This window comes from Pseudorca crassidens, chromosome 2 (genome assembly GCF_039906515.1).
Source record: "Pseudorca crassidens isolate mPseCra1 chromosome 2, mPseCra1.hap1, whole genome shotgun sequence".
NCBI lineage: Eukaryota > Metazoa > Chordata > Mammalia > Artiodactyla > Delphinidae > Pseudorca > Pseudorca crassidens.
The window spans coordinates 8,885,808-9,004,676 of NC_090297.1; the positions used below are offsets into that span (position 1 = coordinate 8,885,808).

General features: G+C 53.2%; 5 protein-coding genes and 1 non-coding gene across 21 annotated transcripts; 4 read left to right on the plus strand and 2 right to left on the minus strand.

Annotated features, from left to right (window-relative positions):
* Nucleotides 1-52,518: 52,518 nt before the first annotated feature.
* FBXO2 (F-box protein 2) lies at nucleotides 52,519-58,060 on the minus strand. The gene is made up of 6 exons (XM_067720465.1): nucleotides 57,901-58,060; nucleotides 54,524-54,901; nucleotides 53,935-54,064; nucleotides 53,767-53,862; nucleotides 53,178-53,316; nucleotides 52,519-52,962 (listed from the first exon to the last, which is right to left on the minus strand). The coding sequence occupies exons 1-6, from the start codon at nucleotides 57,920-57,922 to the stop codon at nucleotides 52,828-52,830; spliced, it is 900 nt and encodes a 299-aa protein (XP_067576566.1). The 5' UTR covers nucleotides 57,923-58,060; the 3' UTR covers nucleotides 52,519-52,827.
* Nucleotides 58,048-63,840, plus strand: FBXO44 (F-box protein 44). Of its 4 annotated transcripts, none has more exons than XM_067720494.1 (6): nucleotides 58,048-58,191; nucleotides 59,531-59,802; nucleotides 61,023-61,149; nucleotides 61,297-61,392; nucleotides 61,501-61,636; nucleotides 62,708-63,840. In XM_067720494.1, the coding sequence occupies exons 2-6, from the start codon at nucleotides 59,538-59,540 to the stop codon at nucleotides 62,849-62,851; spliced, it is 768 nt and encodes a 255-aa protein (XP_067576595.1). In that variant the 5' UTR covers nucleotides 58,048-58,191; nucleotides 59,531-59,537; the 3' UTR covers nucleotides 62,852-63,840. The 4 variants fall into 4 exon arrangements, with proteins under 4 accessions (XP_067576595.1, XP_067576578.1, XP_067576606.1 ...); XM_067720477.1 differs by lacking the exon at nucleotides 58,048-58,191 and adding an exon at nucleotides 58,244-58,369; XM_067720486.1 differs by lacking the exon at nucleotides 58,048-58,191 and adding an exon at nucleotides 58,472-58,566.
* A 1,259-nt stretch (nucleotides 63,841-65,099) lies between these two features.
* Nucleotides 65,100-81,131, plus strand: FBXO6 (F-box protein 6). Of its 11 annotated transcripts, none has more exons than XM_067720603.1 (8): nucleotides 65,100-65,233; nucleotides 66,912-67,045; nucleotides 68,572-72,851; nucleotides 75,630-75,925; nucleotides 78,042-78,168; nucleotides 78,649-78,744; nucleotides 79,627-79,762; nucleotides 80,003-81,131. In XM_067720603.1, the coding sequence occupies exons 4-8, from the start codon at nucleotides 75,661-75,663 to the stop codon at nucleotides 80,174-80,176; spliced, it is 798 nt and encodes a 265-aa protein (XP_067576704.1). In that variant the 5' UTR covers nucleotides 65,100-65,233; nucleotides 66,912-67,045; nucleotides 68,572-72,851; nucleotides 75,630-75,660; the 3' UTR covers nucleotides 80,177-81,131. The 11 variants fall into 11 exon arrangements, with proteins under 11 accessions (XP_067576704.1, XP_067576677.1, XP_067576687.1 ...); XM_067720576.1 differs by lacking the exon at nucleotides 65,100-65,233 and adding an exon at nucleotides 65,308-65,454; XM_067720586.1 differs by lacking the exon at nucleotides 65,100-65,233 and adding an exon at nucleotides 65,367-65,496.
* On the minus strand, nucleotides 80,553-86,048 carry MAD2L2 (mitotic arrest deficient 2 like 2). Of its 2 annotated transcripts, none has more exons than XM_067720644.1 (9): nucleotides 85,843-86,048; nucleotides 85,425-85,476; nucleotides 85,212-85,330; nucleotides 83,710-83,781; nucleotides 83,015-83,115; nucleotides 82,113-82,207; nucleotides 81,716-81,789; nucleotides 81,126-81,218; nucleotides 80,553-80,885 (listed from the first exon to the last, which is right to left on the minus strand). In XM_067720644.1, the coding sequence occupies exons 2-9, from the start codon at nucleotides 85,462-85,464 to the stop codon at nucleotides 80,844-80,846; spliced, it is 636 nt and encodes a 211-aa protein (XP_067576745.1). In that variant the 5' UTR covers nucleotides 85,465-85,476; nucleotides 85,843-86,048; the 3' UTR covers nucleotides 80,553-80,843. The 2 variants fall into 2 exon arrangements, with proteins under 2 accessions (XP_067576745.1, XP_067576749.1); XM_067720648.1 differs by having other exon boundaries at nucleotides 85,903-86,035.
* Nucleotides 86,049-89,687: 3,639 nt separating this feature from the next.
* Nucleotides 89,688-89,791, plus strand: LOC137220291 (U6 spliceosomal RNA). Its single transcript, XR_010941599.1, has one exon. It is a non-coding gene; the product is annotated as a U6 spliceosomal RNA (small nuclear RNA).
* Nucleotides 89,792-92,822: 3,031 nt separating this feature from the next.
* Nucleotides 92,823-117,948, plus strand: DRAXIN (dorsal inhibitory axon guidance protein). 2 transcript variants are annotated; one of them, XM_067720520.1, is made up of 7 exons: nucleotides 92,823-92,945; nucleotides 106,369-106,829; nucleotides 109,183-109,373; nucleotides 110,698-110,809; nucleotides 111,227-111,316; nucleotides 113,076-113,165; nucleotides 117,789-117,948. In XM_067720520.1, the coding sequence occupies exons 2-7, from the start codon at nucleotides 106,379-106,381 to the stop codon at nucleotides 117,899-117,901; spliced, it is 1,047 nt and encodes a 348-aa protein (XP_067576621.1). In that variant the 5' UTR covers nucleotides 92,823-92,945; nucleotides 106,369-106,378; the 3' UTR covers nucleotides 117,902-117,948. The 2 variants fall into 2 exon arrangements, with proteins under 2 accessions (XP_067576621.1, XP_067576631.1); XM_067720530.1 differs by having other exon boundaries at nucleotides 106,369-106,802.
* Nucleotides 117,949-118,869: the final 921 nt, after the last annotated feature.

Consider the following 118,869-nt stretch of genomic DNA (forward strand, 5'->3'; position numbering starts at 1 on the left):
CAGAAAGTTGGGTGTGCACAAGAACACTCCATTAGCAAAAGGACATGGTAGATACAAGATCGGGCCCAAGCACCAGTAAGTAATGAAGAAATAGCCCAGATGCCCATGGTCCCCACTCCTGCTACGCTGCCTTCTCTCTCTCTCCCAGTCTGCACCTACAGCCTCACGAGGAGCTCACTATGATCAGTTGACAGAGGAAGAAAAGACTCGGGCCTAATTTACAGATGATTCTGCACAACACCCAGGTACCACCCAAAAGTGGGCAGCTGCCACATTACCTCTGGGACATCATGAAGGACAGTGGTGAAGAGAAGCCCTCCCAGTGTGCAGAACTTTGGGCGTTGCGCCTGGTTATTCACTTTTCTTGGAAGGAGAAATGGCAGATGTGTGATTACACACTGATTCATTCAGGACACCTCCTCCGCTGTCACAGTATCCCACACAGCCTTGCTTGCTACCCAGGAACTCACTTCACAGCAAAAGAAGTGTGGCAGTGGGCCTGTGCTCATGGAATTCACTAGGCTTGCCATGATCTCCACGCTCCTGCAGCAGCTGGTCTAACAGACTGGTGGAATGGCCTTTTAAAGACTGAGTCATTGCACCAGCTAGATAGCAATAGCTTACACGGCTGAGGCCAGGTTCTCCAGAAGGCTGCATATGCTGAGTCAGCATCCAATATAAGGTGCCGTTTCTCCAATAGCCAGGATTCATGGTCCAGGACCAAGGGATGGAAATGAGAGTGATACCACCCACTATTATCCCTAGCGACCTGCTAGAAAACGTTTGCTTCCTCTTCCCGTGACTCTATGGCCCAGAGGTCTTACTTACAGAGGGACAAATGCAAAGGGAATACAGAATGCATAACAAAGAAAGGCAGTTATAAATACCAGTTATGACCACATGACCAGTTACAGAAAAATCGAGCACTGTAATTGTCATGAGAATTTCCTCGTTATTTGTTACGAATACTTTTGTGTGTGTATATACATATATTAAGCGAATATCTTTGTTTTCTTTCCTCTCTTATTCCTTTATCATGTAACATAAAATGTACTGACTTTATGTCAGTATTTACATATTGTTCATTTTACATCGTAGTATTTAAGTTACGGCGTATCAGGAGAAGAGTAAACATCACTCAAGGACTTTACCTCCTCTTCTGGGAAAGGGATCAGTGCATTTTTGGTTGTATGAAGCATAGTTCTATCACGTTAGGTGGGATTATGACCTTGTTATTGTCTTTATTCGGAGATTAAGTATGTTTAAGGGGATGTATATGGGTGCCAAGTTGACCAGGGGTGGACTTGCAATGGTTAATTTTATGTGTCAACTTGGCTAGACTAAGGGTTGACCAGATAGCTGGTAAAACGTTATTTCTACCTTACATGTCTGTGAGGGTGTCTCCGGAAGAGATGAGCATTTGAATTGGTAGACTGAGTAAAAAAGATCGTCCTTCACCAGCGCAGGAGGGCATCATTTGATCCATCTAGGGCCTGAATAGAACAAAAAGGCAGAGGAAGGGCAAACTTCCTCTCTTTGCTTGAGCTGGGACATCCATCTTCTCCTGCTGTGGACATCAATGCTCCTGGTCTGGGGCCTTCAAACTCAGACCAGGACTCACACCCCTGGTCCCCTATTTCTCATGTTTTGCGACTCAGACTTACTCCATCAGCATCCCTGGTTCTCAGGCCTTTGGACTCGACTGAATTACACCACCAGCTTTCCTGGGTCTCCAGCTTACAGATGGCAGGTGGTGGAACGTCTCAGCCTCCATAACCATGTAAGCCAATTCCTATAATAAATACCCACCTTTCCTATTCTCTCTATCTATCTCCTATTGGTTCTGTTTCCCTGGAGAATGCTGACTAATACAGCTGCTAAGGTTGGGGACACTTTTTTACACAGCAGTTTATCATCAGCATATAACTGACTTTCAGAAGGAGAGAGAGTTGTCAGAAAGCTCTAGCAGTGGGAGACTAGGGTGCTCAGGCACCTCCTTCCGAGTTTAATGTGGGTTAAATTTGAACTCTAGATCTCCCGTGAGACCCACCATTCCCAGGTCCAAGTGAACCTGTCAGAGTTCCTGGAGAAACTGACCCTTTGGCTTATTTATCAAACAAATATGAATTAAGTTTCACCATGTGAGCAGGAAAGATACAGCTGGGAGAAAAATAGACACTGATTTCACTTTCCTGGGACTTACAGTTCAGCAGGAAAAACAGACACAAATCAAGTGACCCTGAGGGTCCAGTTTCAGAGACAAGGGCCCGGGTTCCATGAGAAGTGGCACCAGCCACCCTCCCACATCCCCATCCAGCCCTGATTGCCTCAAAGGAGTTGACACATGACAAGCCACCTGGGGAGGCCCTCTGTGTGCCTTACCTACAGCCTCATTGGGGTGAGGGGATTAAACAAGAAAAATGTTTATAAATTACTCCTTGCAAGTGGGTGGTGCTAGCGCCCAGTAAACGGCAGCCGTTGCTTTTATCTTCATTATTACCATGATCATTAATAAAAGTGGGCGTGCTTTACAAGATTCTCCTATTTTTTCCAAAGTCATGGAGCCCCTGTGGAGTATCTTCTCGCTGCCTACTTTGTAACCCGTCTGCACCAGGATGCTCTCCAACCCCTGAAACTTAGCATCCCCAAATCCTCCTCTTCTCAACCTTTTTCCCAACACTGCTCATCCTGACTTCTTAGCCCTGCTAGTGGCTCCAATATCCATGACTTGTGGACACTTCGAGCCGGGAGAAGGGACAGGGTGATAGGGCGCTCAGGGGGAGTAAGAAGGGTAAGCTTCCAAGCGCAGGGGGCTGATGGACACCCCATTTCTACTGCCCTTCAGGGTCCCTGGCAGCACCAGCATCCCCCAGGTGGTAGCCTCGACCAGCTTCCTGATCCAGGAAGCTAATTTCTCACTTGGAAATCAAGCAAGATCTCGTTTCTCATTTTGCCAGTCACTCTGTGTTGTAGGAGTTGAGGAAGTTCCAGGACTTCTGTGTTAGGACAGGGGTGGGTGGGTGTTCCTGCTCAATCAGTTTTAACCACGATCCCTTACATTTGGAGGATGACTCATCTTTCACCTCAGGAACCCTCTTAATCCTCCCTCTTCCCTATGTGACAGATACTGTCGGTGCCCCACCCGTGCCCCTTGGCACTCACCTCCTGCAAACACCTGCAACTCATTCCCCAAGTCCTGGAAAACATGGGCGCCCGCTGACACGGCGGCCGCTTCAGCCACACCCAGGGCACAGCTTCCACAGGGGATCTTTGGTGGGTTCATGAAGGTGGGGTTAAACTTGAACTCTAGATCAAACCATGAGAACCACCACTTTCTAAACCTTAACAACGCTAAGACTTACTCAGCTTCTTACACCCAACCCCAAAGCTCAGAAGCCAGGAGCAAAGTGGAAGCCATCTCCCTGTCCATTCATTCATTTAAGACACATGTATTGACCACTTACTATGTGCCTGCAATGTGGTGGGTACTGGGAACACAACAGTGAACACCAGGACCTTAATCCCTGTGCTCTCTAGGTGAGGTCTTAGAAGGTGGGTGTGGCAGAGCCCAACTAAGTACTCATCAATCCCCTTTCCTCTTCCTGAGCACACAGGAAAACTACATTTCCCAGCTCCCTTTGCAGTAGGGGTGGGGCCATCTGGCTAGGTTCTGGCCAAAGGAGAAGCAGGCTGAGTGTTGGGTGTCATTTCTAGGTCTGGCCATAACCCCCTGTATTTTCATCCATATTCTCTCTCCCTCTTATACACTGACTTCAAAGGCACAAGTTTAGGATGGCAGTGTAGTAAAGCAGAAGGAACAAGGATCCCCTATTTCCTGCATGTGGGAGGGCAGGCAATGGGCATTGGCCAACCCGCATGGACTACCAGTACAGTGAGAAGTATGGCTTCCAGTGAGATTCAAGGCAAAGCTTCACCTGTCCTGGCTAATGAAAAGACTAGTGGTTGAGTGTGGGAGAACATACTTTCCAAAGATGGATGAAACCATACCTCCCATCCCATATGCTCTTCTCATAATGAGACCCTGATTCTCCTCCCATTGAGTATTAGGTTCTATGTCCCCTTCCTTGAGTCTGGAGGACCTTCATGACTGCTTCAATAGAAGCAATGTTATATGACTTCCAAATCTTGGTCATTAAAGGTGAGACAGCCTCCACCTGGTTCTCTTGGGATGCTCACACTTAGAATCCAGCCACCATGCTGTGAGGAAGCCCAAGAAGACTGCAGAGAGACCCACATGGAGAGAAAATGAAGCCCTTGACCCATCCCAACTTGTCAGCCAGCACCAACTCATCAAGATATGAGCAGCTCCTCTTGAACATGGGTGCTCCATCCCCGGTCCAGCCTCCCCTCCTGATACCACACAGAGCAGAGATGAACTGTTGCCCTCAAGCCCTGCCCATATGGAGCAAAATAAAGGCTTTTGTCTCAAGCCACTACGTTTTGGGGTGACTTTTGTATGCAGCAAGAGATAACATGAACACCGGAGACACAACCCCAGAGATCTCTCCACCACACTACCTGACTGCCCACCAAACTACCACAAACATGGTGTGGCTTTCTTCAAATAATAAAAGCTCATTTGTCCAATTGTTACTACATCTCAGGCACTAGGCAAAGTATTTATACGTGGTTTCTTATTTCATCCTCCCAACAACCCCATGACATGGAGAACAGCATTATCCTCATCTTACAGAGAAGGAAACAGGCTCAGAGCAGTTCTGTAATTTGCCCAAGGGCACACAGCTAGTGAGTGGGGAAGGCAGGACTTAAATCCAGGACCTCCTGACATGACACCAGAGCCTGCCTGCCTGTGGCTGCCCCTCACAGCCTCCCAACACAGGCAGAAACATGTAGCAGATGCTCTGAGATAGTCCTGATTTCATACTATTGCATTCTTTTCAATAAAGGCAATTGTGTAAATATACACGTACATTGATGTAATTTTTAGACTTAATATCTTTTTCTGTAAATCACTATCAAATACCATTGCAGTTCTCTGGAGGCAGCCTGCATTTGAATCCTGGCTGTACCATTCACTAGCCATGTGACAGTAACCTTTCTATGCCTCAGTTTCCCCATCTGTAAAATGGAGATTATAGCAGTGCCAACCACACAGGACTGTGGCAAAATTAAATTAATTAGTAGTACAAGCAAAGCCCTCAGAACTACCAGGTTAGCAACTGTTTGACAAATGTTGATTACTGTTGTTTCCATTTCCTCCCCAGGGGGAAATATCTCAGCACAGGTAGGACAGGCTGGTCAAGGCTGAGGCCAGTGGTAAAATCTGTTTCTCCCTTTCCACCACTGGAAGACCAGGCCCCGGCTCTCCCCCGACACACTCTGCGGTCTTGGGCCCCTCAGACCCCTCCCAGATGAGCTGTGAATGTCCCCTCCCACGTCCCAGGGCTTTTGACAGAGAGGTGTGTGAGGAAGTTCTGAGAACTGCAAACCGTGGAAGAAGCATAGCAGCAGAAGTGATGCTTCCTGGCCTCCTGGCCTCCTGGGTCGAGGCTAAGCAACAGAAGCCTCTAAAGAGATGAGAGGGAAGGGGCAGGTGGAGGCAGGCACAGGGAAGGGGCAAACAGAGGGCCCCCGGAGCATCTGAAATTCCACAACCTTTCCTTACCACCTGTCCGCCGCCCCCGGTCCCTGCACACACAGATCAGGCCTTGCTAGCTCTGGGCCTCCAGGGCAGGGGTCGTGCAGGACAGTGAGGCCTGTCCTGCCCAGGAGCCACCTCCCTGCAGTTCCAGGGGGTTCTAGAAAACAGTTGGGAGGGAGGCCCCTGGGAGCAGCTGGGGCCATCAGGGAGGAGTGCCTAGCTCACAGCCCTGCCCTGCAGCCCAAGCTTCCTTCCTGTCAACAGCCTGCCCGGCTCGAGGGAGAGGCCGGCCTGCCCACGGAGGGAAAACTAGCGCCAGAGGCCCCTGTCAGGAACATCCACACCCAGAGGTGGCCAAGAAGAGGCGGCAGTCAAGGCCCCCTGATGAGTGACAGGGGTGGGAGCTCGGGCACGGGCAGAGAGAGCAATGCAGTCAGCCAGACCAGGGTTCAAATCCCTCCTCTGCCTCTCCCTGAATGTGTGGCTTTGGGCAAGTCCCTCAGCCTCTCCAAGCCTCCGTTTCCACCGCCGGGAAATGGGGAAAATAACCGTCGATCATGCGACCATGTATGAAAAGTATTCCGCATGTGACGAGCGCTTTATTATTATTGCTGTTGTTGTTAGTCCAGCGAGCCTGAAATGGAGTGGTCTTGTCCCTTGCTGTGAATTTCTCTCTCCTAGCCCAAGGACTCCAGAGACTTGTGTGCAGCTTCCCCCAGGATTTCTGCTTCGGGGACAGGAAGGGCAGGGTGGAGAGGCCAGATACAGACCCAGACCCAAGGGTCAGAGGCCCCTGGAGAGGCGTGGCCAGTGGGAAATAAGGACATGAGTTGGACAGTATCTTCAAAGAGTCGGTTGCCGAGAGACAAAAGGATGTTTTCCTCTGGGAGGTTGGAGGCCATGGGCCCAGATGCTACACACGTTCATTCGTCTCACGGTTCCTTCTGGCCAGAGGTCTGATCAGAGTCCTGCAACCAAACCCAGCTGTGGGGAAAAGCTGAGGGCGGGGCTGAGAGGAGAGAGCCCAACCTCTGCCTGGGCTTCTTGGGTGAGATGGGGAGCTGACAGCGACCTCCGTTTCCCCAGAACACCTGGGGAAGGAGGAAGAGCCAGAATGAGGAGTTTGGAACCTCTGATCATAGGTCCATCTCCACCCCTGAAGGTGACATTGTTACAATGGGGGTGCTGTCCTGCCCCCCTACCTCTAAGTGGGAATGTTACGAGGCTAAAATACCATGATTGGGATGAAACTTTCTGGGGCGGAGGCTGCGTTCCAGCACTCTTAGGCAGTGGCATTTGGAGTCTTCTGTGATTATAGATAATAGCTCTAGGAAGGCATTAAGTTATTACACAGCGTTGTCATGAAGGTACTTTGTGTCACTGAATTTAACTCGCACCCGTTCCCCCAGTGAGAGGAAGGGATTCTAGAGCAAACACTTGGGGGCTGAGTGTCCTGCCCGAGAGACACTGGGACTTCCTTTTTCTTTTTCCCCTAAAAGAGGCTCTTGACCTCTCTACTCACTGGCTCCTTCCCTAGAAGGAGCCTAGAGGTCATGGGAAAGGAAAAAAATATTTCAGCTAGCAAATGGTCAAGCCTCTATCTTTAGTCACTAGTCAAGGGAATTTATGTCACACGAGTATGGGAAAGAAGAAGACTCTGACCGAAATGCAAATCAAAACTATAACGAGGTGTCACCTCACACCAGTCAGAATGGCCATCTACAAAAAATCTACAAATACTAAATGCTGGAGACGGCGTGGAGAAAAGGGAACCCTCTTGCACTGTTGGTGGGAATGTAAATGATACAACCACTATGGAGAACAGTATGGAGACTCCTTAAAAAAACTAAAAATAGGGACTTCCCTGGTGGCGCAGTGGTTGGGAGTCCACCTGCCAATGCCAGGGACACGGGTTCGAGCCCTGATCTGGGAAGATCCCACATGCTGCAGAGCAACTAAGCCCATGTGCTACAACTACTGAGCCTGTGCTCTAGAGTCCACAAGCCACAACTACTGAGGCCGCGTGCCACAACGACTGAAGCCTCTGCGCCTAGAGCCCGTGCTCCGCAACAAGAGAAGCCCGTGTGCCACAACAAAGAGTAGCCCCCGCTCACCGCAACTAGGGAAAGCCTGCAACTAGAGAAAGCCTGTGCGCAGCAACAAAGACCCAACGCAGCCAAATATATAAATAAAATTAATTAATTAATTAATTATTTAAAAACTAAAAATAGAATTACCATATAATCCTGCAATCCCACTTCTGGGCATATATCTGGAAAAGACGAAAACTTTAATGTGAAAAGATACATGCGCCCCGATGTTCATAGCAGCACTCTTTACAATAGCCAAGAGATGCAAGCAACCTAAACACCCATCGACAGATGAATGGATAAAGAAGATACGATAGATAGATAGATAGATAGATAGATGTATATATGGACTATTACTCAGCCATAAAAAAGAATGAAATAATGCCATTTGCGGCAACATGGATGGACCTAGAGATTATCATACTAAGTGAAGTAAGTCACACAGAGAAAGAAAAATATCACTTATATGTGGAATCTAAAAACAAAAAAACCAAAAAACAGACTCACAGACATAGCAAACAAACTTACGGTTACCAAAGGGGAAAGGCAGGGAGGGATAAAAAAAATTTTTTTAGTTTAAAAAAATTTTTTAAACTTTAAAAAAAGAAGACTTTGACTTACTCTCATTAGCCCTCAAATGTGTCTGCCCTGAGGTGCCATTAGCCTCCAGCAATAGGGACATCTCTGTTCCAACCTCAGGGCCTTTGCATATGCTGTTCCTTCTGCCTACATGCTCTTCCCCCAAGATATTTATACAGCTTACCCTTCATTCACTCTCAGTTTCTATTCAAATGTCCTTTCCTTAAAGAGACCTCTCCAACTACCCTCATAAAGAATATTTCCTAGTGCCCTTTATCTCCTTATCTTGCTTAATCTTTCTTCCTTGTTCTTGTCACTGTTCCTCATTATACTACATATTCATTGGTTTGGTTTTGGCCCATCTCACCCACCGAAGTCTAAGTTCCCAGAGGGCAGGAACATCATCTCATTCACGACTGTATTTCCAGCACCAAGAGAAGAGCCAGGCTCAGAGTAAGTGCTAAGGAAATATTTTATAATGAATACGTGAAATAGATATTTATGCTTTCATTCGCTCCTCAACAACTTATTGAGTCACATCCGCCCCAAAGCTCTGGAGCTATAACAATAATAAAACGCAGTTCTGCCCTCAGGGAGTTCACATTCCAATAGGAAGCAGAGACACTGGCAGCAAAGGGTGAGCACAAGGCCAGGAGGCTGGACTCACGTTTATCTGCTAACACTGATCTCTCCAGCCTTGACATCTCTCTTGAGCTCCAGACTCATACATCCAGCTGCCTTCTTGAAATTGTCACGAGGACGGGAATTCAAAGCAGAAATCTCAATTTCCCTCTCCACCTGCTCCTCCCTCCTTGTTCCCCAACTCAGGTGCTCAGAACAAAAGTCCAGGCATCATCCTGCCTTCCACTCTCTGTCCTCACCCTGCATCAAATTAGAAGTCCTGTCGGCTCTGTCTCCAAATCACATCCCAGTTCCGACTGCTTCCTCATACATCTTGTCCTTACCTGCCTTTTCCAAGTCAACTGCCTATTCCAGCTCCAGCACCCACCCAACAGCCAGAGAGATCCTTTTAAAACATGAATCAGATAATGTGAGCCCCCACCCTTACCTAAAAGCCTCCAGTGGCTCCCACTGCACCTAGAAACAAATTCCATCTATTTGCCCGCGGATTTCTCTGACTTCAGCCCACACAGCATTCCATGTGACCCACCACCCTCACCCTGCACTGGCTCTCCTGTTGCTTCCCAGACACACCAGCTTCATTGCTTCTGCCTCAGGGCCTTTGCACTTGCTATTCCCCTTTGCCCAGAAAACTCTTCCTCCAGATCCTTGCAAAGTCAGCTCCGTCTTGTCATTCAGCTCTCAGGTCATTCATTTTCTCAGAGAGGCCTCCCCTATCAGACACAGCCCACCCCACTCCCAGTCACTTCTACCTCATTACCCCGCTGGCTCCCCTACATCACACGGAACACCACCTGATACTCCTGTTCACCTGTGTGTTCATAAAGTGTGCGTCTCTACCATTCACTGGGGAGGTGAAACTTAGAGCAGGGAAACCAGGTGGCGGGGAGGTTGTAGAAGGAAGATGGCGAGTCCTGTTTGGTTTTGTTGAGCCCAAGGGGCCTGGGATTGTCCAGGTGAGGATGCCAATGGGGAGAGGATTTTTGGGTTTGGAACTCAGGAAAGTGTTCAGAGTCAGAGATGGGAATCTGGGAAGGGGGTGAAGAGTGAGGGGTGGTGGTATAGAGTAACACAGGAGGTAGTTGGGAGCCACAGCATGGTCCAAGCAAGCGGTAGGAAGACCTAGAGAGAAAGCGCTGGTCAGGTAAGCCAGTTGGGCAGCAGAGCCTCTGCCCTGGGAAACCTGCCTGGTGGTCCTTGCAGAGGGGGACTGGTAGGAAGCCACAAAACAGGACCCCCATCGCCCGGTTTCCTAGGAAGGCATCCCCTTCCCTCTGCAGACAAAGGTCTGAAATGTCATCAGGACCACAGTTGGGGCCCCAACCCAAGCCATTCTCTTCACCCTGCTCCACAGGGACAGCCCCACTGGCCCTGGGACATCGATTCTCCTGCCCCTTGGCTCTTACAGGGCCCCTGCCGATCAATGACACTGAATGGAGTCAACAGGGCAGGGCCGGGGGCCTCGGGCAGAGAGACCATCACGGCGGTGTCACTGCCCAGGTCTGCAGGGGCAGGTTTCTCATTAACTGCATGGGCCTCTCCTGGAGCCTCCCTACTTTGACTCAACCCACAGTTTTCTGGCTCCTGATCTCTCCTTGTCCCTGGCTCCCTGCTAGGGAGAACCTGAATGGGGAGCACCTGGGGGTGGGTTTCAAGGGCCAGGCACGTGGGCCTTGGGAGCCAAGGGGAGGGCTACTGGAGTGCCCCCTGCTGGTCAGGCCCAGTTCCTGGAGCCAGGAGGCCCAGAGAAGGAGGGTGGCTGTACCAAGGTTCCCAGTTAGAGCCTCAGTTCCCAGCATATTGTCAGACAAAGTGTGAACAAGGGCAGTGTTACCTAGTGGTTAGGGGACAGGGCTGGCCTTAGGCCAGGTACCTGAGCCTCAGCTTCTCCACCTGTAAAGTGGGGATAATAAATAGTACTTACTCCCAAAGGGCTGTGGTGAGGATTAGATAAGATGACACATTTAAAATGGTCAGTACAGGGCCTGGCACAACATAAGCGCTCGAGAAGGGAGGGGATCCGTCTTCCCTATTGGAATCCGTCATCCTGTTTGGAATGAGATGAAGATGGAGAAAAGAGGGTCACGGTGTTCCCCCATGAATAAACCCCAATTCCGTTTCCTCCCAGATTGTTTGGCTCAGGGGAGCCTGTGTTCTGTGTTATTCATTACATTCTCCAGAGTCAGCTGACCAAAGGCTGGAAACTCATTGCTGCTCGGCCCAGGTGCCCGGTCCTGGGCATAGGACCAGGAAGGTCCTGGGCATAGGCCCGGAAGCCCCACCCCTCCGCGTCCCCTCCGCCGGGGACCCAGGACCTCACTCCAGCAAAGACCCCAAACAGGAGGCTCCTGGCAACTTTCAGGGACTCTGGACCCTTCCGGCTTTCTGATCAGAGCGGGAGGAGACCGAGGGTGGGAGGAGACAGGAGGGAGCCAGAGCTCAGCCAGTTACCAGCAGCAGCATTGCCACCTCGAGCCTGGGTCCCCCTGGGTCCCCCTAGTTCCCTGGGAGAGGGAGGGGTCCTGGGGGATAGTATTTGTAGCTCCTGGCACCAGGCCGGCCCCTCCCTCCCCAGCCTCTGAAAGGAACATATTCTTCCTCCTGGCTCCAGAGGAAGTGGCGTTTATGTGACAACTTATAGATCTAATGACATGTTTCCTGGGTGGGCGGGGGTCGCTTCCTCCAGAGCAAAAGGCTGTTGGCAACTGTTGCCACCCCACCAGGTGGGCAGAGCCCATCTCTGCTCCATTTTATAGATTCAAAAACTGAGAATCAGTGAGATTGAGTGCCTCGCCCAAGGTCACACATCTGTTACGTGGGGAGGAGGTTAGGAAGCCCAGCTTTCTGACTCCAAATCCAGCGTGCTCTCAGGGATGGGGGAAGGGATGGAGAAAGAGTCTCTTGGGGGAATGATATGAGGTCACCTGCTCCCAGCAACCTAGGGCTCTGGGTACTTTCCCTACAGGGGCTGGGTCCCTGCAGGAAGGCCCTGTGGTGGGGCAGTGGAGACCCAAGTGGGATGGCATGGTGGGAATCAGAGGGGGCGCTGGCTTCACTTCCATCCTAGCTCCCCGTGTGACCTTGGATGGATCCCTTCCATCCTCTGAGACTCATTCTTTCCAGCTGTAAAATGGGGAGATTTCATTAACAGACCTCTTCTTTTTTTTTCTTCTTGTATTTTTTTTTAAATACCTCTTTATTGGAGTATAATTGCTTCACAATGCTGTGTTAGTTTCTGGTGTACAACAAAGTGAATCAGCCATATGCGTGCATATATCCCATATCCCCTCCTTCTTGAGCCTCCCTCCCACCGTCCCTATCCCACCCCTCGAGGTCTTCGCAAAGCACCGAGCTGATCTCCCTGTGCTTTTTAGCAGCTTCCCACTAGCTATTTTACATTTGGTAGCATATATATGTCAATGCTACTCTCACTTTGCCTCAGGTTCCCCCTGCCCACGCCCTGTGTCCTCAAGTCCATTCTCTATGTCTGCGTCTTTATTCCTGCCCTGTCACTAGGTTCATCAGTACCATTTTTTTTAGATTCCATATGTATGCGCTAACATACGGTATTTGTTTTTCTCTTTCTGACTTACTTCACTCTGTATGACAGACTCTAGGTCCATCCACCTCACTACAAATAGCTCAATTTTGTTTTTTTTTTATGGCTGAGTAATATTCCATTGTATATATGTGCCACATCTTCTTTAATCATTAATCTGTCAATGGACATTTAGGTTGCTTCCTTGTCCTGGCTATTGTAAATAGAGCTGCAATGAACATTGTGGTACGTGTCTCTTTTTGAATTGTGGTTTTCTCAGGGTATATGCCCAGTAGTGGGATTGCTGGGTCATATAGTAGTTCTATTTTTAGTTTTTTAAGGAACCTCCATACTGTTCTCCATAGTGGTTGTATCAATTTACATTCCCACCAACATTCCCTTTTCACCACACCCTCTCCAGCATTTATTGTTTCTAGATTTTTTGATAATGGCCTTTCTGACCAGTGTGAGATGATACCTCATTGTAGTTTTGATTTGCATTTCTCTAATAATTAGCGATGTTGAGCATCTTTTCATGTGCTTCTTGCCCATCTGTATGTCTTCTTTGGTGAAATGTCTATTCAGGTCTTCCGCCCAGTTTTTAATTGGGTTGTTTGTTTTTTTGATATTGAGCTCCATGAGCTGTTTATATATTTTGGAGATTAATCCTTTGTCCGTTGTTTCATTTGCAAATATTTTCTCCCATTCTGAGGGTTGTCTTTTCGTCTTGTTCATGGTTTCCTTTTCTGTACAAAAGCTTTTAAGTTTAATTAGGTCCCATTTGTTCATTTTAGTTTTTATTTTCATTACTCTAGGAGGTGGGTCAAAAAAGATCTTGCTGTGGTTTATGTCAAAGAGTGTTTCTCGGGCTTCCCTGGTGGCGCAGTGGTTGAGAGTCCGCCTGCCGATGAAGGGGACGTGGGTTCGTGCCCCGGTCCGGGAAGATCCCACATGCCGCGGAGCGGCTGGGCCTGTGGGCCATAGCTGCTGAGCCTCCGTGTCCGGAGCCTGTGCTCTGCAACAGGAGAGGCCACAACAGTGAGAGGCCCACATATCGCCAAAAAAAAAAAAAAGAGTGTTTCTCCTATGTTTTTGTCTAAGAGTTTTATAATGTCCTGTCTTACATTTAGGCCTTTAATCCATTTTGAGTTTATTTTTGTTTATGGTGTTAGGGAGTGTTCTAATTTCATTCTTTTACATGTAGCTGTCCAGTTTTCCCAGCACCACTTATTGAAGAGGCTGTCTTTTCTCCATTGTATATTCTTGCCTCCTTTGCCGTAAATTAGGTGACCATATGTGCGTGGGTTTATCTCTGGGCTTTCTATCCTGAATCATTGATCTATATTTCTGTTTTCGTGCCAGTGCCATACTGTCTTCCCTGCCCTCCTCTAGGACTCATTCTTTCCAGCTGTAAAATGGGGAGATTTCATTAGCAGACCTCTTTTTGCTCTCAAATTTCAAAGGGATGGTCTAATACCCTTAGTTGTCAAGTGAAGGACTGAGGCCCAGAGAGCAAAAATGTCTCACTCAAGGTCACATAGCTCTTTGTGGCAGAGCCAGGCTAAGATCTGGTGCTGGACCAGACATGGGCCACCAGTCCAGTCATAAGCGTTCTTCCATCGGCCAGTTCTGAGACACCGCTGCCCAGCTGGCGCCAAGCCAGACCCAACCCTCCGGCTTTTCCCAAGACCCGCTTCTCCCCAAAAAGCCTGTGGCTTGAATCCCAACATTGTCCCTGCTGTGGGTTTGCAACTGTGTTCCCAGACTCCTAGGAGCTCTTCTTCACAGGGAGGTGGCAGACAGCCCTGCAGAGAGAACTTGGCGATGGAATCAGAGGGACAGGAGGGCCTCCGCCGGGTCCTTCCCGTGTCCTCTGAGAGCCCTCCCTCCTTCTCGCAGTGAGGGGTTACTGGCAGTGAAGTTGCCAGAAGGGCTCTGGCTGAGATCTCACAAATGCCAAGGGCAGGTCCCCGACCTGGGACAAGCCCGAGACAAGAGGATTCCTAATGCCCTCTCTTCCATCAGAGCAAAGGGCACCAACAGATCATATTAAATAGCACAGTTTCGCCACGATTTTTTTAAGGATTTTTGTAATGTTGCTCTTGGACTTCTTTGGCTGCCGGGCACTGATTTAATTGGCGGTGGCTATGCCTTCCCATCCAACCTCTTGTCTACCCGGGATCTCTTACTGATTGAGAAAATGTAGCTGACAAATTGTTTTCATGTGTAATGACACTTTTATGAATACCAAATGCAGTAATTAATGCCGTTGACCTAATGTTACATTTGGTAGACATTTAACATTTATTAATTTCGATTTCACAGGTTTTTTTCCCCCCATTTTATAGCCAATAAATATTTTAAGGTCTCAGATATTTTTGCAGGTTCCTTAAAAGCTTGTAGTTCCAAAGAGCTAGCGTGACCTTGATTGAGAAAGGGACCAAACCTCTCTGGGCTTCAGTTTCCCCATCCTGCTCTCTGGGGGCCCTGCCAGCCATCGATGAACCCTGCAATGCTGACCCCTCTCCGGGATCGACATTTTAGAACTGTACTTAGTTAAGGCCAAGCCCCACAGGGCTGCCAGCCTCGCGGTGCAGAAATGCTCAGAACCACACGAAGACAGATACAAAGACATCCCTCTCACCCATGAAGAGCAAAGCAATAAAAAATGTTGTTTGGCCAGTCGCTTGAATTTCATTTGTGTGGTTTGGAGTATATTTTCTAGTTAGTGAACCTGCCACATTCATGACCTCCCTTTTTCGATTGAATGGAGAGAAAGGGGGAAAAGAAAGGGGAAAAGGCTACAATATTTCCCCTGTACAGTCGGCCAGCTGACAGGGGCCCGTCTGGGCAGGACAGGACTGCACAAGGGCAAGCTCCCCAGGGAAGTGCTGGTACGTGCAATGTAAGTGATCTGGGTTAGACCTCAGGGAGAGGACCCCAGAATAGGGAAACCCCTCCCACTGCCCAGCCCCCACCTGAAGGGAGCTTTGCTGGGTAAAGGTGCCTGGGTCCAGTGCCTCCTCTGCCAGTGAGGCTGGATGATGCCAGCTCAGCAGTGGCCTCTACCCAAGTTAAGGAGGTTTGGAGAAAAAGCCGAAGAGACTGGGACATGCCCAGGGGAAGAGGAGAGGAAAGGATGCCCTGGCAGACTTGTCCCCTCATGAGGGGTACCGTGATCGGGTCCTGAACGACCCATGACATGTGGGACAGTGGCCTCAGCTACACACACACCCGGCTGCCAAGGGGATGGGCTTCTGCAAGCAAGTCCCCATCCAAGCTGGAGGGAGCTCTCTTCCTCTCTGAGCTCTCCCTCAATCATCCGCACGCCCTTCTCGCCTCCCCCGCAGCCCCATCTAAACTCTGTGATAGTGAACCGTGTCTTCCTCTATCCACTCACGCACATTTATTCACATTTACTAGGTGGAAGGCCCGCTGCGGGGCACCAGCAAATCACAGCCCCTGCGCCCTTGGAATTCGCAACGTACTGGAGACGTAGACAAGTACGGCAGTCACAGAGAATGACCCAAAGCTCTGATGGAGGAAATACAGGCTGCCAGGTGGCCCAGTGGGTCTGCCTCACTAGGACTGGGGAGCGAGTGTTCCGGAAGACTTCCTGGAAGAGGGGACAGCTCAGCTGGGCAGGGAGGAGGGGATTCTGAGAGGAGCCTAGAGAGAGGGATGAGATACATGATTCGGCAACATCAGAGCCCAGGGCAGGCAGAACCAGCTCCTGACGAGCAGAGTTGGGGGAAGAACCAGACCCCTGATGCTTGCCTCTAGCTGCAGCATCTCCAGGATGAGAGGGAGGCTGCCAGAACAACTCTGAGCCCCGATTTCAGGCTGCCAGGGCCTCAAATCTTCCACTTTCCACGGCAGCAGAAGAAAGGAGAAACTGGTCCTCCCAGGGGATTTGCATTTTAAGAGGGATCAGGGCTCCTGGAACAGAAAGACCCATTCCCTGCCTCAGCCTGCTTTCCATCCTCCACCCCTCGATGAGCCTTTGCCTCAAACCTGTCCCTTTCCTTTACCCACTCTGGTCTCCAGACTCAGCTCCTGGCTGCTCATCTTTTGGGGGTGATCACCATGGTAACCCTCACCCTGGCTCCTGCCCCCCAGTACTAGCCAGGAGCACACTGGGTCTTACACAGCACCCCAAGCCTGGGCTGAGCTGGCACTGAGCCCGGTGACCCCACAAGGCAAGGGGGGGAACGAGGGACACTAGACCCTCCAGGGCCCAGCTCTCTGGTTTGAGGGGGGTGGACAGGAGGGGAGGAATGATGGGTTAATACATCTTCCAACCTGGTAAGACCTTCACTTTGTAATGGGAGTGTCAACGCCTTAACCCCAAGGACAAGAGAAGGAGGTGAAGTGGAGGAAACTGAGGCCAGAAAGCTGGGGGAACCCCCCAAAGTGGCAGAACTAGTAGGTGTCCTGGCCCCCACCTGAATCCAAGTCCATCTGGTTCAAAAGTTTGTGCAGCCAACCACGAGGCCATCGGGCCCCCAAAACCACAAAGGCTTGCCAGGGCTGAGCGGGTCGGAGGTGAGCGAACGCAAGCAGTGGGTGCTGTAGGGATCTGACAAGCGCACACCCCATCTATACACTTGGCCCCAATTAAGTTCCAGTTGACAGCTGCCCTGCAGGAATACAGGCCCCATGTTGTGAGGTCATCTGATTTTTTCCAGATTTTGATATGAAATACTTTGCTTTGTAAAAGTTATATAATTAAAATACACTTAATTGGGTGCTGTGTAGATGAAACAAGACATACTTACCCCAGTTTACAAAAATGTATTCAATAAATATTTAATGAGCACCCACTACGTGACAGACAGGGTACCCATATTGTCTCAGTGTGCCCAAGGCCTTAAGACAGCAAGTCCTGTGCCCTGGGACCACCCTTAGTCCCTCAGCCAGGTGCTGAGCTGTGAACCTACAGGGGTAGTAAAACAAAGCCCCTGCCCTAAAGAGCTTACACGGGATTGAAGAGAGAAAATACACACACCAGCACAGGCAGAAGAAAATAACTGGGGGTAATGGGTAGGTGTAAGAGTGACTTGGGGGGCTTCCCTGGTGGCACAGTAGTTGAGAATCTGCCTGCTAATGCAGGGGACACGGGTTTGAGCCCTGGTCTGGGAAGATCCCACATGCCGCGGAGCAACTAGGCCCATGAGCCACAACTACTGAGCCTGCGCAGCTGGAGCCTGTGCTCCACAACAAGAGAGGCCATGATGGTGAGAGGCCTGCGCACCACGATGAAGAGTGGCCCCCGCTTGCCGCAACTAGAGAAAGCCCTCGCACAGAAACGAAGACCCAACACAGTCAAAAAATAAAACATAAAAATTAATTAATTAATTAAAAAAAAAAAAAGAGTGACTTGGGGATGGGGGTGGACACTTTGGCCAGTGTGATCAAGGAGGACCACTCTGAGGAGGTGACATTTATTTAAACTGAATCCTGGATGGTAAGAAGATGGTCGAGAAAAAAATCTGCAGTAACAAAGATACACTGGCAAAAATATGAAAAGGAGTTTGCACAAGTTATTCACTGAAGCTCTGTTTGTAAAAGCAAGACTGGAAATGACCCAGATAACATCAGTGGACGGCGGGGGGGAGCGGGGATTGAATGGCGATGTCACAGCCACGGGATGGCGGGGACTCAGCTGTAAGAAGGAATGAGAAGGCTCGCTAGACACCGCTACTCAGTGACTTATCATTAAGGATATATTATTGAGTGGGAAGTCGGAGTGGAAAAAGATGTGTACAACATGCTGCTACTTATCTAAGAAACTGCAGGCTTACATTTTGAAAATACATAAGCACCGGAAGGGAACAGTTCAAATCTTTGCTCACATCAGGTCTGCGAGCACCCCATCGGCCCCAACAAGCCCAAAGTCGATGGGCAGGAAGTCCTCTCCACTCACCACAAGTCCCACTCAGCCTGTGGGACACATACGTTTATTGAAGAAAAATGAAGAATTGGGAGCAAAAATTCACTCTCCACAAAGAAGGTGCTAGATTAGGAGAGGGCTTCTCAGTCTTGGGAATACTGACGTTTGGGTTGGAAAACTGCTGGGAAGGCTGTCCTGGGCATCACAGAATGTTGCACAGCATCCCTGGCCTCTACCCACCAGAAGCCAGTAGCATCTCCCCATTTGTGATGAGCAGAAATGTTTCCAGCCATTGATAAATGTCCCTCAGGTGCAAAACCACCCCCGGCTGAGGACCCCTGGATTCAAATACCAGAATACCAGCCTAATGAGTGAACACATCTGTGCCATGATCATTGGTGGCGGTGAAACTCACAAGAGAGAAAATGTGCGGTTGTGGGCCCCCCGGTGAAAATACACAGCATTACCTTTGACGTATTCTTGCTAAATTATCTCGCCTAATGCTGTTCAAGCCTCTAGATCTAGATCTTGTAGAGACAAGGGACAAGGGAACATGTTCAGTGACACCATGAAAGATGCAACCAGCAAACTCCAGACAGCAGGAAACTCTAAAATAGATACAACTTGGTTTCTTCACCACATCAATTGCAAGGACAGAGAGAGAGAGAGATGACAGGTTAACCTACAGATTAATTAAGACTTAAAAGACATATCAACAAATGGCAACATTCAGATTATCCTATTAAACTATTGTACAAACTATTTACAAACTTTTAAAAGATGTATGACAGCAGACTGGCCAGTATGGGAAACAAAATTGGCAATGAAGAATCAAGCTCTGGAGAAGATCCTTCTAGCATGCGGAAGAAAACAGTCAGGAAGAGAATAATGAGAAAGGGAGCAATTGCAGAAATCATGAAGACTTCATCCTAAATATAACATGTGTTCTCAAGGAAAACAGAACAAATGGGGCTGAAGTCATGATCAAGGGTAAAATAAGGGCTTCCCTGGTGGCGCAATGGTTGAGAATCCGCCTGCCAATGCTGGGGACACAGGTTCGAGTCCTGGTCCGGGAAGATCCCACATGCCGTGGAGCAACTAAGCCCATGCGCCACAACTACTGAGCCCGCGTGCCACAACTACTGAAGCCCGCACGCCTAGAGCCTGTGTTCTGCAACAAGAGAAGCCACCACAATAAGAAGCCCACGCGCGGCAACAAAGAGTAGTCCACGCTCGCTGCAACTAGAGAAAGCCCGCGCGCAGCAACGAAGACCCAACACGGCCAAAAATAAATAAATAAAATTAATTAATTAATTTTTTTTAAAAGGGTAGAATAAAAGAATGCTTAGCTGAATTAAGAAGCCACCTGAATCTGGAGGTAGGCAGGAACCAACGACGTTCCAAGTGAAAACTCAACGAAAATAAATTGAAACGTTGCTTTTAAAAAATATAAGTATGGGCCAATGGGGGATCTGTGAACACTGACTCGATGTTGAATGATATGGAGGGAATGTAGTTTATTTCTTAGATGTGATAATAGTATTGTGGTTATGTGTTTGCAAAGAGTCTCTTTCTCTTTTAGAGATAATGCTAAAATAGCTACAGATGAAATGACACGTCTGGATTTTGCTTCTCAATAATATGGTGGGGGAAGTGGGTAGAGCTATAAATAAACCAAGACTGATTGGTTGTGAATTAATAATTATTGGATCTAGATGATGACTAGAGGAAAGGTTCATTACTATATTGTCTTTCCTATTGTATTTGTTTGAAAACTTTCCATAATAAAAAGTAAAAACAAACAAAACAGCATTTGGGGTGAGAACTTTCTAGGCAGAAGTTATCAGCCGTTACGAAGGCCCTGAGGCTGGTTGACCTTGGCCAGCTCAAGGAGGCCAACGTGGTTGGAGCATGGCGGCTGGTGGTGGGAAGGTCAGATGTGGTCAGAGACATAGGAGGGGCCTGACCAGGCAGAGCCTTGGTGCCAGTGAAGAAATGTGGGGTGTACTCTAATTGCTGAAGGACCCCTTAGAGAGCTGTGGGCAGGGATGCGGTAGGATCTTATCCATGTCTCTAAGGTCCTTTGATCAACACCACGTGGTCTGCCACACAATGGAATATTAGCCATAAACAGCAATGAAGTACTGATACACACTACGTATTGGATGAACCTTGAGAACACACCAAGTGAAAGATACCAGCCATAAAGGGCCATACACTGTGTGATCCCATTTATGTGAAATATATCCAGAAGAGGCAATCCATAGAGGCAGAAAGCAGATTCATGGTTATCAAGGGCCGGGCGGAGGGGAGAATTGGGACTGACTGCTGATGGGTTACAGGGTTACTTTCTGGGGGATGGAATGTTCTGGAATTAGTGGTGATGGTTGTACCACAGCGTGACTATACTAAAATCTAAAATCCACTAAATTATACACTTTAAAATAGTGATCTTTATGTTGTATGAATTATATCTAAAGAAAAAAAAAGACAAGATCCTTTTGGCTGCTCTAGAGAGTAAGCAGCTGGGAGGGAACAGGACGCAGGCAGGGAAGTAGGTGACACTGCGGTCATCCTGGGACGGCGCCCACGTGACAATGGGAAGGTCCCTCTGCTTGCACCCCAGCTGGCTGGTTGGGAAGGAGGGAAAGAGTGATCAGGGTGACTCCTGGTTTGGGCCTCAGCATGTGGGTGGGAGGTGGGTTGGGGGATAAGCAGGCTTCTGCTGTACATTCTTAGGTTCTGGGTTCTAGGGTGTCATCACTGCTGCTCCCCACGTAGTCCCAGCCCTTCTCTTCCAGCCCCCATGGGGTGAGGTGGGTCTTGCGGCCAGTTCTGGTCAGTGAGTTGCAGGCTGAAATGAAGTGCATCCCAGACCTTCCAGGGCTCTCTCTGGTCGAGGTTGATGACAACACTTAAGATGGTGGTCGGGGACTTCCCCGGCGGTCCAGTGGTTAAGACTCTGTGCTTCCACTGCAGGGGGCTGCAAGTTCAATCACTGGTCAGGGAACTAAGATCCCACATGCTGGCCAAAAAAAAAAGAGAAAGGATGGTGGCAGCTCCACCAACTGGGTCCCGGCGGGGAGAAGACAGGAGCATGCCCCCCATGCGCCCACGATGGATGGTTAGTGAGTGAGAAACACACCCTTGTGCTGGTAACCCACTGAGATGCTGAGGCTCTTATCACAGCACAACCCAACCCACCCCACCCCGTGTGATGCCTCTCAGATGGTCAGCCAGTTTTCTCCCAGCCTGCCCCCCAGCCCAAGGGCAGGGCAGCATTGAGCCCGGGGCTGACAGTGGAAGAGACGTCGTTCAAGCCAACCCTTCAAAGGTTTAGTTTGGACCCTTCCATGCCCAAGCAGCTTGGGGCCAGGTACATAGGAGGGACCCCAAAAGTACTTGTGGAATGCAACCAAGTGGATGGTCCCAGCACAGGAGGTAGGGGTTGAAATCAGGTGGAAAAGATAAGGCAATTTAAGAAAAAGTAAATAACAGTGCTTAACCAAGCACTGAACTGAATATAACCGTACCGAATGTGTACAACGTTGACAGTTGTGGCTGCGACCAGTCCAGGTGGGTGGAGAGCAAGGCAGACTGGACCCATCCAAGAAGGCATCCCAGACGAGGCAGCAGGTTTCATCCCGAGTGTCTCACCCAGACCAGGCGAAGGTAGGGAGGAAGCAGCATGGGGAGGAGATGAGAGGGGGGAACTCCCGCACGATCCAGCAAAAACTGCCCGATTTCTATGGGGTCGTCCATGGACCTGGCCCCCGTGGGGACCCCCAGGAAGATGAATCAGTTATTCTAGTGGCTTCAGCTCTACCTCTCCTTTGGAGTAAAACCTTGGCTCTAGAAGCCTCTGTTATAATGCACAGTTCTTACTGAGAGGGAGAGAGTGTTGACGCTAAGATTAGCCTCCCACCACTCCCTCAACACAGCAGGAAGGCCAGGACCCTGGAGAACTGGGGGTGATGGGCCATCGCCAAGAGTGTCTGCCACCAAAGACCCAACTTACCACTTGGCCCCCAGCCTGGAGCAGAGCTGGATTCCAGAGCACCAGCCCCTCTGCATCTTCCCCCGCCCCCCACTCCCACTTCCACCCCACCAACGCTGTCTGAGGTCAGGTTCATTGGACACTTTTATTTTTACAGGCCAAGGCCACTTTTACTCTGCATGACCGACTCGGCTTCTGGGAAATGGGTCAGGCCCCTGGCCCAGGGGGCTGAATGCCAGGGAAGGAGGCATGGGCCCATGGGCACTAACTTCAGTGCTTATCGCCACGAATGGCCTGGGGGGCTCTTCCCTCCCTCTGGAACAGAAGAGATCCAATCCCAGCCCTGGGCCTGACCTCAAGTGGATATTGTCGCCATGAGAAAATTTGGGCCCCATCACTTCCAACTTGCATGATCTTTGGCAAGGTACTTCATCTTTCTGAATTCAGAGGTTTTTTATCTGTAAAATGGAGATAAAATAAATATGCCCCCCTCAAGAGCATTGTCCATGGAAACTGTTTGGGATACCGCCTGGTACGTGGTGAGTTTCCATTACATGTTATTGTTGTTGCCGCTGCTGCCACTACTGTTGTTGTTCTTCTTATTATTATTTGTGTCTAATTGAAAGCTGGCCTCTCATCTCTGTCAGACCCCATATGGATGGCTTCATAGCAGCTCCTGGCTAGAGCTGACTGTTTGGAAACAGGCAAAGCCAAGTTCAAATCCCAGCTCCACCGTTACCTTGAAGAAGTTGCTTAAATTCTCCATGCCTCTGTTCCCCACCTATGAAATAATAGTGCCTATCTTCCAGAATTACCTGGCCCAAAGGAAGTGGTGAACGCATGCTAAGTTAATAATTAACGTTAATAAAGCTGGCGTGCCAGTCGGGTGCTTTCAGTCACGAGCCACAAAACCTCAACCCAAGCTAGTTCGTAGGGAAAGGGTATTTAGCAGCTCCAGTACCTGAGAGGTCCAGGCATGACAGAGCTAGCTTTGGACACAGCGGGGTCCAGACACTAAACAGTGTCCTCCGACCTCTTAGCATTCTCTCTCTCTCTCTCTCTCATTCTCTTCTGCACACAGCTTCCTCCACTTGGTAGGGAGAGAGCGAGGCTACAGACAGCTCCAGCTTACATCATCCCAACTAGTGACTTCAGAGGAAAGAGGGGCTATAAAATCCCAGAGAAGAGCTCTGATTGGCCCTGCCTGGATCTCATGGCCACTTGTGTAAGTTGGAAGGGGTCCAGTGATGAAGAGCTCCCCACAACCAAACAGAATGGACAGGAGGGTTGTTCCCCTAAAGGAGGGGGCTTCTGTTACCATAAGAGGAGGAACTGATGCTGGGCAGATACAAACAATAGGGATATTTTGGATAGTCAGGGATTCCCAGAAGGGGGACAGGGCAGTTTCCAGGGCGAGGATGCAGCCTGTGACCACAGGGGAGGAAAGGGTAGGGGAGAGGAGAGGGAAGGAGATGTAAGGGGGTTGAGGAATAGGAGAGGAGGGGAGAGAAGAGAAGGAAGTGCAGGGGAAAAAGGGAAGGGAGTGGCACCTGGACCACACAGTGCTGAAACTCTGAGCTCAGCATCCCTACATGCCCTCCCCAAAAACCCTGTTGGCATGAGGCTAACCCCAGTCTAGCCCCAATCCCCCTTGTCTCATGGTAGTCCCATGCCCCTTGCCACAGTAGTTGGTTTAGATAAACCAGGTCTGAACTGATCCGTTCATGTCATTCCTCTGGCACAGGCATTGGCTCTGAAGTGGGCCAGTCAGCCCACCTCCGCTGAGGACTTTGGCTGGGATTCTGGACGGACATCTCTCTCCTTCTGTTCTAGGAGGTGTGGCTGGAACTGTGCAGCCATTTTGCCACCATGAGGGGAGCCATTCTCCTGTCAAAACTAACACCCAGAATGGAAAAGAGTGGAGAGATGGGAAACTAATTGGACAACTGGTGATACTTCTTGAGCTGCTGAGTCAAATAACCCTGGAGGTTGACTTACCACTGGAGACCCAGAGAAGAGCTGATGCTGCAGCTCAAATCCGATAGCCTCTGCTGCAGGACTCCTGTTTGTTCAGGGGAGGTCAGTCTTTTGTTCTATTCATGCCTTCAGCTAATTGGATGAGGTCCACCCACATTATGGAGGGCAATTTGCTTTGCTCAAAGTCCACTGATTTAAATGTTAATCTCATCCAAAAACACCCTCACAGAAACATCCATAACAATGTCTGGCCATGTATCTGGACACCATGGCCCAGCCAAACTGACACCTAAAATAAACCACCAGAGCATCATCCCCAGATGCATCTCTTTGAACACCCTCATGTACAGACGAAGAAACAGAGGTCCAGAAAGGCCCAGTGGTCTGTCCAAGGTCACAGAGCAATGTAGCAGCAGGGCCTGGCTGCTTCCATCCTGACTCCCAGGCCAGTGCTCTCTGGACAATCCCCTCGCTCCTGCCATGGCTCCTGGGAATGCAGGGACCAGATGAGAGCAGGAGCCCCAAGCAGGTGAGCCACACTGCCAACCTAACACACCTGAGTAATAGGCCCCCGGAAAAAATGCTGCTGGCATGGGATTTGCATGTCATTTACATGCTGTTCCCTGAAGTTCAAAATATATAGAAATTCCTTAGAACTGCCTTTTCCCATACAGCCTCCTGGCTTTAGCTGCATCGTGTGGAAGGACCCCAGAGAGCACTGCTTCTGCTGGCTCGTCACCTTTCCCTTTCATGTGTCTCCCAACCCCCAACCTGGGGCCACACGTGCCATGGGTCAAGAAGTCCAGGTTTCCCGCCAGGTGGTCAATGCACCACTGCCCATGTGGGACTCGCTTCAGGTGGTACCGAATGGCCATTTTTTATTTTAATAGTCATGCATTCACTTTTATGTTGCTTTGAATTTGTGACTAGTGATGCTGGTTTCCCATTTATGGTGGTGATATAAAGTTTCCCTTTAAGTTTTTTTTAAGTAAGTCAATGGAAATAAATATAGTAAGTAAATAATAGAACAGGCGGTAGGTCGATATAGCCAAAACAGATGAAATGACTGAGATTTTAGAAACACTGGACTCATTGAAATGTCTCCTGCCGCCATGTCAGTCAACCTCTACTTGGCCTGTCTTCAGTGGAGGTGAAGGCCAAGGGGACACAGTCCTGTGTGTTGGGAAGACATGTCCATTCCCCCACTTGCATCTGTCTTTGAGACACTTGGCCCCAGCACCATGGCATGTCCAGACACCTTGCCCCAGAACCCAGGGAAACATTCCCAGCAACAATTCTTGGGACCCAGTATTTACCTAAGGAGCATCTCACCAGGACTCACTTCCTCTCATGCCTCTCAGAAGGGGAGTTCCACCTAGACCACCCAGCAACATGGAAATAAGCCATTTCTCCATACATAAAAGCCTGCAAGTTAATTAATATCGCAGCCATTTAACTCAGCTGTAATACCCTCACCGTTAATAAGCTAGCTAAGAGCTCCTCTTGAAATTAATAACTTGCAAATGACCCCAAGAGCCCTGGTTTCCTACCCTCTTTTTTTAAACAAAAACACACAGAGAATTTCAACAGAAAATCAGCTTTCACTTATGAGCCAGTATCATTAGTCATAACCGGAGAATTGCAAGGAGTAAAAGCCTTTTCCACTTAATTAGAATCTTGAACATCACGCGAAAAGGGGAGAGACCACATCTAGCACAGGGGATAAGGAGGCAAGAAGTACAAATCAAAAGGAAGAAAATCCCTCCCGTGTAACTGCAGGTCCGCACAGCTGGGTAAGGAGCAGCAGCCGGCCTCTGCGTCTACTGCAGTGAGAGGATCCGGTGCTTGCTGTCACTTCCGGGGCTGAGGCTGGCAGAGGAGAAATCTGCAAAGACACCAGCGTGTCCCATCCATGTCCTCAAGACACGAGCACTAAAGTCTAATCTTAAAAACTACAAGGCGGGGGGGGGGGGGCTTCCCTGGTGGCGTAGTGGTTGAGAGTCTGCCTGCCGATGCAGGGGACGCGGGTTTGTGCCCCGGTCTGGGAGGATCCCACGTGCCGCAGAGTGGCTGGGCCCATGAGCCATGGCCGCTGAGCCTGCGCGTCCGGAGCCTGTGCTCCGCAACGGGAGAGGCCACAGCAGTGAGAGGCCCGCGTACCGCAAAAAAAAAAAAAAAAAAAAAAAAACACTCTCTGAACCTCAGCTTCCCCATTTGTAACCTGGGGTTGCATCCGCCCACTCTGCCTCACAGGGTCTCGGCAGGAATCAGATGTGATGATGCTGTAAAGAGCCTGGAAACTGGAAAAGGACGTTGCAGAGGAGAGGAGGCGTGTCCAAACCCAAAGGCAGCCGTTTGAGGACCCTGCCATCAGCCTGCCGCCTCATGATACCTTTGAACAGGTAGGGCCAGAATGATGAATGTTCTCTCCAGATTGGTAAACTGAGGCACAGCAAGGTAAGTGACTCACCCAAGGACAGGCAGCTGGTCATTCAAAGATCCAGGACTGGAAATGGAGAAAAGGGATGAAGTGTAATCCAGGCCAGCTGGGGTGAACCACGGAGAGGGTGTTGAAGGAGGTGGAGCAGCTGGTAGAGAGACACACAGTGCCAATGTGCACACTCGTATGCACACACATGTGTTCACACCGCCCTTTCTGCCAGCCCAGGCAGAATTAACAATGCATGCAGAGTTGAGGACTGGCTAGACAATCACCTTTCACTCCCGCTCCTAATGTCTCCCTCCTTGTCCTTGGACACAGTTGGGAATCTCTTTTATTTTTGTTTATTTTTGGGGAACCTCTTTTAGATTCACAATTCAGGCCCTTCTCCAGCTGGCACTGTTTTTGCACCTCCCCACGTGACTCCCCCTCCCCACATGACTCCCCGCTCCCCACGTGACTCCCCCCTCCCCACGTGACTCCCCCCTCCCCACGATTTTCTGTCACAGCCCTCTTGGCCCAGCGAAGCCTGACAGATCCTTCCTGCAAACGTGTACATCTCAGGCTCAGCACAACCTCCCAAAGTAAAATTAAAACATGTATGAAGTGACTCCGGATAACTTAACGGGTTCTGCTCACAGCAGCATTAACAGCAACGGCTTCCTCCCCACATCACAAACATTTCTTGTGTACAGTAACCGTTCAGGCCAAGTCCATCTTGGCCAGGGAAGCTTATTGCCCCAAAGACCCCAAATAACAAGGCCACAATGAATAGACTCCCCCGACCTTCCCACCCAGAGTGTGTTGGGGGTCAGAGGAGTGAGACAGCTGTTCTCTTGTGCAGACAGAAAATGACAACAATAATCATAGTAATTGTCAACGTCACTTACTATGTGCCAGGCGCTGCTCTAAGCACGTTGCGTATACTAGCTCATTTCATCCTCATTCCAGCTCCGTGAGACAGATAATGTCATTGTGCCATTTTACAGATGGGGCACTTGCAGAGACTGAGACCATCTGACAACCCAAGATCAGCATCCTCGCGTGGCAATGATCCCTGGAGCAGAGAAATGGCTGCCCCTTGAGTTGGGACGTGCACATTCCACTTTGCCACAGTCCCCACCGCCCCCTATTTTCACACCGTGTATGCCTGGCTCATTTAAGTCACTTGCTCCATCCCTGAAGGTGTCTGGGTTTCAACCCCTATACCACACTGCCTCCTCCACCCTCATCCGATTCGTAAAGAATCAGGATCTGAGTGAGACCTGAAGATCTGAAAAAAGTTCCACCCTTCCCCTTGCTTCAGACAGACTCCTCCAGGAAGCCTTCCTTGTTTAATCATCAACTCTGCAGGGCCTGAGCTAAGAGGATTCTTGCAGATCATCTGGTCCTAACTCATCACTTACAGATGAGAGACTGGGATGCAGAGAGCCATGAAATTCTGCTCCACGCTCGCCCAGACATCCAGCCCCGTCCCACCAACACGGTCACAACTCCCATTCCTCCCCAAGGCAGGAAACAGGTCTGGCGTTGTTCCCATGCTTATTTTACAGATGAAGGAACTGAGGCAAGACTCTGGGTCCCTCTTTGCAATATACGAGGCTGCTCTCATGTGCCAGGTCTCCCTTGCCACCCAGCCAAGGCTGTTTTCCACCTCGTCACCCTTGACTCTCCTGGTAGTTCCTGAGCTCTAGGACCAGGTCCAGGCCCCCCTCGCCTTCACCTGGGCCTCAGGGGTCTCGAGCCTGGAGCTCCCACTGACCCTGTATTTGGGCCCTCCATTCGGCCTCCGCCATTTACAGCCCACCCGGCTATATTCTTTTCCCAGGCTCAGGCGGGGCCTGATTCTGCCCCTGAGTTCCCAGCTGGAGAAGGAGCATCATAGAGAGAGGCTAAATGTGACTCGAGGTCACAGCTGCTGCCGCGGAACTGGGACCAGCCCCTGTTTTACCACGCTCCCCTCTCCACGCTGCACGGCCCTCCACAGAAGCTGAGAAGGACCTCTGCCTGTTATCACTGTGACCGTTCCCCCGGCTTGGCCCTCCCTCCCGGGACCCTCGCCACTTGGGAGGGAGACGTCCCCATCTCTGGGGTTGGCGGTGGAGTCTTGGACCCGCCCCCCCAGGATAATCATTTTCTCGGAGCCTTTGACACACAAGCCCTGGCAGATCCTTGAGATTCTGCTGCCTCTTCCTCTGCCTGACTCCGGAGCCCCCCAGCAATGCCCAGACAGCTGTGCGGCTGGGCACTGTCTACACACCCCCGCACACACCCACAGGCTGCCGTCCTAATTGTCTCTCACTAGGCAACACCACACGCCCAGCACGGTGCAGCTGCCAACCGCGGGGACTGTTGCACAGCCCGTCACTCCCGCAGACCGGGGAACCTCTCCCCCACCAGGGCACTAAATGCCCTCCGGCGTCGGGGGGTGAACCTCCGGGACCGGCAGGAAAGGTCCACCCCGCGCCGGGGAAATCTTGCTTGGCCGTAATTAAACTCCACCACCGCGCCGGCTGCAGACAAAAGGGAACACATAATGGGATTAGAATTGTCATAAATTAAAATCATAAATTCAATAAATGCCTTACCGGCCTCCCTCTGGAAACGGCTGGCCCACAGCGGCCGGCTTTGATAGGCATAATCGAGGTACTGTGGGAAGATGGGTCAGTGCAACCAGGCGGGCTGCAGGTGGGGTTGCAGACTCTAACACAGTTGCCCACCGAGCTGATGGGGCCAGGCCAGGGGACTCTTCTCCAGAGAGCCTCCCACAAGGGCAGACCATGACAGCCAGTAGTGCTCCAGAACCAGCAGTGGCTCCCTATTACCCCCACAGTCTAATGCAGCCTGGCTCTTCACCAACTTCCCACCTTAGAATTTGCTGACACATGCCTCTGCCACCCACCACGTGGGCACCCATGAAATGACCTCAGCTTGAGCTGAGGTCTGAAGGATGAGCCAAGGTGGGGGGGGGGGAGGCGTAAAGAGCTCTCAGTGCAGGGCGGAGAATGTGCAAATGTCTTCGGGTGGGAGCAGCAGGGGATCCCAGTTTTGTGGGACCTGAAGTTTATACAACTTGGGTGGGAAGTGGGGGCTTTTTTTAAGAAAAAAAAGAATGCAAAATTGCATTCATCATTCAAAAGAGTGAATTCAAAAGAATGCAAATTTAGGTGTGAAAGTTAATGTTTATTTACAATGAAATAAAGCTCTAAATAAAGTTTATCATGAAATAATGTTTATTTAGAATGAAGAAGCACAACTTACACAGTTTTTAAAGCTGACAAAGACCACAAACATTCCAAAATCCAGGAAAAAATTATGCATCTTTATTACCTGCCTAGCGCCTCTATAATAGTTTCTTCTTACAGTTTTGGCTACAAACTGTTGTATTCCCTCTTCGTATGTCAAGATTTTGTAATATTTTCTAGAGAGAAGATAGATAATTCCTTTAGCATGGTTGAATGAAATACACCCACACATAAAACACATATAGGTATATTAATTTATATATATGTATAATAAATATATTTTGTTATATGGGATGCATGAAACACATGGCTTCACACACGGACACACTCATTGTCTGTAGAGCTGCTTCAGGTTTATGCCCTACTGTGGCCTGCAGAATAATGGTCCCCCAGAGATGTCTATGCCCTAATCTCCATAATCAGTGAACACGTTCAGTTACGTGGAAAATGGGAACTAAGGTCGCAGATGGAATTAAAGTTGCTGATCAGCTGACCTAAAATAAAGAGACTGTCCTGGATGATCTGGGTGGGCCCAATGTAATCACAAGGGTCCTTAAAAATGGAAAAGGGAGGGCTTCCCTGGTGGCGCAGTGGTTGAGAGTCCGCCTGCCGATGCAGGGGACACGGGTTCGTGTCCCGGTCTGGGAAGATCCCACATGCCGCAGAGCGGCTGGGCCCGTGAGCCATGGCCGCTGAGCCTGCGCGTCCGGAGCCTGTGCTCCACAACAGGAGAGACCACAGCAGTGAGAGGCCCGTGTACCGCAAAAAAAAAAAAAAAAAAAAGAAAGAAAAAAAAAAGGAAGAGGGAGACAGAGAGAGAACCAGAGAGATGGCAGCATGAGAAGGATTCGGCCCAGCATAGGTGGAGGAAGGGGCCACAAGCCAAGGAATACAGGCAGCCCCTAGAAGCTGGAAAAGCAAGGAAACAGATGTTTCCCTGAAGGCCTCCAGAAAGGAATGCAGCCCTGCCCATACCTTGATCTCAGCCCTTGATTTGAGATCCATTTGTGACTTCTGATCTTCAGAGCTGTAAGATAACACATTTTGTATTGTAGAAGCCACTAAGTTTGTGGTAGTCTGTTACAGCAGGAATAAGAAACTAATACACCTACAAACACAGGAATTAGAATCAATTCCATTTCACATGATTGCCATTGGAAAAAAAAATACACACACACAGAGTGCATTTATACTTGTACATGATATGTTCTCAAGTATGTTCCTGAGTGCAGACAACTCCTGTCTTAACGAGGCATCGATGAGAACCTTTAAATCTTCTGTTTAAAATGCCCACATCCAGGGAATTCCCTAGCGGTCCAGTGGCTGGGACTTGGCACTTTCACTGCCAGGGACCCTGGTTCGATCCCCACAAGCCACACCATGGCCAAAAATAAATAAAATAAAACTTAAAATAAATAAAATGGTTAATTTTTAAAACATAAAGTAAAAATAAAACGTCCACATCCAATGACCTGCTTCCCACTGCACATGTGTCAGACCTTCCAGGCCAGGACCCCCAGGACATGCTCACCTTGCATGTCAACCCCTGCCCCTGTGTCTTCATGTCACGACCTTGGGTGAGTCACGGGTGGGTGGTAGGAGTGCTTCTTAACTAGACTCAGAGACTGTGGACCACATATTTCCCCCATGGGGCACACACTAAACGAATCCCCCACTCAGCCTTGACCTAGATGGACTCTAAAAACTGCCCATGGCCACTCCAGATCCCCCTGATCCTAGGACAGGGGGAAGGCAGAGGAGCCTGAGTGGACAGAGACAGTAGTCTTAACGGACTGCAGTTAACATCATCGACGTCAGCAGACTTTACACACATGCTTGACCGTGGGGACGCGATGCTCGGGGAAGGGAGCTGTGCGGTAGAAAGACCCTGAGCCTTCAGTGCCAGAGCTTGTGGCACATTCACACTGGCTCCATTCAGGTAACTCAAAGCAGGTGTGGTGCTTGGGGCACAGAGGGCCTGCAGGAGGGGTGGGGGCGTGAGGAGGGCCAGGGGGCTGGAGCCGGACCAGCCGGACCTTGAAGCTCAAAGCAGGACCTTGAACCCATCTGATTCCCCAGTGGTGAGCAGGACAGTGAAGCTGCTGGGGGGAGAGTGGGCTGGAGGGGTGGGGAGCTGGACGCTGGGAAGGTTATTTCAAGAATCCCAGGAAGGGGTTTCCCTGGCGGTCCAGTGGTTAAGACTCCTCGCTTCCACTGCAGGGGGCGCCGGTTCGATCCCTAGTGGGGGAATTAAGATCCCACATGCCACGTGGGCAGCCAGAAAAAAAAGAAAAAAGAATCCCAGGAAGAGGACGTGGACAATGGGGAGGGGAGAGGAATAGGGGGCCTGGGCTGGGAGAACCACTTAGAAACTAGCAGCCGCAAGACCTCAGGACAGATTGGAGGTGGGGCTTGAGGAAGGTGCAATGTCCGGGTGACTCCAAGCTTCAGGTAGAGGGATGGGAGGACTCAAGGAGGCGGGGCGGGGCTGTGAGCAAGGAGAGGGGCCCCGAGTTCCTAGCTGCCTTTCCCACCCCCGGCCCACAGGGCAGAGAAGGGAACTCCTTCCTGACCTCCCCTGAAGCCACCAAAACACCACACTGGGACGAGACGAAGAACTTTCCAACACGCTACCCCTACCTTGCGACCCAGCGCCTCAGCCCAGGAGGCGGAGCAAAATTCTTGCGAAATGAGAAACAGGGCTCGCTCGCCATGGACCACGCAGCCTCCCAGTCTCCCTCAGTACCTCACCCACTCCCCAGCCGCCACGTGCTCATCCCCACCTCTCAAGCCCCCACCCCCAGCCCTCTTGGGGTCGCCATCCCCCCAACCCCAGCTCCCAAGCCAAGCCCAGAGTCGTTACTAGTGCTTATTAAGCCACTAATGAATTGAATTTTTCCCCCTCATTGCATGCTGTTAATTAGTTTCTTGTAGTAACAGAGACTATTATTCTTGGAAGTAATAACTTGGTTCAAGAGGATACGGGGAGGGGGAAGGGTAAGCTGGGACGAAGTGAGAGAGAGGCATGGACATATATACACTACCAAACGTAAGGTAGATAGCTAGTGGGAAGCAGCCGCAGAGCACAGGGAGATCAGCTCGGTGCTTTGTGACCACCTAGAGGGGTGGGATAGGGAGGGTGGGAGGGAGGGAGACGCAAGAGGGAAGAGATATGGGGACATATGTATATGTATAACTGATTCACTTTGTTATAAAGCAGAAACTAACACACCATTGTAAAACAATTATACTCCAATAAAGATGTTAAAAAAAGAGAGAGGCAGTTTTAAGATTACTTATAATTGCTGGAGGAGGTGGGGTCTTGGGCTCAAGTGGGCGGGGCTAATTCAGGAAAGGAAGGGAATAAAGTTGACACAATTCCCTTACCTAAAAGATGACTTTTCCTGTGTCTTAATATTCTGCATTTTCCAAATTTTCTCCAGTGGAACGCATTATTTTTATCATATCAAAAGTAAAAAAGAAAAAGATTAAGGCAGGGAAGGTCTTAGAGTGTCTAGGAAAATTGTACCTGGGAGAATCAAGCCACAGAGTGCTGGGCTGGGGGCCAGAGGGCGGTGGGCTTCCTCTGCTCCCAGAGCTTCTGTTCCAGGCTGTCCTTTCCGTTCCTTCCCCATGAGCCCACAGCTAGTCAGCCCCAAAACCGGGGTGCAAAATCAAGGCTCTGCCACCAAGCCCAGGGACCTCACACGGATCCAAGCTAAGTTATGAAAACAGCTGGGAGCGATGTCCGCCCCAGATCAGGAATCAGGAGGCCACAGTCAGGAAATGCAGAATGAAAGCATCCAATACCGGGCTTCCCTGGTGGCGCAGTGGTTGAGAGTCGGCCTGCCAATGCAGGGGACACGGGTTCGTGCCCCGGTCCGGGAAGATCCCACATGCCGCGGAGCGGCTGGGCCCGTGAGCCATGGCCGCTGAGTCTGCGCGTCCGGAACCTGTGCTCTGCAACGGGAGAGGCCACAACAGTGAGAGGCCCGCGTACCGCAAAAAAAAAAAAAAAAAAAAAAGAAATAAAAAGCATCCAAAACCACTTGCCTCGGTTTCCCATCTTCACAGAGCTTGCATTCTAGTGAAAGAAACAAAGAAAGAAGTAAACAGAAAATAAACTAAAAGAGAAGATTGTGGAGGCAGAGAAACGTACTGTAGGTAGGATGGTCGGGGTCTCCTTGAGGAGAGGCCATTTAAGATTCAATCAAAAGGATAAAAGGCGGGGAAAAACCCAGCCGTTAAAAAGGGTCTTCTAGAGGATGTGTCTGTGTTTATCTCTGAGGAGGGTCCTCAGTGCACTCCCCCCACCAGATTCCTGCTTTGTCCTCAGAGCCCTGCAAAAAGCTATCACTCACACCAATAAAAGTACCAGTTAACCTTGAGTCAGACCTCAATTAGCCGCAAGGTCTTAACTCCATCAGTAGCCAGGGGGTTGGAGGGGAAGGTAGCGGGAACCGCATCTGATTCCCAAAACGACCTGTGATGTTGCAAAGCGGCCAGGGGCTGACAACTCCTTTCTCCTCAATGGGAACGCATTTTGCTCTCCCTCAGTTCTCCCAGGACGAAGCAGCCACTTACCGGCAGGAGGAACATCCTTGTCTGCTCCAATATGACCCCCATCCTTTGCTGCTGCTGCAGAGGACAGTGTTGCGCAAAGCGCTTAGGTGCAGTGGTGTGCTTAACAACCAGCTCTCCAAGGGGGCTGGTTACCAACCAGCTCTCCAAGAGGGAAAAGCCCTGATTTGCAGCATCTGCCAGCTTCCATGCTATAAATACCCCCACCCTGGGCAACCTGACGCAAACTAGCAAACTAACGCAAACTAACCTGGGCAAACTAGCAACCTGACGTCACTGAAGGCTGAGTTGAGAAGAGATGCAGGCTGGAGTGAGTCTGCCCAGCACACCATTGCTTTAGGTGTGACCCTGTGCAAGTTTCCCCATCTGCACAGTGAAGATTAAATGAGATCAGGTAGGTAACATCACCATCGGGAAGGGCCTGACAGAGGTTAGTGCTGATAAAGTAAGGGTGTCCTGGGCTTCCCTGGTGGCGCAGTGGTTGAGAGTCCACCTGCCGATGCAGGGGACACGGGTTCATGCCCCGGTCCGGGAGGATCCCACATGCCGCGGAGCGGCTGGGCCCGTGAGCCATGGCCGCTGAGCCTGCGCATCTGGAGCCTATGCTCTTCAACGGGAGAGGCCACAACAGTGAGAGGCCCGTGTACCGCAAAAAAAAAAGGTAAGGGTGTCCTTCTCCCACCCAAGGAAAGCAGAGGAGTCCTGGCACAAAGCTGAGAAACGTTACTGGAGCATTTAGGGACTGAATATCTAGTTTAACCATCTGAGCAGAGATGAGGTGGGGTGGGTTTGAAGGGGAGGGGGCAGGAAAGAGAACGGAGAATCAATTCCCAACCCCAGCCAGCCTCAGTACAGAGTCTTGCTTACTGCGTGGTAGCAGAGGGATGGAAAATATAGCACTACTTAGGGTCCCCAGGACAGGCACCAAGCTTGTCTGTTTCACCCTGTATGCCCAGCCCCCAGCCCAGGGCACAGCAGGAAACACAGATGTTCAATAAATGTTTGCCAAATGAGTGAATGAATGCATCACAGAGTCCTCTCCAAGTGGAGGATGGTAGACTCCTCCCTCTCTCCATCCACGCATGTGCACAACAGGCAGCCTGAATCCTGGATGGGGCTCTGGAACGGATCACCGGGCAAGACCCCCCGGGACTCGAGGGCCTGCGGATGGGCCTGTGGTGCCGTATGAGAGGAGGTTAGAGACAACCCTCTGATTCCTTGCAGCAAATGCCCCAGAAATAAATATCATACTGCCCTAGCCCTTCCCATTGCAGCCTCTAATATCCTTACCGTGGGAAGAAGCCTTATTATTCAGTGCCCGTGGTGACAGCCAACGAGTAAATCAGCGGCCTGGAGATTGCTCCCTGGGGAAGTTGGATGTGGCTTCTGGTGATAACTGCTCTGCAGGTGCTTCGTGGGAGGAGGAGGGGTCACTCTGGGGCAGGACTGGGGGCAGGTGTTGGGAATGGAGAGAAACTCCCTGCCCATCTTCCTGCTTCCCATGAAGCTCACCTGATTGGGAATACCACCCCACCCCCATGCTGTCACTTCCCAGGTTCTCACTGGATTGGAAGTACCCCCAACCCACCCCCGCGCTGTCACTTGCCTTCCTGGGACAGAACCAGCTCACAGGAAATAGAGGCACAATTCAAAGGAAGCATCATATGGTCTTCTGGGCACTAGTCCTTCCCAGAGCCTGCCCCCCCAGGCCCTAAATCCTATACTAGTATCCACCCTTCTAGGCTGGAGTGGGTGGGAACCCAATCCACCAGGTACAGTGGTAAGAGATCACATCTGTTTTCCAAGCATTGACACCTAATTCTTTACTATTTGTCTGGTACATAATAGCCCCTCAATAAATATATGTTGAACGAATAGATGAATAAATGAAGGCGTGAAGAAATGGTTACAGAATAGAACAGGCATGTGTGTGCATTTTTCTTCTATTTCTCTGCCTCGTTATGTTCCTCATCTTTTCAAGGACGCACCACCACACTTCATCACGGCAGCCATATAATTCACTGAGTCACACTAATTTCTAGGCTCTGACCTTAAGCGCTGCTTAGTTTTTCTTCCTTTCTTCCAGCTGTCAAAATGACAGTGCCCTGAAGTCCTCTTCCCCCCTCCTGGCGGGCATCATAAGCAAACTGGCCCCTGTGTCCACTGACCTCCTGGCCAGCAGCATGTCTCTCTACATCTAAGCAGGCCCCCACGGGATAGCCTTCATGGTCAGTCAGGATTCCAGATGCTACGCCAGGCAAGGAGCTACTTTGATGGCAGAGGGCTTTCCTGTTGCCTTGAAACTTCATGGGGAAGTAAAGTTCTGGGTACAGTGCCCGTGGAGCCAGGAAGTTGGTGAGGATTAAAGGCCCAGTTCCAAACTCTCCCCGGGGTCAGCAGGATACAGTAGCACCAGCCCCGCTACCCGCCACTCTGGCAAGTCTTTCTCCTAATTATATCTGAATTATGCAAATCAATACCAATGTCGATATACGATTTCCTCTGACAAGTCAAGAACATGCAATAAGTGAAGACCTGGGGAGACGGAAACGCATCGAATTAGGAGTGAGTTTCTCTGTTTTTCTCTCGGCTGAGGGAATAAATGGTCGCAAGACAACACCAGAGAAGAGGTCAGGGCATAGAGCAGGGCAGAGGGCAGACGGAATGTGAAGGTGGGGTGGGGGCCAGAGGGGGTCGGGAGACTGGGGTCACGCTGAGAGCATGATGGAGGTAGCATCCGTCACAGAACAAAACTGTGATCTTGGAGACTCTCTTTCCACTAAGCAGCTTAAAATCCCCCAAAGCTGGAAGTTGGGGGCCCAGGAACACAGATCGGGCATTGTCTCTTACCCCTAGACATGGACTGAGAGAGAGAGAGAGGGAGGGAGGGAGGGAGGAAGGAAGGAAGGAAGGAAGGAAGGAAGGAAGGAAGGAAGGAAGGAAAGAAGGGAAAAAGATAGGGGGGGGGGAGGGCTATCATACATTGGACCTCTGCTACCTGCCTCTGAGAAGCATTGTACCTCCAGGCTCTCATTTAATCCTCAACAATCTGAGTTAGGTACTGTTATGGCCCCATTTCACAGATGAAGACAGTGAGGTGAGAGACGTGAAATGTCCTGCCAAGTTTCTCTGGCTGTGAACAGAAGGCTGGGACATCAACTCTGGTTGTCACACTGCACTTACTGCTTTGTTAAATGCAACTGGGGGTCATAGGCAGAGCGTGGGCTGGCAGAGAGTTGCTTTTGGAGGGGTGGAAGAGGGGACAAGGACACCCACCTGGAAGCCATAAGGGCCTTAGGCCCAAGGACCCCTTCCTGCAGGCCCCTCCTGCACGGAGGAAGCACCAGGGCTTGAGTTTATCACAAGGGCTGGCTTAACTCCCTTTGCACTTCATGCTTAACCATTTTATTATGGCTTGTCCTCCCCAGGTAGACTGGAACATACCTGATGAGCAATGTATGTACCCCGTGATCAAACGTGTTCCAAGCTGAGGGCCTGGCATGAGGCACTATGGCATAGTGGCTAAAATCTTGGCCTCTGGAAGCAGACGGCCTCCATCCAAGTCCCAGCTCTGCCACTGGTAGCTGTCTGGCTTATAACAAGTGACTCTCCATGCCTTAGTTTTGCCATCTGTAAAATGGGACTGATAACAGTGCTCGATACATGGTAGGAACCGAATAATGTTGGCTGTTGTGATTGCTCAGGGCAGGGCACCAGGTCTCAAGATGAACAAGGCACCGTATCTGTCCTTGAGGAGCTCATGGTACAAGGAGAATGGGGAAAAGACAGCACCGTGCTAAGTCTTTATTTTTTTTTTTGGCCGTGCCGCGTGGAATGCAGAATCTTAGTTCCCTGACCAGGGATCTAACCCGTGCCCCTGCAGTGGCAGCATGGAGTCCTAACCACTGGACTGCCAGAGAAGTCCCCGTGGTAAGTTAGTTACAGAGGTGAGCAAAGGGGTCATGGGAGACCAGGAAGGAAGCCCTTAACCTTGACTGGCTTGGTGCTTTGGGGAAGCATGGTGTAGTCGGGGAAGGCTTCCTGGGGGTGGTGACACTAGGGCTGAGTCATGCATGCTAAGTGGTGCTCACCAGGTAGACAAGGGAAGCCACAGTTTTGCAGGCAGAGGGCTCACCTTGTGCAAAGGCCTGGAGGCATTCAGAATGTCTGCAGCAAGCACTGGCAGGAGCTAAAGCTGGAGAAGTGGGCAGGGCCTTGCCTTCCAGAGGCCATGAATGCCAGGCTAAGAGGTTGGGATTTCATCCCAAAGTGCCAGGGAGACCCTGAAGAGGGACAAGAAGAGTCTTGCACTTTGGAAATGTCCTGCATTTGAGTGGAGGCTAGAGCAGAGGTGCAGAGGAGGCGAGGCAGGAGGTTGAGTCCTAGAGCCCAAGCCCCCAGCTCCCAGCACCCAACCCCCAGCTCCCAGACCCCAGCTCCCAGCCCCCAGCCCCCAGCCCCCAGCTTCCAGCCCCCAGCCCCTAGCCCCCAGCCCCCAGCTCCCAGGCCCCAGCCCCCAGCCCCCAGCCCCCAACCCCCAGCCCCCAGCCCCCAACCCCAGCTCCCAGCCCCCAGCCCCCAGCTCCCAGCGCCCAACCCCCAGCTCCCAACCCCCAGCTCCCAGCCCTCAGCCCCCAGCTCCCAGCCCCCAGTTCCCAGCTCCCAGCCCCCAGCCCCCAGCTCCCAGCTCCCAGCTACCAGCCCCCAGCCCCCAGCCCCCAGCTCCCAACCCCCAGCCCCCAGCCCCCAGCTCCCAGCCCCCAGCTCCCAGCCCCCAGTTTCCAGCTCCCAGCCTCCAGCCCCCAGCTCCCAGCTCCCAGCTTCCAGCCCCCAGCCCCCAGCTTCCAGCCCCCAGCCCCCAGCTCCCAGCTCCCAGCTCCCAGCCCCCAGTTCCCAGCTCCCAACCCCCAGCCCCCAGCCCCCAGCCCCCAGCCCCCAGCCCCCAGCTCCCAGCCCCCAGTTTCCAGCCCCCAGCCCCCAGCCCCCAGTTTCCAGCTACCAGCCCCCAGCCCCCAGCCCCCAGCTCCCAGCTCCCAGCTCCCAGCTTCCAGCCCCCAGCTTCCAGCCCCCAGCCCCCAGCCCCCAGTTTCCAGCCCCCAGCTCCCAGCCCCCAGTCCCCAGCCCTCAGCCCCCAGCTCCCAGTTCCCAGCCCCCAGCTCCCAGCTCCCAGCTCCCAGCCCCCAGCCCCCAGCTCCCAGCCAGTTTTCCCTCTGTAGGGACCCCTGTGGGAGCCAGATCTCAGCGAGACTAGGGAAGCTATTAATCGCTCCAAGACGCCACAGACCACAGTCCATTTGCTGCTTTTCTTGGTCTGTTTTGAAACTGTGAAATGAGCCCCAGTCTTCAAGGCGGCCATAACAACCATCCTGATTCTGACATTTAAATTACAGATGGCATTTTCAATTAAACAGGCACTCTCAGCAGGTTTGATTTAGCTATCAGTTCTGGTCTGTTCTTTAAGTGCTTTTAAAAAAAAAAAAAAAAAGCCAACAGTGAATTCTAGGTCTCCTTCCCAGGAGGAGGGAGTGTCTCTGAAATATGACACAACTCTCATCTTCTAGCTCCCATGGGGACTCATGCAGCCTCCTGCAAACAGTCACACCCCACTGAATAATTCACCCTCATGTACTCCCACAGGCACTCACAAAGCTACACATATATACACAGACCCAGACTCCCAGCTACAAATCCAGTGGCTTTGGGGTCATCATTGCCACAAGTGTGCAGAAGCCTGTGGCCTCTCCCACCTGATCAAAGAAACAGTAAGAGATTCTGGAACCATACAGGCTTGGATTGAGGTCTGTGTTCTACGACTAACTCACTATGTGACCTGGAGCATCTTACTTAACTTTGCTGAGTCTCAGTTTTCTCAGCTGTAAAATGAGAATAAAGATGAGACCAAGCTGGAATTAGGTATTAAAGCGTCCAGCACTGGTGCTGGCTGATATAAGTGCCCAATAATCCTTGTGCCTCCCCTCTCTCCTTCCCTTACTTAGACTGTCACCCGTCAACTTGGAGCTCTCCCGAGTCAGTTCCTTGGGTCTCCAGGCCTAGATGGTGGTGAGGCGCTGTCCACGGTTCTGAACCACACCTAACACTTCCTTTCAGTTCCAGGTGAGTTACCTCCTTCCTCCAGCCTGGTCGGCTTGCTCTGAGAATCTCCCCCCCGCAAGGTCGCTACCACAAGTGACCTGAGTGGCAAAGGTCCACATCTTCTCCTAAGGTTCTGCCTCCCCATATCCCAAAGTGGCTAAAATCCAGGTTGGGGAGCAGAGGCTCTCAAAGGAACAACATGTCTGGTCCCTGCCCTCCAGCCCCCATTGACGCAGAAAATCTTCAACTTCAGCCAAGAAAAAGTCCAGCTGCTGGGCTCCATCACGTTGTAGCTGAGGCTTTCATGGTCCCAGGTTGACCCCTGCTCTCCTTTTGGGTTCCGGACAGGGTGTAGACAGGCTGCCTTCTCTGGCCACAATGTGTGCCGGTTCCAGTATCGGGGGAAGCTGGCTTTGGAGAAGCTGCAAGTGGGCGATCACTGTGTATTTGCATGCACTGCCTGTTCCCTCGCCCTAGAACAGCTTCTGATCAGGTGGAATTAGGGCCGAGGGGAGGATAAAACAGAGAGTATCACCCCTACTGTACAGTCCAGCTAACACAGGCCCAGAGAAAACCAGAAATCTACCCACTGTGTCAGGTCAGGTCTAATTCCCCAGTCAACACCAGGCCAGCAGAGCAGGTGAATGTTCTCCCAAAGAATGAGAGATTGGGCGGGGAGGAGGGGCTCATGAGGCTGCAGCCTAGAATCTGCTTAAAACAGTGTCCCCAAGGCTATGTGTTTGGGGCGTGGCTGGATCTCCAAGGGAAGGTTTTATAAGAGAGAAAACTTTTTGGCCCTGGTAGGAATTTGTTTGCAGAGCAGTTAAAGTTCACAAAGCACTTTCTCAACCACTCACCTCCTTAGCTCCGGCAGCAGGCCCATGTGCCAAGGACTATTCTCCCATTTCACAGGGAAGGAAGCTGAGGTTCAGAGAGGTGAAGTAACTTGCCCAAGGCCACCCTGGGAGAAAGCAGCAGCAGGTGAACTTGAACTCTGGATATGGGGAGCCCCATTCTCCTTATTCTCACGCCCCAGGCCACCTTACTCAGAAGGGGAGGGGAGCTGGCAGAAGACAGGGGGGCCAGAGGCCCTCTCGGTGCAAAAATGTGGGGGCCTGAGACTGAAGCTATAGGGATTCAGGGCCAGACTCAAAGAAGGGAGATGGGTGTGTATACCCACACGCACACACCCCTAAGCCCTGCACACCTGCAATCGGTACTTTCAAGACTGGGCATATCTGGCCTTAGGTTAGGCAGCAGCACCATCTTCGCAGGCAGTGCACCAACTCTTACCCTCTTGCTGTCCTTTCTACCATTTCTAACCGAAGCCTCTGCCCTCTGTCCTCCAAGCCTTCAGGGGCAGCTGTGACCAGCAAGGCCCCATATACAGGGAGACACCTATCTACTATATGCTGAATCCAGTAGGGAATTTGAATCCTTCCCTGTGCACCTCAAAACCACATCAATACGTGGGGTACTGAGTACCTGTGGTGTGTCTGGTGCCTGACACAGAATAAACTTAACTCTATGGAGTGGGCATTATTATGTCAATTTAAGGGAAAAAAATTGTATCAAGATTCAGAGAGGTAAATAACTTGCCCAAGGCCACTCAGCTTGCCAGTGGTAGAAACAGGTTTAAACTCAGGTTCTGCCTGTACTTTTTCCAACCATGCCCACTGCTCCAGGCTGGTAGCTGTGAGATGGGGGTGGCCAGAGAGGACTGAAGGGATTCTGGAAAGGTACCCTGGAGGCAGAGCACTTCTGAATTGCCCTGGACCCAGCCTCTGCTCTGCCTCAGTTACCCCACCCTTCCTTAGGTCCATAAGCCCTGCAGGTGCTCCCAACTCCCACATGCCTGCTGCCCCTTCCCCAAACCCCTGTGAGCCTCTCACCCTGACCCCTCTTCCAGAGGCCTGGAGTACCTTTTATGTATCAGGGGAAAATACTAATAAAATCTAATATTTCTTTTGAGTACTAACTGCCCAGAGCTGCACTGAGCGCTTTACAATACAGCAACCGATTTCATTCTCATGACTGCCCAACACGCTGGCCCAGAGTTTCTTCCTATTTGACAAATGAGGCAACAAGTTCAGTGAGGTCTGGAGCCTGGCTCAGCATCATAGAGCAAAGAAGGGATGGAGCTGGTCACTCTGTACCCAGGCCTGAGCTGCAGACCTTGGTGCTCTGCTGTCTCTCAGAACCCAACTCCAAGTCCATTGCTCTGTGTCTATCATCACCTCTCCTTCTGACTCCTGAGATCCCATGTCCCTGGTGGACAGGGGCCAGGCAGTCCAATCAGGCACTTGAGGACCCCTAGAACCCAGGTCTCTGTCAGCTCTGCCCACTTCCTACCTCATTTCCTTCCTGGCTCCAGAGCCTTCCCACTGTTTCCACACTCCCTTCCCGGCCTAGGCCCTCTCCTTTCAGCCCTTCCTTTCCACCCAAAGGCAACAGGGCGGGGATGCTGACGTCCCTTCCCACACCTGTGCACACAGCTGATCCCAGAACCGAGGTGGCAGGACCCAGGAGGCTGACCCTCGAGAGAAGCACATCATCCCCTCCCCCAACATGGCCTCAGTTTCCTCATCTGTAACTGGAAAATTGTGAAGTGTGGGGGCGGGGGTGACCTGAGTGCAAATCCCTAAGACAGAAGGAGCCAACACTGAGGTGGGTGTGAAACAGGACTCTCCTCCTCTCCCTCCTCTACCTCCTCCTTTCTTGATCCCCAGGGCTGATGTTTGGTTGACAGAGTAGATCTCTCTGGATGAGCTTGGGGGTGGGGTTGTAATATAAAAAGGCAGCTGCAATATTATAACATGACTTTACATTGGGGGGAAATAAAACAGATACCTAGTGTTCTCACAACACAGGCTAGAGAGAATCGAGCTTGGCAAAATTGTCTCGACCATTGGTGGATCAGACTGTGGTGGGGCATGAGGCGGGTAGGGTTACCCGGGGAGTGGGCAGAGCTACTGTGGGGTGAGAGCCCCCATCGGCCCCCTCCCCAGGGCCCCACTTCCCTCTCCCCGGCCAGGCCTCCAGCCCCTGCAGAACCGCAGCCTGGACCAGACATGGCCCCATCCTGGCAGCTCCCCTGGCCCCAGCTCATTAGCCCTGAAAAACCTGCTCAAATCCAGGGGGAGGGTTTTTCAGCTAAAATAGCTGCATCTCAGCTAGTTTTTTCCTCCCTTCCCCACATCATTAGCTAAAGTGCAGCCTCTGCAGCTCCCGAGCTGTGTGGGGTAAGGAATGATCCCTCCACTGCTCCCTGGGGACCCCTGGCCAGGCTGAGGACTAAAGGCTGGGATCTGGCCTGGGGGTGGGCTGGAAGAGCAGACAGAGCTGAAGACCATGAGGAAGCCAGAGGGAGTCCCTGCAGGGCCCCTCCTATCCTGCCCCAAAGGACACTGGGTCCCCCTCAATGAAAATTGGAAGCAATCGCTGTCAGCAGGGCCGTGGTCAGCTGAGAGCTTGCCCTGCACCAGACACTGAGCCAGACACCCACTTGTCCCTGCCCGAGGCTGTTCGGGGTGGGACTCCAAGTTAGACTTTCATCCCAGCGCCCAGGCCTCCATCTTCGAGCCCCACAGCGTCTGCCCCCTCCTCTCAGCCCTGTGGTTCTCAATGGGTGACTCCACTCCAGGCCTTTCCCATCAGGATGCCATGGTAACGAGCTCAGAGGCGGACATGTGAACCCACTGGACTTAATGCTGGAAATACATAGGCCTGGCATAGGCCCAGCCCCTTTCGGGGTGAGCCTGCCTGGGATGAAGCCACATAGAGCTGAGAGACAGAGAGAACAACCGAGTTCTGAATATACTGGTGGAGCTTCTGCATCCAGCTTTACCTGAAAGAAACCTATCCTGGGCTTTTCTGTTAGGTGAGCCCCCAAGTCTGCTTTTTAATTAAACCACTTTGAGTTGCATTTCTGTGATTTATAGCTGAGAGAGTAGCAACAAGCGCAAGGATTTTAGCGCGCCTCATTTTTTGGATCAGGAAACTAGGCTCAGAGAGGTTAAGCTACTTGCCCCAGGTCACACAGCTATGAATGGGCCAAACCAGTACTCCAGAGTGAAAAGCTCCCAACAGGAACCTGATCCCCCTGAAGTTCCTGGAGGAAGGGGACTGGGGGAGTCTCTGAAGCCATTTTAAGCAGGACAAGGTACAAAAAGGTAACAGGTTGCCATGGTTACCAGTTCACTGTGTGGTCCCAGACAAGCAACCTCACCTCTCTGAGCCTCAGACTGGGAACAAAATGTCTCAACCCTGCAGACCGCAGGTGGCCCTCAGGCAGGCAGGATGGCTGCCTCTTGCCCCCAACCCCAGAGGTCTGTAAGCAAGGAGCTTCCCCAGCCAGGCAACAGAGGCCTCCCACAGCTGTCGGACACTCCCCACCACACACACTCCACCTGGTTTTAAATGTCTCTCAAATACCAAATTCAATTTCATGTATCCAGCAGCTCTGCAGTGCAGAATTCATCAGATGAGGAGCCTGCTTTTCGGGGAATAATTCATTTTTCCGGTGTTGGAGAGGAGAGTAATTGACCCACGGGGCTGACGCCTCCCTCCCTTTCTCCTTCCTCAGGACCATCTGATTCCAAATGCAGCCCTGAGACTGTTAGGTCAAAGTCACAGCAATAAATAGGAGGGAGGGCTTCTGCTTTAATATATTGGATTATTCTGCTCGGTGGTGACGAAAAACAAGATTTAATTCCCCGAGAAACGCCAGCAGAGAAAATCATTTCCCTGCCTGCTTCTCCCCTCCTTTCTTTTTTTCCTTTTTATTTTTTTCAGGAACAAAATCTTTGTCTTTGTGCAGGTTTTCAGCCTCGCCACACCCTACACGACCAGAGACTTCCCTGCACCTGCCCACCCCATCTAGGATCCCTTCTCCCTCTCTGCCCAACTCCCCCTCAATCATGGGTCCCTGAGGACAGAGGTTTCTCTTTGAATTTAGATGACATTATGGTGCTTAGCACATTGATCAATTATAACAATAAGCCCGGGGAAAAGACCAGTTAGTACCACAGCTCCGACTGATGGGACAGGAAGCTAAGCGCTGGCTAAGAAAGTAATTTACCTTCCTACTACTCCTCAGATCAAGAGTCCACTCACTGCTTCCTCCAGGAAGCCTCCCCTGATTAAGGTCCAAGTTAGCCGCCCCTCCTCTGGGTTCCCAAAATACAGTGGGCTTCCCCCTCACAGACCTTTTATTATTAGATGGTAGTCAACAGACTTGTGCATTTTATTTATTTAACAAACTTGTCATAGCACTTGCTATGTGCAGGCCCTGACCCAAGTGCTTTCCAAATATTAATTCATTTGATCCTCATAACAACCCTATGGTAGAAACCCTATGACTGGCCCCATTTTACATGTGAAGAAACTGAAGCACTGACTGGTTATGTGATTGGCCAAGGTCACACAGGCAGGGATGGCTAGCACTTGGAATCCAGGTGTCTCCTCCTTTAGTCTGTGAGCTCCCAAGGGACAAGGACCCCGTTGGTTCACTAAACCCAGAGGCCCCAAGCCCTCCAACAATCCCACCACTTACAGGACTGAAATCCCCCGTGAAAGTCACGTGGGAAAGCCCCTGGGTGTGGAGAGAATTCCAGCTCTGGAGTGAGACAGATGTCAGCTGAATTCCAGCTGTGTGACCTTGGGCGAGACTGCGCTGCTCTGAGCCTCAATTCTGTCACCGTCTCTCAAATAGGAATGAAAATAGTACACAGGCGTGCTAGGAGGATTAAATAAAGCCATGCACCAACGGCGCTTTGAACACACACAGTGAGCACTCAGTAGGTGTGAAAGATCATGGACTATCAAATGAGGGCTTTGGGGATACTTTTGCCACACTCAGAAAAAGAACAAAACCTTATCAATCCAAGTAAATGAAGCAAGCTCTGAGATCTGGATGGAAGGGTGGATTTTTCTTAATAGTAGTAGTAAGATGGGTGAGTTGCCAAGAATTACCGAGAAGAATTTTGCAAAGCACACGCAATCCATTTGCTTCTGGGAGTTACCGAGATGTGGGAGGGTCTGAAACAGGGACTTACTGCACCTGAAACAGCACCTGATGGGTGTTTCAGTCATTCAGCAAGTGTGTATCGAACGCCTTTCAAGTGCGTTGAAGGCTCATGGTGGGGGGAGGGGCACGAGCCTTGGGGGCCCTTGGACCCAGGCTTCATCTCAGCTGGCTCTGCAGCTTACAGCTTTGTGACCTTGACCATGAGCTCCACCTCTCAGAGCCTTGGCTTCCTCGTCTATAAATTGGGATGACAAAATGGAGCTTTGCTGGGGGAGCCAATAACGTAGCCAGTGTAGGAGATGCAGAGGGAGCTGTTCCCTCCTGCTTCTCAATAACAGCAGCCCCAGCCGCAGCAGTCAGCCTCATCCCATCGGCCTCCCACCCTGTGCAGGCAACCTCGGCAGCACCGGGAGCTGGGCCTGGAACCTAGCTCCTTGGAGCAGCAAAGCAGGTAGGCAGGTGTGGTTGCAAGTCCCACTTTGCAGATAAGGATTAGGGGCAAAGTCAGGTGAAATCCAAATGTTTCTGCCTCCAAATCCATGCTCTTAACCGTGGACAAGCAGCCTCCCTGATTCCTGGGAGAGGAAGGGAGGAAGGAAAGCAGGGTGGGAAGGAGGCTGGAGACCCCTGCATGCAGGTTCATTTATCAAAGGCGACCCCAGAATGGAGCCCACACGGCTGAGACAGGTCACAGAGAGATCCCCTGTGGGAGGAAAAGTAGGGGAGGGTGCCAGGCGGCCTGGGATGGAGATGGGGGAGTGATGAGAGAGCACTGGGACCTCAGGGAGCAGATGCCTGGTGTGTGTAGGGGGTCAGGAATTCCCGGAGCCTCCCTCTGTGTCTTACAAACATCACCTGGGTGGGTGGGTCCATGCTCTTCATCTCCACTTCTTTGCCTCCAGCCCCCTCCCTAATCCAGGCAGTTCTTCCTTACATCTAACAGAAATCTTTCCCGCTGCATCACCAACAGACCCTGGCTGAAGCACTAGGAGATGCCCCCGGCACTGCCCACCCCATCTGCAGAGCTGGTGGCGGCTCCTGGCTTAGGGCGGTAATCCTGCTGACAATTAATTGGCTTTTGTCGGAGGAGAATGAATACCATCTCATCTTTTTTTTTTTTTTTTTTTTTTGCGGTACGCGGGCCTCTCACTGCTGTGGCCTCTCCTGTTGCGGAGCACAGGCTCCGGACGCGCAGGCTCAGCGGCCATGGCTCACGGGCCCAGCCACTCTACGGCATGTGGGATCTTCCCGGACCGGGGCACGAACCCGTGTCCCCTGCATCGGCAGCTGGACTCTCAACCACTGCGCCACCAGGGAAGCCCCATCTCATCTTAATCTTCATTATTCTCCTTGTTCAGCAGAGTCAACACAAGATTAGGTTTAATTTATGGGGGAAAAAAATAGCAAAGTCATTACTCACCAGATCAGGATTGGATCTGCCTGGGTGTTCTGTGTTCACTGCAGGCAAGGGGCCACGAGGAAGGCCCAGAGTTCTGCTGAGGTGGGGACAGACTCGGGGGGGGGAGGTGAGGCCCCCAGACCCGTTTGAGGCTGGATCCCTGGAGACCACCAGCCCTTTCCAGTCTTAGAGGACTCAGGCCTCGGAGGACTTAGCCTCCTAAATGTTTCTCAGGAGCCTCTGGCATAAGAGCAGCCCCAAAGCAGGGCAGGGGGCTCAGCTTCTGTGGACCGAGACCTAGCCCCAGTCAATGGAAAGCAATCAGGATTTGGATTCAAATCCTGACTTCTGAGGCCCCTTCCTCTGCAGAGAACTGGGCCTAACCAGCCCTGCCAGGGGACTCCCTTGACAATGCTGACACCTAGTGGTGCTTAGAGGAACTGGTCCTTCCCTCCCTCCTCCTCCTAAGTCCCCAGATAAGCTATACCATGTATACAAAAACCCAGATTTACAAAGTAAACAGATCAGAAAGGGAAAGAGGGACTTTTATCCATTTCAGAATGGTTAAATCGATTTCCACCAAGAAGTCTAAAAGAAAATTCGGGAATTCCCTGGCGGTCCAGTGGTTAGGATTCCGGCCTTTCACTTCCGTGGTTCAGGTTCAATCCCTGGTCGGGGAACTACCTGTAAGCCGCACGGCAATCAATCAGTCAATAAAAGGAAAATCATTTTCCCTTCCCTGATCCCTTAATCAAAATAGCTCCTCCTTCTGTCTGGGGCAATGATATGCAGAGAAGCCCTGGAGCCCCACAGTCCTTGTCATTTCCAACTCTTTCCATTCCTCCTGCCCTAGCTCTGTCCTCTGGCACGTGCCCATCTTTGACCCTGTACCACAGAGAAGTGGCTAGGGACAGCTCAACTACTTATTCATCATATGACCCTGGGCAAGTTACCCAACATCCAAGTCTGAGCTCTTTCATTTATAAAATGGGAATATCTCTATCTACCAGAGAGGCCGTTGAGCAGATTAAATAAGCCTGTGTGCGTAGCACAGGAATCGGCACCAGTAAGGCCTCAGCAAACGCCTGTCGTCCTCACTGCCATCATCATTATCATCCTGTTCATCCTGCTACTCATGGGAAATTTGGTTTCATCAAGTAAACTGTAAGCTTCTGAAATCTGACTCCCCAACCCAGCTCCTGCTAGATAAAGGTTTTTCCTTAAAGGACACTGATATCACATCTGCTTCTTGTAGTCTTTATATCTTATAAGACAGAGCACACAGTTGGTGCTCAGGAAACCCTCAGGATTGCCTGCCTACATCTCCAACCTCATGTCAAACCACTTCCCCACTTGCTCACTGAGCTCCAGCCATGCTGGCTGCCTTTCTGATCCATAAGTAAGTTCATTCCCACCTCACGGCCTTTGCACTTACTGCTCCTTCAGTGTTCTTCCGCCAGATATCTGGTTTCTCATCATAATTCAAATGTCACGTCCTCAGAGAGATCCTCCCTGATCACCTGGACCAAAGTAGCAGTCCCACCCTCACTCTCTACTTTGTTGACTGTACTATAGAGGTCAAGTGCCTAAGTGACTGGGTAGAATTCCAGTTCCACCACTACCTAGCTGTGTGGCCTCAGATAACTTGCTTTATCTCTCTGTGCTTCAGTTCTCTCATCTGTAAAAATGGAAATAATAATGGTTCCCACTTCAGAAGGTTATCATGATGAATCAATATATATACAAAGGTCTTGGAGTAGTGCCAGGCATGTCTATTAAGTGCTATATCATGTTGGTAATTATCCTATTTATTTAACTGCATGTGTTTATGTTTCTCCATCTAGACTGTATATTCCAGGAGGACAGAGGCCTCGTCTGTTTTATCCCTGCCTGGCAGAGAGTAGGTGCTCAAAAACATCGGTTGATTAGAAAGGATCTTAGGGGCCATGCAGGCCTCTCTCTCCTTAATCACGTTCTGGTGCCTTTGAGCCGTGTGGCCGACCTCTCTGCCATCTCTGGCTTCCACACTCCTCGGGGCCCTGAGGCGCCCCCTGCTGGACAGCGTGTAGGTTTTTCCTCGAGGGAAGGTGATAGCTGCCTCCTGTAACTGTCAAGTTTCCACGCCTGCCTGGCTCTGCCTCTAGAGTAGGGACAGTAAACTGAAGGGTTTGGAGCACGCTCTCTGGAGCCAGACGCACCTGGATCAGAGCTTGCGCTTCTCCAGTTACTCTGGGTGTCACATGCCAGGAAAGTCTCTCGTCCTCAGTCTCCTCGTGTGTAGAAGGGGGTAGCCATACCCTTGTCCCCTTCCCCGTATTCAACTGGGTGACAGGACGTACCCCGTGCACAGTGAGCCTTGCGGGCCCCCCTTCCCCCAGCGTCAGCCCTCGGATGACCCACAAGAAGCTGTCTCGTCTTCCCAAGCTAAACATCACCAGCGGATCCAGCGGTGCCTCCAGTGACAGACACGCAGGGACGGTCGGCACCACCCCCTTATCCAAGCCCCTCAGGTCTCCTCTGTGGGCCCCATGCCCTCGGGGGAGAGTCTGGCCCCTGGCCTCCTGGCTCGTTCCTCTGAGAGCCGGCAGCTGGCTGGAGGCGGCCTTGCTGGGCTTGCATCCTCCTACACACTTGCCCCCCAACTCCCTGGCTGCTGCGTCTCCCCCGTCGTGACCCCAGAAGCTGAGGTTTCCCTGGGCCTTCTCCTGACTCACTCCACACTTGTTCCCAGCTCTCACCAGTGCCCTTGGCTTTGACTGCTGGCCACAGACACTGCAACTCCTCTATCTCCAGCCCAGAGCCGCAGATTCCTTATGGCCCTCTTTCCTGAATGCCTCCTGGGGAGAGCTCCCCCCACCTACAGCACCTTTCATGCCTCCCATATTCCCGCCCTGACATCCAGTCCTCTGGACACCTGGACCCAGACTCCTGGCCTCTCACATCCACCGCACCTCTCCATCCAGCCTCCTCCTTCAGCCCAGGCGTGGGCTCTGGTCCTCTCCTGACTCATCCCCACCTGTTTCCCAACACGCTCATCCTAGGCCCTCCTCACCCGAAAGCGTTGCTTTGCCTGTCACTCCTGCACATAAACCTGGGAGCTCATGGGGGTGACCCACTTCCTTCATGGCTCCTCATCAAACTGGGCTCCCAGGGCGAAGCATCGCTTCTCCTGTCTGATCGGCCACTCAGGTGGGTGTGGAGGATGCCCCTCCCACTGGACTGTGAAAACCCCTAAAAGGACCAATGGTGCTCATGGAACAAGGGGCTGTGCCTCCACCTTCAGACCGGGAGTCCTCAGGGATTTGTCTTTCCTTGTCTGACAGGATGCTCCCAGGGCAGGGGCTATGCCTCCACCATTAGACTGGAGGCCCCCGTGACACTGGATATATCCCTTCCCCAGAGGCCCCATCCTCGATGTGGCCAAGCTGGTGACTCTTCCTGGGACAAGGAGTGTCTGACTTACCCCTGCAACTTTAGGACCCTGTGCTGGGCCTGGCCCCTGGTTGGGGCGTCAGGAATCATGAGTGAATGAATGAGCCAATGAGCAAATGCAGGCAGGCTCCAGCTTAAACTCTGCAAGCCCACCTGACCAGCAGGTGGCATCAGGGCTCAGAATCAAAGGAAAGCTGGAGGGGCATGGAGATTTTATTGGTCATCCTTTAGGAGAGGAGAGAAGATGTTTCAGACCCTCACCCACCCCCAAGACCAGCAGCTGAGAGTCCTGGGGAGGGGGCTGGGTTTGAGAGCTGCTGGGGAGGCCAGAAAGGGAGTTCCTGGTCCAGAGCCTAGCACCACACCCTTCCCTCCACCCCTCCCCTCAAACCAGTACCAGGGGCCAGCCTCTGGGCAGGGCTTGGAAAATGACCAATGAGACCAGATGCTAATGACTCTTGTCCGATCCAATACCAAGCCAAGGAGGACAGCGTGAAGTGGGCATGAACTGAAGAGGGACACCAAGCTGATCCTTCCTGTGCCCCCCAGCCTGTCACCCCCCCCATCCCCCACCTCAAGCCACTGGCATCCATCCCTGGGCCCAGGAGAATTGGTACCCTAGATGAGATGCTGCCACCACCCACCATCCTGCCTTCAGGAAAAAAAAAAAAAAACGGGGAGAGGGATCAAGAGAGGCCAGGAGGGGGGGCCCACACACACACTCGGTTCTGGCTTCTGGGCAGCTTGGGTGTCAGTCGGGCGCCAGGCCCAGCTCCCCGCTCCCTGGCCTCACAATCCCAGCCTTTGTCCGGCGGGACCAGGCCCGGCTGGCTCTGCACCCGCCCAAGGGCCCCTGGAAACCAGAGCAGCTGGAACCCCACCAAGTATTTTTCCAGGCTGGGCCAGGGGCCCTCAAGAGACAGAGACTGAACAAAGGGAGGGGAGTTCATTCATCCCTGTGTTCATTCATTCCTTCCTCCGACAAATAATATTTATTGAGCGCCCATTTTCGTGGCAGGCACAGTGTTAGGTGCAGGGGATTCAGCAGCGGCGGGCCCAGTGTAGGCCCACGCCCTCACCCATCTTATTTTCTAGATGCAAATATATACCAACAAAACCCATCTTTCCCTCTGAGGGGGCTGGTCTTCGAGCATGGGACGGGAGAGGAGTGCGCCGGGTGCGGAAGGTCAGGATGCTACCGGCTAAGCCCTATCTACCCCCGCGCCTCTGGCCCTCCAAGGCAGCTGGGGGAGGCTGGAGGAGGGGTCACTCAGGGCTCCACCCACACGCTGCTGTTGGTCACCCGGGCCCCGAACCAGCCCTTCCAGTAGACGCAGTCCTGTCCGCCGTGCTCGAAGCGGACGAAGCGGACGCCCGGCCCATAGTCGGTGAAGGTGTGGGAGATCTGTGGGTGGGGAGTCAGGGGGAAGGGGGAGGGAGGGTCAGGCTCGGAGTCCCGAGGCTTCCCCCAGCCACCCCACCCCGGCGCTCTGACCCTCATCTAGCCCCCTGGATTTCTCAGCGCAGCCTCTCGGCCAGTCCAACCCTGCCCCGCCCACACGGGCCGTGGGCGGGCTATTCACGAGCCCGGCCCCACCGCCCCCGGGCCTCCAAGCTCACCTCAATCCAGCCACCGTCGTCGCTGTCTTGTGGCACTGCCACCTGCCCGCTGTTGAACTCGGCCAGCACGTCCTCGTGCTCTGACAGCAGCTTCACCGTGAGCTCGTACAGGCAGCCGGCGTCTCTGCGGCCCGAGTACCTGCGCCGAGGGAGGGAGGGAGGAAGCGCCCGGGGAAGGCTTCAGCCCTGCTGAGCGGGTACTCTGGGCCCAACCCTCTACAGGAGTTAACCCTGCTGACCGGAAATACCAATGTTCCCATTTTACAGATGAGGAAACCGAGGCCGGAGAGAGAAAGTGACTTGCCCAAACCCAAGGACTAAACCCCAGATGGGCCAGACCCAGTGTTGGGACCAAAGCCAACCCACAGGGACACTTTTTGTTGAGACAGCAGGTGGATATTAAAAAACAAAAACAAAAAAAATTGCCAACATTTAAAACTCAGGAGGGGAGATGGATTTTCACCTTCTCCTGAAAACCCATGGTCATGTGACTGCAAGCTCTAGAGCAGGGAGGCAGCAGTCTCTCAAGCAGAGTAGCCGGTTCCAGTTCGCCCCTCAACCCCGCTCCCCTTCCCCCACGGCCGCTCACCAGTCCTTCACCACGATGGCCGGCTGAGTGGTGTCCAGCAGCTCCTCCCAGTAGCCCTCAGCCTGCAGGTCAATGACCTGCGCTTTGCGACACCACCTGGGAGACTGGGGGTTAGGACTGAGTGGAGGTCCCCTCCCCCCCCTTCTCATCCATCCCCCTTCTCCTTACTCGAAGGAGGAGGCGAAGTACTTCTTGACACTCTCGTCGTGGATGAATTCCACCCCGCAGTCTCCGGGCAGCTCCTCCACCCTCCAGCCGTCCCCACCGTGCTCCAGGTCGCACCAGCCCTCCAAGTCCTCTGTAGGAACACCACAGCCCCACGCTGGTCACCCAGCCCCTGCGAGGGTGTGGCAGGGTGGCTCTTGCCCCTATCGTGGGGGGGAGGATGAACGTGGTCCTTGAATGGTGTCGCGGTGGGCAGACGATGGTGGGCGTGAATGGTGAGCACTTCCTGTTTGTCCCCAGCTTCTCTCTCCCTCCCAGGAGGGTCCTCCGCGGGGCCTGTCTTGCCCCAGCTCCCTGGGGGGTGGAAGGATCTGGGAGAGAGACAACTCCCGCCCGCCTCCCCGACTTCCCCCGCCCCGGAGCAGGACAGGAGGATAATACTACAGTCTGTACTGGGGCTACTCTGTGCTGGGCACTGCGCCAAGCGCCTTATCTCATCCACCCCTCAAAGCAGGCTGGCCTTGTTACTGCCCATGGTACAGAAGGGGAAGCTGAGCTCCCCAGGCCGGGCTGACGGGGCGCGACCCCTCACCTTCCCCGCACGGGTTGCGTAGCAGGTTGCGCCGCCTCTTGCTCAGGAAGTAGAACTGCTGCCAGTGGTCGCGCTCTTCCTCGGGGCCGCCCTCGGGTACCAGACCCTCTTGCTGACACTTGAGCAGCCACAGGGGAGAGCCGTCGACCAGCTCCTTCCAGCGCAGGCACACCAGGCGGCAGGCCTGCACCAGCTCGGCGGCGGGCAGCTCGGCCAGCACGCGAAGCAGCAGCGGCTCGGGCAGCTCGTCCAGGTACGCGGCCTCCTCCTCCTCCTCCCCCTCGTCCTCGGGCCGCTCCTCCCCGCCGCTCGCCTCCTCCGCGCCAGCCTCCTGCTGCTGCTCCTCCGGGCTCGCCTCCTCCGGCTGGCCCACGCTCTCTGCGGGCGGGCGGGCGGGGCGCGGCTGAGACTCCCCCCAGACTGCCCCCGCCGCGCGCCACGGCCGCGATGTGAAAGGCGTCCGCCCCCACCCGCGCTCGGACAGTCCTCAGCGGGCGTCGGAGTTTCCGTGACCAGAGCCTGGGACCCTGTGGAGGAGGCCCAGGAGCCCGGGGCCACAGATCAGCTCCAAGTCTGAAGAGTGGCCTCAGAGGCCTCAGTTTCCCCTGCAGTGCCAGTAAACCCCATACCTGAGCCGACAGCAGGAACTGATGATACTCCTGACACAATGAAGCCCTCTCAACGGCCCTCTAAGATCCCTGCTCCGGTCACCTCCTCAGGGGAGCCCTCCCCAACTTCCCCTACTACAGCATCCTCTCACCTCACCGCTGGGAGTTCCATCCTTCCTAGCTTTTGTCCAAGGGTTTGACGGTTTATAAACACCTTTCCCGGGGACTAGACTGAGGGAATGAGGGCAGGAACCGGGTCTGGGAAACTCACTGCTTCATCCCCCATGTTTGGCATCTGGCGCCCTGCCTGGCTCCCTGTCACTTAGCAAGTGTTAGGCACCATTCTGAGCGTTTTAATTTTTACTCTTTAAATCCTCACAGCATCTCTTCTAGGTTGTCCCTATCACCATCCCTATTTCCCTGATGAGGAAACAGGGACAGAGAGGTAAAAACACCCAGGATCATGCAGCAAATGAGTGGTCGGAGCCTGGATTCAAACCCAGGCAGTCTGGCTCCAGAGCCACCTTTAACCATCACAGCCCTGAGAAAATGATTCGTTGAGTTGAGGGTTATGATTTTGATTTCACAGATGAAAATGCTCAGGTTCAAAGATGGGGAGCGACCTGCCAAAGGTCACACTGCTGGTATTCAGGCAGGGGATGCGGGGATCTGAGGCCTGAAGGGAAGGGAGAACAGGGGCTTGGGGATGGGGGAGGGAAGCTCGTTAAAAGAGAACATGTATATCAAATAGGGAGATGTAGTAAGTGCTCGGGAAAGAAGGTTTCTTCACTCCTTTTCCTATTCCTGGCCCTCAGCTTCCTCGTCTGTAAAATGGGGGTAATCCCAGGCCAATCAGACAGTCATCTGATGTTCAACTCTTCTGAGGAGGGGGCAAGGGCATTCCAAATTATGAGAAGAGGGACTGATATCAGGAGCTGTGGGCTGGACTGTCTCCTGGATCCTGGCTGGCCTCAGCTGGGCCATTGAAGCCTTGAATAAGTGGATACCGAGTGGAGGAGGGAAAGACAGTGTGGAGGTGACAGAACCACTCTGGGTGATGGGGGAGGCCACTGCTCTCAGACCTAGGACAGTGGGGGTGGGGGAGTCCTAAGTGCTGGGCCCTGGAAAGCCAAGGTGGTGGTGGAAACAGGCCAGGCACCAGGGGAGGAACGAGCAGGGCCTAGACCCAAGACTGGGTGTTGCCAGAACCTGGGCGGCCAGCCCTTCACCTCCTCATATGCAGCATTTCCCCACTGCGCACACTCTCAGCCCCCTGAGAGCCCAATCAGGGTTTACGTCTTTGGAGCCCAGAGCACACAGTGAGTCCTCAGTAGATCTTATTTAGTGAATCTTATTACTCAGCACAGTTCCCTTCATTGTTAGTTTTTTGTTTTGTTTTGTTTTTTTTGCCACATCTTTATGATGTGGGGCTTCACACTTCCCTTTTGGCAAGGAGGAAACTGAGGCCCAGAGAGTCTTACTGACTTCTCCCAAGTCACACCGCAGAACTGTGGGATGGCGGAGAGGAAAATGCCTGCCCTGAAGCCATGTCACCTGCCCATCTTGCTGCCCACAGCTCTCTGGGGAGCTGGGCCCAGTGCCCTCACCTCTCCACCCCTCCCCCTGCCCTGCCCTGCCCTGGCCCTGGTGGACACCTGATGCTCCCCCGAAAGGTGCACCTCGCCCAGTCCCCTCTCCTGGCCCCAGGCCTGGCACTCAAGGCCCCAGATCTGATTACAGGCCCCCCCACCCCCTCTTGAGCACACACAACTCCCCACATTGTTGCCTTCGGAAAGTTATCTGGCCCCTGGAAGCTGCCTCCGAGGCTTATTCACTCACCTGGATTGGGCCCCTGAGTCCAGGGAATAGCTGGGCCCTGGGAAGAAGCAGGAACCCATTCTGGGGCCCTATAAAGGGTGGGGCAAGGGGGCCACGGATTGGGGGCAAGAGCGGAAGGAGGTAGGATTTTCAGGGCTGGAGGGACGCGGTGGGGAGCTCGGCTGCCTGAGTGAGCATCAGTCTGTTTCCCGTTGTCTCCCCAAGCAACTGGCCACTCTCAGATGGGCCTGGTGAGGGAGGGGTGGGGGCAGGTCTTGTTCCCACCCCGACTCAGCAGGCAACCCCTACAGGCCCAGCGGAGAGTTCTAGAGATGGGGAGCGGGGGACCTTTGGTGCCAGACAAGATGACTGGGCAGTCTCAAAGGGCCCTGAGCATCGGCTAGAGCTGATGTCCCAACTCTCCCTCACCACCAGCCTGGTTCCCACTGGGCATCCAGCCACCCAAAGGAAGGACAGTCCCTCCAGACAAGGGATCGCAGGAGGAAGGCTGGGATGGGGTGAGGAGAAGCCAGTAACCCCAAGAAATTCATGGAGATTCAGGCATCTCACGGCCCAGAGTTGGCAAATGGAAGAAGCTGATGGAATAAAAAGGCTTGTGGCCTCTTCCATCCCAGATAGGTACCAGACCCGGGTCCAATAGACCCTCAGGAGGTGGGAACGTGGGATTACTCATACGCTATTTCCCGGGTAAATGGGACCCGGGAGTCCTCCCTCTCTGCCTGTCATCTCTCAAGGCCTCCAGCAGATCAAGACACCAGACAGAGGACTGTGCTCCTTTGAGACTGTCTCAAGGGCTTTGCTTGGGTGAAAGTGTGTCGCTCTGTGTATCGGGGCCCCCTCGCTCTCTGATGCCCCCTCTCCGTAGCACTCGCCCGCCTGCCCCGGTCACCCCTCCAGGGCTGAGCGAGTGGATCCGGCGGCGGCGGCTACCTGGGTCACCGTCTCCGTCCATCGCTGCAGAGCGCTGTCGCGAGAGGAGGAGGACCCGGAGCGCTGCGGGCGGGCTGTCCGAGTCCCGCGGCGGCGGCGGCGGCGGCGGCGGCGGCGAGTCCAGGCGCTGCTCACGTCTGGGTCGGGTCCCGGCCGGACGCGCCTCTTAAAGGCCCCCGCCTCCGCCCCCGCCCCGCCTTTGGCCCCGCGCCGGGACGCCCCACAGTCCGGAGCGATCGGCCCGAGGCCTGAGGCTCCCGGTTCCTTGGCGGACCCAGGAGGCCAAGAAAGGTCGGGAGTCGTTTCTTTTTTTTTTTTTTTTTTTTTTTAATGGGGGCGGGTGGGAGTCCGATTCGGGGCGTCTCCCAGCACCCTCCTGGGGTGGCTGCTGGGAGGAGGCTGGGAGAGTCTGGGTCATGCGGAGGGTGTGGGCAGAGGCTCCTCCCGGCACGACACCGCCCCGCCCCAGGTAATTTTCCTACATCCGTGGGGGGCGCACCCCAAGCCGGGTACTCCCCGCGGGCCGGGGACCGGAGCGGGCCGTGGAGGCGGGGCCGGGGCGGGGCTCGGCGGGCTGGGGCGGGGTTGTATCCACCGGCGACCGCAGGCGGAGGCTGGCTCAGCCCCTGCTACGGAGCGGGATCGCACAGCGGTGGCAGAGGGCAGGTGACCGGCGGGAGTGGGCGCGGGGAGCGCCGGAGCGGGGACGCGGGGTGCGGGGGCCGGGCGGGCGGGCGGGCTCGGCGGTTCCGGGCCCAGCAGCAGTGCGCCGAGGGAGGCCCGCGCGGACAAGGCCCAGGCGACGGGGTTGCGCGGCGCGGCCTCGAGAGGCGGCGCGAGCAAGAACCAGAGCTGGGGTCGCCATCGATGCGCAGGGGTCCAAGCCTAGACTTTGGGAAACATTTGAAAGCCACGAGGAGGGATGGGAAGTCGAAGGCGCGCGGGGACACCCGGGGCTGGAGCCCAGCCACGGGGATGGGGGTGGGGGTATAGGAAAGCCCGCTCCCCATCGCCCACCTCTTCTCCAGTCCCAGCCAGGCAGAGCATTTACTCCGTGGTCTCGAAAAAGTGGCTAGGGCCCTTGGGACCTCGGTCGGAGACAATGATAATTATCCCTGCCCCCCCCCCCACCCCATATCTCCGCTCCTCCGTTTTGAGGATGGGAGAGAGAATGCGGAAGGTACCAGACAGGCTGCGGGGCTGCGAATTGTGATTTCCATGCTAAAGACCGTCCGACCTATTGAAAAAAGCTGGCTCTAGATTCAGAGAAGGCTCAGGCTCCTTTCCCCTCTGTTCCTGTCTGTGTGACCTTGGGCAGATCCTGATACCTCTTCTGCCTCCTTAGCCTCCCTTAGAGGCTATTGTGAGCTGCCAGTAAAAACAATCAGAGCTCTGAGCTTCTTTACTGAGCTTCTGCTGTGTCCCAAGCTCCTTGTACCCCCTCTAGGAGGTAAGTATTGTTCCTGGCCCCATTTTACAGAGGAGGAAACTGAGGCTCAGAGAGGCCCAGTGACTTTCCTGAGATAGTCAATGGCAGTGCCGGGAGGGAACCTCCACCACCACGGGGTGCTGCGAATATTGGGTCCTGGGGAGAGGATCAGGTCTGTAGTGTAGCTTTCAACAACCACAGGAGAGCCATGGCGGTGGGGAACATCAACGAGCTGCCCGAGAACATCCTGTTGGAGTTGTTCACGCACGTGCCTGCCCGCCAGCTGCTGCTGCGTTGCCGCCTGGTCTGCAGCCTCTGGCGAGACCTCATCGACCTCGTGACCCTCTGGAAGCGCAAATGCCTGCGTGAGGGCTTCATTACCAAAGACTGGGACCAGCCCGTGGCCGACTGGAAGGTCTTCTACTTCCTCCGCAGCCTCCACAAGAACCTCCTGCATAACCCGTGCGCCGAAGGTGGGGTGCAGACTGAGTATGATGTGCCCCCAAACACACAGACTGTCGTGATACCAGCTAACATTCATTAGGCGCTTACTATGAGCCAGCCAGGCACTTTGGGGGGTTTAATTCCTTTCTCACAATAATCCTAAGAGGTAGGTACTATTAGGCACCCATTTTTCAGATGGGAAAACTGAGGCCAAGAGTGGCATTGGTCCACTCTTATTCCACTCTGAAGGTTATTTCCCCAGTGACCTTTCCTAGGAGAGGGAATGTTGGCCAGTTGGAATGAATTGTGCCGAAGACACAAGACCAGGAAGTCAGAGCCATATTTTCTTGGCCTGGCTCCCAGACTCCAGGACTAGGCCTACTAGGACTGCCCAGAAGACAAAGGGGGCTTTGCTTATGAGAGAATGAGAGATCCGGTCTTCTTCCCAGCACATTCCAACAAAAGGTAAAACAAAACTTCTGCGGTCATCCAGAGCCCCCTCTTTTCCCTTGCTGTGCTGTAAATGACTAAGTAGACACTTTGACGGCATGAGAACCTCAATCTCTATTATGTGGCCAAATTCTGGAGCAAAATGATAGTAAAACAACCCCAAGCTGTCCGCAGCTTTCACATGCCTGCCTCACTTGACTCCCCAACGGCCATGTTCTTCACCAGCGTGTTGACAAACTGTGGTCCCTAAGCCAAATCTGGCCTAGGAGCTACGAATAGTTTCTATGGTTTTAAAGGGTTATTTAAAAAACAAACAAGAAGGGCTTCCCTGGTGGCGCAGTGGTTGAGAGTCCGCCTGCCGATGCAGGGGACACGGGTTCGTGCCCTGGTCCAGGAGGATCCCACATGCTGCGGAGCAGCTGGGCCCGTGAGCCATGGCCACTGAGCCTGCGTGTCCGGAGCCTCTCAGAGAGAGAAAGCAGCTTGCCTAAGGTCACAGAGCCCAGTATTGGTGGAGCCGGGACTAGACCCAGATCTGTCTGACTGGCACCAGAGCATTCCATCCCAGAAGTAGTCTGGTTGTTCCCATCATCAGGATTCCCAGTAGAAATCAGTTACCATGGTGCCTGGCACACAGGCAGCACCTAGTACAAGGCAGGCACTGTTGATGTGCAGGGTTCCCCAGCACGGGGCTTGAGGGCAGCTGCTGAAATCCAGGGAGAGGTGCCAGGAGCAAGGGGCACTTGGGAGGTGGCCACTGAGGGGCTTCCCTTTGATACGAACTCTGCTTTCCCACCAGAGGGGTTTGAGTTCTGGAGCCTGGACGTGAATGGAGGCGATGAGTGGAAGGTGGAGGAGCTCTCTGGAGACCAGAGGCAGGAATTCCCCAATGACCAGGTCAAGAAATACTTCGTGACTTCTTATTAGTAAGATCCGAGGGGTCTCGGGGCGGGGTGGGGGGAAGCCCAAGTCACTGCACCTTGGGGTCTCTCCTGCTCTGGGAGGGGCAGTCCTAGCCCCCCAGTGCCCTAGTGGCGAGCCCCAGCCCCTCCCACCCCTCCACCTACCCCCAGCACCTGCCTCAAGTCCCAGGTGGTGGACCTCAAGGCTGAAGGGTATTGGGAGGAGCTGATGGACACCACACGGCCAGACATCGAGGTGAAGGACTGGTGAGTGCTTGGGGCGAGGGTTTGGGGGGGGCCCTGCCACTCAGGTGCCCCACCCGCACCCTGCCCCCCCATCTCCAAGGCCCTGAAGGGCCCTTCCTCTGCCTGCAGGTTCGCAGCCAGGCCAGACTGCGGGTCCAAGTACCAGCTGTGTGTTCAGCTCCTGTCGTCAGCGCATGCGCCTCTGGGGACCTTCCAGCCAGACCCAGCAACCATCCAGCAGAAGAGCGATGCCAAGTGGAGGGAGGTGTGTGAGCGGGGAAGGGGACAGGGGGCACATTGTCCAAGGCTGAGACTGCAGTCAGACAGGCCCAAGTTGAGATCCCAGTTCTGCTGCTTCTTACCTGGGCTTTGGCTGCTCTGAGCTCTCAAAGATTATCAGTGAGATGATGCTGGTAAAGCCATGTTCAAAAAGATTGACTATTATTAATTACTAATATCAGTTATTACTATTATCTAGGTTAGGGTTCAGTGAACTTTTTCTTAAAAGGCCAGATACAAATAGTTTAAGCTTTGCAGGTTTTACTGTATCACAACTACTCAGCTCATCAGCTCTGCCGTTGTGTTGTGAAAGCAGCTTTAGCAAATGGGCATGACTGTGTTCCAATAAAACTTTATTTACAAAAACTGGCAGTGGGCCCCTAGAGGATAGTTTGCCAACTTCTGATCCAGACCGGTGCTCTCCAGTAGACCTTTCTGCAGTGATAGAAATGGTCTGTCTGGGACTTCCCTGGTCTGGACTCGGTGCTTTCACTGCCATGGCCCCAGGTTCAGTCCCTGGTCAGAGAACTAAGATCCTGCAAGCGGTGTAGCACAGCCAAAAAAAAAAAAAAAGAGAGAGAGAAAGAAAGAAATGGTCTGTCTGCCCTGTCCAGTTTGGTAGCCAAGAGCCACATGTGACAATTGAAAACTTAATAAGAGCCAGTTCATAGTACAACTAGGAACTGAATTTTTAATTTTATCCAACTTTAATTAATTTTAACTTAAATAGCCACGTGTGCTCAGTGATGAGTGTATTGGACATCCTTCGGCAGCTTGCAAAATTTCCTTCAGTTCATTTGATCTGCACTTAGATAATCCCGTGGAGTGGACCCAGCAGGATTTTGCTCCATTTTACAGATGAGGAAACTGAGGAGACACAGACAGGGGAGGTGGTCTGCCCCAAATCAGACTGAGGACTAGAATTCCATTCTGCTGACTCTGGGTTGAGCACTGAGACCTCAGCCCATCCTGGTCCCCTCACCCCCTCAGGCAGTACCCTGCTCAGGGTCAACTCCCCTGACCGCTCTCCTTCCCTCCCCCTGCCCCCGCCCCCCAGGTCTCCCACACGTTCTCCAACTATCCACCCGGCGTCCGCTACATCTGGTTTCAGCACGGCGGCGTGGACACTCACTACTGGGCCGGCTGGTACGGCCCGAGGGTCACCAACAGCAGCATCACCATCGGGCCCCCACTGCCATGACGCCCCCGAGCCCCCAGCCACCTAACCCCAACTGATAAACTGCTGTCAGAGATGGGCTGGGCTTGGGAAGGGGAGGTAGAGGCCAGGCTCTCCCAGACTTCCTAGTTCATCCTTGCCCCCCCCAGTTGCCTCTTCATGGAGCCTCTTCGTTTGTACAGCCTTCATATGTTATGGGTAGCTAGCTCTCTGCCTGGGGGTCTCAACCTGAATGAGGGGGCCCCTGAGGTTGGGGGGGTGCATGGTGTTCCCCCAGATGCCTCTGAGGGAGGGTCTCCAAGCTCTGCTGGTAACCTAGATCTATGTGTCTACCTTCCCTTGCTGGGTCATTTCTCACTGTCTTCTTTGAGGGCCCTCAGACCTGGGACAGTCAGGACATCTGGCAAGCCTGTGGCTGCCCTGCATAATGCAGATGCTGAGCGATGATGTAGCTCAGACAGGTCTGGGAGTGGAAGGATGGCTCTGCTGGCCCATCCTCTGCCCCATTCTCTGCCACTCCCAGGCTTTCTCACTCTGTCCGCCTGCTTAGGGAGGTGGCTTTGGTCCAGAGGCTCAGGCCTGGTCTGAGATAGGCAGGCCCAGGGTGGGGTGGGGTCCCGGCCAAGTCTGGACTCTCTTCACTGTCAGTGAAGCCCCAGAAGCCACATGTGTATTAAGTGAGGGCAGGGCTCTCCAAAAGATCCCCCTGGAATCCTGCACACGGCAACCCAGGGCAGGTGAGGGGCAGGGTCGGGCCCTGAGAGCTGGGATGTGTGAGCCCTGGATGAGTGGGATGGGGGGGCAGTTCAAGGACCACCTGTCCACCTCCATGCCTAGGCCAGGCACTCTGTGGCTTGGAGAGCATTCCAAGCGCCCACCCTACCCTTGGAACTGCCATTCCCAGGACCTCCCCACCCTGTCGGACCACGTTTCTGCCTCTCCTTCCTGCTGGAAAGAGAGCAGTTCTCCTACCCCTGATGCATGTGGCCAAATAAAAGGTGTTCCCAGCCCAACGTGTGCCCTGTGCTTTCTGGGGGAAAAGGCAAACTTCATGGGAGGTCTTGCCCCTTGCCTTAGAAGCTGCAACTTATATGGCTCTGTCCAAGGTACAGAGAGGGGTTGACATTTCAGGAGCCAGACTTCGAAGAATGAGGGTCCTGGGACAGACCCCTGGACAAGCTGCAGACATCTCGCACGCAGCAGCCCTCCAGTACCGCCACCTTCCTCTGGAGGCCTGGCCGCAGGCTGGTGGTGGAGTGTGCAGATATCTTGGGCAACTCTTGCCATCCCAGGCACTACTTAGTGTTGTTTTTTTCACTGCCCAGAGCTTTACTGATAATAGACAAAGCCAAAGAATTTATAATGGTGCCTGGCACACAGTAGGTGCTCAATAACTACTGTTAAATTGCATTATCTGACTCAACAGTGCGCTAGATTAGGGCCTCAACCAGGGCAAGGACTGTTAAGGACCAGGGTTCTTGGCCTCCTTAATCAATAGAAATTGATAAGAGGCCAGACAAGAGTTTCAGATAAGGCTTTCCTGGGACCCCTGCTGCAGCAAGAGGGAGTGAAATCAAGCAACAGTTTCCCTTGCTGGATCCCTCGCTCACTCTGGGGGAGTGGGGGAGCTGGTTCCTTGTATAGGGTGAGGGGAGGGGTGGCTTAGGTGGTCTGCCCACCCCTTTGGTGGTGGTGTGTGCAGCGGGCATGTGCAGTACCCTGCTTTTGCTCCCAATGCTCTGTTTTTGGGCTCTTCAGAAGCGGCAGTTGGGTTTTTGGTCTTTTTGTATCTTGTTGTCCATAATTTGCCCCAACTGCACATGCACACAGTTATTTTTAGTCCCTTATAGTTTCTTTGTAGCTTGTCAGCTCAAGGAGATTGTCCAGGTGCGAGCACTGCAGCAAAGGGTCCCAGGTCCCAGACTGTCTCAGGACCACCACCCACTAACTGTATGGCAAGTTAGCAAAACACACTCTTCCTCGGAGAATATGCAGCCCTGAGTTAACAACCTGGCCTGGATCAGGCACCCTTGGGCAGTGCACACCCTGCATGATCCCTTGTGTTGGCTGAAGTAGGTGCTTGATAATTATTTGTGGAATGAAGAAAGGAATTAATGAACTTAATCCCAGCAAAAACGCAGAGCGGTTTTTACCTCTGAGTAAGTCCTAGGGACGGTACGAACCAGGCTCAAGGCCAGAGTTTCAGCAGTCACCCTCCAGGCGGGGGCCCACCTCCCTCCCTGCAGGGAACCGGAATAGAGGTCTAAGGAGTGGCCCCCAGAGGGGAAGGGCTAGGTCAGAAGGAGGCTCCGGCCTACCGGAGGGAAGTGGGAGCAGAGAGAAATTGGGTCCCCACTGCTGAGCCGCCCACCGCCTGGAAGGAAAGACTGAGCTTCAGGAAACGAGGTCTGGAGCTCCCCTGACGCCGCCCCGACCCTGCGGACACCAGATTTCTTTGCTCGCGCCTGGGAAAGTGGTCCCGGCGTGGGGCGGGGCGAAGTCGCAGGAGCAGCAGGCTGGGGCCGCGAGGGAGGCGGCCTGAGCGCGGCGCGTGACGCAGGCGCCGGGCGGGGCGAGAGCTGACGGCGCCGCCGAGGCCGTAGGCTCCAGGCAGACCCCGAGCTCAGGTCGCGCCGAGCACTCCGACCCGCGCCCAGATCTCGGCCCAGGCAGGGGACGGGTAGGGGGGCGACAGGTGCGGGAGAGGGCTTGGATGTTCGGCGCTGGGGGGTCGTCGGGACGTTAACCGAGCCCGAAGACGCTGCCTCCGGCCGGCCGGGAAGCCGGCAGCCGCGGGAAGGGTGCCGGGGGGAGCCGGGGGGAGCCGCTTCCGGGCGGGGCGGGGCGCGGGGCGGGGCCAGTCTCTAGGGTCTGATAGCTCGGCGCGGAACGCTTCGCTTCCCGGCTTGGCCGTCCCGGAGTATCCTCGGCGTCCGCGGCCACTCCGCCTTAACCTCGCGTGCAGCGCCCCGGCCAGGGGACAGTCTAGGAACTCGGCACCGTCACGGCCGCAGGACCTGGGACGGGGGCCTAACTTCCCCAAGCCGCAGTTTCCGTTTTCGGAAATGGGCTTAGTAACAGTGTCTCGAGTGGTTGTAGGGAGGGTCTATGGAGAAGAGGCCAGCGTGTGGCCCTGGGCCTAGTACGTGGGAAGCCCAATCGATGCGAGGTGGCTTCTTAGGGCTGATGTGGACGTTTCCACCCCAGAATGCCCCAGGATGACCTTCACCCCCTCCGCCCTTCTGCATTCAGGCTTTGGGGATGGAGTCTAGTGATGACATGCGACCAGAGCGAAAGACCAGACTTTGGACGATAGGTCGAGCAGGTGTTTGTACCTAAGACGCCTCTCACTTGGAGCCCAGGGACTTTTATTTGGCCTAGACAATGCTTTTAGAAGTTGCCAACATTTAAAATTTGACAGATTTCATGTATTTAAAAAATGTTTAAAATTCCAGAAAAATGGGAAGACCTGGCCGCATGGAGTATTTTTCCATCATAGCATTTTGCACAAGCTGCAAGTACCTTATTTATCTGTTTTTTTGGGTTTTTTTCTCTGATAATGGAAAAATACTTCTCCCTGGGCAGGTGCCAGAGTGTGTGCCCACCCTCATTTTTTTAATGGGATGAAAGCTTTGAGAAGACTGTGAGCTGTGTGAAAATTAAAAAAGGGAAACCTCACTAAAATGGAGTCAGGAAATGAGGAAGAGGAACACTTGACAGTCAGTACAATCCCAACATCAAGAGGCATACTTAACATACCTGGCAGGAAGTGAGACGACTACTGCCAGCAGGAGGAAAAAATGATTTTCTCTTTGCCTGGCAACAGCTCAGCCAATGAGAGACTGTCACAACTCAACCAATGAAAAGCCACTATACTTCCAACTCCCCGTGTCTTCCAATGGGCTTTTTGTTTATAACGGCCGCACCCAATTTTCCCTTCTCCTCTGTAAAAGAGTCTCTTCTCCTTTGCTTAAGAGGACTTGTAAGTGGTTCGCCATAGTTGCATATCCTGCCTTGCAGTTATTTGCTGCTCCCAAATAAACCTGTTTTGCAAGTAAAATAAGCGGCTATTTTATTGTTTTAGGTTAACATTACACGGAGGTTTCACTGAGATCCAGAGAAGACCCCCAACAACTCCGAGGCTGGTGAGCAAACAGGTGCTGGTACCCACAGATCCCACAGAACTCACTGCTTTCTCACCAACTTTGCAGTTTGAGGGTAAGTTTTTCTCCTGGATCTGAGCTCCGCTCTTTTCGCGTTTTGAAGCTCTCCAGGTTTTCTTTGGGATCTGTGTGAAGGCTTCGTCCTTTTTCGTTAAGGCCTTGTTTGTCTGTGAGTACTTGGTTGGCACTCTAGCCTCACTCTTGAAATCACGCTGTTCCAACAGGAACTGGGCTAGCTTTCAGTCCGACTACTTTTGGAACCAGGCTGTTCCTATTGAAACTGTGCTGGTATTTGGCCTGTGGGCTAAGGATGATTCTTTTGCTCTAGAGAAAAACCCCTGAAAAATGGGATCCCAGTTATCTAAATGTTTTGAGGGTGCCCCACACACACCTTTTCAGGGACCCTGGGCAATTTTATGTTTAAAAACTGCTGTCTCTCCTTATATACATTTTTAACTAAATGGACCAATTGAAACAGACGTAATTTAGAACATCAGTGACCAGCATGGGGAACTTCTGAACTCCCCAAACTTCCTTTCTTAAAATTGTGTTAGACAGCCACAGGTCTGCAGTTGTCAAAACTGAATTGGACACCAATTTTGATTGGTATTTTAAGGCTTCCAAAACGTATCAGGAGTCTAAAATTGCCTCTTTGCAATATACAATTTTTAAAGTAACTGAGGCAAATAAAATATTAAAATAAGACAAAATGGCTTCTGAGGTCTCTTTTTCCCCTACCCCGTCTTCTTTGTCTCTGCATACTGGCAGTCGTCTTGTGCTCAAGCCCATCCCAGGCGCCATCTTCCTTTCCCTCTGCACCTCCCCAGTCTAGTTCTCTCGCTGAACTTCCCTTTTTCCCTACAGCTCCGCTGACTCTCCCTGCTCCCTCCTCTGAGCCTATCAGAACCTCCTCCTTAAAGTTAATCTTCTGAGGATTGAAATAAACCCCAAATTACTTATGTTCCCTGGACTAAGCCAAATTGTGAGCCATAGTTCAAGAGTTTCCTAAAGTGACTGAGGACCCCCTTAGGTTTGCTGAAGATGTTAATACTTGTTCAAACCTACCAGTCTGGTTTCTCAGATTTGTATCAGTTAGTCCACGTGCTTGTTGGTGAGAGTCAAGCAAACACTGGATGAAACTAGCCCATGGGAACATTCTGGAGGGGATTTAGAAGGGCAATCCCCTAACTTTTGGCAAGAGGCTAGAACACTCAGTGAAAACCTCCACTGAGCAGTTGTAGTAGCCTCTCCTAAGCCTGTTGATCAGAACAAAGGTCAGCCTTGCATACAAAAATCTGATGAACCTGTTCATGGCTATTCTAATCGACTTCAGGTTATTTTTAAAGAAAACTCTGGTCTTCCTTCAGATGTTGAGTCCACTAGGGTAACTGTCACCTCCATGTTTATTAATGGGCTGAACCAGGATCTTTTTCTTTTATTTAAAAGAACCAGGATGGAATGGGAAACTGTGTCCACTCTAGATTCGTTTGGCAGATCAGCTCACTTGCACCCTAGATGAGTCACCAAAAAGAAAAACCACTAAATTCTTTTGTTTGTTTGTTTGTTTTTTTGCGGTACCAGGGCCTCTCACTGCTGTGGCCTCTCCCATTACGGAGCACAGGCTCCGGACGCGCCGGCTCAGCGGCCATGGCTCACGGGCCCAGCCGCTCCGCGGCATGTGGGATCTTCCCGGACCGGGGCACGAACCCGTGTCCCCTGCATCGGCAGGCGGACTCTCAACCACTGCGCCACCAGGGAAGCCCAAACCACTAAATTCTTAATCTTCAACTCCAGCAAATGAAGGTCCCTAAACAAAACCAAAAACCTAATTTCTGCTATTGCAAAAAGCCAGGACATCGGAAAAAAGACTTACAAACTTAAGCGTTCCAGGAGTTTTCAGCCCTCTCAGCCTTTCCAGTGTCCTCCTAATGCCCAGTGAGGGGCCCTGAGGAACTACAGGGGCTCTTCCCAATCCTCCCTGTTAATCAGCTCGAAGAAACAGCTCTCCAGATTGGGAAGGAATCTCTGTCCTTACTGACAGCGGGGCCACACTCTCGGTGCTCAGCCCCACTGCAGAGCCCTAATACAGTTCCCATAGTGGCGATCTCTGATACTCCTCAACAGGCTCCTGTCTCTGAACCTTTTCCCTTTTGTTTAGGCCCTTTGAGAGAGACACACTTTCTCTCCTTAGCTCGTCTCCCTTCATTCACTCATTAGGCCAAGACTTCTTGGAAGAGTATTATGCCGAATTTCTTTCTCCCAAAAGAGGGAAATAATTCTAGAATTTGACAGTAGCCATCTAAATAGCCAACCTGGTAAATTAAAAGACCCTTCGACATCTTTTATTTGTTCTGTTTCCAGCACTGCTGGGGCCGATTCTTGAAACACTGATCATTTGTCCCTATTGAGTCAGCCACCACCCTCCTTATAGGCAAAAATCTCCAACTGATATTGGCAGAATTCACAGTGTACCTCCCATTAAGATCCAAATAGATCCCTCTAAACTCTCTTCAGAATTAATCAGTACCCTGTAAGTAAAGAAGCCCTTCAGATAGAAAACCCATGATAGAAGATTTCAAGGCTCAGGGCCTCACTATCCCTTGCACTAGTCCCTGTAATACACCTGTTATACCTGTGAGAAAACCCAAGGGCTGAGGATGGAGGTTTATCCAGGACCTCTGAGCAATAAACATTGTTATCTCTCAACACCCAGTTTTTCCTAACCACTGCATGCTACTGACATCCATTCCCACTTGAAGCAAGTTTTTCACTGTGACTCATCTATGCAGTGTAATTTTCAACTCATTCTAGTTGATAAGGCTAGCCAATACCTTTTTGCCTTCACCTGGGACGGACAACAATATACTCGTATAGCAGTGACCAGGGTTTCACAGAAAGTCCTTACTTTTCACAAATCTTGAAAGCTGATTTGGATGATGTAAAGTTTTCTGCAGGTTCTATTTTGTTACATTATATAGATGATTTGCGCCTATGCTGTCCTTCTCAAACCTCCTCACAGGAAGACAGCATCCACCGGCTAAAATTTTTGGCCTTAAAGGGACATAAAGTCTCCAAAGAAAAATGGCACTTTGCTCAAACTCAGTTTCAGTATTTAGAGCACGTGATCTCAGAACAGGGACTACTGGATCTAGATAGACTCCATGACATCCTGAACTGCCCAGAATCAAACACTAAGCTCCGAAGGTTTTCTTGGGCTATCTGGCTACTGTTGAAATCGGAGTCCAATTTTCTCTCTTCTGGCTCAGCCCCTACGTGCTTTATTAAAAACCAGCAAATCTGACCCCATTAATTGGGGAGATCAAGATGACACAGCTTTTGAAGACTTAAGGAAAAGCTTAATGAGACTACCTGCCCTTGGGCATCCTAATTACCAGCTTCCCTTTTCCCTCTTTGTATGTGAGAAGGCAGGGAATGTCCTCGGAGCCCAAAAACAGGGGGCTTGTAGGAACTGTGCTGGTATTTGGCCTGTGGGCTGTTTGAGAATGATTCTTTTGCTCTAGAGAAAAACCCCTGAAAAATGGGATCCCAGTTATCTAAATGTTTTGAGGGTATTGTAGCCAACAGGGTATTGTAGCCAACAGCTGGACCCTGTGGCACAGGTATATCCCCCTTGCTTCAAAGCCATTCCTTCTACTGTCCTTCTGGTTAAGGCCACCAAAGAGACAATCATGGGATCCCCTTTAACCATCTTCGTACCCCATCTTCGTACTGCATGCTTCCATGCAGTGGAAGCCCTCCTAAATTCTCGTCCACTCAACATTTTTCAGTCAGTTGCCTCACCTCTTATGAAATCCTTTTGCTAACTGCTCCTCACATAGCTCTTTCACATTGCACCAACCTCAACCCTGCTACTCTTCTCCTCTCCTTCACTGACGAATCCCCTCACCACTGCCTGACCCTTACTGGTCACCCTTTGACTCCGTGTAATAATTTAGAGGAGACTCCTCTAACCAATGCAGATTTTTCATGGTTTACTGATGGTTCTTATTTAAAGGGAGAAAGTGGTAAAGATTGTGCTGGGTATGCCATTGCAACTCCTTTTGATATTGTTGAAGCAGCGCCTTTACCTACGGCTTAATTATGCAACAGGCTGAATTATATGCCCTCACTGAGGTTTGTAGTTTAGCCAAGGGCAAAACTGCAAACATTTATACTGATAGTCAGTATTCCTTTGGAGCAACCCATGACTTTGTAATAACATGGAAACAAGGTTTCCCTACCTCTAATGGGGAAAAGATTAAAAATGGCTCTTATATGCAAAATCAGTTAGGCGCTATACTCTTGACAGCTGCCTTGACTATTATTAAGATCCCTGGGCATTCCAAGCTTGAGTCCCTATAGGCTGAAAGAAACCACCTTGCTGCTATTTCTGCCCCAAATGCTGCTCTCGAAGGAACCAATGACCAAACTTCCGGTATGATCCAAAAGGATGCTCCCCAAGATAACCATCTAGAAATGCCCAATGCCCCAGAAAAGGAAAAACAGTATTGGGGATCTAGGAACTGCTGGTTCAGTAGAAAGAGAAAACTCTGGTTTGGGCCAAATAACAAACTGGTCCTCCCAGAAATTCTGATTCCCACACCTCAGCACTGTACATGCATTGAACTCTTGGTCCAGTGACAAAATGATAGCATTCATGAATGAATGTTGGTGGGGAAATATTAATAAGGCCACAAAAAGTACCTCCCTTCTTGTCCCACCTGTCCAAAATACAATCCAGGGAAACCTGTTTGCACTGTTCCCAGACACTTTGAATTGCGTAATGGGCCATTCAAAGTTTGGTAGATGTAGAGGGGAAAGTGGGGGAGGGATAAATCAGTAGATTGGGATTGACATATATATACTACTCTGTATAAAGTAGATAACTAATAAGGACCTATTGTATAGCACAGCGAACTCCACTCAATACTCTGTAATGACCTATATGGGAAAGAATCTAAAAAAGAGTGGATATACATGTATGTATAATTGATTCACTTTGCTGTACACCTGATACTAACGCAACATCGTAAATCAACTATATTCCAATTAAAATAAAAGTTTGGTAGATGGATTTCACATAGCTGTCCCCATCTCATGGATATAAATATATTTTATTACATGGTCTGTACGTTTTCTCATTGGATTGAAGCCCTCCCTTGCAGACAGGCCACTGCTTCTTCTGTGGCTACAATTTTGATAGCAAAGATTATCCCTACCTGGGCAACCCCTCTTGAACTTCACAGTGATCAAGGAACCCATTTTACTGGTCAGGTGCTTCGACAAGTTTGTGCTCTTTAACTGGTTTTACAACATTTTCACTGTACTTTCTATCCTCAATCCTCAGTTAGTGGAACGTTCTAATGGCAATATTAAGACCTAGTGGGCAAAATTCATAGAGACCCTCCCCCAAAAAAAGCATTGCCATTGGTCCTTCTAAATCTCAGATCCACCCCTTTCAGAAGTCAAACTCTCACCCTTTGAGGCAGTCACAGGACACCCAATGTTCCTTGCCCCACCCACTTTTGACCCAGAGCTGATGAAAGGAGATATATTTCAATATTGTAAAGGCCTGATTGCCTCTATTAAAAATAACAATGCTTGGTAGAGCAATCTTCTTCATAGTGTGCTCTTGGGAGACGAAGACCTTAAGCATCACACCTTTCAACCTGGAGATTTCATGTACTGGAAAAGACACCTCGAGAAGGACTCTCTTCAACCTCACTGGAAAGGCCCCATCAGGTACTGCTAACCTACCCTTGTGCCTCCAAACTTCAGAGAACAGACTCTTGGATTCATGTGACACATCTAAGAAAGCACCAGACCCTAACTGGACCTGCACACCATCTGGTGACCTGAAGGTAAAGATTTCCTGGATTTGAAGCAGATGACATCTGATGAGACAGCTTGCCCAAGATGTCTAGACAAGGCCTGTTAGAAGGTTTAGAATTCACAGAAGTGTCTTTCTTTCATCTAGACTATAAAACTGACTCTGGATTCTTATCCAAATTCAGTTTCTTGAATTTTCAACCTACAGTCTGTATCATTGATAAAACATCTGATTCCAAACAGTTTCTTTTGAGATAACAATACTGTTTAATTACTTCATGTTTATTCCTACACTGTGTCATTCCAAAATTCTTTTTTTAATTTAATTTTTTTTATACAGGAGGTTCTTATTATCTATTTTATACATATTAGTTTATATATGTCAATCCCAATCTCCCAATTCATCCCACCACCACCACCCCCCCCCCCCCCGCTTTCCCCCCTTGGTGTCCATACGTTTGTTCTCTACATTTGTGTCACTATCTCTGCCTCGCCAGCTGGTTCATCTGTACTGTTTTTCTAGATTCCACATATATGTGTTAATATACGATATTTGTTTGTCTCTTTCTGACTTACTTCACTGTGTATGAGTCTCTAGGTCCATCCACATCTCTACAAATGACCCAGTTTTGTTCCTTTTTATAGCTGAGTAATATTCCATTGTATATATGTACCACATCTTCTTTACAAAATTCTTGTTTAATTCCTTCAGTTTTGAGTGTGCCCTTGCTGTATTCACTATTCTAAGATACAGACTTTTGGATGGGAAATTCCTGAGAGATCTCCCTCCTACCCCTCCTTGTTACTCAAATGTGACCACAATAGGTTTCCAATCCGTGCACTTTCCCTCTGACATGGGACAGGACACCCAGAAAAGATCCTTCCTGGCATCACGGGACAAAAGGCCACTGAATGCTGATTTAAAAAACAGACAAAAACCCTGACTCTTGATCAGTGATGCTTTTGGAGAAAGATCTTGATCAAAAGGGGGAAATGTGAAAATTAATGAAGCAAAACCTCACTGAAATGGAGTCGGGAGGCCAGAAGGGGGGAGTACTTGACAGTCAATACAGGAAGAATCAATACAGATCTCTGGCAGGAAGTAACACTACTAGTGCCAACAGGAGGAAGAAAGATTTTCTCTTTTCCTGGCAACAGCTTAGCTAATGGTATACTGTCACAACTCAGCCATTGAAAAGTCACTATATTTGGAACTCCCAGTTTCCTCTAGCAGACTTTTTGTTTATAACAGTCCCTCCCAACTTCCCCATCTCTTCTATAAAAGAATTCCTTCTGCTTTGCTTAACAGGACTTACAAGTGGTTCACCAGTTGCACGTCCCAAATTTCAATTCTTTGCTGCTCCCAAATAAATCTGTTTTGCTGGTAAAATATCTGGCTGTTTTATTGTTTTAAGTTAACAACTGCTTCTTTGGCCAAGTCGCAATGAAAAATGAAGTCTCCCCAGTGTCCCTACCTGTCCCAGGAGAATATTCCCTTCCCCACCCATAAGCAGATAAGGCCTATCTGCTCCAGCCATCTTGAGTGACAGTGGCTACAGGCCCACTCCCACCCAACTGAGGGAATCCCCTTAGACAGCTGGATAACCAGGATCCCCCCCAGGCAAGATTCAGGCCAAGGTGGTGGCACTGTAATTTTCCCAAAACCCTGTGCAATTCAGATGTAGGAGGGAGGAATGTGTTCTTGGGGGCGGGTACCTCTGCAACTACTGGAGAGTCGTTTGGCTCTGAGGCTAGGAGTGTGGTTAATGATGCTGTGGAGCACTTCTCAACCAGCCCTGTGCTAAATGCTTTCCTTGTACTAACTCAGTCCTCCCAGCCCTTCTGAGGTCGGGACAGTTACCACCTTTTTTGGGGGGGACTACCTTCCCAGCGAGTCACTCCAGGCCAGGATTCAAACCCAAGCGATCTTGCTTCTTCACCCTCAACGTGCTTTTCCGTTTCTGGGCATTTCAGAGTGGCCTGACGCCCAACCCAGAACTGTGTGGGGAGCCTCCTCATTGGGATGTTTTATCACAGCTAAAGTGGGCAATTTGGGGAGAGAAAGTTTGTTTCTCAGCCCATCACTTAAATTGTGAGCTAGTCTGTGGATGTAATAAAGATTTTACGTTTTTTTTAATATGTATATTCTTTCCCTCACACTTTTTTAAATTATTATATTTTTATTTTTGGCTGCATTGGGTCTTTGTTGCTGTGTGTGGACTTTCTCTAGTTGCAGCGAGCAGGGGCTACTTTTCCTTGTGGTGTGTGGGCTTCTCATTGCAGTGGCTTCTCTTGTTGTGGAGATTGGGCTCTAGGTGTGCAGGGTTCAGTAGTTGTGGCGCACGGGCTTAGTTGCCCCACGGCATGTGGGATCTTCCAGGACCAGGGATCAAACCCATGTCCCCTGCATTGTCAGGCGGATTCTTAACCACTGTGCCACCGGGGAGTCCCAAGATTTTGTGTTCTAACGGTGAATTCATAGTATTAAAATAACATCACTGAAAACCTTTGCAGAGCTTACAGACAACAGCATGGCCTTGGCAAATCTTACAGTTCTCCAGGCCCACCAACTGAAAATTAAGCAATTAATTTTTTAATGGGGGGTGGGGTCTCTTAAAAACTGAGTCCCTGAAGACTTTATCAATATTTTTATTGCACTCTTTCAAATGTGCATAACATGTGGCCACTCTTTATTTTGAGGGTCTACCATGTACTGGAAAGGGGCTCCAGTGTTCCCTGGCCCAGGTCCCTGGGGGTCTAAGGGGTCCACCTCCTTGGTCTAAGCTCATGAGCACTGTTGCTCCCCACAGGCCTGTGCATGCTTCTCACCCCCCCACGGCCATGGCCCTGGTCAGCATCAACCAGCTGCCCGAGAGCATCCTGCTGGAGGTGTTCACGCACCTGCCCGCTCGCCAGCTGCTGCTGAACTGCCGCCCTGTCTGCAGCCTCTGGCGCGACCTCATCGACCTTGTGACCCTCTGGAAGCGCAAATGCCTGCATGAGGGCTACGTCACTGAGGACTGGGACCAGCCCGTGGCTGACTGGAAGGTCTTCTACTTTCTGTGCAACCTCCGCAGGAACCTCCTGCGCAACCCGTGTGCCGAAGGTGGGCCGGGGCCTGCTGCTCGGCTGGTTCTGTCCCTTTCCTGAACCTCAGGGCCTTTGTACTTGCTGTTCCCACACTACCTGGAATGTTCTCTCATCACCACCACTCCCCCCAACACCTGTCATGCTCCCTTGGTCCCTCTCCTCATTCTTCAGGTCTCCGTTCAGAGATGTGCCCTGATCCCCCGTCTGCAAACAGTGCTCCCCACGTCTGTCACATCAACCCATTTCCTTCCTTCATAGCACTGGTCATAACCTATAATAACGGAATCTTTTTTTTTTTTCTCTGCCACAAATTTCAAGTTCCTGGGGCCTGACAGATCTTGCCACTTTGCACCCTGTGTCCACATAGCATGTGCTCAGGAAACGTTTGTTGAATGAATAAGCACACTGCAGACCCCTTCCCCTTTAGTTCAGTCTGTGCTGCCTAACGTTGAGGGAGGGCTTCCTGTGTGCCAGGCACTAGTCTGAGGTCTTAGAAATGTCATCATCCTCCCGTCACCCCATGATACGAGGAAGGAAATGAACTGCAGAGGCAACTACGATCACATGGTTTGAGGCTCCTGTTGGGCTTATGTTCTCATATATTTGCCAGGCTTTTTTTTTTCTTCATTTAGCATCTTCATTTAGTACCAGGCATCATGCTTCCTGTTTAGGTATAGCAGCAGTTGATGAAGAGGCATAGTTTGTACACTTAGAATCCCTTCCTCTCTTTATCCTCATGAAGATCCTGAGAGTTAGCCAGATAAGAAGGGTTTGGCTCCATTTTATAGATGGGGAGCATGAGGCCCCCCAGATGAGCGTCTTGCTCAAAGATCTAGAACTGCCCAGCTTCTGGGGTCCAGTCCTGACTGCTGAAGGCCCTTAGGCCCCTCTTCGAGGCCCCACAGACAGTGCCCCAGACACTCAGTCTCCTGGCCTGCCCCAAATCCTGCTCAGAAGCTGCGCAGCCGGGCCGGGCCATCAGCGCAGCTCACACAGCCCTGCAGAGCCGGCCACCCAGCCTTGCGCAGCTCTCCCCCTGCGCCTGCCCTGGGTACTGTCCCGCTCTGGATTTCTGAATTCCTCTTCTGGTTCTCTACTGGGGGGCTCCCGGGGCACCTGGGGGATAGATGTGGGCTCCTAGTAGAGGGAGCAAAGGAATAATTTGGAAAAGCTCTCCTGGTGATTGTTCTGGAAAGCCTGGGTAGAGAAGCGCTGTTTCCTGAGGTCCTCTCAGCTCAGTCTGAAGGGGGAGATGGGAGGGACAGCCTTACGCCTACAGACCTGCCAAGGCAACCTGGTGGGGACCCTTCCACCAATACAGGGTTACTACACATCACCAACCCAGAGGATGCCCAGGCCCCCAGTCCTCCCTCCTGCCCTGGGCAGAGGGGGTCCGAGTGGGCACAGCAGGTTCCCATGACCCACCAGCAAAGCCCCCCAGATCCCAGTATGTAGTTAACCTCCTGGACGTCGACGTCAGGGGAATGCCAGTCGTCTAGTAAGTGGTCTGAGTTGGGACAAACTCACATTAGCCATTAAGAACAGAATTACCGGGCTTCCCTGGTGGCTCAGTGGTTGAGAGTAGAGCCTGCCGATGCAGGGGACACAGGTTCGTGCCCCGGTCTGGGAAGATCCCATATGCCGTGGAGCGGCTGGGCCCGTGAGCCATGGCCGCTGAGCCCACGCGTCCGGAGCCTGTGCTCCGCAACGGGAGAGGCCACAACAGTGAGAGGCCCACGTACCACCAAAAAAAACACCAGAATTCCCCACACAGGCCCTTCATAATTTAATGGTTCGAGAACTGAAACTTGGGTATTTCCAGAGCCCCTGGGCAATGTGGAAGTGAGGAAAGGTTCATTTAGAATTTCTGGTCATACTCTTTTCTTTTTTCCAGCTTCACGTTAAGTGTTGACCCGCTCAGGGACAAAGTGGGAGGCAGAGGGCCCAGATCAGGATTGCTGTGGTGGGCACAGGTGGGAAGGCGGGGAGGGGGGCTTGTAGGGCGGCTCCAAGGTGCCGTGGGGTGCATGCCTTGAGATCTGAGCCTTACCCGCTCCCTCCCAGGACCAGGTGGAGAGGGCCAGGCTGAACATTCACCCAGAGGGTCTCACTGCAGCGTCTGTTTTTCCTAGAGGATATGAGATCCTGGAAAATCGACTCCAACGGAGGGGACCAGTGGAAGGTGGAGAGCCTCCCCGGGGCGCATGGCACAGACTTCCCTGACCCCAAAGTCAAGAAGTACTTTGCCACGTCCTATGAGTAAGACGAACTGAATTGAGAAGCTGTGTGGAGGGAAAAGGGTCCGGACAACCTTTTGCCAAATCCCAGGCCTAAGTGAGGGCCTGTGTGTGAAGCTCCAGAAAGGGGGTTCCAAAGCCAGCTCAGCACCTACCTCTTCCTGGGGCAGGAGGCAACTCAGTGGCTGGGTTGAGGCAAGTGGGGGAGGCGAGCAGTTTGAGGAGGCTGGGAGCCCGTTAAGTGGTTGGGGTAAGTCAGGGATGGTACAGGTTGTCCCCAGTCTAGGGGCCTGAGTTCACGGAAGCGCCCTCCTTGGGTGCCCGGGACACTGGGCCTAAGGACTGGGATGATCGCCACCCAGGCACCAGTGGGTCAAACTCCCTGCACGTTCCCCGCGGGCCTGCATGGAGGCAGGAGCCAGAGTCCTGTCCTGCAGCCCCTGCACCAGCTCCCTGGGTCCGGGCCACGCCTGGGGACGCACGCCTCGCCTCTGCTCCGCAGGATGTGTCTCAAGTCGCAGCTGATAGACCTCAAAGCCGAGGGCTACTGGGAGGAGCTACTGGACAAGTTCCGGCCGGACATCGTGGTTAAGGACTGGTGAGTGGGGCCTGCGCCCGAGTCCCACACTCTGCATCCCTCCCTCTGCTCTTCCTGAGAACCCCTCTCGGGAGTGCCCACTGAGCCCGGCGGAGTCCTGGGGCGAGGGCTGCCCCCCTCCCTACCGACAGGCCCAGCACTTATTCAACACTGCCCCCTGCCCCAACCCTGCATCAGCAGATGTTAGCCCCAGTTTACAGATGGGGAGACTGAGGCCTACAGATGAGTTGTCACTAACAGGCCCTGGAGCAAGAGACACTAGGACCCAGCCTCCCTGGACCTCGCAGATACTCACATGCCTGTCTGCCTCCCCTACCCCTTTCACTGTTCATCCCACGACTCTATCCCAAGCTCCTACTCTGTGCCCAGAACTTTGTCTGGCCTGGCCCAGGGCAGAAGCAGGACCCTAATGCCCACCAGGCCCCAGGGCCACTACTCTGAGGGTGGGGGTTGGGGCTTGAGAGGTGTGCAGGGCTGCAGTAGGGCTGACCAGAGGGGGAGCCCTGTGCAGCCCCCATCACACAGGCCACCCCTCCCGAACCTCCATTGTAATGTACCGGCGGCAACACAGATCCTACAGCCCAGGACTTTATCTCTGTAGAGAGCCTTTGCTTTTTACGGTGACATCTTCACTGGAACACCCAGGAGGGTCGCCTCTTTTCTCAGATGGGATTATTGAGGCCCAGCGCAGACAGACTGCTTGCCCCAGGGCACAGTGGGGCACAGGGAGCCCTGGAGCCGGCTGGGCCTCGTGGGCAGAGCAGGGAAATGAGACTCGGGGCTCCGATTTGTGGGCCTGCTGCCTGCCCGCCTCCAGAGATGGTGGCCTCCAGGGCCCCCTCTGTACTGGGGTGCACAGTCCCAAGCCCTCCCCTCCCCCAGGTTCGCCGCCAGAGCGGACTGTGGCTGCACCTACCACATCCGAGTACAGCTGGCCTCGGCCGACTACATCGTCCTGGCCTCCTTCGAGCCCCCGCCCATGACCGTCCATCAGTGGAACGATGCCAGGTGGACAGAGGTGAGGCCTCACCTGCTTGCCCCTCGCCATCCACTTCTCCCAAGGCCAGGATGGCAGGAAATCTGGGGCAGCCCCAGGGCCCAGAATGCACCAGTCCTCTGTCTGGAGTTCCTGCCTTCTGGCCGGGAGGCTCTCCCCTGCAGGACCTGACTCCAGCCGTCCCCTCTCCAGCTCAGTGGTCATCCTGTCTCATCCCCTCTTCAGTCCTGGTGGTCACTTCCTTTCCCCTCCTCCCCCCAGGTCTCCCACACCTTCTCGGATTACCCTCCAGGTGTCCGCCACATCCTCTTCCAGCACGGGGGCAAGGACACCCAGTTCTGGGCAGGCTGGTACGGTCCCCGCGTCACCAACAGCAGCATCGTCATCAGCCACAGGGTGACCAGGAGCCCGGCCCCCTCCGTGGCTCCGCGCTAGACCGTGCAGGGGCCAGAAGAGGTGGCCCGCCTGCCCTCCCCCCTCCCCCTCCACAGGCCCTCCTGACAGCCTGTCCTCCGACAGCCATTCATCCGTCTTCCATTCATCCGTCTTCCATCTGGGCCAGCCGATTGCCAAAGGTCCCCTCCAGGCAAGGCATGAGCCTGTAGGGGGCAGCGAGGCCCCCTGCCCCAGTTCCCACCTGGGGCAAACCCACCATTCTGTGAACTTAATTATCACGTAGCTCTGACATTTTGTTGTAATAAATGTTTTCAGTAAAACCAGCCTGGGGTCGGGTCTAGGGGTCGGGGTACAAGGTCCTCGGCACTTTGGTAGAGAAGCAGCCTCCCTCCCCTCCAGGGAGTGACAGCCCAGCTCAGCCCTGGGGGCTCTTTATTGAAACAACTCACAGCACAGTATTTGAGGCAGCGCTGGCCAGCGGAATCCCAGGAGGCTGAGAAATTGAGGTCCCAGCACCTGTCCCTGCCCTCCTGGGGAGGATTCCTCCATGAAGGCAACCAAGCCTGAGCAGCCCCGGGCTGGAGGGTGGGTGGTCCATACGTAGAGGCAATAAGAGCACTTGGAATCAGAGTGACCCTGCAGCACTGCCCTAGGCTGGGCCCCCAAAGTCCGACAGTTGTGGCATCCACGGTGGGCAGGCACACCCTCAGCTGCTTTTATGAGCTCGCTCTTCCACGTAGAGCTGCATCTAATGGACAGGAACGAACACCATGGTCAGGTGGACAGCCAGGGCAGCTACTCTGGAGAACCCACGGGGTCTCCGACAAGGGTGGGCTCTGTGGCCCCAGCCAGGGTTTAAGGGAAAGAGGGAGTTGGGAGCATAAAGCCAGGCATGCCCTGGTCATCTCCCCCGAGCCTTGATCCAGAAGCCGCCTGACAGGGCCTCAGCACACCCTAAATAAAGCACACTCAGGCCCAAGCAGCTTACCTTTAAGATGTCTGATGTCATGGTTTTCAGGGGTATCAGTCGGGGGTCATGCATGTGGACGTCCTGCTCATCTGCCAGGATCCAGGGGAAGTCCTAGGGAGGGGACAAGGGAAGGGTGGCAGGGGGCTGGTCCATGGCCCGCCCTCACTTTGCTGCCCTCTCCCCTTCCGGAGCTGGCATCCTCAGACTTCGGGGAGCATCAGAGTCACCAGGGAATGGCTGGCCGTGCAGATTCCTAGGTTCCCCCACCGGAGAGAGGCTGAGTCTGTAGATCTGAGCTGGGCTGGGAGCCCCAGTGATTTAACAAGCCCCAAACACCAGTTCTGAAACTGGATCAAGGATCCCCTCCCTTGAGAACCCCCAATGAGCTGGTGGCTCTCCCTGCTCTCAGCGCCAAGTGCCCAGGTGGGGCGATGACAAGCGGCTGGCCACAGAGCCAGCGCACAGTGAGAGCCTACCGATGCCAGGCGCTGCCGTAAGAAGTGTAATGAATGCCCTGCCGTAGGCAGCGCCCTCGCTCTCATGGAACTCCGGTTTTCAGACCTCCCAGCGGTCTCCCTGCCCACCCTCCCACACCAGTCTCATCTCACCTTGATGACCTGGATCTTCTCCATGTTGCGAGTGGCAGCTTCTCTCGTGTGCACTAAGACTGTGAAGGTACAGCCTAAAGAGGCCAGAGTTTGGTCAAGCCTGGGCCACCCCATGCCTGCCGCGTGGCACAGCCTCTTCCCACCTCCCTAGCTGGCTCAGCAGCCCCGCAAAGCAGAGTGTAAACCCAGTGTTCAGAAAAGTCACAGTCAACAGGGAGACTAAAGCCCAGGTGGAGTCATCAGGGAAGCTTCCTGGAGGAGGTGGGCTTTCAGAAGAGTTCTAAAAGGCAGGAAGGAAGAGAGGGAGCTTGGTGCAGCCAAGTAGGGATCTGAGGACACAGACCAACACAGGTAGCCATGGAAATGCCCAGGGAAGAGGGGGTGGGAGTGAGCACACCTGGGGGGTTGTGGTCCAGGACAGCATCACATACACTGATCTTCAGGATGAAGGCTCGGAGCAGCTGCTCCACGTGAGACAGCAGGGAGTCTGAGCTGGGAAGCAGAGAAGAGGAGAGTCTCCCAGCACATAGGTGTCCCCCTCCCACCAGCAGGCAAGCAACTCTGGGAGCAGCCCTGGCGGTGCAGAGTCCCCCTAGTGCTTCTGAGTGTATTGACTTCTGAGGCCCTGGCTACCTGTCTCTACACAGTTGACATCATCTGGGGAGTTTAAAACCAAAGCCGAGTCCCATCCCAGGCTAATTAAGTCAGAATGCGGCGGGGGGAAGGGGCACAGGGAACCCCAGTAGGTGGTTCTAATATGCAGCCCAGTCTGAGAACCGGACACAAAGCCAGGAAGGGACAGGGTTTGCCCGAGGCCACATAGCAAGTAGGGACAGATTCTAGTGCCCTGACCTCACCACACGAAGCTGGCAGCTGACCAGCCCAACACGCCCATCCAAGGTCAACATCTGGTTGACTAGGGACTGGATGGATGCTTGACTGGGAAGTCAGGAAACTGGGTCTGTGTCCTGGCTCTGGGTGACCAGGTCAAGATCATCTCTTGGGACCCTGGTTTCTCCATCTATAAAATGAGGTTGGGACTAGCCATTCACCAACGTTGTGATTTTCCAGGTGTGATACTGGAGGGTCTCCGTGTAACCTGTGTGATGTCCACAGAGACCACTGGGCGGCCGGCTGTGACTCAGACACTAACAGGCCTCGTTGGGTCAGCACACCTTGCCATGTCTCCTCTCAGGCCTTTAGCAAGGCATTCAGGGGCTGCCTTAAAGGGGTGAGGGTGGCCGTGTTACTAGGGACCTCACACCAGTGAGCACGTGGATGGGGGACGAGGCAGCGCACCTGATGGACAGCAGCGGAGGCTGCGTGATTTCGAAGACGAATTTCTCCACTGGGCGGTGCTCCTTGTCCAAGATGACTACCACCACTTTCTCCACATCGTTCTGCAAGGACAGGAAGCCCCGATTCCAGAACTGGACACCCGCCTCCCCCTTACCCCACCCCCCAGCCCCTGCCCCCTGCTCCCTGCCCAGGGAAGAATGGGAAAGGTGCACTCACGGCCCTGCTCAGCTTCTAGGCCCAGAGTCCCTGAGAGCCCAGAAAGAGGTTTGAGAAGTTGAAGTAGGCGCCCCCAGACATGAGTGGTACCCGCGGAGAGGAGAGGATGCCTGGGCCCCACAGGGGTCCCAGCGTGTCCCAGGGAGCAGAACAAGGTAGAATAAGGAAGCCCTGAGGGGCCAAGCTCAGACAGAGCTTGGGGGCAGAGGGGGAGAAAAGAACAGGTGAGAAGGACCCAAAACCCTCTGGGCAGGCCCCAGTCAGCCAACTCCACTAACCAGGGCTCCCGGGCCCGGCACGCCCTGAACGTGCCCACATGCCCTGGGGCCTGTCCCTGGGCAGGGGTGGTCTCCAGAGCGCAGGACACAGGCTTCTGGGTGTTAAGAGTCATGGGGACCCGGTATGGTCCCAGCATCACCCCATCCTGGAGCATGGAGGAGCACTGGGGGTGGGGTGGGCTAGGGGCCTGGTGCCCTCACCTTCTCCAGCAGCGGCTTGACGCAGTGCAACGTGTCCTGGATATACTGGTTCAGCTCCGGGTGACAGGACATCTGCACACAACCCCATGATGGCTGGTGAGGCTGCAGCACTGATGGGGGAGCCATTGCAGACCCCCTCCAGCAGCCCAAGGGCCTGTCTGCCTTCGGAGAGAGGCGCAGCAGTTCCCTAGGGCTCCCCGCCCAAGAGACAGACTTCCCATCACGAGGCTAAGAACTGAATTCTCCACAGAGGGAGAGAAGTTAGAAGATGCTAAGAATTCAGTCTCAACATTAGCATTTAATATAGCATTAGGAGTTCCTAACGCGGGGTCACTGAGCTCCTCCAGAGTCTGAGAAGTCTTTAAATTGTGAGTGTTTGAGCATACAGGCATTTTTCCAGAGAGGGGATCCAGAAATTTAATCCATTTTCGAACATTAAGAATCTGGAACAGACTTCCCTTGGTGCGCAGTGGTTAAGAATCCGCCTGCCAATGCAGGGGAGAGCCCTGGTCTGGGAAGATCCCACATGCTGCGGAGCAACTAAGCCCGTGCGCCACAACTATCGAGCCTGCGCTCTAGAGCCCGCGAGCCACAACTACTGAAGCCCGCGTGCCTTCAGAGCCGGTGCTCCGCAACAAGGGAAGCCACCGCAATGAGAAGCCTGCGCACCGCAACTAAGAGCAGCCCCTGCTCACCGCCAACTAGAGAAAGCCCGCGCGCAGCAGCGAAGACCCAATGCAGCCATAAATAAATAAACTTATTAAAAAAAAGAATCTGGAACTAAGGAGTTGTGTGGCCTCAGGCTTAACTTCTCTGTGCTTTAGTTACTTCATCTGTGGAAGATCTCATTTAAAAAAGTGAGGATTAAGTGAGATAAGTACCTAGTACACGGTGGGTGCTCAGTAAGTGCTGATTCTTTTTTCCTTTTCCTTGTATATCTTTTTGTTTGTTTGTTTTTTGGCATTTTCCCCCCCTATATATCTTTTAAGCTTCCACCACCTTCCAGTATTCGGTCATTTATTCTAATATTTACTGAGTGCTTTCTAAGGGACAGGTACTTCTTGAGGCTGGGGATAGAGTAGCATATATTTACTGCTTTGTCTGCCTTTTAACCTAAAGCAACCGTTACAATTAGGGTAAATGAGGGGAGAGGGGAGTGCCTGAGGTTTATAGGAATCCCCTCCCCAAACCAACCATTCACCAGCTTCAGGAGACCTTTAAAATACAAAGATGGGGGGCTGGGGGGCTCTAATCGGAGGGCCTGGTCCCTAACTTCTAGCAAGGGGAACTCCCAGTTCAGAGGGGACAGAAGGAAACGCCACTGCGGCGAGGGGTGGGAGGTTGTCGGGCTAGCAGCAGCTGCCGGGAACTAGAAGGCAAGGCCAGGCCGCTGGGAACTGAGAGGGCTGAGCCTGAAGAAGGAAGAAAGTTAAAAATGTCCTCTCTACCCACTCTGTGATACGGGGGTGACCCAGTGCACCCAGTCTGGATGTGGGGCTCACCTGGACAGGCACGTTGTACTTCTTACGCTTCTGGAAGATGCCCACCGGGTAAACCTCACGCACGTAGAGGATCAGGTGCACCGCCACCTCCAGGAACTCGCAGAGCACGTCGGCCACCACTGCGAGGGGGCAGAACCCAGTGCGCTCGGGGAAGTCCGCCAGCCCAGGCCCTCCCTCGCCCCCCGCCAGGGTGCGCAGGTCCAGCCTCTCTACCTTGACCAAAGTTGAGGTCCTGTCGCGTGAGCGTGGTCATCCTTCCCGATACCTAGGGGGTGGGGCAGGAGCGGGAGCTAGTTTCTAAGGCCCCTATAGCCGCAGGGCCCGCCCACCTCCACTGCCCCTCCCCTCCTCCGTCTGGGGGGAATCTGGGCAGGACCGCCCCTCCCTTCACACAGAACCGGAGCAGCTGGGAAGGACCCCCCACGCTGGCGTCAGAGCTCGGAGGCATCAGCTGCGCCGCGATCAGCCTCTGCGCACTAGCCGCCTCGCCCTGCAGTCTCCTGGGAGTAGATAAGGCCAGAGCTGTGCCCGCATAAAGGGCACCGCCGCAGAGGGTACAGCTGGATGCGCAGGGCCGGTAGCGTGAAGCCGGACACGCGGAAAGCGAAACTAGGCTGGAATAAGACTTCACCTCCTGCCAGGCTGGATTCTTCCCCTGAGGGAATCCCGCCCTTCTCCTCTTCCCCGGTACCGGCTCCGGCCTCGATTCCGGACTCGGGGCCAGGCCCCCGCGAGGGAATCCACCGACCGATCACTCGCGCCTCGCGCTCAACCAGAGGCCCAGGCGCCGCTCCATGACGTCCGCGGCGCTCCGGCGGGTCCTAGCGCCGGCTTCCAGCCACGCCCACCCCCTGCGCAGCCAACCACGGGTGCAGGAGGGAGAGACGGCCAGAGGGGCGGGGCTTGGGAGGGGCGGGGCCCTGCCTGGGCGCCGGTGTGATCCCAGGGCCGATGCTGCACCACGCCTCTTACTTTCAATTTTAGGTGGGCGCGAAAAGAGACAACTTTGGTCTCCACATCGGATCGCAACGTATTTCCCCCCCAGGGCATTTCTCTCGCTTTAGGAGGCGCGGGAAGAGGTAGCGTACGTGTTGCTGGTGAGAGCCAGCTCGAGATCACAGCTGGGCACTATGGACAGCGACATCTACCGCTAGCTCCGCAGTCACCATCCCCGGAACCTCAGCTGCCCAACCGAAAGCGAATCCGCCGGCTCCGGGGCGGGGACAGGGGAGGGCCGGCGAGCACCGGGGACGTCCCCGTCCCCACCCCCACCCGGAGCCTAAATGCAGCCAGTCTTTACCTCCCAAGAAGGTAAAAACTTCCCGGGCCGTGCATCATAACAATAGCTGACATTTATAGAGGTCCAGCCATGTGCCAGGGACTGGGCTAAGTGTGTTCGTGGATCAGCTCACTAAATCCTCAAAACAATTCCACGCGACAGTTGCCATGATTGTCCCCGTTTTACGTATGAGCCAAGTGAAGTTCAGAGGGGTGAAGTAACCTGCCCGAGTTACCCAGCTATTGGGGGAGGCGGTGGGCATAGTTGTCTTCTGCCACTACACTTTGTAGCTCGGAAGTCCCCCAGAGGCATGGACTCTGGAAGGGCTGAGAGGACCCTGGGAAATAATAATATTAATATTAAAATAATTACTAACATGCATTGAGCACTTAATATGTTTCAAGCACTGATTTCTTTAATTCTCTCATTAACCCTAAGAGCTAAGCCTTCATTTTACAGTCCCACTTTATAGATGGTAAAACAGGCTCAGAGATGTTCCCTAATTTGCCAAAACCACACAGTTGGAATACAAACCCAGTTCTGACTCCTACTCGAACTCCAGGGCTTCACCTTATTTTCAGCCCCTTTATTTTACAGATGGAAAAACTAAGTTCAGAGAAGTGGCTGAGGAGTTATGGCAACAAATCAGGGCCAGAAGTCCGGGGATCTTGTCTCTGACCTCCAGGGACACAAAAGCTGGTTAGGAGTCATGCCCATCTGCTGGTACACAGATATAGCTATAGGAATGTTTACCGTTTACTGCTTAGTATTGGAGACCTGCACCTCCTTCACCCCAGATGCTTTCAAACCTGCATTTACACACTTCTGATGGGGTGGGGGCAGGGGAGAGAATAACTAACCCAGCCCATTAAGCCAAGAATGCCCGCAGAGCATTTCTCAAAAGCAGTCCTAGGAAATCTGCATCAGGATCCCCAGGGAGCCCATTAAACGTCAGGAACCTGGGCTTCCCGGACCTACCAGATCAGTTGGGGTGCACAGCAGGGCACTAGCCCTTTAACAAGCTCCCAGGGGCCCTGATGCCCAAGAAAGTGTGGGAATTGCAACCACAGTGGTTTGGGCTTTTCCAGGGAAAGTCTGCATTTCATTAAATTGCAATGCTTAACCCAATGGAATGGATGATTTATTTCAGAAATGGATGCACCTGGCAGCACATTTGGGGCACAGCGATCCTTTCCAAGACCTGGGGACCCTGCCCATGTCATATAGAAGAGGACCATTTCCATATGGAAAGAGCTGAGCAGCTCACTTGCTTGTAGACAGGTGTCCCCTGGCTCCTTGAGATTTAATCACTGAGGATGCTTTGGAAACTGGAGAGATTTGAGGGTCCCTCTTTGCCCGTCCCTGGAGCCCGCTGAAGCAGCATTTTCACTGGTAACAGAAAGTGGCAGTCTTAAGGGGGCAATTCTTTGTAAAGGGTCCCTTAGGATTGGGGTCTAGGGTGGAGAAACTCAAAGCCCAGCTACTCCTGTGGCCTCCGGGGCACAGTGTGAGCGACCTGGGGGCTCATGCCAGGCATTCCTTCATGGGCCCTAAGCCCCAGCCCCCCACCCCACCCCCGCCCTGAGACGACACAGTGCAAGTCACCCATAGGTCTCCTGCCACACAGAGCTAAAGAACTTCAGAGAAACCTTGGTGGACATACACCCCAAAACTCTCATTTTTCCAGTGAGGACACTGAGGTCCCAACACCTTTGTTTGACACTGGGGCACCCACCCTGTCAACTGTAACCTGGATAAAAACACCTACATTCGGGGCTTTGGATTCGGAGCCAGCCATAAACAGAGGAAGGGGGGCTAGGAGACAGATGAGGAGGGATCAAACTGATCGACCTCAGCCCCCAAAAGGCCTCCATCTCATTTGTGAAATGAACAGGCTGGACAGATGTTCCCTAAACCTCTGATGGCCTCGGGTTCCACGGGGGCCAAGAAGCTGGGCATGGGACAGGGGTAGGGGGCCGAATCAGCATGGGGCCATGGGGGAGCTCTGTGAAAAGTCATCTGTTACTTCCATCCATTCGGCATCTGGTTTTTCATTTCTTAATCGCATCAGCATGATGGATGGTCACGGATTACAGATTACAGATTACAACCCCAGATTACATCATGGGGTTAATTTATTACATTTTTGAATACCCACTTGCTGGGAGACTGTTTTTCAAAGGTATTTGCATATCTTTCACCATAACAACAATGTGTAGGAGGGCATCTGGGAGGGAAGGATGGATGTTTAGGAGGGGAGAGAGCTTATTTGCCAACTGAAGCAGGTTCCTGAGGGTCTGCAATGGGAACGGAGAGCAAATCACTCCCTAGAGACATTTAAATTGAAACTAAGAGAAGGTGAGATGCAAGAAAGTTTTGCAAAGACTGCATGGGTGAAGGAAGATTCCTGGGGTTCACTGAACAGCACACAATGAGTGAATGGGGTATAATAACAAGCAATGAAGTGTCCAGACCCCTAAGATGCTTCCAGAGTCCCTCCCATTCTCACCATCCTGATCACAGGACACATTATTCATCCCATCCCTGCCTAAGGTTCCCAGGACACCAAACACAGGGAGGTGGGAGGAGCCACAGAGTCAGCACGTATAGCCCGGTGACGATCCCACTGATACCACGATATTCAGGAACCCAGCCAGCTGGGATGCCCCCTGAGCAGAGGCCCAGCCTCATTCATTCTCTTAGTCCAGCACCTCACCAGTGTCTGGCCAAATCCAGGTTCTGAATGAATGTGTGTCCAATGAGCGAATGAAAGAACGAAGGCATGAAATGATGGTGCGCAGTGTCTCATTGCCACTTGCCCGACATGAATCCTCATTTAGTCTGGATGAGGGGCAAAGACCTCTGATTTCAGTGCTTGGGCTCTAGGTGGTGGTGTGCAGAGAAAAGCTGCTTTCACAAATGAAGCAAGAGCTGCGGATTACTCACTACGGTGCCCCTCACACCCACTGGGCTGCTGCTTCTCTCCCCACGACTGCCCCTTAACCTGCTGTGAGGCCTTCCCTCTCTGATTCTCAGTTTCCTCATCTGTAAAATGGGATCATGGCAGCACCGATTCCATAGAGTTGAGTAAGAAGTAAGTGAGATAATGTTTGTAAAACGATAAAGTGCACAACGCCTGGCACATAAATGCCTAATTACTGGCTGTTATGACAATGATATTCAGATTGACACACACCTTGCTAGCTTCGGCAGCACGTGTACAAAAATTGGAACGATACAGAGGTTAGTGTGGCCCCTGTGCCAGGACGACACGCAAATTTGTGAAGCGTTCCACGTTTTTCTAAAAAAAGAGTGGATATATGTGTACGTATAACTGATTCACCTTGCTGTACACCTGAAACTATCACAACCTTGTAAATCAACTATACTCCAATAAAAATTCTAAAAAAAGAGCGACACACACTATCTAAGCCCCTAGAGCAAACACTCTGAACCACCCATCATGCCTTTCAAAACCCCATCCAAAACATCCGGAGCTGTGCCCCTCTTGCCAGTTCCATTTCCCAAGGCAGCAGGCAGCCCCCAAGATGCCCTTAAGGTGGGCATGCATCCTCATGGCCCGAGATGCCTAAAGACAAGTGGCTGCGGCTGAAGACAGCTCCTCTCCCCGCTCATCTAGTCTTCTGGTGTGAGGCCCGACCTGCCCAGCTGCCCCAGATCCTGGGGTCCACTGCTGACCTCAGACCCAGGTCAGAGCCCTGACCTTAGGCCAGTAACACTGGGCGGCTTCCAATAGTTCAACCAGGGCAAAGCCCCCATGCCATTCCGTCCCTGAAGTTCTGCTGACTCCGCAGTGTCATTGACACCTTGTTGGTCAGGGGGACCTGACAGGTCATCTCTTTTTAAACTTTGAACTTTTATCCACAGAAATGCACAGAGACACTAAATGTTTTCCACAATTTTAGGGGTTGCCGGGACCTCTGAAGTCATCCTCAACCACAGGGTAAGAACCCTTGATCCAACTCAACTGCCACTTTTTAAAAATAACTGCTTTATTGAGATATAATTCACAAACCATAAAGTTCATCCTTTTAAAGCATGCAATTCAGTGGTTTTTAATATAGTCGCAAAGTTGTGCGTCAATCACCACTATCTAATTCCAGAACATTTCCATCATCCCAGAAAGAAAACCCCTCGCATACATTGGCAGCCACTTCCCCAGTCTCGCCTTCTGCCAGCCCCTGGCAACCAACCACTAGTCTACTTTCTGTCTCTATGAACTTGCCTATTCTGAACATTTCATGTAAATCATACAATATGTGGCCTTTTACGTCCGGTTTGTTTCACGTAGCATTCATGTTTCCAAGGTTCACCAAAATTGCGGCATGTACTGGTACTCCATCCTTTTTGTGGCCGAATAATATTCTGCTGTATGAATATACCACGTTTTGTTTATCCACTCATCAGGTGATGGATATTTGACTTGTTTCCACTTTGGCCATTCAAACATGGGGAAACGGAGACCCAAAGTCACCATAACCTAGATGGGATGGGAGTCCAGACCTCTCTCCTAACATCCACCTTTTCTTGCAGCATTGCTCTGGGAGGACCCAGAGAACAGAGAGTCCAAGCGTGGCGAAAGATCGCCCCACTGGCGAATAGCCATCGCAACAGCACTTGAACCAGAGGATCCAATAACTTGCTTCCGGTTCAGTAAATGCTGGGCCACAGCTTCATCCTTGACAGAGAAGATCATACCCACTGTCCCCCTCCCAGGCCCAAGCCACCATCACCTCTTCTCTGCCACTGTTCCTAGCTGGTCTCCCTGCTTTTGTCCTTGCCAAATGCAGTCTATTCTCAACTTAGGGAATCAGAGTGAATTTGTTAAAACCTAAGTCAGATGATGTCTCTGCTCTGCTCACAACCCAATCCATCCTCGTGCCTGCCCATCAGGCTGATAATATTACGATAACAATAGCAGATAATTTTTCTAGAGCATATCCTGTGGGGTCAGGACCTTAGGAACATTATCTCCTTACACAGGCCACTGCACTTAATCCTCGAGCCCTGAGAGTTACGGCTAACGGTGAGCTCAGAGAGGTTAGGCCCCTTGACCAAGCATACGCGGAATGAATGACAGCAGAAGAGGGGCCCAGGCATCTTACCCGACTACAGAGCGGAGCTCTTAAAACTCTGAACCATAATTTGCCACGCTGGAGAAAGAAGAAAACAGTCGAAATGGAAGCCGCTGGGCCAGCTCCGGGCGCCAGGCAAGACGGCTGCTTCCCGCGAACGCGGGCCCGCCCCACCGCTCTCTGATCTTTGCAGCGCCTGCGGCCCCCCTGACCCCGCGGTGAGTTATGGGGGCCGCGGGACCCATAACACAGCATTCCGGGACTCCCAGGGTCGGCAGGACGCGGCACCCTGCTCTGTGATGGATGAGCCACCCCTAGCGCTGGCTTTGTCCTGCCTGGGCCGGGTTGGGGACCTACTTTGGACGGGGCGTGGCGAGAGGCGGACCGCGCGCGCGCGCGTGTGTGTGTGTGTGTGTGTGTGTGTGTGTGTGTGTGTGTGTGTTGGGTAGGGGTATTGTCTTTTTCCCTTCCCTCCCAGGGTGTGTGAGTGGGGAGCGGACACTAGCGCAGCCGTCAGTGCTCCCCAGTCTCACCTGGTAGCGCTTTGAAGACCCCCCTGGACCCCCACGTCGAAGACCGACCCCTCCCTGAACCTCGCCCCCAACTCTGCGCACTTTCGGAGGCTACTGAGGCCCCGCGGTGCCCCGTTCCTCCTCCCTCGCACAGGGCATTTCTTCCGTCCCATTTGACAGCCTAGGCGGAATAATCCTTTTGGGGAACCGCCGGCTTCTGCGCTGCCAGACGCTGCCGCAGCTGAGCGCTCAGCTCCAATCCATTGTTGGGGTCCGCCAGGGACCCCCCGCCGCGGCCCTTTGTCGCCTGCTCCCTGCTGGGCCGCTCCAGATGCGCCACCGCTGCCCGCGCCCCGCCCGTCCCACGCGCCCCGGGCCGCGCCGAGGCGGCTCTTCCGCACCGGGAGGAGTGGGCCCGCCTCTCCCGGTGCCTGCACGGCCGCCCGGCTGCGCCCGCCTTTGTCTACCTTCTTTGTCTGCCCCGCGCCTTCGCGGCGGCGGCAGCTAGGCCTCTGGGGAGGGGGCCCGGAACGCCGAGCGCAGCTGGCGAGGGCGCGCTGGCTGGGAGCGCGCGGGGCCCGGCCCGGCCCGGGGCTGCCCCTCGGCTGGGGGCAGTGGAGCCCGCTCGCCGCCGCCCCTCCCCCGTCCCCTCCGCGTGCTCCCGCCCCCTTCCCTCACGCCCGCCCCCTCCCCCTTCCCTCCAGCCCAGCTCAGCCTCGGCACATCCTCCTGCCGCCCGCGCACCTCTCCGCGCGGTCCCGGCTTCGCGGCTCGGCCTTCCGCTGCGCTCGGCTCCCGCAGGCGCTCGGCCCCGCGCCTCTCGGGCCCTGCCCCGCCGGTTGGACAGGTAAGGCTTGGCCTTGGCCCGCCCCTGGCTCCACCCTCCCGCCTCACCTGGCTGCGCGCCAGGACAAAGGTGGGCTACCTGGAGCGCTCAGGGGCGGGGCGCGCCGGAGACTGAGGATGGAGGTGAGGATGCTGCTTTCCTCCCTGCCCTCCCGGCCCTCGGACCCGTCGGTCAGTGGGTCCACCGCCTCCGCTCCTCGCCGCGTCTCCCCTCGGCTCCTGGCTCTGCTCCTGGGCCCCTCATCCGCCCGCCTTCCGCCGGACACTCACTTTTCCACGTTCTGACACTGCCTAGCGTGCGCCCTTGCCGCCCTCTTCCGGACGCGGCTCTCGCCCACTCTCCTCCTCGGCACTAGCCTTCTCCCTCTGGGACCCGGTCTCTCTTTGTCTCTCTGTCTCTGAGTCTCCCGGTGGTCTCTCAGGCTGGGGACCCCAATCTGACATCGTTTGAAGAAGATTGGAAGATTCCCTAAGCTCCGGACAGAGCTGGCAGGAGTGCCCTCTGCTTCTTTCGAGGCTGCCTACGGGGCTGGGGTGTGTTGCAGGTAGAGGGAGGTTCCGGCTGCGCCCCCCGCCAGCACTGCCCAGTTCCTCGCGCTAGCAGCCCCGACAGCACTGGCCTCGCTCTTCTGGCCCCGGCTCAGGCTCCCTTCCTCTCCACTGCTGGCTTTTCTCCAACCGCACGCCGGGGTCTCAGGCTGCTGCGGGACCCGAGGTTTGAGTGGTGAGACTTCTTGGGTTTCCCGCCAAGTCTTGCCTTACTGCACTGCGTGCTCCCTCTGCCCTCGCCTCTGTCTGGTCTCTCTTGCATGGAGCCGTCTTCCATGCTGCCCACCTCCCAGCCTGGTGGCATGCAAGAAGTGTCCCAGTACTGGTTCAGTACCACCCCTCTGGGGTCAGGCAGACGGAGGCTGAGGGAGTGACCTTGGACAAAGGGACGCACTTCTCTGAGCCTCAGTGCCCCCTTCATAAAACGGGGATAATAGCACCTACCTATAGGGATATATGTGAAAGCAGTGAAAAAAACATATCGGGTGCCAGCGAGGCACACACTCGGTGGCCACGGGGGATTCTACAGTCCCAGTCCCTGGGTGGGGTGGGGATAGGGGGTCCACAGAAAGGGGGCAATGGATCAAAAATTTAGGCTTAGAGACACTGCAGAGAAACCTGACTGTGGCCCCTCCCGTATCATGGTCACCTCCCCCTACACACTGTTACTGGCACTCTTCTCTCTTTCTCTCCCTCCTCCTCTCTGCTTGTCCTAAAATCGGAGCTTAAAAATCAGAAAGAAAAGAGTGTCTGCTTTCAAAATGAGCTCAATGTGGCTGTGTCGATGTTGCCAACAGCTGGTCATTGATCATGAGGCATCCATGTGGCTCATTCCCAATTCTGAATCTCTGTCTTGCACCCATTTCTTTTTTAATGGCTCTCGCTCACGAGCCATTTCCTTTCCTCTGGGGGGGATTGTCTTTTGGACCCTGCACCTGTTGTGTAATCACCCAAACCCTCTGACCATCGTCTATGTCATCGCGACAGGTGACACACCACCCCAGGAGTCGGGCAGTGATGTGGGCTTAGGGCCATAATGAGGGCAACTTCGGAAGAGGGACATCTTCTCCCGGCTGGAAAGTTCTGGGTTCCCCTAGCTGAGCTTTTTTTTCAGCCACAGCCAGAGCTAGCAACTAGTGCCTTTCTCTTTAGAGAGGCAAGAATGGGACTGGAAACACCCACAGACACACACACACACACACACACACACACACACACACACACACACACCCCATCCAGACTCCTGCTCACAATCCTTTCTGCCACTTTCTCTGCCTCCCTTCCCACCGTTCAATTCACCCTGCTTCGCATCCCTAAATCCCTCCATATCTCCCTGTTTCCACTAAATGAACTATGCTGCCTGCCTCCCATCACACCCCCTGTCGGCATCTTGGGTTTCAGCCATGACGGAGGGCCGATCATCTCCACGCCCTGACTGCCTCCGAGCTTTTGCTAGGCTCTCCCCTCTAACTAAAATGTCTCCCCTTGCAGGCCAAGGTCAGATGTCCCCTCCTGTGGGGAGCCCTCCTGCCCCCCTTGCCTCCCTGTCTCTCCCGTGGTCTGCACTTCCCTGGGCGGGGCTGGGTCCTGTTCCACTTGGGGTCCCAGTGCCTGAGACACAGCAGGCACACAGCAGCACAGCACGTGCTCTGTCCATATTTGTTCTAATATATGGAATCCTTGGCCAAGGAGATAGGAATGAACTGACAATTGCAAGCCACAGGTTATCCGTGGGTTCCACTGGGTCCTGCTGGCCAGGCCAGGGGCAGAGTTGGCCCTAGGGCAGACTGGTGAGGTTGTGGAGCGGGGAGCAAGCCTCCTGGAAAGTCCCTGTGGTACTGGGGGCTCTGCACGCCTCCAGAAGATGAGGAGGATTTCTGTGCCTGATGCGAACAGAGGAAATCGGCTAGACAGGGAACTGACTGCCCAAGTTCAGCAGACCAGCTTAGCAGCTACGTGACCTGGACCTTCACCTGCCTCGGCCAGAAATGTGGCAGAGCTGGGGTTTGCATCCTGGCCTCCCTGACTCCACAGCCTGGGAAGAGCACGAGCTGGGCATGTTCCTGGGGTGGGAAGGTGTCATACTGACATCTCTCCACTGGCCCATTCAGGTGCCATCCGCCTCTCTTGCTGTTCCAGGCCCTCTGCTTGTCCTACCCCAGCCCTTCCTCTCACGTGGGCCACCGTAGCCAATGGAACACAGGCCTCCCCAGGAAGGACCCTGCCACTAGAGGCCCTGCCCCCCTCATACCAGTTCCCAGCTTTGGCGGCCTCGCACCCCGCAACACCATGGCCTGGCATTGACCGTCTGGGACACACCCCTGAGTGAGTGTAGGGGTACCGGTGCTACAATCCAGAGCAGTTGGGATAAAGTAATTGCAGACCTCAAGTTTTTAGGGGCCCCCTCTGTGCCAGGCTCTGGGTTAAGGCCCCCACCACGTGTCATCCCTGAAAGTCACAGCGTCAGTACTCGTATTAGTTACCGAGTTAGCATGAGGCGTGGTCAAAGAGTCTGCCTTTGGAGTCAGGTGGCCACAGGTTCAAATCCCAGCTCTACCACTCACTCTACTGTGTAACCTTGAGCAAATCCTTCAAATCTTTGTCCCCATGTTGAACCATTGTTACCATTGTTATTACCTGGAAAGTATTGTCCACTTCAATGGGCTGAATTATAAACTAGATAATATATAAAGTTCTAAGCCTAGAGTAGTTGATACCCTATAAATGACACCCAAGCAAACATTCATTTTTCAGATGTGGGATTGAAGCCTGGAGAGGTGAATTGACTTGCCCAGGGTCACACCGCTATTGAATGCTGGAGCCAGGATTCACACCCAGGCTTGTCTGACTCCAGGTGTCTTTCTACTCCACCCTGACCTCTGCCAGCACTGACAGTGGGCATTCTGTCACTCGATTAAGTGATGGGTGCGACCAAATTGTCTGGGAACCAAGATAATGACATTTGGAGAATAGGGGGCCAGGAGGATGGCTTAGGAGAGGAGGAGGGGTGGCGAGTACCTGTAATGTAGCAGGAGGTAGGACTCCACTCCCTCCCCCCAAAACAACAGCCCTACCTCAGTTTTTTTGAGGTGTGAGGCCTCAGGGGGGTGGGAATTCCCGAGGCTGCTGTTGGAAATAATAAAAGCAGATGGTGTTGCCCTTGCGGAAAGGCAAACCTCATTTGCTAAGACAATGGTCCCCTCCAGGCTGGCCTGGGCCTGTGTTGACCTGCCCCACCGAAGCCATCCATCACCCCACCGAGCACTGAGGACGTGGCCACCTGTGCCTGCCCCCATGCACACGCAGGCACAGATGCACAAACACTTCCAGGAACCCACCCCCAAGCCCCACTCCCGCTCTTTCCCCTCCTCATAATAACAACAGCTACTGTTTATTGCACTCTTACTGGGTACCACTCACTCTGTATACCTTTGCCTCCCCTCATTCTCGCAACCTCCAGCATTTTACAGGAGAGGAAACCGAGGCTCAGAGAGGTCAAGTGACTTGCCCAAGGTCACACAGCTCTTTGTGCTCTGGTCAGGGGGTGCTCTCCCATGGCTCAGCTTAATGGATTTGGGCTGACATTTTTGTGTTTGAATCAATAATAATTACATCTGTGCCTCAATCTTTCATTAGGTCTGTGGCCTCCCTGCCAGGTCAGAGTGGGGACACCTGGAGGGCAAGGACTGTGTCTTTGCCCACAGAATAGAAGCTCCCTCCAGCGAAGTGTATGTTTTCCCCATGTTCTGGGAACGTCCAAGGCCAGAGCTGTGTCTCCCCTTTCAGACTGGGAAATCCCTAAGGGCGGCAACAGGGTCTCCCCTGTTACACTGGAGGCTTCCTGGGGCAGGGGCTGCTTTTCTTGCTCAGACTGAGAGCTCCCTGAGGACAAGAGCCGCGTCTCATCAGTCTAAGAGTCCTCCAAGGCAAGACCTAGATCTTCCCTGTTACAGTGGGAGCTCCCCAGGGCCAGGGCTATTGTCCCCAATCAGACTGGCAATTTCCAGAAGCAGGGACAAGGTCTTCAGACTAGAGCAGTTTTCCTTGCATGGCATCCAGGTCCTGCACCCAGAGGAGCTCAGCAAGTGGTGACTACCTGGTTCACTGTCCCTGGCAGTCTCCACCCTGGGGCTCCACGGGTCAAGAGGCAGAGTTCTCTGTGTGAGGCCAGGTTGGCACAAAGGCATGTGGAGGGGTAGGTGGGGCTCTGGCTGTTCTGAGGCCTAGGGGGGGCTGAGAGGCCCCTTCCTATTGGACAGGTGGCACTTTGGGGGCACAGAGCCTCAGGGCGGCAGGGGAGATGGGTAGGGACTAGCTCAGGACTGTCAAGGCCAATCCACCGATGAGTACCCCACAGGGCAGATGTTTCAACTCTTATCTCCCCTCCCCCCTTCCAGGAAGCTCATCTTTGCTGCCTTCCATCCCACCTACACTGCCTGAGCTCCTTCCATACCTGGAAACCTCCCCTTCCCCAATCACACAGAAGTCCTCATTTCCTAAATAGTCAAATCTCATGACAGGCTAATAATCCCATTTCACAGACAGGGAAATTATGACTCATGATGAGGTGTGATGGTGGGAGGATCGTGGGAGGGGCTCGGGAGACAGAATCTAGTCCCAAATTGACTTGGGAAGAGCCCAGCCCAAGAATTTAGGATCCCCCTCCTCTCCCCCACTGTCATTGAGGACATAACCATTTTTGTTTTTTGTTTTTTTTAACATCTTTATTGGAATATAATTGCTTTACAATGGTGTGTTAGTTTCTGCTGTATAACAAAGTGAATCAGCTATACATGTACATACATCCCCATATCTCCTCCCTCTTGCGTCTCCCTCCCTCCCTCCCTATCCCACCCCTCTAGGTGGTCACAAAGCACCGAGCTAATCTCCCTGTGCTATGCGGCTGCTTCCCACTAGGTATCTGTTTTACATTTGGTAGTGTATATATGTCCATGCCACTCTCTCACTTCGTCCCAGCTTACCCTTCCCTCTCCCTGTGTCCTCAAGTCCATTCTTTACGTCTGCGTCTTTATTCCTGTCCTGCCCCTAGGTTCTTCAGAACCTTTTTTTCTTTTTTTAGATTCCATATATATGCGTTAGCATACGGTATTTGTTTTTCTCTTTCTGACTTACTTCATTCTGTATGACAGTCTCTAGGTCCATCCACCTCACTACAAATAACTCAATTTCGTTTCTTTTTATGGCTGAGTAATATTCCATTGTATATATGTGCCACATCTTCTTTATCCATCCATCTATCGATGGACACTTAGGTTGCTTCCATGTCCTGGCTATTGTAAATAGAGCTGCAATGAACATTGTGGTACATGACTCTTTTTGAATTATGGGACATAACTATTTTGATTGAACAATTACAACTACTCATTTTCCAGCCCTGGGGGAATCCACTCCCCCTAAAGAAGACAGGAACCTGCTGTCTTAGATGCTCTAAGACCCCAACTGGAGTTCCAGGTTTGTGGAGCTGACTACCAGGTGGCCCCACTGTCCACTGTTCTAAGAGCAGAAGAGGGTACCTGGGGATGGCCACCTCCATTGTCTGATTCCAGGCATTCCAGGAAGTGTCCAGTCAAGTCATGAGGGGGTGCCAGAGGGAAGAGTCAGGCAGATCATTACAAGTTAGAGCATTCCTGAAGTCTTCACGGCCGTATGGAAACAAAATCAGAGAGAATTCCTGCATCTCACAAAATCTGTCCTAAGCACTACTGACCTGGGGTTCTGGGCATACAAACACTGCCCCCAGGGCTCCCAGGGATGAGAGTGGAGTGAGAGTTCTTTATATATTAAGGAGTTAATCTCTTGTCTGCTGTATGAGTTGCAGAAATGTCCATTGAAGAGTTTTAAGCAGGAAAGCTAGTGTCCGATTTGTTCTTCTCACCACGAAGTGGAGGATGTTTGGACGATAAGCTGGGGCCTGGGCAGACAGCAGCACCGAAGGATGTTTGTGTTACTGGAAACATGGCAGGGAATGTGGCAAGAGTTCTGTGATAAGGGGGCACCTACACAGAGCCCAGTCTGGCCTGAGGCAGCTACTGTGAAGGACAGAATTCAGCCCTTAGTGTCAGGGTCCCCAGAGATGCCCAGCAGGCCACAAAACTCCAGACCCACTTCCCCCATGAGCCGGGAGAGCTCATCACCTGTGGCTAAGAATACTGGCTCCCAGATTGCCCCAGAGGAAGGCTGGGTTCTCTTAAGGGAGCAAGATCCCCTTGGAGATGTTTCTTGGCCTCTCAGGGGTGGAAGTCCCTTCTGGTCCAGGTTTAGCAGAAGGCAGCTACCTTCCAGTTTCTTATGAGCTAAAGAGGGTTAGGATGTTTCCATGTGGAGGGTCCTTTCAAGACCTGAGCTGTGGCCAGGGGTGTGGCAGGAATCAGGGCCCCTTCCTGTTCAGATCCCTGACCCCCAGCACTGTGCACCCCTTTCTGAAGAGCCTTTGAAAGACAGAAGTGTCCCAGTCATCCCAGAGACCCCTGTACTGGCCTCAGGATGCCCGTCCCAGCGGCTCGGTGGGTTAGGGTTTCATCTGGGTGCTGGGGGTCAGTCACGGTTAGAGAGGTGACCAAAGCAAGGCAGAGCTCCTCCAAAAGCGAGTGAGAGGGAGGGACGGCCCAGGAATGGGCTTGTTATCATCACGCATGGCTGTGTTTTGTCTTTTTTTTTTTTTTGGCCGAGCTGCTTACGGGATCTTACTTCCCCGACAAGGGATTGAACCTGTGCCCTCGGCAGTGAAGGCGCAGAGTCCTAACCACTGGACCGCCAGGGCATTCCCACGCTTTGTCTTTGAACATTCACAAATATGTCCTCTGAGTTCATGCTACTTCCCAATACCTGTCCCTGGTCCCTGGGGGCTCACTCCAGAACCTGGAGGATATGATGTGTCGTCCCTCCCCACAGGGGGCTGTCAGTTGGATAGACAGACAGATGGAGGAGTCTTGTCACTATAGATCATAAATTCCTAGTCTGCCTTGGCAGACCGAGCCCTCGAGACCATCTAATCTAACCCAGTGATCCAGTGGTCTTCCCCTAGTGCCCCCCCCATTATTTTTTGCGCAGTACGAATCATTTCCCATGAAATCTTATCCATAATCCCAACATATAAAATCAATAAAGGCAGCATTTTATGAGCGGTGTAGCACCTCACCAACACCACCAATAATCTCTTCCCCAAACCAAAACGTTTTCCGTTTCGTGCAGATACAGTTTCAAGCCCTACATGCCGTCAGACTCTTCAGCTTCTCCTCCATGGAGATGCCGTGTGACCACTGTTATGCCCCCAATGTACAGTATTGCCCATTTTACAGTAAGTCAAAGAGAAAAAAGAAGCTGTCTTCAATGGTATAAAAGCAGGCTATGGATGTCAGTTGCATTTGTCGATATGAGACCGAGCCTCTAACAGGCTTTGGTCGTTGGTGTCCAGAAAATCCTGGAACATGTCAATAAGTAGCTGCAAATGGCAACAGTTCTTTTAAACTGCTCACCTCGCATCCCTGGAACACTCTGCAGTGACCCGGGAGGAGGCCAGGTTATTGTGGGGATGTGCCCGAGTTAAAAGTGTGTAGAGGACGCATTTGAGAGTGTCTGTTGTTTTTACCTACAGTTTTCAAAATAGCTTAACAAATATTTTTTAAAAGTGAGGTTAGAATCAAATGCTTAGAGAACCCCTGAAACATCTCCACCAAATATGGTGGCTCAAATGCGTCACTTTCACACGCGAGAAGGAGACGCAGGGTCAGGGAGGGGGGTTGACGGCCAAGTTCTCCCCGGGGGGGGGGTGGTTGTCTGGCTTACAGCCTGGACTGAGCGTCGTAATCCCTAGGCTCCATCAGAGCATCACTGATATTCCTGGCCCAGGATTCCCATCGGACCCCCTTCAGCCAGCACTGCTCCCACCTCCCACCCCCCTACCCGCCCCCTTCTCCCGTCCAGCCCATCAGGCATCGGGTGAGCTGATCAGTAAAGGAGGAATTCAGGCCTCACTGTTGTCTGCCAGGCAGGTGGGCAGGAGCTCCCCTAGTCGCCCGGCCCCCAAATGCAAGGCTGTTGTGGGGAGGGGGGAGGGGGCTCAGGAATCAAAGCGAGCTCCGGGCTCCATCAGCTGCCCTCATTTGCATTAACACTGCCTCCCCGCAGGCTTCTGGATGGAGACCACGCCGGCAGTTCAACTCTGCACAGTATGGGGACAGGATAAGGGCGCGAGACAAGCCCCTTTCCCCTCCTTTGTCAGTTTCCTCTTCCCAGCTGCCTGGTCCCCGCTCCGGGGCCCTGACTGCACTCACAGCAATGGCAGGAAGTTACGTGGGGGAGGTAGGCGACCCCCGACGAAGCTCAGTGGACGGGCGATGGGGTGCAGAGAGAACCCAGGCCTTGAGGTGGGGGCTTTGTCACTCACCAGTGCTGTCACCTTGTGTTTGTGGGTTACCCTCCCAGAGCCTGGGTTTCCTCATTTTAAAAATAATGGAGAACAACCTGCCCTGTGCAGGGCAATTGAGAGGATGCAATAAGAAACGGATGAAGTAGGCTTGTAAGAGCCTGGGCTTTGCAACCGCTCAGGGAGTGGCAGCTCCTATGATGACGAGTGCTCTTGTTCAGTTTAGTTTTTAAGGAGTCACTAGTAGATCTCTGTTGTGAGACGGCTGTCTCGGGGCTGTGGATGGTTCTCTTGTCCCGGGTGACTGAAAGCTGTTGAGTGTCCCCAATCCTGGGGGAAAGCGACCCAGGCCCAGAAGAGCAGGCTTTATGCGCAAACCTTGGGCAGAACCATCCCAGGCTGATGGGGGTGGGGCACGCGGGGCACCTGCTGCCCCTTGTCTCCCGGCTGCTTGGTGCTCTGGGAGGCCGCCTCCAGCTGGCTTCCAGACGGGCAGAGTGGATTGGAGCCCGCATCGCTGTGCATCCTCAGTGCGGCTTCTCTAGCAGCCCGTGTTCCCCGAGTGGCTCTTTGCCAGGCTGGCATCTTGGCTGCTGGAATGTGCCAAGATTCAAGTACAAATGCTGTGGGCTTGGGGACAGGGTTCCATGCGGTCTTCAGGGCAAAGAGGTGCTGGCATCCCCAGCCCTCACTTAGCTGCCTCCTTCTCTCTCTCTCTGTCGCACACACAAACACGCACACGCACACCCTCCCTGGGAACTCTTTACGATCTTCTGCTCGGGTGTCAGTTTGATTCCATCCCGATACGTAGTTGTCAGTGCCTGTTATTTGCAGGGTCTTGTAAATCTGACAGGGACAGAGGGGAAAGGGATCTTCCCCAGATCTTCTCAGGGACTTCATTTATTTATTCTAATATTTATTTACTTATCTGGCTGCGCCGGGTCTTAGTTGCGGCGTGCGGGATCTTTAGTTGCGGCGAGCGGGATCTTTAGTTGAGGCGAGCGGGATCTTTTGTCTGTGGCACGTGAGATCTAGTTCCCCGACCAGGGATCGAACCCGGGCCCGCTGCATTGGGAGCGTGGAGCCTTAACCTCTGGACCAGCAGGGAGGTTCCTAGTCGGGGACTTTAAAAAAGGCTGATTGCCCCAGCAGGAAATGAGCTAGGCAGAGCTGTGTGGGAGCCCTGAGGGGGGAGTTTTCTGCCAGAAGGGACATTTGGGACGAGTCCCAGAGGATGGGCAGGAGTTCCACAGAGACAGAGATGAGGGTGAAGAGGAGAGGCTGTTCCGGGCAGAGGGAACAGCCTCAGCGAGAAGAGAGAGACAGGAAAGATGGGAGGTGCTCGAGGCCCAGGGCATAGTCTCTATTGGCTGTGACGGGGAGGAAATGGAAGTCAGGGCTGCAAAGTTAGGTTGGGCCCACATTATACGAGATCTTGAGTACCCAAGTGGGAGTCTGTGGTTAAATGGGAAAGGGATAGGGAGCCATGGACAGTTTGGGGCAGGAGAGGGTCAGGATCAGAGCACTTTGGCAGCAGTGTGGGCTGGGTCCGGGGGCTGGACGGGCTGATATCCATCCAGGAGAGGGATGGCCTGTCAGGTGCTTCAGCCCGCACGCTGAAATCCCCGCTCCCTGCCCCAGGCTGGCTGCGTACATGATTTGTGGGGTGCAAAGGGTGGGAGGGAACAAAGATGGCACTGAAGTTGGGGTTCCTGGGTATGATGAACAGACCCATGGCCACTGGCAAGGGCTTGGTGAGAGGACTTCATTGGGAGAGATGGCAAGTATGGGTGGGGTCGTGATGCATGGGGGTGTAGGGTTGGGATGGAGCTGGGCTTCAGCTCCTGGCTCTGCAGGGGAGGAGCTGTCCTCTGGGACTAGTGCCGAGGCTGGTCACCGAGCTCAGAGGCTGGCTCGGGGTCACTGATCGGCCTCATGTGTGTCCACAGGGACAGCACGCTGCCCATACACGCTGTGGGGCTGCCCACCCCTCACCCCTCTGCCAAGCCTCATCTGGTCCCTTGCCTGCACTTTTTTTTTTTTTTTTTTTGGCGGTACGCGGGTCTCTCACTGCTGTGGCCTCTCCTGTTGCAGAGCACAGGCTCCGGACACGCAGGCTCAGTGGCCATGGCTCACGGGCCCAGCCGCTCCGCGGCATGTGGGATCTTCCCGGACCGGGGCACGAACCCGCGTCCCCTGCATCGGCAGGCGGACTCTCAACCACTGCGCCACCAGGGAAGCCCCCTCTATGTTTTTTAAAATTGAGATGAAATTCACATAATATAAAATTAACCATTTTATAATTCAGTGGCATTAGTACATTCTTAGTGTTGTGTAGCCACAACAGATCTGGTTTTTTTGTTTGTTTGTTTGTTTGTTTTTGCGGTGCGCGGTCCTCTCACTGTTGTGGCCTCTCCTGTTGCGGAGCACAGGCTCCAGACGCGCAGGCTCAGCGGCCACGGCTTACGGGCCCAGCCGCTCTGCGGCATGTGGGATCCTCCCAGACTGGGGCACGAACCCGTGTCCCCTGCACCGGCAGGCCGACTCTCAACCACTGCGCCACCAGGGAAGCCCCTGCCTGCACTTTCTGGGTGTCCCACCTTGCTCCTCTCTACTCTCAAGGTGGAAGGATTCTGTTCACCAGGCCAGTGTCCCAAAGGTCCCGTGTTGATGGTGTTCTGTGGGTTTCTCCCAGGTTATCGATGTGATGTCCCCGCAGGACAGAAGGGTGGGGCTGGGTCAGGGTAGCATCCAACACAGACTCAGCCTTTCTCAGCCACAGGGAGAGGAGGTGGAGTCTGTTCAGTGCAGCCTGGCATCTGCCTGAGGCCTGGAAATAGGGTTTGAGGGGTCCCCGGGGGCAGAACAATGCTTGACTGACAGGCCTCTCGAAGGGCCCCTCCTCCTCCCACCTGGCTGCCGCAGGAGTGCAGGCCTTGCCTGAGCACCGGCCCCCCGGGCCCTCATTATGGAAAGGCTGGGGCTGAGGCTGGTGGGGCAGAGCCCAGGGCAGTAGAGGCCCGCACCTCCCGGGGGACCACTAACGCCAGTTGGGGGATGATAGAACAGCAGGATAACAGGAGGCTGGTGACCAGGCGAGCTGGGGAGGAGCCGCTTCCCTCCCCCAGACCCCTCGCTCTTCCCAGGGTGGGTCAGCCTGTCCTCCCCAGCCACTTCAAGGGCCCCTCACTCAGCGTTGGCTAACGGTGAACCTGGGGTGGGATGGCCAGTGCGGGGGCTGCAGGACCTGAGGGGGCTGGAGGGAGGGAGCCAGCAGTCATCCCCAGGCCACCAGCCTTTCCTCAGCCCTGGGCAATTACAAGGCCACAAATCACAAGGAGACGGTTGTGTAAGCACCTTTGTGAACCTAATGGAATATGCAGGGGGCCCAGGGAGGCCGTGAAAATTCCATCAGCCTGGCTAACCTGGTGCCTGGCTCAGCCGGATGCAGTGAGGTTGGTGTAGGGGGGAGGGCTATGGGGGAGGGGCCCCAGGGGGTGGGACACTCCCATTGTCCCCCAGCCACAAGGCTCCTGAGCCTTAGCTCCAAGTGCTCCTGGAGCATCTGGGGGTTCCAACTCTTCCTCTGGCGCAGAGGGGGGAGCAGTGAGGTCCCCTGAGGAGACACCACTTCTGGTGCAGAAAGACGGGCTGTCCCCAGTGTAGGTCAGAGGTAGCTCACCCCACCCTGCAGGGTCAGAGTCCAGCCTCCAAAGCTCCCCAGCCCCAGCAGGGACAGCGCCTGCCTTGTCAGAACCTGCCTGGAGCTTGGAGGAAAAGAAAAGGCAAGGCCTGGGCTGTCCTGGGACAGCACGTGGGAGCTCAGAGCACAGGCCTAGCAGTTGCATAAATGCCACGTACTCCGTGTGACAGCCTCTCTGAGCCTTTATTTCCACTTCAGAAAAGAATAGGCGTTACTTCAGAGACTCGGTGAAAGGACCAAGGGATAGAAATTCACACCAAGCGCTGAACACGATTCTTGCTTACAGCTCGTGCTCACGTGCTATTATTCCATCTGTTTGAATGTAGGCTTTGAGGCGAGTCTCTGGGACTGTCGGCCTATTTCTGAGCTTGGAGGGACTCAGCTCATTCCGGGGAACTTAGCCAAAGGCAGAGGTTTGTAGAGAAAGAGGAATCTAGACTGATCTGGAACCTGGGCACTTCTTCAACTATTGGAACCAGGGCTTCTCAGCTTCAGCGCTGGGGTCTCTCTGGGCCAGTGATTCCCTGTCACGGGGGAGTCCTGAGCATTGTAGGGTGTGCAGCCGCATCCCTGGCCTCCACCCAGTAAAATCAGTGGTGCTGCCTAGCTTCGACCACCAAAAATGTCTCCAGATGTTGCCCAATGTCACCTGGAGGGGTGAGGGGGCCAAGCGCCCTCCACCCCTGTTGAGGAACACTAGGCTATAATAGTGGGCGTGAGGGGCCTGGGGAGCCGGCCGTGCAGGAGGAGGAGGGCTGCCCCCTTAGAGTCCTGCTTTTCTTGCAGGGAAACGCCCATGGCTGGGCCCACCACCCACGTTGCCCCCATGCTGTTCCTCGCCCTCCTCCTGCTACTGGAGCTGAGCCTGGCAGTCTCCCTGGGACCCGGAAGCTCTGCTCGGAACCTCCCGGAGAATCACATCGACCTCCCGGGCCCAGCACTGTGGACGCCCCAGACCAGCCACCACCGCCAGCAGGGCCTGGGCAAGAAGGAGCGTGACCCAGGCACACCTGGCCGGGCCCAGGATGGGGCTGTGGTTTCCACCACCAGGCAGGCCTCCAGGCTGCCAGGGGCAGGGGGGCTGCTGCCTCGGCAGAGTCCTGCAGGCCTGCTGCAGGACAAGGATCTGCTCCTGGGGCTGACACTGCCCTACCCCGAGAAGCAGAGCCGGTCTCCAGGGTCAGAGAGGGTGAAGAAACGAGGCAGGGAGCACAAGAGACGTAAGGAGAGGTTGAAACTGCACAGAGGTAGCTGGAGGTCTTCGAGGGGGTGGGGCCCTGCAACGAAAGGGGGAGGGGGAGTGGGGGAGAGGGATCAGATCCAAAGGGCCAAGGGGACTTCAGGGACAGGACAGGGAGGCGGGGGAGGGGGGGAAAGTGGGGGGCGGCGGTGTCAATGGTGTGAGGTCCCTGGGAGGACATCCAGGGTCCCCAAAGGGGACAGGTAGTGGACCCCCAGAGGAAGGGAGGGGTCTCACTGAAGTCAGAGGGATCTGGTAAGAAGTGGACGCTGGGAAAGGCCTGGGCGTAGAGCATGGGAGGAAGAGAAGGACATGTGGCCATAGGAGCTCAGTCTTATCAGTAGATCGTCCTCCTAAATCAGGAAGTTCTACCTCGTATCTGACCTAAATCCATCCTACTGTAAGTCCTGAATAGAGATGGGACAGTTCGGTGCCCTCCAAGCACATCACTTAATCAACTCCGAGGCACAGAGCAGAGGCCGAGAGCTTAGACTCTGAAGCCAGATCTGCCCCAGGTCTGATTCTGGCTCCACTACTTACTGGCAAGTCATCTTTCTGTGCCTCAGTTTCTGCAAAGTGAGTGTCATGGCCCCTTCTGCCCTCAGGGTAGATTCAGAGCCGGCTTGCTATCTGAAGCACCCAGAATGGTGTCTGGCACGTGGCAGGGGCAATGGGCAGTTGTTGTTACTAGTTAATTCTCAGTTTTCTCTCAGTGCTGAGTCGCGTCCTCCGACCTGGACACGGCTGACCAAGGAGAGCGGTCACGTCCTTATTTCTCCTGCCTCTGCTCTGTTTGTTTGATGGGGTTTCTTCCTCGTCTTTCTGACCTTCCTTTAAGTTTCCTCCACGTTCCCAAATCCCCTGTGAGCCGAACCACCCACTGGTCCCAGCCTCCCCAGGACAAACGTGTCCCAGCAGCCCCACCCAGCAGGCTGCTCCCCAGTCTCCCCTGGCCAGAGCCCAGGCAGGCAACCTCGGCTTCCAAGTCTCTACGTGTGACATGACTGCCTCTAGGGGCAGACCGAGTGCCACAGGCATGGATGGGGGCGGGGGGCTTTGCAGGAGGGGGGTGGTGGTTCTCCTGCAAACAGCTGGGACTTGCTTCCCTTCCAGGCCCGCTGAGACCCCCCAGGTGGACAGAACACAGGGGAGTTTGCCCAGCTTAGACTCTCAGCCTCCCGCCCCTGGGGATCACGTGTCAGGTGGGGTGGGGGCAGTGACAGCCTTGACAGCAAGCAAGCAGGCATACACGGGGCGTGGACTCAGCCCAGCCCAGCTCCAGCCCCAGCTCCCGTGGACCAGCCGGGCGCTCCCACGAGAGTGGGTGAGTGGAGGTCTGGAGTCCAGGCCCAGGCCTGCTGACCAGCTGTAAGGTCTCAGCCTGATGGGGCCTCCGTTTCCTTCTGTAAAATGAATAGAGCAGATTCAGTGGTCCCCAAGTCCCCTTCCTACTCTCTGGGGTTCATCTCTGGATGGTGGGGAGGCCCCAACTGACCCAACCAACCTTAAAGTCAGATCTTGCCTGAGAAAAAGAGGCAAGGATGAGCATGGGGCCTCTAGCTTTTCTCGAAGCCCCCTGGTTCCCGACCACCCCCCAACCCTGCACACTCTCCCCCCTCACACTCATCCGACCCCATCCTGCCCACATATCTTGGAAGGCAGCTTCAGTGGTTAAAAGTATTGGTTTTGCAACAAATGGACCTGGGTTCGAATTCAGACTTTGATACTCACTAGCTGTGTGCTCTCAGGCAAGTTGCCTAACTTCTCTGTGCTTCAGTTTCCTTCCCTGTAGATGAGGGTGAAAGAGTACCTCCCTGCCAGAGCTCCTGCAAAGGTTAGGTGAAATAGTGCTTGTAAAGCAGGACCCAGCGTACAACATGGTCCCAGCACACACAGCATGTACTCAATAAAACGGTCATTATCACCACGTAGGGAGCTCTCACCTCCCAGCCTTCTCAAAGGCCTCTGCCTCCCTGCAATGCCTCTCGGCCTCATCCCCTACTCAAACTTACTCTCCTCCAGGAAGGCTTCCATGGTTAATCCTACTAAGTTCCATTCGTTGCACTTACACTGCTGGCTGCAACTTGCTGGAATATTGCTTTAGAGCAAGAATCCTTGGCCATCTCCCCAGCAACACTGCAAATTCATCCAAGACTTTCCCCCCTCGTCCTGCCCCCAGACTCCTGCTTCCACCCCCGCAGGAGGGTGGGCAGCAGCGATGTCGGCTGAGCCAATAGCTTGTCATATGGTTCCTGCCGCCCCCCTGTTCGCAGCAGGAAATGTGGGTCCAGCTGTGGGCCGATACGGGGTGGTGGGTGGCAAGCAGATACAGTTGCTGTGTTTCCTGCTCCTTGTCTCAGGCCGAGCCTTGGTCAGAGGTCCCAGCTCCCTGATGAAGAAGGTGGAGCTGTCAGAAGACCAGGCCCCAGATGCCGCGATGGAGGAATCCTCCACCAGCCTGGCCCCCACCATACTCTACCTCACCACCTTTAAGGCAGCACCTGCCACAGAAGAGTCCCTGATCCTGCCCGTCACATCCCTGTGGCCCCAGGTAAGAGGCCCGGGGCGGCCTCGGAGATGGAAGGGTCCTTGAGATGATGTCATGCAAAGCCCTCTTAGTACATTTAGGGAGACTGAGGCACAGTGGCAGGAAGGAGCTGGTCCAGGCCGGCGGGGCTGGATGGAATCCAGGTCGCCCGATGCCCGTCCAGCCCAGCTCAGGCCAGTGGGCCCACTGGCCAGGGAGGGCTGCCACTGTCCAGGCAGTGGTCCTGGGGGCTCACTCTAGGGAATGCCAAGGAAGCAAGTGTCGGCTCAGCACACTGGTCTCTGCATCTGGAAGGGCAGGGCCTTTGGGGAAGAATTTCATACATGCTGAAAAGTACAGAGAATGATAATCTTTAAAACCATGTCCCCATGATCCAGAATTAACAAGCTTTAGTTAACACTTTGACCCATCTGCTTCAGACCTTTAAAAAGGATATATGGAAGGGACTTCCCTGGAGGTCCAGTGGTTAAGACTCCGCGCTTCCACTGCAGGGGGTGTGGGTTCGATCCCCGGTCGGGGAACTAAGGTCCCACATGCTGCGTGGCACAGACAAAGAAAACAAGAACAGAAACAAAAAGATACACAGAGAGGGAGCAGGCCAGCAAACGTGGCAAATACACCGACCATTGGTGAGTCTAGAGGGAGGGTACTTGTTGCAATTAACGTGAGGTGCATCACTGCACCTCTTCTGGGGCTTTGGAATTTGTTTCAAAATAAAATCATTAAAAATGATCAAAAATAAATATATGTGTAGAAGAAATAAAACTTTTTTTTAGCAGTAGATCTTTCTTATTCTCTTTCTGGGTCTTACACCCTCCTGAGATTCTGATAAGACTATGGGCCATTTCCGACGAATTCATGGTTACCCGTGCTGTCGCAGGGCCCCTGAGGCCCATGTGTTGAGAACCCAGCCCTTGAAGGTGGGTTCACATCCTACTGTGGCCAGGGCTGTGAGTGGAACTGAGCCACGGCCGTGGCCTCAACAGTGCCACAGAGAGCTGATGCCGTCTGCAGGGGAGAGAAGGGGCAGGGGAACACGCAGCTGGGCTTCCTCCTGAGCGGACACAGCTGCCTCCCCCGCCTCCCCCAGAGGGCCTGGTGGACCACTTGCCCGACTACATCAGCTGCCTGTAGGCACCGTCCCACACTGGGGGTGGCTGCTCTGGGCGGCCCTCTCGATGCCCCCGGGCTGGGATTGCAGGCTGTCCAGCACAGGGTGAGCTGGCCTCTGAGGAGCCCCTCCTTTGCTCTCTGGTCCTGGGGCCCCACGTTTCTTCTTTCACCTGTTGGGCTCTTCAAGCTCCCTCCGCTCTACCCCCTTCTGCAGGCTCATCCCAGGCCCGACGGGGAGGTGATGCCCACACTGGACATGGCCTTGTTTGACTGGACCGATTATGAAGACTTAAAGCCTGAGGTCTGGCCGTCTACGAAGAAGAAAGGTATGTCTACCCACCCCGCCACCCCCTTGCTGGGCTCCCTCCCCTCTCCCACCATCCATTGGGGTAGGGGCCTCGGTGACCCCAGCCTGACCTACATATGTCCAAGGTGGGATAGGGGGCCTGGAGTCTATAATGGCACGGACAACTGAAATGGACTTGCTGCTCTCAAGTGCTCATCGCACGGCAAACGCTTTCCACGTAGCTACTCACTTAAACTTAAAAAAAAAAAAATGTTAGGTCTGTTCTGCTGTTGATCCCACTTTAGAGAAGAGAAAACTGAGGCAGAGAGAGGTATTGTGTCTTATCCAAGCCACACTGTGGGAGTGGCGGTGTGAGCGCTCTCACCCTGGTGTTCTGTGCTTAATCTCTCTGCCCTGCTGGGCCTCAGCCTCTGACCACAGATCCTGTTTTCCCCAGAGAAACACCGGGGCAAACTCTCCAGTGATGGGAATGAAACATCACCGGCTGAAGGGGAGCCCTGCGACCATCACCAGGACTGCCTGCCAGGTACCGAACCAGCATCGTGTTCAAGGCACTAGGCCAGGCGCTGGGGGAACCTGCGTAGGGATGGGGGCGGGTGTTCCCAGACACATGAGCAGGACTCTTTAGGGATGGTAAATAATAACAACCACAGCTCCCACTTTACTGAGAGTTGCTGTCATACTTTGTTCTATTTAATCCTCACAGCAACCCAGAGAAAGAGACCCTATCATTCCCCATTTTCAGGCAAGGAAATTGAGGCTCAGAGAGGCTAAGTGTTTCAGCCGAGGTCACACAGCTAGGAAGTGGCTCAAACCTGAGTCTGCCTGGTTCTGAACCGCTGCCCCACGCTGCCTTAAATCATGATGACCCTTCTCTCGACTTCTCTCTCCTAACGTCTTTTTGGGCTTAATTCTGTCCTTGTCCCATCATGACACTGCTGGGCTTCTCGGGATACTTTGATGACATCCTGACCTGTCCAGCAGCTGAGCCCATTAAGACAGTCTGAAAACAGAGGCCTGGGGTTTTGTTTGTTTGTTTGTTTTGTGGTACGCGGGCCTCTCACTGTTGTGGCCTCTCCCGTTGCGGAGCACAGGCTCCGGACGCGCAGGCTCAGCGGCCATGGCTCGCTGGCCCAGCCACTCCGCGGCATGTGAGATCTTCCCGGACTGGGGCACAAACCCGTGTCCCCTGCATCGGCAGGCGGACTCTCAACCACTGCGCCACCAGGGAAGCCCTAAGGCCTGGGGTTTTGATTGATGGTCTAAACTGCTGGCCCTTGATTGGGTCAGTCGGAACTTCTGAGAAGACGATAGCAAGGGGGAGTTAGAAGGGCAGGAGGTTTCTGGGGGTGGGGGGTAGGGTAAGGCCTGTGAACGATAAAAGTGGAACGAAGGAGGAATGGACAGGAGACTGTGATGCAGTCGCCTGCCAGCCCAGCGGGGAGCTCCAGAGCAAAGATTCCCTGTTAGAAGAGGCCCCTGCTGGGCAGGTAGCCGGGCCCTGGCACCCCCGCTGAGCCAGTGACTGCCTGGGCCGTTCTGCTCCGGAACAGTGTGACATTGGCTCAGGAGGCTCCTGCAGGTGTTAACAGCTGGAGGCTGGCAGCTAACTGCTCTCCTGGCCGATGGATGGCAAGTGCCTTCCGGAGGGACATCTGAGTTGCACACCTCCACGATGCTCGTTAATTCAGTGACCAGAATATTCTACAAAACAGCAACCCAACAAGCCATTTGGCATCGGATAAGCCAGACCGCCAGCTCCCTGAAAGGCTGTTTTCTTTCCAAACCATTGTTTTCACCCTGAGCAGAAAGAAAAGGCTCAAGTTTGGGCCAACTGAACAGTGGCTCTGAGAGTTGGCTCCATGGTGGGCGAGGCCGTGCCTAGGGCCTGCCTCTCGGGGGCTTCTGTTTCCCCATCTGTCCAAAGAGGACGTTGGCTCCATGATCACTGAGGCCCCTCCCAGCTCCATGCTAACTTCACACCTGACAGCCCCCAGCCGTTCCACCCGGGGGGGGGGGGGAATCCCACAGCGCCCTCGCTCCTCCCATGATCAATCAATTGCCCATCTGGGGCGTCTGGGGTCTCTGCCGCCCACCCCCAGGGGCCTCGGCCGTGACATTCGTCAGTGGTTCCAGCTGGGAGCCTTGCGCACCAGATGGTCCATCCTGCCCGGGATGGCCCCACCATGGAGATGATGTATCTCTTGTCCAGTGGGAGCGTGTGCAGGGCACAGGGAGGGTCCACTCGGCGTGGCTGACCGCGTGTGCTTTTGCTGTGTGGGCAGGGACCTGCTGCGACCTCCGGGAGCACCTCTGCACGCCCCACAACCGAGGCCTGAACAACAAATGCTTTGACGACTGCATGTGTGTGGAAGGTGAGCCCGACATCGGGGGCTCCCTCGGTGCGGAGACCTCGCAACCTCCCTTTCTCCTCCAAGCTGGGGTGGGCGGAGAAGGGGGTGGGAGAACCCCTCGGGGGGCTGAAGACACGAGCAGGGGCAGCTTTGCTCGGCGCCCACAATCTGTGAACTCATTTAGTCTCGATTCCTGGCATCGTTGGTCAAATTTGCTTTTCTCACCTCTTGAAATACAAGCTGGCAGGATCTCCCATGATCTGGAGGCGGGAGAGGGGAGGAGAGAGGAGCGTATCTTTTAAAATAAGATCAAACCTGAGAAGCCTGGTGTTTTCATACCGGAATTCTATCCCAGGGGAGACATTCCAAGCGTGATAACAAGGGGTGGGGGGTGGATTTCCCAGCACTGTCCCAGGGAAGGATGCACTTGCCCAGCTGGCTCCCTCTTTAACTCCTCGGAGCTCCCACGTGGAGCGGTATGTGCCCTCCTGCCCAGGTGGGCCCAGGTGTACCCGGCTCTGTGCTAAGCCCTTTACCCATTATCTCCGTAATCCTCCCAACCATCCCAGGAAGGGAGCTATTGTTCTCCCCATTTTACCCAAGAGCAAACTGAGGCACAGAAAGGTTAAGCCACTTGCCCAAACCTACATAGCTAGAAAAATGGGAGAACATTTTAAATTTTGTATTCTGAAAAATTTCAAACATATATTAAAGTCGTCAGGATAGTATAATGAACTCCCATTTCCCATCACCCAGCTTCAGTAATGCTCCCTCATGGCCAATCTGTGCTGTCTCCCCTCCCATCTGCTTCCCCCGTTGCAATAGGATTTTTTAAATCTTTTTTTTGGCCACGCTGCGCAGCATGTGGGATCTTACCCCGACCAGGGATCAAACCTGCGCCCCCTGCAGTGGGAACGCAGAGTCTTAACCACTGGACCGCCAGGGACGTCCCTGCAATAGGATTTTGAAGCCACTCCTGGAAGTGTAGCTATTTCATCTGTGAATATTTCAGTATACACATCTAAGAGATAAGTGCTCTTTTAAAAACAAAATACCAAAAATGCGCAATAATTACTCAGTGTCATCCCACATCCAGGGCTCACATTTTCCTGAGTGAAGGGATTTGGTCTCAGTCCCTCTGTTGACCATTCTGAGATACATGCCCAATTTTTTCTCACATTAGCCTCAAAAATTATCTGCTTTGAGAGCGATAAAGCTGCTTAGGTCCAATTATTCATTCATCCAGTCTGTCAAGAAATATTTATTGAGTGCCTACTATGTGTTGGGCTCTGATGAGGACATTGGGGATTCAGCGGCAAAGAGAGCCAGCAAGTTCTGCGCCCATGGATTCCATTCTAGTGAGATGAACGACAATAAGCAAATAAGTAGACAAGATGTCTTTAGAAAGGGATAGGGGCTGTAAAGAAAATAATCCAGACTGGCCTGGTGAGCAGTCTGGGAGGTGTTTTAGAAAGGGTGGGCAGGAGCGGACTGCAGAACCAGCCACCTGAAAATGAGGGGTGGGGGGAGGGAGAGAGAGTCCCAGGCAAGCGGCAGAGCAAAGCCAAGGGCCTCGGGCAGGAATGAGGCTGGCATGTTTGAGGGCGCCTGGCACACAGTAGCCAACGGGGAAGGTGGCAGAAGGGGAAGTAGGAGAAGCTGGCGGGGAGGATCGTGCAGGACTTTGAGTTATAATGGGAAGGTGTCGGCAGGTTTTAAGCAGGGGAGTGACCTGGTCTGACTTACGAGTGTAACAGCTCACTCTGGCACTCTGGCCGCAGTACTGTTGGGGGCAGGAGTGGAGACACAGAGGACCAGCTGGGAGGTGAGGGGATGGAGGAAGGCAGGGGTGGAGATGCCGGGGAGCTGCCTTCTGTTACCCGTGTGCAGGGCTGGCGGCCCATTTCGCAGAGGAGGAGACTGAGGTGCAGAATGGCCCGGAGGTCCAGGAAGCCCGGAATAGCGCCAGGGCCTCCAGGTCCATCCTGCCCACGTGAGGGGGACGTGGCCCGACTGAGTTCACACACCCAGCTGGTGCCCAGCCCCTCTGCCCAGGAAGGCGTCCTTCCTTCCTCCCCAGGGCCTCAGGTAGGAGGGGGTCGCTTTTCAGGCATCCAAAAGATATGTGTGCAGGCAAAAGCCCATCTCTCGTTTCCCGCGGTCTCTCCCACCCCAGTCGGTCCCACCAAAATTCTTGCTTCCTCCGTGGAGACTCAGGCTCCAGAAAAAAAAAAATTGAGTAGAAATGACAGCTCATTAAAGATGGTCCAGGAAGAGGCTGTCAGGAACCCTCTGAGGACCAAGAGTCCTGAGGGCTTCTGAGAAATCCCAGAATGGTGAACTCAGGTTCCAGGGATGAAGTCCAGCAGTCTAGGCCAGCCTGGATTCCGGAGGGTTCCAGAAGGGCTTCTGTGGCTACCGACCACTCCTGCTTATAATCCACTGCCCCCCTCCTAAGTGTATTTTGTGTGGCCACAGGTCTGAAAGCTGCGATCCAGGTGTCAATTCTAGACCCCAAAGCACAAACTTCACAGCAACTCCTTTATTCTCTTGACAGTGACGTAAGCAGATCTTAAGCAGGTGATGTCCTCCTGTCTCCCTGTGGTCACTCCTGAACTGAAATGTAGGGATTGCTCAGGCCACACTGAGCAATCTCTTCCCCTAACCCTCCCACCCCCCATCAGGAGGATGTGGCCTTCTGTGGCCTTAAATGAAAAACATGTCTACCCATGTATGTCACGGGATGCCTGACATGTGGTTACGATAGAGCCACAGAACCCCTCCCACTGGTGGGCCAGGAGGGCCACGACTACTTTAATTGGGGTGGTCAGGGAGGGTCCCTTTGAGACCTGAAGGCTGTGAAGGAGCCAGCTATGCCAAGAACTTCAGGAAGGCATTTCTGGCTGTGAGAACAGCAAGTGCAAAGGCCCTGGAGCCAAAAATGAATGGGTGTATGAGGAAAAGCAAGAAAACTGGGTGTGGCTGGAGTTAGAGAGTGAGGAGGGGAGTGGGAGGTGAAGAGAGCAGACAGGAGGCAGGTCCAGGTCCCAGAGGGTCTTATAAGCCAGGGTAGGAAGTTTGGATCTCCTTTTGAGTACAGTGGGGAGTCGTGGGAGGTTTTATAGGGGAGGGCAGAATCTGCATCCCTTTAACGAAAGGTTTTTAATGGACTATTTTTTTTTAACATCTTTATTGGGGTATAATTGCTTTACAATGGTGTGTTAGTTTCTGCTTTATAACAAAGTGAATCAGTTATACATGTGTTCCCATATGTTGGACTATTTTTTAAGAGCAGTTTTAGGTTTACAGAAAGATCGTGCAAAAAATGCAGAGTTCTCACATGCCCCCCCAAACAGCAGAGTTCTCACATGCCCCCCCAAACAGCAGAGTTCTCACATGCCCCCCCAAACAGCAGAGTTCTCACATGCCCCCCAAACAGCAGAGTTCTCACATGCCCCCCCAAACAGCAGAGTTCTCACATGCCCCCCAAACAGCAGAGTTCTCACATGCCCCCCCAAACAGGAGAGTTCTCACATGCCCCCCCAAACAGCAGAGTTCTCACATGCCCCCCCAAACAGCAGAGTTCTCACATGCCCCCCAAACAGCAGAGTTCTCACATGCCCCCCCAAACAGCAGAGTTCTCACATGCCCCCCAAACAGCAGAGTTCTCACATGCCCCCCAAACAGCAGAGTTCTCACATGCCCCCCAAACAGCAGAGTTCTCACATGCCCCCCCAAACAGCAGAGTTCTCACATGCCCCCCCAAACAGCAGAGTTCTCACATGCCCCCCCAAACAGCAGAGTTCTCACATGCCCCCCAAACAGCAGAGTTCTCACATGCCCCCCCAAACAGCAGAGTTCTCACATGCCCCCCCAAACAGCAGAGTTCTCACATGCCCCCCCAAACAGCAGAGTTCTCACATGCCCCCCCCAAACAGCAGAGTTCTCACATGCCCCCCCAAACAGCAGAGTTCTCACATGCCCCCCCAAACAGCAGAGTTCTCACATGCCCCCCAAACAGCAGAGTTCTCACATGCCCCCCCAAACAGCAGAGTTCTCACATGCCCCCCAAACAGCAGAGTTCTCACATGCCCCCCAAACAGCAGAGTTCTCACATGCCCCCCCAAACAGCAGAGTTCTCACATGCCCCCCCAAACAGCAGAGTTCTCACATGCCCCCCCAAACAGCAGAGTTCTCACATGCCCCCCCAAACAGCAGAGTTCTCACATGCCCCCCAAACACACAGTTTCCCCTATTATCCTACTCTAGTGTGGTGCACTTTTGACAACTGATGAACCAATAGTGATACATTATTCACTAAAGTCCATAATTTACATTAGGGGTTCACTCTTCGTGTTGCACATCCTATGCGTTTTGACAAATGTGCAGACATGTACCCCCCATTATAGTATCACACAGAATAGTTTCGTGGCCCTAAATATCCCCTGTGCTCCATCTGTTCACTCTTGCCTTCTCCATCTGTGATTCGCTTTTTTAAGCCCATTCAGGCTGCTCTGCGGGGGATGGGTTGGTTGTAGGACAGAAAAAAGAAGGGGGTGGTGGTGAGAGGATGCAGGGGGTTCCAGAGGGCGCGGAGGGGTCTGGCTGGTCACATCCCTGACCCCCTTGCCTCCCTTCACCCAGGGCTGCGCTGCTACGTCAAATTCCACCGGAACCGCAGGGTCACCCGGAGAAAGGGGCGCTGCGTGGAGCCCGAAACGGCCGACGGCGACCAGGGATCTTTCATCAACGTCTAGCGGGCCGCGTGAGGCGCCTCCCTACCGGCCAGGGGACTGAGCGCGGGAGGCTTGGAGAAGCCGGGCAGTTTGTTTATAACTCGCGGTGGCAGATCAACTGGGGAGGCAGATGACTGAGGCTGCAGGCTCAGACCCAGGACACTCAGCCCCAGGAGGGGAGCCCTGGGCGAACTGCCCCCGCCCAGGAGCCAAGCAGCAGCACACCTGCAGCCACCACCCGGCCAATGGGAGACCCACACCGCCAGCGCATCCCGGTGTCCGCGTTCTCCGCGATGGCAATGTCGAGAGCGCCCTCTAGCCTCCGACCGCAGCACTGCAATTGTTTCAAGTTTAAAAAGGAAGAGGTTTTCGAGCTGGGAAAGAATGGAAACTCCCTGGGAGACGAGTACGAAGCACCTCCTATGTACCAGGCACTGTGCTAAATGAAGGGCATACATTATCTCATTTGTCACATGGCCCTTTAAAGTAGGCATAATCACCATTTTACAGGGGAGGAAACTGAGGCAAGGTTTTATGACTTGTCCAGGGTCCCACATCAATTCTCCTCAAACCTTCACCTGTGTAAGAATCCCCAGGGATCTGGTTAAAATGCAGATTCCAATTCAGTCGATTCTGCATTTCTAACAAGCTTCAGGGCATGCCAATGCTGCTGGACCCAAGACCCCACTGAAAACACCAGGTCCTGAAGTGTCAGGGTGAATCTGGCATCTGAACCTGGGTCCGACCAGCTCCAAGGCCCACGTCTTTGCTCCTCCACAACTAAGGACGCATTTCAGGTTCTCCACGGCTTTCGGTGAGAGAGACGTGTTCTCTAGTTGTTCCTTTCACTGTGGTGAAGGCTGGAATAACCGACTCTTCTCTTCTTTCCCTGGACAAAGGTATATCATTTAAAAAACAAGAGAAAATGTGCATTAAACACCTGCTTGCCTATAAGGCATGATTTGGGCAGATTGACCCCTGCCCTCTGG

What these genes read in the sequence shown, in the direction of transcription:
- FBXO2 (XM_067720465.1), bottom strand. Translation starts at nt 57,922, where the DNA reads ATGGACGGAGACGGTGACCCAG. An exon ending in ACGCAACCCGTGCGGGGAAG is followed by an intron (nt 54,065 to 54,523) that starts GTGAGGGGTCGC and finishes GTGTTCCTACAG; the next exon opens with AGGACTTGGAGGGCTGGTGC. An exon ending in GCCATCGTGGTGAAGGACTG is followed by an intron (nt 53,317 to 53,766) that starts GTGAGCGGCCGT and finishes CCCTCGGCGCAG; the next exon opens with GTACTCGGGCCGCAGAGACG.
- FBXO44 (XM_067720477.1), top strand. Translation starts at nt 58,317, where the DNA reads ATGCGGAGGGTGTGGGCAGAGGCTCCTCCCGGCACGACACCGCCCCGC. An exon ending in TACTTCGTGACTTCTTATTA is followed by an intron (nt 61,150 to 61,296) that starts GTAAGATCCGAG and finishes ACCTACCCCCAG; the next exon opens with CACCTGCCTCAAGTCCCAGG. An exon ending in GACATCGAGGTGAAGGACTG is followed by an intron (nt 61,393 to 61,500) that starts GTGAGTGCTTGG and finishes CTCTGCCTGCAG; the next exon opens with GTTCGCAGCCAGGCCAGACT.
- FBXO6 (XM_067720603.1), top strand. Translation starts at nt 75,661, where the DNA reads ATGGCCCTGGTCAGCATCAACCAGCTGCCCGAGAGCATCCTGCTGGAG. An exon ending in TACTTTGCCACGTCCTATGA is followed by an intron (nt 78,169 to 78,648) that starts GTAAGACGAACT and finishes TCTGCTCCGCAG; the next exon opens with GATGTGTCTCAAGTCGCAGC. An exon ending in ACGATGCCAGGTGGACAGAG is followed by an intron (nt 79,763 to 80,002) that starts GTGAGGCCTCAC and finishes TCCTCCCCCCAG; the next exon opens with GTCTCCCACACCTTCTCGGA.
- MAD2L2 (XM_067720644.1), bottom strand. Translation starts at nt 85,464, where the DNA reads ATGACCACGCTCACGCGACAGGACCTCAACTTTGGTCAAG. An exon ending in GGACCTCAACTTTGGTCAAG is followed by an intron (nt 85,331 to 85,424) that starts GTAGAGAGGCTG and finishes GCCCCCTCGCAG; the next exon opens with TGGTGGCCGACGTGCTCTGC. An exon ending in AGAAGATCCAGGTCATCAAG is followed by an intron (nt 81,219 to 81,715) that starts GTGAGATGAGAC and finishes TCCCCTCCCTAG; the next exon opens with GACTTCCCCTGGATCCTGGC.
- DRAXIN (XM_067720520.1), top strand. Translation starts at nt 106,379, where the DNA reads ATGGCTGGGCCCACCACCCACGTTGCCCCCATGCTGTTCCTCGCCCTC. An exon ending in GCCGTCTACGAAGAAGAAAG is followed by an intron (nt 110,810 to 111,226) that starts GTATGTCTACCC and finishes TGTTTTCCCCAG; the next exon opens with AGAAACACCGGGGCAAACTC. An exon ending in TCACCAGGACTGCCTGCCAG is followed by an intron (nt 111,317 to 113,075) that starts GTACCGAACCAG and finishes CTGTGTGGGCAG; the next exon opens with GGACCTGCTGCGACCTCCGG.